Genomic DNA, 109,695 nt, shown 5'->3' on the forward strand with positions numbered 1-109,695 from the left:
AAGTAGAAAATCAATTAAATAGGAAAATAAAAAAAGATTAGATCAGATAGAGGTGGAGAATATATCTTATTTAATGACTTTTGTAAAAAAAATGAATAATTCATGAATTTACTCCGCCTTATTCACCTGAATCCAATGGAGCAGCGGAAAGAAAAAATAGACTATAAATAGAAATGATGAATACTTCATTAATAAGTTCCTCCTCACCTAATAATCTTTTGGAGGCAAGTTTTATTATCTGCTTATCATCTATAAAATATGATACTCTATAAGAAAACTGATAAAATACCATATGAACTTTGAAAAGATTATACACCTAATTGAAAATATTTAAAAGTGTGGGGTGTCTTCCCAAAGTAATTCTTCCTGATTCTAAAAAGCGAAAAATAGGTTCAAAAACTTCTAATTGCATGTTTATAGGTTATGTTGAACATAATGCTGCATATAGATTTCTTGTTTTGAAAAGTGATGTGCTTAATTGTAATACTATAATTGAGACAAAAAATGCTGAGTTTTTTTAATATATTTTTTCCTTTAAAAGTTGAGAAAATTTTTCATGCACCTAATGAAGATATTTATGAAAATGATTTTGAAAATAATAATGAAGATTTAAGAAGAAGTAAAAGACAAAGAAAAGAGACTTTTTTTGGAAATGACTTTTATACTTATCTTGTTGAAAATGAACTTTTAAGTTTTTCTGAAACTATCAAATCTTCTAAAGCTCATTTTTTTGAAAAGAAGCAATTAAAACTGAAATTGATTCTATTACTCAAAATTGTACCTGGACTTTAGTATACTTGCCTCCAGGAGATAAACCTATTGATTGTAAATGGATTTTCAAAAGGAAATATAGCCCAGATGGGTCAATTGAAAAGTATAAAGCAAGGCTAGTAGCAAAAAGTTTTTCTCAAAAATAAAATATAGATTATTTTGACACATTTGCTCCTGTAGCTAGAATTTCTTCTATTAGAGTATTAATTGCTTTAACTTCTATACATAAACTTGTTATTCATCAAATAGATGTTAAAACAGCTTTTTTAAATGGAGACTTGGAAGAAGAAATTTATATGGAACAACCTGATGGCTGTATTGTTTCTAGTCAAGAAAATAAAATTTGCAAACTTCTTAAATCCTTATATGGTTTAAAACAAGTCTCCAAATAGTGGCATGAGAAATTTGACCAAGTTTTGTTGAATGATGATTTTACCTCTGTTGAAGTTGATAAGTGTATATATACAAAACGTATAAATGATGAATATCTGATTATTTGTTTCTATGTGTATGATATGCTTATTTTTTGTACGAGTTACGATATAGTTTGTAAATCAAAAGCTTTCCTTACCTCTAAATTTGATATGAAAGATATGGGAGAGGCAAATGTGATTTTAGGAGTTAGAATCATAAGGAAGAATGATAGTCTAATGCTATCACAAGAGCATTCTATTGAGAAACTTTTAAGGAAGTTTGGACATTTCAATGTCAAACCAGTGAGTACCCCTTATGATCCTAACTGTCAATTAAAAAAAAATAGAGGTGACTCTGTTGCTCAATCTGAATATGCACAGATCATTGAGAGTCTATTGCATTTAATGAATTTTTCATGACCTGATATAGTTTATGCTGTATATAGATTGAGTAGGTATACACATAATCCCAATAACGATCATTAGGCTGCATTAGTTAGACTAATGAAATATTTGAGAGGTATCATGAACTATGGTATCTTATATAGTGGATTTTCCGTTGTATTAGAAGGGTACAGTGATGCTAATTAGATTTCAGATTCAGATGAGATAAAATCCACTAGTGGTTATATATTCACTTTAGGAGGTGGTGCAATTATATGGAAATCAACTAAATAAAATATCATTGCTAAATCCACTATGGAGTCAGAGTTTATTGCTCTGGAATTAGCTAGAACTGAAGCTGAGTGGCTAAGAAACTTCTTAGCAAATATTCCGTTGGGAATAAAACCAACACCATCTGTATCAATGCGTTGTGATTGCCAAGCGACAATAGCCATTGCAAAGAATAAAACTTTCAATGGTAAGAATAAACATATTCGTCTGAGACATAATGTTATTAAGCAACTGCTAAAAAATGAAACTATTTTCATTGATTATGTGAAGTCAGAAGTGAATTTGGCCGATCCTCTAACTAAACCTTTAGGGAGAAAACTAATAGATGAAATATCAAGGGGAATATGACTTGAGCCAATTTGAAATTAACAATGATAGAAACCCAACCTTTGTGATTGGAGATCTCATGAAAAAGGTTCATATGGATAATAATAAGTCACTTGTTAGTTCTGCTAGCACTATTTAACGTTGTCCCTTCCTATGGTGTGAGAAGTGCTAGACTGCATTAATGAGAGGATGAGATGAAAGCTCTTAATGATATTCATATCTCTTGTGGATGATGTATAAATTGCAGTATACACTTGATGATATAACCTATATAAGCGTAGAGTAGGGTCGCTTCTATGAGATTGTGGCATAATTTCTAGAGCACTTATGAACTACCAGGCGCGTGCATGGCCTATTAGCGCAAAACAGCATTGACAACAAGATCTTTGGAGTGTTATGAGATTGATGGGATATTAGCATACAAAAAAGAGTTTTTGGTTCATAGAAACAAAAATTTCACCGATTGCTTTGTGTGTTAAGTCTTATTAATTTAGGTCTAGTTAATAGTCCAAAAGATACCAGATTCAAAACATATACACTAAATTTTTAAACCCAGCAATGAAAAATCTTTTGAAATATGTGGGGGATTGTTGTAAAATTAGTTTAGATTTCAAAAGATTTTGTGGTCGTTAAAGATTTTATGGTCGTTAAATATTTTATAGCCGTTGAAGATTTTATTTATGAGATTTTTTTGCGATTGTAGGTTTGATATTTAAATCTAATATTAAATATGACCGTTATGATTTTATTATATTATCTCAAGATTTTTACAACCACTTACAACGACTATTTTTTCCACTATAAATAGCCTCCATTTTTATAAAGAAATGCACTCCCATTTTTATACTTTATTCTTTCTCTTCTTTATGTTTTCTGCTGGGTTATAAATTAGCGATAAATTCTTGTTGTTCTGATCCTAAAAATTAAATTCTAGAAGAACTTGTTTAATCCTGGAGGATTACAAAATAAATCCTTAAGGACAGTGTCCAACACGACTCAGGTTTTATTATTTTATCCTACTTTTACAATAAATTCTTCTTATTGCAACTCCATGGTTATTGATGATAACTGGCTATGGCATATGCATCTTAGACACCTAAATTTCGAAAGCATTAAATTCCTTGCAAATAAGGAATGGGTTTCTGGCTTGCCAAGCATTCAAGTTCCTGAACATATTTATGAGCATTGTGTTCTAGGCAAGAAGTACAAAGATCCATTTCCTACAAAGTAGGCGTGGAGAGCTAAAGGACCACTTGAACTTATGCATTCAAATTTGTGCTATATGGAGGTTCTATTAAATGGAGGTAACAAATACTTCATCACTTTTATTGATGATTTCAGTAGAAAGACTTGGGTTTATTTCTTGAAACAAAAATCTAAAGCATGTGAAGTATTAAAGAATTTTGCGAAATATGTCGAGAAATAAAGTGGTCATTCCGTTAAAACTTTAAAAAATGATAGAGGCACTGAGTATGTTGTATGTGATGATTATCTGAGAAAGCGTGGAATCAAGCATCAGTTGACAGATAGATATACTCAACAAAATGGAGTAATAGAAAGGAAAAACAAAACCATCATGGATATGGTAAAAAGCATGTTGCATTGCAAAAAACTATCTAAAAGTTTTTGAGCAGAGGCTGTGGCTTGTGCTGTCTACATTCTGAATAGGTGCCTTGTTAAAAGTGCTCGTGATAAAACACCACAAGCAGCATGGAATGGACGAAAGCCAAATATGAGCCATCTGAGAGTATTTGGTTGTATCGCCTATTCACATGTATTTGATGAGTTGAGAAAGAAACTTGCTGATAAGGCAAAGAAGTGCATCTTCATTGGTTACAGTCTAGAGACAAAGGGCTACAAACTATACAATCTAAAAACTCAAAAGATAATTATTAGCTGAGATGTTACTTTTAACGAAGATGGAATATGGGATTCGTCAGAAGAAAAAAAGAGATCATTGCTAATACTTGTATTTATCAATAATGAAATAGAAACAAATAATCAGAATGTGAGCTAACTCCTTCAACTTCAGAAGCACTACCTTCTCCAAATCTTGAAGAGTCACTCCTCCAGTACTTAGGCGCTAATAGCCTGATCGTCGCCCACCTACCCATTTACAAGACTATGAGGTTGGTGATGATGAAGTTACCCATTATGCTTTCTTTGCTGACTGCGATCCAATAATGTTTTTGAGGAAGCAACTAATGATGATCGTTGGGTTAAAGCAATGAATGTAGAAATTCATGCTATTAAGAAAAATAATACATGGGAGACTATTCTACCAGAAGGAAATAAGTCAATTGGAGTCAAATGAGTGTACAAGACAACATATAAGTCCAATGGAGAGGTGAAATGCTTTAAAAAATAATTAGTGGCGAAAGGGTGCAAATATTCATAACGCGAGGTTGTTATTTGCATATCTCATATTTTGTTTTATATGAATGTGAGATTCTGAGTCATCTGTTTATACCCGAGTCAATCCACGAGTACGATTTATGCTTGTGTGTCAATGGGACTTGAAACTGGAACCATTAGAACTGTTTTGAACAAGTTGTCCAAAAAAAACAAGAAGCTTCTCAAAGAGATTATTCATTTCATTCATGCTTCTACTGCCAAATAAGGCAAAGTGGAGCTTCTACTTGAGGAAAAATGAAACTGTATTTTGTTGAATTACCATTTCTGAAGGAATTTTGGTTTGCATTCCCTGGTATTTTTGTTTTTAATGCTTGGTAGTAATGTTGTTATGTGGTGCTGGAAAGTCGTTTCTTGGTGTTTCTGCAACATGCCAAATAAAGTTGCCTTTTTTAGAATAAATGTTATATCTGTGGATCAGAGCTGGCTATTCAATTCCAGCTCTGGACAAATTTGTCGATTCACATCTGATAAGTATGAAAGGTTTCAAGGTGATGCTGGTATGACAGAAAACATGGTTGCTTTTGGTGATAAATGATCTGAACAATCTGAAAAAATTATTGAAGAAAGAAGAAACCAAGAATATGGATTGCTCCTAATGGACGAGGCGATCATGAAAGCTAATCTAGTATACTTCTTTTCCCCTTTTCATTCTTGTAGTGATTTGAATGTCCTCTTACACTTAAAGGCACTAAGCACTACATGTGATGAAACAAAATGAGCATAGGGCATACGAGTTTCTGATACAATACCATGAACAACAGTATACTGATGGAGTGATTGTGTTTGCTGATAAAATCTTTTGCACTTCACAAATTTATTATGATTTACAGTGTAACCAGTGGGATTTTCTTTGGCTTGGACTTATTTTATTAAGAATTTTGTTACTTATGATGTTTCATATCATGTCATAAGTGCCTCTTTTTGCAACGTGCAGCCATGATGGACAGAAATTCTTAAAGCTTTTAAAACTAGTGTCTTTATGTCAAAGATATTTATATCATCATAGTTTGCTTTTTTTTTTTTTTTTTTGATTTCTTTTTGGGTTTATCTTTATATATTTAAGATCATGTGCTGTTTCTAGAGATTACCATTTTAGGAATATAAATATGTCAAATAAGGACTAAAATTTTCAATTTAAAACCAAAATAAATTCAAAAAATTAACTATTTAATTTTTGAATGTTAAATAACCATCATGCCTATTTGATGATTTATACTTTTTGAGATGAAAATTTTGAAGAGAAATTAAGGATTTCATCTAAGTTGGTTGTGGAAAAAATTGAAAGATTTGTGAGAAAAAAACTTAGTTGCCTAGAAAGAAAAAACTGAAGAGGAGCTAAAATGAAGAAATCAAAATTTATTTAGAAACAAGTCAAAATTTATGAGTTGGAAAAACAGTGGCTTTAAACGATGGCTGGTAACAACCGTTATTTTACATTCATAATGGTTTTTAAGGATGTGATTAACTTGTCACTAGGACTCTCTCTCGTTTGAACTAGAGAGAAACTCTCTTTTATCTGAACTTCGGTTCTTCCTCTGCAGCTTCATCCGCCTGTTACTGTCGCTTCCGTGCGTCCCTTCCTTTGTCCAAGGAGTGGGTTTCTTCCTCTCCCCATTTGAATAGGGTAATATGCGTAAATAAATTTCTTATTTCTTTTTGGAGCAAATTTGTAGTTAAATGAGATTTTGTATTGATCTACTCATTTTGGTTTGTTGTGGTTAGTTATTATTTGTTTTCGATTGTGCATGCAGGATCCGTCGCTTCATCGGCTCGTTTCTAGCTCCATTTTGCCCCTGCTTGCACCAAGGAGAGAAAGATCTTCCCTCGAGTGGGACTTTCTTCTTCCTTTAGAGTTTTCTCTGTGGCTCATTTGTTAGTGCTCCATCTTGTTTTCTTCGATTTATTTTGGTTGGGGGAAGGCTCCATGCTTTAGTTGCCAAGTCACTCTAGGTTCCGATACAACCTTCTTGCTATAGGCAGTGAATCCTCAAGGCGTTGAAGCCGTCAAAGAGCCCTGCTTGATCTTCTCCTTCGCTTAGCACAAATTGAGTCTAGGGCGGTACTTCTGCATTTGGCTACTGGGTTTTTGTTGAGTTGAGTTCCTTCTGTGTTGCTTTTGGTTATCCTTGCTTCTTAAGTTTGAAAACTATCAATCGGTGTTAACTTGGTGAGCTTCCGACAACTGTCTCGGCGGCGACAAAATGAAAGTTTTCTCCGCTCAGTATAGTGTTTCCCTGTTGTGGGCTTGAACTTATAGGTCCAGGGCTGCTTTAGTGTGAGCTTAATCCTATTTTTTTGTATATGTTAAGGCCTTAACAGTTCTTTAAGCCTTGTATTCTTCACGAGTCTTGTGCCTTTTAATAAAATTCTTTATGATCTACAATTCTAAAAATTCTTTAACTAATAGTACTATTAGTAACTATAGGTTAAAATTTCTTTAGATAATCATCATTATCTAATGTAATTACGGGTTTTTTTTTTTTAAATGAGAATGAGAATTAGAGATTAGAAGAGTAAAACCTGAAATCTCTCAGATTTACTCAAATGCACTTACCATTAAATTAAGCCTATGACTGCATTGTAATTATGTTATATTTAAATTAATTAGTAATTGTTTATTCAATAAAATTATTTTATTTTTATTAAATTAATAAAATTATTAATGATATATGTTATTTATTAACTAAACTTTTATTTATTTAGTATTAATTTTATTTACTAATGTATAAAATTATATTTATGGTATTTTATCAATATTATTAATATATAAGTGAAAAATTAAAAAAAGGTTTTTCGGTGCTTAAATTGAAAGGAAGAGAAAGAGCTGTATGAGGATATATTTGCGTCCAACTTCTTTTTTTTTTTTTAATTTAATACTAAAGTTGCAAATTAATCTTAAGTGACTAAAAATAAATTTTTCTAAATCGAGGGACAATTTGTGCAATTTTACACAAAATTGTAGAAAGTGCAAATGGGAAACTAGAAACAAAAAAAAAGAGATGCATGGTTGTCATAGGAATTGACAGAATCAAATCATCAAAAAGGAACATAAAAAATTATTCCATTGTTCTGCATACCTTTCTAAGTTGTAATGTGATAATGTCACATGTAATTCCAGTAGAAAATAGAAAATTTTTTCAAGAAAATAGATAAAATTTGTGATTTTTTTAAAAAAAAAAATTAAGGGAACTAGAACTTTGAACACCAATTGAGAATTATATTTACCTTTAGTCTAAGCCTCTCATGTGATGAATGTTAACTTGGAGCTCTGTCTCATGCCAATTTTTCGTGTAATGTCTTTCCTATTTGGTTTTCCTGTAGAATTAGTTTTTTTTTTCGATTAACTCCAATTAGCATTTAACTCAAAATTTTTTAGTTTTAAAAATGATCCAATATTAATAAATTAAAACTTATCGACAGTAAACTCTTTTTTTTAATGATCTCTGGTTTCCTAATTACTTTAAAGAAAATTATATATATATTATTTTCTACTTTTCATCTTATAAGAGAATTATAATCTTTATGTTCTAAAATAAACAAAATGCTCACTTGTCAATAACAAAAAGAAGTTTTTAAAATAAAATTAAATTATTATAAAATATATTTTAAAATGCTTTTACTTCTAAATTTATTTATATATGTTATTTGGATTCAAGATCGAACAATCACACAATTTAAAAAATAAATACAAAAATTTAATGTGATTCATCAATTTGACTACGTTCATGGCGGTTAGAATTTTCTTATTTTTCTATGAGTTTTCAAATAGAATACACTATGAGAATATTACATATTTATATATTTAGAGAAAATACGAAAAAGATAAAATAGTCTTAAAAAAATTCATTATAATATATCATGGGGTGAGTTGGATCTGCGACCATGGGGTATGGTATACAATCCATAATATATCATTAGACTCCATATCTTAATAATTCTTCCACTTTGAAACTAATCCAACCATCTTCATTCTCCATACCAATGTATCCAACAAAAAATACCTAGCTACAAACATCTTTCATACTACTTGATCAAGCCAAATTTAGATCTATTTTTCATGTTATTATTTATATTAATTTACACATTTTATATCTAATTTTGTGGTTTTAACCTTATTTTGCAGGAAATGGTGTAAAAAAGTAATTTGGTGAAAGTGGCCTTAAAACTGCCCAAAAGAGAATAAAAGAGAACAAACATGGCTTGCCTAAACTAAATTGCAGCTGAAATGGGAGAATGATGAGAAAAGCGCAGATTTGTTGTTTGACCAGATTGTTTGCCCAAGCAAATTGGGCAAACAATCTCGCAGAACAGAGAAAGAGTGACAGACAGTACCAAAATAAACTATTTGACCGAATTGTTTGCCCAAACAACCCGGAAACAGAACTTGCGATAGCAAACAACAGAAACGCGAGAAACTTGGAATTTAAGCCTTCAATAAGTCTTTCCCTCCCCAAACATGTGAAGACAGCTCAGCAAATCTTTAAGACTGCCTTCAAAGAATCCAACTCCAAATAGGAAAAGGACTCTATCTAAACAAGAAAATAAAGGGCTGCACAAATCAGATATAAAAGGACAACAAACCAGCAAGAAAGAATCAGCCTCATCTTCGAGAAACTGCACCAGCAGCCGCGCGCCTCTTGTCGCCGCATCGCCGGCCCCTCCTCTTCCTCTTCTTGTTTTTTGTTAGTTTCAGCCATGAGAGACTGAAACCCCTTTTTTTAGCTGAAGATTAGGTGAAACTTTAGTTTGTTTATGGATTGTGAGATCTGAACATATGTTATTTGTCTTTTATTTAGTAATATTTATGTAATTTCATACTTAATTCTATTGTTGTTTTGTTGTTTAGATCAATAGGGCCCATTGATTCTTGATTGCAAGATAATAATTTGTTAATTTGGGTAGTTTAAATCCGTAATTGCTTGAATTATTCAAACATAAGTAACTCTTGGTGTAAAAATCAAGGAGATTGCATAATCTGGCAAGATCACCATACGTTTGGGTAGTTAGAATTAGGTCTCTCTATTTCTTTATCAGCGCTACTAGATCTCCTCGGCAATCATCCCACCCTAATTCTTCTAAGCAAACCTCTAAAGTGCTCTGACTTGTTCTAACCAATCTCTTGGTCCTGATTTTTCTCGAGTCGCTAGAATGAAGTATATACGCGATGTGATCTAGAAAACTTATACATATAAATATAAAATTCTATTTTTTTGAAATAAGCAGGACAAATATTCTCTATAAAAAAAATAGAAAGATATTTGAATGATGAATTAGGAACCATCAAAGTGATTAAATTCTTTTAACTTTAGATGTAAAATGAAGAACCAAAAAGGAAAGGTATAACATTAGACTTCTTTTCATATTACTATGAATTGTTAGTTTAAGTGAGCATTTAGGAAAGGAATCTACTTTTTATGTAAAATATGCTATGATTTATGAATGATCCATTTTGCTTAGGTCTCAATGGACACACATTTCTCATCTCTTCTATACATGGTCAAAAAATTGCTTGCTTTTTAACGTTATTAAAGAAAAACAAATCCCTACTAACCAATTGCTTGGAGCTCTTCCCCTACTATCCCTTGGAAAATAGAATCTCAAGAGGTAAAGCTTATTTTTTTTTTAAAACAAAAATTTGTAAGACTTGAAAAAGGCATTATTCTTCTCTAATGGTGCTGCAAATGGTAAACAAAGAGAGTAAATACACCCATGTCCAACCATTATTTTTCATTTATTTTCAATTGGAATGGCAACGAGTAGGCGTTCACGAAAATCATACTATTAACCCTAAATTTGATTATTATTCGTTACTCGAATTCATTTCATATCTAATTAAAAATTATGGTAAATTATTTCATTTTTTTAAATATAATTATTTATATTTCTATTTAATTTTATATTTTTTTAGTTAATAATTTTATTTTAAAGTTATAGTATTTCTATAAAACATTTATATTCTATTTTTTTTAGTTAATAATTTTGCCTCAACTTGTGTTTAGAATTGAAATTTGAAGTTGCCCACATAAAAACTGCAGTTCTATGTAATGAAATGAAGAACAAGTCACTATCTTGAGGTTGGTAGGAAACCCCACAAAAAGACATGTTTAAGAGAGAGAGAGAGATGATGATGGATGACTTTATGGATTCTTCACACGTTGGAAGAATTTTCCTAAGCTAGCAAAGACCTAAGGAGAGACTTCCAGCATTTGACTGCTTTTTCAGATATTACTAATGCATTGCCTTTCACAAATTGCAATTTGATTATCTAAACTAATCAATACTTACACCAATTGGGTATTTGCTTAAAAAAAAAAAACAGCAACCTACTCTCTAGATTCACTTCACCCAGCCACAGTAGGATGCCCACATATATATATATTTATATATTTCTAAGGTGAATTATTATCAGATCCTTAAAGTTTTAAGAAATTCACTAATTCCTCCTTATTTCATAATTACTCAATTAAAACATCTCTATATTTTGTAAATATTTCTATATTGTTTAATCCCTATAATTTAAAGTATTTATATTATTTAGTCTCTTTGATTTAAACTAAAAACATGTTAACTAATAATTTTTTTAACAGAATGATTAAAAGGTTCAATTTTATAAAATATATTGATATTTTAATTGAATAATTTTGCAATAAAAATAAATTAGTGAATTTCTTAAAAATATAAGGACTTAATAGTAATTTTTTCATATATTTAAATATTCAAGTCCTGAGATGGAAATTAAAAGGCTAACTCCTAATTCTTTAGGTAGTGGAGACAAAGCCCAAATAAAGAATTTAGCAGCAAAGAAAGACCAAATACATATAAAAAAGTTGGAGAATACATCACAGATTATTACAGGAGAATCCTTTTTCTGGTTTAGTCAACCATAAGCCTCCACCACCTTAAGATCACTTGTGAGAGCCTGTGACTGCTATACTTCAATCAGGTCTGGCCGGTATAGATTCTATATATGAAAAATTACTATTTAATTTTTATAATATAAAAAAATTTATTATTTAATTTAAAAATATATTAAAATATTTATGAAATTTTAAAAAATATATTAATTTTAGCTGTTAATTATTATATAATTAAAATATTTTTAATATGGAGAAATTAATTAGTACGTATTTTTAAAAAATTAAAATATTAATTAATAAATTTTTTATATCACATAAATTAAATAATAAATAAATTTTAAAAATTTTAAAAATATTTTAATATATTTTTTAAAATTAACGCCAAATAGTAAATTTTTTATATATATAAAGAAGAAGAAATAAATTCTAAAGTGTAAACTGTTAGCTGTTACACGACTCTTTAAGATGATTCTCTGCTAAAGAAAAAGAATTTTTTTACTTTTTTTTTTAATTTTTTATTAAATAATTGATTCTTTTGTGCCAATATTCTAATGTGGTTAGCCTGTCCACTTAACAATCATTTCGCATTCGTGAACATAATAAATATGATTATCATATTTAATTAATAATTATTGTGAGACAAATTTGATTAAAATACATGAAGAGCTTGGAATTTTCCATTCTAATATATCAAAATAAACCCTTTTCCTGAAAAGAACAAAAGGGATAGATTTTTTTTTTTTATTTCTACATATCTCATTTTCCCAAGAAAATTATTTCTTGAGGGTATTATTATTTTTTTAAAAAAACAAAAAAATAAAATAAACCTAAAGAATAATCATCTCATAATTTATAGCTTTGCAATGATAGGGAAATTGAAGTAGTTTGAATAAAATACAAAATAATTTGCTTTGTTTTGTTTTGTTTTGTTATATTGTTTTGGTCAAAAGTGAAGGATTGGAATCATTGTTGGTGTGGGTGCTTATGATCAAATATTATAATAATTCTTTTGTTTACTGCTTCCTCCATTAACTCAGTTATGTCTAACACAAAATGGCTTTTTACTATTTATTTAATTCATAATTAACATTATGATTGATTTAATTTTCTATGTGATTGATGAGATTCTGTCATTTTTATTTCATTTTGTGACACTTAGCAGATGCCTATTGTTCTTTTTTTAGTTGAGTTATTTCAAACGGAAGAAGATAGTCAAGAGATTTATGGTCAAGTGGTCGTGGGTTCTTATGATCAACTGTAAGCTTTCTTTCAGCAGGGTCTAACAGGAAGATGGCTGGGTGGGAGTAATGAAGAAAATCAAATGGGAATGTGGGTTGATGAGATTCGGTGCTGTTACTTTGTTTTTTTGACGCACAGTAGTTGCTCTTTTTTCTTTCTTCAGATTCTGTTGGCCTTCTCTTATATGGCTGATCTCTTGTAGACTCTCAATCCTAAACAACAGCACTAGGGCCTTCATGGGGTTCTCATCTAAAGAATGCTGGTCAATTCTTTATGTATTTCTTGATTTGTAAGAGAGTTATGATTAATTTGATTAGTTTCACCCAACTATCTTTTCTCCATAGCAGCCTGATAAAGAAAAAAAATAAATTAATAGGAAAATTTAATATTTAGTGGTTATAACATAGAGAATTTTATTATTTTATTTCTTAATTTTAAAAAATATATTAAAATATTTTTAAAATTTTAAAAATTTGCTAATTAATTCTTTTATTAATTTTAATCGTTAAATATTTTACTATTTTATCTGTAATTTATAGTAAATTTCATATAACTCTTAATCAATGGTTAACATCTAATTTTTATACATACAATAAATTACTATCAAATTTCTTAATTTTTGTGATATTATCTAATTTATTTTAATTTTAAAATTACTTTATTAATATATTTTATAAAATTTAACTTTTTAATCTTTTTATTAAAAAAATTTATGAATGGTATTGAATTATTTATATTATTTCTATAATTTTAATTATATGTATTATTTAATTTTTATAATTTTAAATATTTATACTTCTTAATTATTTTGATTAAATTTAAAATAAATTGGACTACCGATCTATTTAATAAAAAATTAAAAAATTTAATTTTACAAAATATAAAAATATTTTAATTAATTAGTTTTAAAATATAAATAAACTAATTAAAAAATCAGAAAGTTGATAGTAATTTTCCCTTATTTGGTAAAGTTTCTCACTAGAATGAGTTATGCCTTCCATAGTCTATCAAGAATTCAAAGTTCTTGGTACTATCTATCATTAAGACCACAGATTTGACAACACTAAATGGTTTAAAAAATATTTATTATTAAATATTAACTATCCTCTAGCCTTGGAAATTCTTTGACTGCTCTTTCATTGGTGACAAGAGGTATCTAACTTTTCTATTAAATAATATTATAATTCCTTCCAATTTATGCTTGATTTCAAGCCAGTTTTGTGTATGATGATTATTATCAAACAAAGATTAAAAAAAAATTACCATGATTGAACAATAGGGCAATTAAACAAAATTTCTAGTGCACATATTATTCAAATATGTGTTGGATTGATTAAGGGTTAGACAAAGAGATCGACAAGTGTTATTATTGGATATATTTTTTTAATATAAAAAATATTTTTAATTAGCCAATTAAAAATAACTTGGTTAGATTTTTAATGGGTAAAGTGTGAAATTTTGAGTTTGAATTTTTTTAATTATTTATTTTAAAATATTTATCTTTATAATAGAAAGTGAGAGAGCGTTTTCTTTCAATTCATCGACTATTAACATATAGTAATTAGTATTGAATTTTATAGTAAATTTAGACCGGATTTAATTTTTATTATCGACGTTCAAAAGAATTTCAAAACGCACGACTTTAAAAAATATGATGAAAGTCATAGATTTATCACAAAATTTAATATGAAAATTTCATCGTCTCGAAAGTTAATTTTGTATTTTAATTATTTTTTAAATATTTTTATAATTTTACATATTATAATTTTTTTATTATTAAATAATCTTCATTGACTATTAAATACTGACTTTTCAATCTTTAAAAAGTTTTAATAAGATTTTTTATTTTCTAATCTATATTTTCTCTTATATCATTTTAACTAAACGATACCGGTTAAAACTTCTGACGGACTATATTCAGTATTTATTTTTATTAAACAAGTTCTTAATTATTTATTATTAATCAAGTATAGTTAGAAAATGGAGAGCATAAGAATATGCAGTGAGTTTGAATGTTACATAGAGGGTCATGTAGCTTATACATACATAAGCATAAATGAGAGAATCCCATTTATTTTTGACAGAAAGCTAAAGATTAAAGTAAAGGTACCCTCTGAATGTACCTATGACTCATGTTCAATAAGATTTCAGAAATTCCTTTTTCCATCTTGATCTACCAATTACATTTCTCTCATTTTCTTTTTTTTCTTTTTTTTCAAGTTGGTGGAATGAATTTTTCTGAAGACTTGGAAATTATATACAGAAGAACTTCTCTTAAACTTGTGAGAAATTTAATTTCTTGCTTCATTCTTTTTTTTCTTATAAGAATAAGCTGCTGCCATCCACTTTCATGACACCTATATAAAGAGATCTCTGTAGATTGGAAAAAAAGAATCTATCCTTCAGATATAAAATTTTTTTAAAAAAAAAATAATAATATTAGTTGTCCTACAAGGTGTACCAAAGATACTTAAAACATTGACATCCATTCATTGAATTATACCTTAACTTAAAATTTCTATTGTTCACATTGATTAAAGTTGTGTATGATCATAAATCAAATTATTCTCCTTTACTAATTAATGCCCACATTACTACTGAGCATGGTGGTATAGTGGTGAAGTTTATGGTGTTAGATCCTCTTAGAGTAGCAATCAGTGGCGGAGCCAAGAGCTTTTCTTTGGTAGGGCACCGGCTACGCCGCTGCGACACCTTCATCCCCCTTCAAAGCATTTTTCGGTCACCAGTACGGCACGTGCCCTCCTTGCCGTACCTTCCCTCCGCCCCTGAGTAGCATGAGATAAAAAGATGTTGATCAACTTGAATTGGCTAAATCTCATCACTTCACAGTCTATTTCAGGCTTGGCGATAAGTATCTTCTTATGAATTGAATTGAATTAGCGCATCAACTATTAACCACAATCATTGTACCCAGGAATAATGACCGACTCACTCAGAAATTATGAATCTACTGTTGTATTTAGAAGAAAAAGGAAAAAGATTTTTCAAAATTCCAAGCTTGATTTATAAGGAAGTATTTTAATCCCCTAAGCTTTTAGAAGTTAGGCAGGAGAGGATGGGAGGAGAAAACTTGTCTCTGCAAATAAAGAAGTCCTTCTGCTTGTAATGGAAATTAAGAAAACTACTTTTTTTTTCTATACTTTTAGTCAAAACACTTATCTAAATCACATTCATATAAATTTATAATATAAATATACGATGGATTTTATATATTTATATTATGGATTTATATATTTAGTTTGAGTAAAAATTACCCTATTTTACATTATTTATAAAAATAAAGATCGAGTTTTACTTGACTTTCAACCTATTCAAACTCTACTTTTTTTTCTTTTAAAAAAATTTTATAATGCAATTATTGTATATAAAATGATTGTATTATCATAATTGATTGGAATAATTTTCATATACGTTTTTAATGGTTAGCATATAATAATTGTTTATGTAATAATTATATAAAAAATTAATAAGTGTTGGGATAACTGATTCGATATTTTTCTATCTTTAAGTGAGATTGAGTGTTGAATTTTCATAAATAGAATAAATACGTGCTAGAAGCATTTTATCTCATAGTGGATTAATTAGGTGCAAATAAAATTTAATTTTCTAACTCAGTTAAATTTAAAAATACTTGTGGTTAATACAAAAAAAAAATATTAATTTACACTTTCATATGACCAACACGGGTTATCAGTATTTTTAATTCATGCAAATCTTTTATTTTATTTTATATATTTTTTCTAATTTCTAAAGTTTCATTCTACTTTCTACGCACGAGTGAAGATATCATGATTACTACCTTCATTGGTTTTTTATTTTTTGGGTTTTTTTATTATGTTTTTTTTAATCTTTTTTTTTTTACTCCTTTCAAGCACTTTGCCTAATGGAATACCAACTAAAAAGACCTCAGTTTAATGAACAAAAGAAAAGACAAAGAAAGTTAATAAATTATTAAATTCAATTATGCTTCTTCATATGTATAACGAAGAGTAAAATATATTATTAATGGCATGAAATTTCAACCAGAAATCAGAGATGGTCCATTTTTATTTAGTGGCATTTCAGTGCAATAATTACATAATTTCATGTGAAGTAGTTGATTTTACACCTGATAAATATTATATATATATATATATATATATATATATATATATATAGTTTTTTTTTTTTTCTGTTGTGCATGGCTTCGAGGTTACCGATTCTTTATTTAATTTTTTTTTATATAAATATTCAGATATAATTTTCTTCTTACTCTATCGTACATGAGTCTCTCAATATTCGATTTAAAGAAAAAATCTATAAAATAAAAAAAAAAATTATCAGAGGTCTATCGGAGGTGTCCTTTTGGAAACTCAGTGATAGATCTAGAATAGTAAGAATAGGGACGAGTTGCTGAAAAAAAATATATTTTGGAGCCGAGGAAGCCGAAGAAAGAAGAAGACCCTATTTTTTTCTCCTGTCTGCTAGTGATATATAACTGTCTTTCTACTACAGTACTATCTGTCACTGTCACTCAACTCCGTATGTACAGATGTGTCCACTGGGCACCTCCGGTAGACCCCTAACCATGTTTTTTCATTTTGCAGATTTCTTCTTCAAATCGAATATTGAGGAACCCATATGATAGAATAAAAAGAAAACCAGATATATCATTCAATATTTAATTTGTCATATTTATTAATACGATAATACAAAATATACGATAATACGAATTTATCTCCTGTCATATGATTTATTGACAAATTAAAAATTTACTAACGGATTAAAAATCTACTAACAGAATAAAACAAGGTTTAAAATAAAATTTAGTTAGTCGACTTAATTAGTCTCTCTCAGAAGAATAAAATAAGATTTAAAATAAGATTTAGCTAGTCGACTTAATTAGTCTCTCTCAGAACTTAGCTAATCGCTGGATGTTGAAATCTTTAGTTAAAAAAAAAAGAAGCCCATACCATTCCAACCGCCACCAAATCAGAATTTTTTAGCAACATATCTACCCACTGCGCTTAATTTGAAGACTAAAATATAAATAAACTCCACCAGATCAGCCCTGGAGATATTATTTTCAAATAGCCACTAGATCTTGTTCAGAGTAAAAAAAAATTTGCCTTGTAGTAACTCATTCTTGAGTTGCAATATATATTCACAGGTAAATTGAGAAATGATTACACTGAACAGCCGAAGGAAAAAAAAAAAAAAAAAAAAAAACTACGAGAAATCAACTGCTAAAACTAAACTACAACTACCAACTGCAGATTTTAGCATAAATAGTTTGATCATTTATTTCTAAATTTCTTTTAATTGCTTGTTTTAAAAGGGATTTTTCTTTGCTCAACATTCCTTCTGGTGCTATACATAAAACTATCTTTTTAACAATTATCTCCTGGAAAATTTTCACCAACTTTACTGTAATATTGAAACTGAGCTTGGCAAAAACTGTCAATGAAATCTCCTCCGCCTCCTGCTATGATTCCTCCATCATCTTCCTCTACATGAATCCCATTGAACTGCGAGAACACAGACAACACCATATACAGGATCACAATCTGCTGTTTTATTTTGATGATTAAATTTGTTAACTCCGATGAAATGTAAGAACAAAAACAATTATGGTACCCATAGCTCATCTGCGTCTTCATGTCTGGAAGAACATGCACCTTTGGGAATCTCACCGCTTTCATCGTTGCGTGCGAACCTGCCACGTACTCGAGGCCTGTTGTCTGCTAGTGTTTTTCGGCATGCATACTTTGAATCATACATAAGATGAACAAAAAACCAACCGCATTAATATTTCATGTAATTAATTGTTTGTTATTGGATTTATTTAATTAATGAAAATGGGTTTTTAGTTACCTTAATGGTTTTGGTGAAATTTCTCTGGCTACGTTTGGCTCTGTACTTGGAAATTCTATCTTTTCTTTCTTCAGCACTGTAACGACCAACTTTGAAATTTGCTTCTTCCATAAATGAGCCTTCAGTTGCCAAAGGGCTTGAAAAGAATCTCTGTGTTGCATTTGCTGTTCTAGTATTCTAGAAAAAAGTTGAAATTTTATTGAAAAAGCAGGACAAAAACAGGGGAATAGAGATGATTTTTAAAAGATTATTTATCTTACTTGTAAGTCTCCGGTGCTGCAAACCCTCCTCAGTTGGCCGGCGAGAAAGTTGTTTTCCGGCGAGCTTAAGGCTTGGTTTTGATAATTAGGGGACTCCATGAGAGTGTCAAAGCCAGGTTGAAAGAGAAAATCTGGTTTGCCTTCAAAAGAATTGCTGCTATAGCTTCTTTGCATCATCTTTGCCACATTCTCCGCACCATTGTAACTATGAGGCATAAATAGCTGGTGATTGTAAGAGGAATCAAAACCCATTTGAGAATCCTCAGTTTTCACTCCTAAAGCATCCATGCCAGAGAAATTACCATACCCATTTCCCAAATTTGAACCATCTGCAAATTTCTGCAAATGGGTTCCAGCATGAAGAGACAAATTCTCAAGTTTCTGACTTGGAGGGGAAGATGATAGCATATTTGGGCTAAAATTCTCTAAAGAGTTGGAATTATGAAGTGGGTTTTGATTGTTATAAACTTCTTGGAAGATATCAGTTGAAGAATCACAGAAAGGAGAGAAAGGGTCAGGGAAGAAGAGATCACCATCAGAAAACACCATTTCTGGGCTTGAATGGTGGTAGAAAGAACCATCACAGAAATAAAGATCAGAAGACATTGTTGTTGAGCTCAACTCTTGGATTGAAACTGAACTCTAAAAACTTACAAGAACCAGAGAGAAGAAGAAGAAGAAGCTGTAGTTGTTCTTGCACCTTCACAGCTTCTCTTGACTATAAAATTTTCTTTTGTTGGGCTATTTTGTCTGTGTATAATTGCAATGAAACGGCCACAAAGCAGCACAAGTGACACTTGGGCTCTGATTTATTTAATCAAAGCTGAACACTTCCATTGCTACAAGACAAAATTATAAAAAAAAAAAAATTGTCAATTTTTTCTTTCCTCACTCTCCTACAATGGAGATTTTCAAAGTCCAAACACAAGTAGAGACTAGTCCACTTCACCCGTGTGTGTGCTTTATAATGTAGAGTTCTTTGCAAAATTGCCCCTAACCTTTGTGAGTATTAGAAAAAATTCCATAACTGTGGTAATATAATAAGATTTGTTCTACTATTTTAGTATCATTTCAAATTGACCCTTTTTGATCAAGAAGACCAATGAAAATGTAAGATGCCAAGTGCAACAACTAGCAGGTATTATTTAATTATTTGTTCCAAGTGGGCATCACAGTCATGTCTTCTTTTTGGAGCCTTTGCTATTACTACTGTTGCCTGTTGGCCTTGAAGAGTGGGGAAGTTTTAATTGTCTCAACTGCAAAATAAACTTCATTTTGGGAAATAGAAAAGGAATAATAATAATAAAAAAAAAAAGCTCTTCTAATGAGAGGCTAACGAGTACAGGCTCATATGAAAATTCTGTTGATTATTTATGGAGATAAGTGAAAGTTATTTTTTTACCCAACGGGTCCATTTTAATATATAATTAATATATTTAAAAATATAAATTAACAATATTAATGATGACTTATAAAAAAATAAAAAAATAATTGAATTTATATTAAAAGCGCTCAAATTTTATTGATTGAATAATATTTCATAAATTGATAAAATTCTTCTCCTTTAATCTTGTCAATCAAAATTCAAAGTATAATGAATAAAATTTAGAGTATTCAACAATATATATGAATGGTTTTTTTTTTTCAATAAATTTTACATAATATAACTAATATATATTTAATCATTATAAATTTTATAAATTTAAATTATAATTTTAGTTTTTATATTTATTAATTTTAATTAATATAATGGCGTAAGTATATATTTTACCATACTATTAGTGTTACTGCCAATACAACAACCCACATTCTTAAAGGAAAAAAAAAAAAAAAAAAAAAAAAAAAAAGCAAAACCAAAACCAAAAAAACAGAACAAATCAAAACTTGGCTTCCATTTTCTTGGGCTGCTGCAGCTGCTCATCCAGCAGCCCCTCCACTTAACAAATCCAAGTTTTATTAAGTGTTTGATATGCTTTGACTAGGGAATGAAGGCTACATTTGTTTTCTAAAAAATAATTTTTAAAAAATAATTTTTATATTTTTAATGTTTGAAACACTCAAAAACTTTAATCAATAAAAAATATATTTTTGATTGAAAGAAAAGTAAAAAATTTTAAAGGAAATGACTTTTTCTTTTTTCTTTTAAGAGGAAGTCATTTTCTATGCATTAAGATTTTTATTAAAGTCTTTATATATAAATTTATTAATAAATTTTATTTTTTAAATTAAAATTAAGTAATAAAAAATAAATTAGTTCATTAAAATTAAGTTAAAACTCGTTACTACATATAACATAGCTGAATACGAGACATTGTAGATGGAATTGAGAATCATAAAGCAACTTAGGACAACCAAGGCTAAAATCTCTTGTGACTTATAGTTGGTGGTAAATTAGTGTGAAGGTAGTTTCCAAATCAAGGATCCTAACCTTGCAAAGTATGAAGTTCAAGTGAAGCGTTTCCTTGTTGTTTTCGAGTTAAAGAAGAAAGTGATCTCCATAGTCCAAGTGTTAAGGAGTGAAAACCTGGAAGCAGATTCCTTAGCTAAACTAGCAGCAGTAGAACAACATTTAACTCAAGGTTTCCTCCTTGAGGAGATTGATTGTCCAACAGTCGAACAAGAGGAAGCTTTCCCAATCGAAGTAAGGGGTACCTAGATGACTCTGATCTTTTACTCTCTCACACTAGAAAACATACTAGAGGATAAACTGGAGGCCAAGAGGCTAGCAATGAAAGCCTCAAATTATGGCATAATAGATGGATGGATGTACAGAAGAGTATATCTTCAACCGTGGTTAAAGTGCATAACTTAGGAGGAGGGTATACGAATGCTTCATGAAATCCATGAAAGAGTATACGACAGTCATGAGGGAGCTCAGATGATCACGAAAAAGGCATTCACGTATATCTATTCTAGCTTACAGTAGTGGAAGATGCAAAAAAACTAGTCAAACAATGTGTTATATGCTAAAAGCATGATTTCATCCCACACACCCCTGCCGAAAGTTTAACAGCAATCGATAGCTCATGGCATTTCTTTTAGTAGAGTATTGATATTCTATACTCATTCCCAAAAGTAGAGCACTAGAGGAAGTATATGATCATTGAAATAGACTTTACAAAGTGGGCAGAGACTAAGGCAACCCTAAAAATACCACAGATAGAGCAATTGCTTTTTGTCAAAAAAGCATCTTTACCAGATTCAGGATACTAGTAGTTCTGATCATCGACAATGGCAAACAGTTCACTAGTGCAAAATTTAAAGAGTTTTGCGCAGTTTGAAAAATTGATTTGAGATTAACCTTAGTCTACCATCCACAGTCCAATAGTATGATGGAAGTTACGTACAAAACTATCTTACAAGGCTTAAAGAAACACTTAGATGATGCTAAGAGGAACTAGGCAAGTGAGCTATTAAGTGTACTGTGGGCATACCGTACCGCTCCCAGAGTAGCAACATGGGAGACACCTTTTTTCCTTATTTACGAGGCTAAAGCAGTCATCCTAGTAGAGTTTTAAGTCCTCAGCACTCAAACCTCTGAACCAAAGCTTGCCAACCAAGACGACACAATCTAGTTCACATTAGACCAGCTGGAAGAAAAGTGAGACAGAGCTTTCACAAACATGGCAACATACTGTAACAGAATAGTATAACTGTTCAATTCCAAAGTCAGAGGGAGAGATGGTAGGCAACATGGTTCTTCGCAGTGCTGACTTGAAGAAGGGCGATGTTGGCCCAGGCAAGCTGATGTGTAATTAGGAGGGACTATTCCAAGTGATCAAAGTAATCAAGTCAAGAGCCTATAAATTTGTAGACTTGAATGGGAAAGTTATTCCAAGATCATGGAACATTGCTAATCTTAGAAAAATTTATCAGTAGTCAGTTTCTTTCTATTGAGTATTGTTATTATTATGTTTTAATTCAAACTTGTACAAAATTGGAGTATTTTCTTACTAAATAAAAGAATAAGTTTTCAGGTACCAATCTATCCTACCATATATTTTGACACTAGATGATATAAAAGCACCCTTTCAGGCAACTATTTTTCCTCTTAAGTAATGTAAGAGCGTCCTTTTAGGCAATCACTTGCCCTTTAGGCGATGTAAGAGCGCCATTTCAGGAATCACTTATCCTCTTAGGCGATGTAAGAGTGCCTCTAAGTGACGCAAGAGTTCCCTTTCAATAAATCACTTGTCCTTTTAAGCGATGCAAGAGCATCATTAAGCTACGTAAGAGCGCCTCTAGACTACGTAAGAGCGCCTCTAGACTACGTAAGAGCACCCTTCCAGGCAACCACTTGCCCCTTAAGCATTATGAGCACCCCCAGCAGCAACCGGTACCATGATAGCATGATACTATGGCGGCATGGTAGCATGACACCAGACCTGATCAATGATAAAGCCACCAGAGTAGTAGGACGATAAGTTAGGTAACATTTATCATATAAATCCATTTGCTGAAACACTTATCTTTATAGAAATGTATGAAGACCTTTAGATCTCTCATATGGGTTAAAAGGCATACAAATTAAGATAATTAGCTTAAAACATTCACATAATAGGACCCTTAAAAAGTCAAACAAATAGGAAATTATAAAGGATAGATATCATTTCTCATAGAAAAAAAATTCGATACAAATCAATAGAGGTTCATGCAAAGTAAACACAAAATGAAAACCAGATAGGGCCTGCAAGGCCAAGGTACAAAGCTTGAAACCTAGAGACTAAGCCTCATCTCCACCCCACCACGATAAGATTCCTCATTCGTAGGTGTAGTCGTGTCAGAAACCATATATAAAATCCAACTATAGTCCCTTGTAGAGTCACGTTGGTTAAGCTCTAACATCATGGAACCCTGCAAGCCCATTTACATTTGACAATCCTATCATCATTGGTCTCTAGCTTCCTTTTAACCTCTTTGTACCTTGCCCTTTTATCATCCCTCAACAGAGTCATCTCTCTAAGCTGGGATTGAACCTGTTTTAGCTTTGCATCAATATTCTTGTGAACAGTCTGCAAGTTCTCAAATTTGATGGTAAGGAGAATGTTATGTGCCTGAAGCTCCCTGTAGACCCTTCGCAACCTATGAAATCTCTCCTTCCCAGACTGAACGGCAGTCACAGCCTCTAAGCTTGCAACCAGAGCATGATGATAAACGTCATCATCATCTTTCGCATCGAGTCTCTCTCATTCCCCTGTAAGCATAATCTTCCTCCTAATGTTTCCAGTCAAGAGATGGTTGTCAGTAAGCATAGTGTGAGCTCTCAGCAAGCCATCAAAATTAAGGGAAAGGGGCATTGGAGGAAGCCCAATTTTCACTAAGTGAGAAGGATGCTTAGGGTAGCGTGAACCTAAGGAGTAGGAGTCAGATTGGAGGACTCCCTAGCCGCCTTAGATCTCTTTGACAGATCTGAGTGACCCATTTCTTTTCTTCGCTTCTCTGCAACCTTTCTCATCCAAGGAACATTATCTTCAGCCATTTCTACAAAGAAAAATAAAAGATCATTAAGTTAGAAAAGGAATAGAGAGGTAAAAAATAAAGAGTGGTACCATGATAAGCCTCCTCTAGAGAAAGTCCAATGACATTAATCAAGTGGGCCCTCTTCTTAGCCCGGATGAAAAGTAGATACGGTTGTTTTTCTTAGGATGAGACAATGGCCAAAAGGCGCTATTAAGCAAAAAATTAGTCTTCCATTAATTGGAGGGCCTTTTTCAATCTCTAAGGATGAAAGGTCCAACTCTCGGGGAAGCCACCCTAGTTGCCCCCTGAAGGATGCCTCAGCATAAAAATTTTTGACTTTCGGTTCTTAATGGATTGAGGAAAGGCATCAAAGAGACCGCTGTCCTTCTTAAGAACAAAGAAATAGAAGGCTTTTACCCTCCATATGCGATAAGGTGTACATCAAAGTAAAGACTCATGTATAAGGTTTTATACCATAGAATCAGTAGAGAGAGAGAAAAGAGATCGAGATTTTTCAACTATTGGGATAAATTTGAGCAATGTTGGTGTGAAAAAGTGACAACATCTCTATGATATAAAATGATCCAAGGGAAAGCATAGCCCCGCTTTCAATTACTCCACATAAACTATAATACATCTATGCTTAGTTACTATTCTATCAGCTATTTGTCCCTTGCTACAAGGATACCCTTTAAACACTTCAGGAATCCAAAAAACCATTGTTATCTCCTCAATATCTTTTTGACTAACTGAAGAGATACTCCGATAACAAAAGGTCGTGGAGCATAAGGCCCAGCTAAACTTGATGATGTAGTGTAGGAGAAGATCATGGTGCTATTCTCTCTGTTGGGTGGGCTCCAACAAATTCCCCAACCTCATTTAAATCAGACAGTGAGAAATCCATTCGTTCTTAGAAAAAGGCTGAAAATACAAAATTTCACAATACGAAACACCAATATGTCCTTCAAGAACCGAATACCCAAAGAATAAGAGAAATCGACGGCGCATGGCATAAAAAGTTAAAGAAAAAACCCTACAAATGAAAGAAGATTACAAAAATTTTATGGAGAAATTTTTTAAAACCTTTTCCCTTGTGGATGTAAACACAAATTTTAATATGATGATATCACTTATTAAATTAATATTTCAGCTACTCCATAGTAATTTAGAAATGAATTGCTTATAGCATACGACTTTAAATTAGAAAGCTCGTCACCTCATTAATTAAACCCTAGCCGTTAGGGTGCACACAAATTCTATTATTTAAATAAAAAAAAAAATCAAATCCATTATTTTCAATCTTTTGATTGAGTTTATAGCTAATTATTTTGATTCTATTTTTTTATTTATAAATTTTTAATTATTTTGCTTCAATTTGATTTTAGAGAAAAAAAAAAAAACTAAATCAACACCAATAAGATTAAATTGAAAACGTAAACTCAACTAAAATTTTATTGCAAATGTAAATATAATATTTTTTAAAAAAATTTTTGTTAGTTGACTTAATGCATCTAAGAATTTTTTTTTTTTTTAAACAGTATAGAGATTCACACGTGTTGTTTTCACATGTAATTCAATTGTTTGACTCTTCTCAATAACAATTTTTTTTTTTTAAATAAATTCAAACAGTCCAAATATTTCCATTCCATTTAATTGCTAATCTGCATCTTAACACTTTCATATAATCTTCAATGGTCGTTATTTTAGTATGGGTAAATTCATATCTAAATTTAGAGTATTATAACAGTATGGATTTTAAATTTCAATTTGTAATAATTTTCTAATATTAAAATAATATTTATAAAATTAAAGAAAAATATATGATATCATTCTAAAATCTAATTATAAAATTTTAATTCAATTATAAATTCAAATAAATAAAAAATTAAATTTTAATCTAATTATAATTTGTTTGAAACAAAAAATCACATAATTATAATTTATTATTTATTATCAATATTTTTATAAAAATTTTAATGAAAAATAAGTTAAATTTTAAATTTTAAAAAATTTTTGTTATACAAATTAAAGTTGAATGAAGATTATGATACATCTACTTAAATGTAGGGATTATAAGTGAAATTTAGACATAGATTGATTTATAAACTGGTAATAGTAATAGAAATTTTAATGATATTTAAATTAAAATTTAAAGAGTTTTATGGTGTAAATTGAAATTAAGAGATATTACAATTAGGAAATTAATTTTTTATTTTGTTAATATTTTTTGCAAGTTTTAATTATGGGTGAGGTTCTAGTTTTGTTGTCTGGCAAGAGGATGACTTGCATGCTATATTTCTCTCCTTGTTTGTGATGTTTGCGTGTTTTAATTTTGTTGTTTTTTTATTATAAACAGGCTAAACCATATTCTATTCAAATTAAAATAATTGATTAAATTAAATTAATTTAAAAAATTAATTCAATTTTATAATTTTTTTTGTTTGATTTAATTTTAAATTTTAAAAAATTTAATTATTTTAATTTCATTCAATTTTAATAAAAAAAATTAATGAAATTGAATCAATTTATTATAATATTATGTAATTTTAATAGTACAGAGAGATTATATAATGAATAGGATTGCAATATTTTAATTAAATTTTATAGTATTAAAAATGAAAAAAAAATAAATTTAAATGTTTTATTTATCCTCTCATTTAACATAGTTTATTTTAATAAATTTTAAATTTTAGCAAACATTTTATTGGTTCCCAATTCAAAACCAGAAAATGACTGGGCAAATAAACCGAAACGAGGCGGGAACTCTCACTCCAAATTCAGTGGCACTTGGACCCACTATCTCCAAATTTGCGGGGACCACACACCTCCGTAACTCCGTTATCCTGAAATCAAAAAAGAAAAAGAAATTCGTTTTCAGTTATTTATTAATTTTTTTAGTAGGAAATTGGTACCCATTATTCAACTTATTTTTATTTTAAATATTTATGCGGTTTAATGTATATTTTTTAATTATATATTACTCAATTTTATAAATTTAAACATTCACATTACTTAACTTTTTTAATTAAAATTAAAATAAATTAAGTAATATAAAATATTAAATGTTTAATTTTATAAAATATAAAAATATTTTAATTAATAATTTTAAATAAAAATACTCATTTAATTTTAATTTTCATAAAATACATAAATTTAATAGTAATTCTTTTAGCCATATATATTTTAAAAAACAAACCAGAGGAGACAACACAGCTTCATTTCCCGCAACCGAAACAACAACATTTCCTTTCTTTTCTTCTCTTTCTTTTCTTTTCCTTTCCGACGCAGAAAGGAAAGAGAAGAAAAGAAAAGGAAGAGAAACAGGAAGCATTGTTATTCCAATAAATTCATCAATCTTACTTGTTTTTCCGTTTTCTTCTTTTCATATTTCCTTCTGCATTTTCATTTCGAGACGCCAACTTCAATGCCTGCTTCTTCAAAATCCTAAGTCCTTCTCCCGTTTTCATTTTTGAGGTTCGGCCAATTCTCTACCACACATTTTGTACGTGTACGTCTGTTTTGCGTGAAATTCAGGGCGTTTGCTTTGATCTGGTGGGTTTCTGCCGCTTCCTGCATTTCGGATTTTTTCTGTCAATATTCGGACTGGATAGGATTTTGTTTTTTCCTTTAATCATGCGTTATTTTTCAGCTGAGAAAATTGAGCCAAATATGGTCTTTTTGCAATGTGTTTACTGTTTTTATTGGAATTGTCAAGAATTGGAAAAAAAAAAAAAAAGTCAAATTGCATGTCAATGTGAGCTGAGTCTAGAATAGAGAACGTTGCCTGTTAATTTAGCACATTTTTTGTTTACATATCTACAATGCAGGCGTAGAATTTTTGATGCTATAAAGCAACTAACATTCGAACCGCCTAGGTTTGTGCTATAGCTATTTTTGGCGATATAATGTTGCCGGAAAATTTCTGCACCTGTGAACTTCAATTACAATAGACACACACATAACCACAGTGGTTGTGCTATGATAATTGTGCTGCATTTAGATGAAGTTTGACTCTTTTTTTTTTTTTTGGGGGGGGGGGGGGGGAGGGGGGGTGGATAGGAATCAGGTAATTTAGTTAATTGGTTCATTTTAGCTGGGAGATTTTTTTTTTTTTTAAGGAGGTGGGGTTAATGTGATGGAACTTTTAATTGTAGCATTGTAACCATAACTAATCGGGAGAGGAAGATTTTTGGTTATCTCAAAATGAAGAGTCAAAAAGCAAGGAAATTAGGTGAGAATGGGATAAAAGACAGCTTAAACGGCAATCATATTCCGCATGTCGAAGAAAAAGAAGGCCATGAAGCCATGGTCGATGGTAGGATTACTCTCTCATTCCTTCATCCCTTGCTCTTTCAGAACACACACAATGAACACTTGCTCTTGTTTGTTGCCTCTGTTCTCTATGTCTTATATGAAAACTTTGATTTCATTCCAGGCAATATAGAACCATTGGTTGAGTGGTTGAACCATATGATTCCTTACTTAAATTTGCCCTTGGAAGCCTCAGAGGAAGAATTGAGAAGATGCCTGATAGATGGCACTGTTTTGTGTAGCATTATGAGCAAGTTGAATCCTGGTTTGATTGAAATGGTTGGAATACTCTTTTCCTTAATGTTTCTGCTAGTCCTGTGCTGTGGTTTATGGTTTCAGTTTCTTTAACTTGGAGAGTTATCTTTTCCTGGATTTGCTTTTGGGTTTCAGAGAGGCAACACTGAGCCTGGGCCAGAAAAAATAAAGAAGTTTCTGGCAGCAATGGATGAAATGGGATTGCCTAGGTTTGTCCTTGCAGACATACAACAGGTATGGAAATCTTCACAACAAAAGCAACTATAGTTTAAGTGACGATCTGAATTTGGTTTATCTAATATTGTGAAAAATACTGGTTGTATCAGTTCATAAACCTTGCAACAAACAGTTTTTGGTTTTGGTATACTTGAACATAGTGGTTAAATCGAGAATCAAAATTTTGATTTTATGAATCAGGAATCACGAAGAAAATTGAATCGTAAGTCAATGAAAGCTTTTATAAATTGATTAACTATAATTTATACTCTAAAAAATAAGTATAGAAATATCATAATCGATGTTTTAATAAATATAGAATTATCATTTTATCTAATTTTAAATATATTCTAAAATAGAATAAGATATTCTTATATTATGTAATATGGTTCTATATTATAAACTAGAAACTCTTGAATTGTACAAAATGATTATCATTATATATGTATTAAAACTCTCATTTAAATTTGATCAAATAATTAAATAACAAAAAAGAATAGCAGGTCATCAAAGGTTAAAGTATATTAATATTAAATGTCATAACTTGACAACTATAATTAGAGAAGCAAATGAACTTAGAAAAAAAGTAAAAGAAGAGGGAAAGGGAAATAATTAGAGAAGCAAATGAACTTAGAAAAAAAGTAAAAGAAGAGGGAAAGGGAAAATAATTAGTGATGGAAGAAAAATAGCTAAGAAAAAGTTTTATGTGCTCTTCCCATAGCAAAAAAGAATGAAATTTTGAACTGACAATCTTTAGAAAATAATCCTTTGAAGCAAGTGAAGTCTCTATGAATTCATGTTAATTCACCTGATTTGCTGTCGATTCTTTGGTCTTAGTCACAATTCAAGTACATTTGCAATTTGCCCCGTAGATTTGAATTGCTGGAACGTAGAATTGAATAAAAAATTGTAAGGTTCAAATCAAGAATCGTAAGATTCAGCCATGGATCGAATTGATATGGTGGGAAATGGATTTGAATTATAAGATTCTAACAACAGTGTATTTGAACTCTCCAAAGTTGAGTTTCCTTTTTGCGTGGTGTGAAAAAATAGAAGTACCTTTATTTATTGTTTCTATCTTCCCTTTTGACTTATTTAATATGTAATTTGAGTCTTGAGATACTTTGCAGGGATACATGGTGCCGGTTTTGCAGTGTCTTCGCACACTTAAGGCACACTTTGATTATAATGGTGGGAAAGAGAGCTTCCAGAATCATTCAAGAAAGTTATGGAATCTGTTGTTGACAAATAGTAAGGGGGTGCATCAACAAGCAGAAGGAATTGCTCGTTCCAAGGGGGTGCATCAACAAGCAGAAGGAATTGCTCGTTCCAAAGGGGTACATCGCTCTGTTATATCAGGTGTCTCTCTATCCAAGAGAAGTTTGCATGGAGCATATTTTCTAGTCTTCAAGTACTTGCATGATAAGAGCAGTCTAGCAAATGCATAAACTGTTTTAGCTTTCTTGTGTCATTACCTAATAAGCATCGCGCATGTGCCAACTGTTATAGTATATTGAGAAATGGTTATTTAGAATCTAGAACAGTGGCTATCACTAAGAGAGGTTGTTAAGCTGTCCATTACTAATTGTGGGACTGGGACATGCTATCTTTGTTCTTTTTCTTAAATGACATGTCATTATCTGAAATCTGCTGATTTATCAATGAGCTACAAGTTACTGCTTATTGCTGGTTCATTTGTCTTGTGATTAGATAATGTGATGAAAACAAGAAAGAAAAGATTAGTCAATTATATGATATGGCAAGAATCTTTGATTGAGAGTCGGGACATAAACTTTCCATGCGTGCATTGTAGCATAAGCTTATTACCAAGCTCAAAATTGAACTCCAAGATGGATAAAAAAATTGCTTCTCATAAGACTAGAATTACAAGCTGAAGAAATATGTGTTCCCTGGAATTGAATAATCATGAATTTTGGTTAACTCATGGCAATTTTTTCATTTTGCCAAGTCTTGACCTGACTCCTTTACTGGATTGACAGTTTTTTACTAGGAACCAGGTAGGTATAGGAACTGTAAGAACCTACTTTTGGTGTATTCTGGGCCCTGTTTATTTGTGTCCTTCGTTCACAGCTCCTTTACTTTGTTGGCTGCTAGTAATTGGCTGTCCTATTCTTTAGCATTCTTGTATTAGCCCCTCTATGTATGCCTGTATACATAAGCTTGCTTGCTTGCTCGCTCATTTTTTTCCCTTGCTGGTGGTTTCCTTTTTAGAGCCATCTTCTACGTTTCCACATGATGCTGCACACAAGTTTCCCGAGGAGTTGCCAGTAAAGCAAGGATTCTGTGCTGATCTTTCAGATTCTAATATTTTGGATTTAATGAAATCAAATGGTTTGGATGTAAGTACCTGAATATGCATCCTTGTCTGGATATCTGAACCACAATAGTGCAATGTATAAATCAACCTTAAATTTGATGCTTCCCTTCTCTGATGCAGTTTTTGCAATTCCTTTTGCAGAATGTCTCAACTCGAACATTGTTCAGTTTGGTGAATAGGATTTTAGATGATAGCTTTGAAAGGAAGACCGGTCAAATTCAGCATGTATGTCTGTGAGAGGAAGCGTCAATATTTTATATTTTAAATGCACTCATACATTGATACCTTATTATATTTTTTTATCAATAATTTTTTGGGCATGTGGTTTCTTTTGAATCTCTGAGCGATTTTCCTCTTTTTTATGTATCTTTTCCGGCAGATTTTAATGAAGAAAGTTGTCCAAGTTATAGAGCAACGATTTTCATTTCAAGCAGAGAACTTGAAAGATGTAACGTCAAATCTTTTTCTATAGTCTTTGGTGAAAATGCACTTTCATCCGGTTTTATATGCATGTATGTTGTTGTACATTTATCTATTGCATAGGGATGATGCATAATGATGCTTGTATTATTGCCTGTTTTCAGCAAAACAATCTTTATAGCATTCATACTGAGAAGTACCAATCAAAAATAAGAGCACTTGAGACTCTTGCATCTGGGACCACAAAAGAAATTGAGGTACTCTGACTAATAGTTCATCTAGCTTAGTTTTCTGAGTTTAATTCTCATACTTAATTCCTATCTATTTTTGTACTTGAATAGGTATTACTGTCAAAGCTACAACAGATAAAGGTGCACTGCAACATTTTATTTTTAACTATGCATCTAGCTCAATAAACATATTGTTGTTGTTGATTCCTTGTTCTCAATCCCTGTCGGATTCCATTGAATAATACATTGAACATGTGTATTTATAATGCAATTTATATATATGCCCATACAAAGAGGAAAATAAGGGTTGGGAAAAAATTGCAAATTCCTTGCCTGTATTGCTGCACACTGTTAGCTGAGTGATTAGGGCAAAGAACTGAAAGTCTGCCATGAACTACTTACCCTGTATTTTTATGCTTGAAGGAAAATGCATTGTTCAAGTTGTACATTAATAATTCTTGATGGAAATGATCTCTTTGAGTTTTTCTCTCTTTTTTCTTTAATTAAGTATTGCCCAACATTTGCCTATGTATCTAGTCTACTACAATAGAAATGCATGCTTATTATGTGAGGAAGTTTTATCATATGTTATAAATAAATTATAAGTTATTAGCTAAGATTTCTTTTTGTGCAAAAGATGATTAAATTTAAACCTTTGTAAAGCTGATACTGATTTTGCTGCCATCTCACAATATGATAAGGAAAGAGAACTCTCTGAGGCACAATTATCTCTATGCCTTATCTTCCTTCTTGCGTTGCAGATTGAGAAAACCGAAATAGAGCGGAAGGAAAAGGTTGAAGAGCTGGATCTAATTAGATTAAAGGAAGAGAAAAATCATAGCGATATTGAGAAATTAGCTCTGAGACAGGAACTAGAATTAGCCAAGAAGGTGCATGAAGAGCATTACTTGATCTTGGAAGCGCAAGCAAAGGAATCGAAAGTTGAACTAGAGAAGAGATTGGAGGAACTTGAGTGTTTTCTAACAGAGTCAAGAAACAAAGTGAAAGAACTTGAGTCATTTTCTAAATCTAAATCTCAAGGATGGAAAAAGAAAGAGGGAACCTACTGTAGCGTTATAAATTATCAATCTAAAGCTTTACAGGTATTCTTTATCCTCATGCCCTTATCTAGTATTGTGCTGATTCATAGCGTATCATACTAATTTTTGATGATCATTCGGTTAGGAATTAAGGGCAGCATCTGAGTCCATAAAACATGAAGTCTTGAAGACAAAAAGGAGTTACTTGGAGAACTTTCAGTTCTTGGGTAAAGTCAATTGTCAACTGTTGGATTCTTTTAATTTTGTTTTATGTTGCAATGTACTTTGTACTGGCTGAGCATTTTCTCATGATGTATAGAACTTTTATCTTGGACAGGAGTGAAGCTTAGCACAATAGCAAATGCTGCTGAGAATTATCATTCAGTGCTAGCAGAAAATCGAAAATTGTATAATGAAGTTCAAGATTTAAAAGGTACAGTGCTGGGTATCACTTTAACTGTACTTAGCCTGCTTGTGGCTTATGTTTGTTTTATCACTTATTACAGGAAATATTAGAGTGTATTGTCGGATAAGGCCATTTCTTCAGGGCCAAAGTAAGAAGCAAACAACCATACAGCATATTGGTGAAAACGGTGAATTAGTTGTTACAAATCCCTCAAAACAAGGAAAAGATGGCCATAGACTCTTCAAATTCAACAAGGTTTTTGGTCCAACAGCTAGTCAAGGTGGGAATTTCTTTGAAAATTTGTGATTTTGTGCTTTTTCTATTAAGAGAAGATATGCAACTCATTTAAATTGGAAATTGACATTGCTTCCAGAGAATGTTTATTTGGATACCCAACCATTAATTCGGTCTGTACTTGATGGATATAATGTCTGTATTTTTGCTTATGGTCAAACTGGCTCTGGAAAAACTTACACAATGGTAACAAACTAATCTATAAGTTTTCATTTCAAAGGTTTTGGTGGCAAGAAATTTGTACTTATGTATCTTATGGTGTTCATGGGTTTCTTCGTTCCCTAGAGTGGACCTGATTTATCATCGAAAGAAGACTGGGGGGTCAATTACCGAGCCTTACACGACCTTTTCCAAATCTCTCAGAACAGGAAAAGCTGCTTTGCATATGAAGTTGGTGTCCAAATGGTTGAAATATACAATGAACAAGTTCGTGATCTACTCTCAAACAACGGATCTCAGAAAAGATATCCTTCAATCCTATTTGTTTATTTAAGTTATGTCTAGGTTTTTTTAACATAAGTTATTTACAGCTTTTGTTGTGAATTATACTATGATATATATATATATATATATATATATATATTGGTTTTTCTTCTTGAATACTTTTCTTCTCATTTTGTGTGTCACACCAAAGGATAATTGTACTGCATTTATCTTGACTTTGATGTTAAACATCTGCATTTTTCTTAACTTGCAAACACACTTGGGATTTGGAATGCGGCTAGACCAAATGGATTAGCTGTTCCTGATGCTAGCATGCACTGTGTTAAATCAAGCACAGATGTCTTAGAGTTAATGAATATTGGGTTGATGAACCGTGCTATGAGTGCTACAGCCCTAAACGAAAGAAGTAGTAGATCCCACAGGTTGTCTTTCTAATAATGATCATCTATCAATGAACGGAACACAACTATTTTTGAGGATTTTGATTTGGTTTCACTTTGCAGTGTTCTCACTGTTCACATTCGTGGCATGGACTTGGAGACTGGTGCTGTTTTGCATGGTAATCTACACTTAATAGATCTTGCTGGCAGTGAAAGGGTGGACCGATCTGAAGTAACTGGAGACAGGTTGAGGGAGGCACAACACATAAATAGATCACTTTCTGCACTTGGTGATGTGATATTTGCTTTAGCTCAAAAAAATCCACATGTGCCTTACAGAAATAGTAAATTGACGCAAGTTCTGCAAAGCTCTTTAGGTATTATGATCAGTCATAAGTCTTTGATTACTTGGTTCCATAACATGCAATATTGTAAATTTAGTATGTTTTTTTTTTCTTCAATTTCTCTCTCTTATTAGAAACTTACTTTAACCTCGTTTTACATTCTAGGTGGTCAAGCCAAGACCCTCATGTTTGTCCAGCTTAATCCTGATGCAGATTCCTATTCAGAAACTGTCAGTACCTTAAAATTTGCCGAGAGGGTATCTGGTATTGAGTTGGGTGCTGCAAGGAGTAACAAAGAAGGAAGGGATGTTAGAGAACTTATGCAGCAGGTTGTTGGGCTCTATATTGCATCGATATTGATACAGTTGGTGTATGACATGTTTCCTCAATTTCCTCCCAGATGAGAGATAACAAGAATTTAACGCTCATCTTATGTAACTATGCATGAGTCAACAACAATAACCCCAATACTGATCCCCTGGACTTGCACAGTTGGTTGAGATTGAAATTTTCCCTAACCTGATGAAATAATTGTCTGTTCATCTACATTTTTTCATTTGAGCTTCAATGATTTTTTTTGTGGTTTCATCTGCTAAAGCTGTAGCTATTCATAGTGGTTGTGCTTCCTCAAGTCCATAATGCACAAATTGCTCTTCATAATTGGGGCTTCCATGAAAGTAGTAGAGGTTACAATATTCAGACAATTCTATCATCTGCCCAATCTGTCATGTATAAGAACAAAAATGCTATGGATCCTTAAGGACGAAAAGTTTTATTCCAGATGGGTTACCCCCAATTTTATTGTTTGATACTAAATTTTTGTTCTGTTTTCAGGCATGTTTTCTAATTAAAAGTAAACCTTGCAGCTGACATCCCTCAAGGATGCTATTGCAAAGAAAGATGAAGAGATAGAGCGATTGCAGCTGCTTAAGTCTAATGTCAATGGTGGGAAGCATGGTACCAACTCCCATATAAGTGAATCTTCTTCTCCAAGAAGACATTCAACTGAGGGCCCACGTCAAAGCCCTAGGGCAAGTGAGGGGAAAAGCTTGGGACCTTCTGATAAAGTGACTTCTGACATGGATAATAGTTCAGATAACAGTGAGAAACGTTCTGAAGCTGGTTCTCCACGGGATGACTATAGACATCAGAATGCGCCTCTGCCTCTGCCACAGTCAAAGTCAGTGGGTGACTTAAGACACAAAAAGGAACTTCTTTCTCAGCCACAGCTTAGAAAATATGTAAGCCAGAATCCCAAGGAAGATATTGATTTCTTGGGGTTTGGAGATGCAGATTCTGATGAGAGATTAAGCGACATATCTGATGGTGGTCTTTCAATGGGAACTGAAACTGAATCTGTTGAGTTTGGTCTTTTTCCTCGGCCTGCAAAATCACCTGGAAGTACAAGACCAGCTGAAACTGCAGAACCTGCAAAATCACCTGAAATTGCCTCACCAGCTGAAGTGACAAAACCAACTGAGAAAGAAGAGAATACCCAGAAGTGAGTATACTTAACACTAGGTTATAAATTTTATATGAATGATTGGGTTAGACAGTTTTACGAACTTCGATACAGTTTGCATTTCAGTTCATGAAAGAAATAAAAGTATTAGTTGTTACAACACCACAGACTGATTTGATTACTTTATAGTTTTATGTTATAAATTTATTTTAGAAGAAGACAGCAGAGTGTAGTATATGTTGCTTCAACTTTAAAATGGATTTGGATATTTCTTTTGACTGCATTTAAGCTTACTAACTTCAAATCAGATCTGTGGGTATTTCCCATAGTCTAAATGTCATGGAATAAATGCTCAATGCCTATGCATAAGGTAATCACAGATTTGTGGTTGTTGCTAGTCTTGTCTTTCAATGCAGTAAGACCTTTGTCTTTGCATTTATGCCGACCACGCATGCAAAATTCCCGTTAAAAAGCTTGGATTTGCTTTTTCCTCCTCTGAACCGTGTTGTGGAAGTTTTCAAGGTCATGCTGTAGCTATCTTAGAGAAAATTTTCTGTGCTATCTATTCTCCATAAATAGCTTTCTATTTATATCACTTGCCAAAAATATTAACTGCAGTTGTTCATTATGCACCTGTTATACCTTTTCAATATTTTCCTGTGTCCTAGTTTTTGCATTCTAGTGCTTGACGTGGAAGGTCTCTTACTTTACCAATTAATAAACCAATCTCATTCAAATCAATCTGACATTATCATTTTGTTTATCACTAGACCAAGTCCTATAACAAAGCTTCCGAGGCCGCCACAGAAATTGATGCCAACAAGATTTGCACGCTTGTCGTTGGGTAAGAGTTCCATTCTGAGTCCGAGGGGTTCTTCAACAAGTACGTGTTTTTAAACTTCCATCTCTTATTCTTTAATTTTTACACCATCTGCTCATAGAATTCAATTAAAAAGCTGAACATTTAGCTGTTCACTGCTAGTTTCATGAGCTGCATTTACATGGTCTCTATGTTAATTAATTTATATTATGCTCCCACTTGTGACACCTCTCTCTCTATCTCTGTGACAGCAACTAGGAAATCTATTCCTGGTAGTTCCTTTGCACCCAAACCTCCAAAGAGATGGCACTAAATTTGGAGACTTTGGCACTAAAACTGGAGATTTTTTTAGATGCTAAAAAAAGAATTGACACTTACTGTAGTTTGTAAATCCTAACTTTATTATAATTTGGGTACTTTTTTTTTTTTTTGGATGATAAAAAGGAATTGACACCTACTGTAGTCTGTAAATTCTAACCTCATGATCATGTTGCTTCTCCCTAGCATTTTCCTTTATTCCATTTATCCCATAGAAATGTTTACTTTTGAAAGGAATTATTGTGTAAATGTATATACTCAAATAGGTTCATAGTCTCAAGCTCGTTGATTTTCACCATATGTTGTCCATATTTAATTATGTGCAGTTGCAATCATGAGGTTGTTGAAAGAAATGGGGTTGGATCATAAGCCTCAAACTTAATTTTTAAATCCCCTATTTTTCCTTTGATCATCCCAACGAGAAAGGCTAAGCAAAGACTCCACTGTTTATGTGATTTGTTTTCCAATTTTTTTGTATTTAAAAAATTATAAAATCTGGTTTAAGGCGTTTAAGATTGGAAGTTCAACATGGATGAAATCAAAGCTTATTCATAGTGATATAAAAATATAGCATGTGGTATTTTGTTTATAATAAGAAATTTTCTAAACTAAAAAATTATAATAGATTTCTTAAATTCTGAATATAATAGAAGAAATCTTTACAATTTATAATTTAAAAATTTGGTAATTCTACCATCATAATATAATAAGTAATATCAGTTAATTTAAATGATTTTATCTCTATGATAAAGTTAACAAAAAAAAGTCTTAATATTAAATTCTAAAATATGTTATATATAGAGAGAAAAAGAGGATAATGGAATTGATAAAATACCCATAATAATTTAAAATTATTATAATAAAAAAATTAATTGGCTATTAAGAATAAATTTATTTTAAATTTTATTATTAATTTTGAGGTTTATAAAAATTTAAAATTCTTAGCACTTAAATTCTATTGCTATTATGTTTTAAACAAAATTTTATAAATAATAATTAAAAATTTTAAATTACTTATAAAAAATAAAACGAATCAAACTATTCGTGAGCTATTCGAGATTCGACTCGATAAAAACTCAATTGGGTTCGGCTCGTTTTCTAAATGAGTCGAGCTCGAGCTCATTTTTTAGACTCATTTAATAAACAAGTCGAGTTTGAACTTAGCAGTATTTGGCTCGTTTAGGTTTGCGAATTGACTCATGAACAAGCTCGTGAGCAGGCTCGTGAATAAAAAATTTTTTGCTACCATTAATCTCACATCGAAAGTTGATGGGATATGGAGACTCGTGACTTTTCTATAAAAAGACAACATTTCTACATTTTTTTTTATTAGTTTTGGGTTCGAAAGATTTTCATTAAATAAAAAATTTTAATTTAGAAATTTTTTAATAATCTTATAATTTAAATTTATTTATAATTTAAATAAATTTAAATTATATTGAGCTTGTTTATAATATAATCGAGTTCAAATTCGAGTCTAAATGAGCTCAAATTTGAGTTTTTTGAATGAAATTTGAGTTGGTTCGTTAATGTGATTGATAACCGCTGGATTTCATCATCCCGGTCTGGGGCCAGGCCCACGACCCCAGCCCATCATCTAGAGGTCTTCAAGTCTCATCACATGCATCAAGTCCGGTCCACTTAGTCCGGAGATTGGACTCCCATCAATCCCCTCAATCGGGCCAGCCTAGCCCTTTGGGCCCGATGAATAAGATCCTCTCTGGATTCAGCCCATATCATATCATCAAGTCCGGCCCAGAATCATGAAGAAGACCTACCCATCCTTCACTTTGGACCATCCGTGCGAGCGTCCGGGAGAATCAGGGGTCGTTACGCATGGGGCAGAGATCTGATTCCCTCGTACGTCCGTATCAACGTGGTAGGGACAGGTAGCCCAATGACACACGTTCTGTTACACGTCACTAGCGGACAGAAGGAAATATATAAAAGGAGAAATATTCTCCTCTAGGGATAAGCTTTTTCCAGTTTTACAGAACCCTTGTAAAAACCCTATTTTCTGGATTTCAGATCATCAATTGGCGTCGTCTGTGGGAACGAAGGAGATCTTTTCATCACCGGAGTTCCACTCTCACAATACCCACTGAGATCTACAATGGCTAACCACAACGAAAACAACGTCACTCCAAATGACCTGAGCTCTGCCCAAGAGGGGCAGCAGTTCTCCTTTTCTAGCCCCACAACACCAGACAACCAAACACCAATCCCCTTCAACCCCCCACCAAGCCTGGTAGGGAGTATGCCTGGAGCTGCTATATCCAACCAGGACCTTCAAACCATGGCCCTCCAACTACAAAATACCGCCCACTGGTTGGGGCAGATAATGCAACAAAGAGGCCTTAACACCCCGGCAAATGTGTTGCTAGTGGTAGAAGAGCCCCGGACCAATGAACCTCAACCTACTCTCAACTATCCCCAAACAGTTAGCAGCGAAACCGAAGAGAGGGGGAGAAGAGCCGGGGAGGAGGAGGAACCGGAGGCCAGGGTTCATGGAAGAAGGGTGAGAGAGATGATTGAGAACGATGGGGCCGACAGTTATTCTGCTGGAACAACTGGAAGAATGGGGAGCGAGACATGGGAGGAGGAGTACCGCCAGGAGAAGAAACTCAGGCAAGAGGAGGAGAGCGTAGACTAAAAGCTGCAAAAGATGAGAGAGCAGCTCTTGGCCGAGCTGGGGACGAAGGATCAGAACCAAACTATCTTGCCCACCTCTTCACCCTTCTTGAAGTGGGTATAACAGGAGACCGTTCCCAAGAAATTTATGATGCCGCCTATGGCCGCATACGACAGAGCTGGGAACCCCCGGGAGCACGTCTTGAACTATAAGACTTTCATGGAGCTGCAAACTCTTTCAGATGCCTTGATGTGCAAGGTATTCCCTACGACGCTCTCGGGGCCAGAACGGGCGTGGTTCAACAGCCTCGAGGCCGAAAGTATCAGCAGCTTTGGAGATCTAGCCACTGGCTTCATCAGCCGGTTTATCACCGGAGTGCCCGCAGATAGGAAGACGAGCTACTTGGAGACGATAAGGCAGAAGAGAGACGAATCGCTCAGGGAGTATGTCTCCCGTTTCAATACAGAGGCCTTACAGATTTTCGAGCTCGACGAGGGAAGGGCGGTGGAAGCCATACAGAAGGGGACGACCTCGGCCGAGTTCTTTGGCTCATTGAGCAGGAAGCCTCCGACCTCACTGGCCGAGCTGATGAAACGGGCTGAAAAATACATAAGGCAAGATGACGCCTTGGTGACAAGCAGGTTTGCCAGGGGAGTGACAGATAAGGGGAAAGCACTAGAGAAAAGGAGGTCGGAGAGGCATGAGAAAAAGCATGGAAAGAGGCATGAACCGTATAGACAACCCTAGGAGCGAAGGGACCAAAGACCTCTCCCTCCCCGGGTCCCTGAACAAAGGCCACTCCTTTCGGTGATTCCAGAGAAGCTGACCCCACTCAATGCCTCTAGAGCCAAAGTGCTCATGGCCGTCCAGGACAAAGAGTTCCTTCAATGGCCCAGACCTATGAAAACGGAAGCAAACCAGCGAGATCCTGATAGGTATTGTCAGTACCATCGCACGCACGGCCACGACACCAATAACTGCTTTCAATTGATTGCTGAGATCGAGAGGCTGATAAAGAGGGGACACCTCAAGAACTTTATAAAGAAACCGGAAGGACAAAGGCCTCAGCCGAACCCAACAGCGCAGACACTCAGGAGAATGGGAACAGGGCCAGTGAATGATGGGTCTAGTGGAACCATCAATATGATCGTTGGAACAACAAAAGGTTGAATGAGCTGGTGAAGCAGAAAAGGTACTTTCCTTAGAATGTTTGCGAAAAGAAAATTCTTGTATTATAAAAGTATGAGTTAAAATAACACCATCTTATAATAATACAATGATTATCTCTATTATTGTAAGTACTAACCCTCTCAGAAAAAGAAAAGAACAGATATCAGAAGACCTCCTTGAGACATAGAGACCTCCTAAAGGTAGAAGGCCAGGATCCCGTAAGATCTCCTAGAGCAAAAACGGCCAGGATCCCGTAAGATCTTCTGGAGCAAAAACGGCCAGCGGGATCACTAAGATCTCCCCGGAGCAAAAATGGCCAGGATCCTGTAAGATCTCCTGGAGCAAAAACGGCCGACAGGATCACCAAGATCTCCTCGGAGCAAAAACGGCCAGGATCCCATAAGATCTCCTGGAGCAAAAATGGCCGGCGGGATCACCAAGATCTCCCCGGAGCAAAAACGGCCAGGATCCCGTAAGATCTTCTGGAGCAAAAACGGTCAGGATCCCGTAATATCTCCTGGAGCAAAAACAGCCAGGATCTCGTCAGATCTCCTGGAGCAAAAACGGCCAGGATCCCGTAAGATCTCCTGGAGCAAAAACGGCCGGCGGGATCACCAAGATCTCCCCGGAGCAAAAACGGCCAGGATCTCGTCAGATCTCCTGGAGCAAAAACACAGCCCGTATAAGGCTCAAAATTAAGTATTAACTTCATTCCGAACTCCTGAGCTCGTCACACAAGTAGCGCAAAAACTTATGCAAAGAACAAATATTCGAGCTCCTTAATCCACTGAATGGACGGACTCGCGACAAAAATAAGAGACCCCGCCCACAGCTCGGATTAAAAAAAAAAAAGAAGCCGAACTCCCCATCCCAGTGGAGCACACAGCCCAAACCGCATCCACTGACAAAGGGTTACTTCCAGAGGAACCAGATATCTGGTCTCATAACCAGAAAGAGAGATAAATTGGTCTAAAATGGAGCCGCACAGTTCCCAATAAAGTCTAGAGATTTACCCTCTCACCACTCATGTAATAAGTGTTGAGGAGGTAAAGGGGCAGCCCGAGGAGAAATCCAATAGGCGTAAGCAGATGAGACCCCAGATTCAGTTCCTGTCAGAATAGAACTAAAAACAAGAAGGCCAATCCTGCTCACCATCTTAAAAGGTACGTGATACATTTCGCCTTGGTTATAAAGGGCTACACGCCCAAGCTCGTACATATGAAATAATGGAAAGAAAAGTTGAAGACATTAAGTCAACTGCTAAAAACCGAGCTCATAATAAAGACCTAATGAGATCGAAAAATCGAGCTCATAGTAAAGACCTAATGAGGTCGAAATCTATAAAAGTACAGCTTGAACACCTTGGCCTTAAGACAGATTCAGCTCGGAGAAAATTTATAGATAAGAGCGCCCTTGTGAAATTAGAAGAGATTATAAGTCAGAAACTAAGTCTCTTGCTAAGTTTTCAGCCCTGATTGAATGAGGGGCAAAGAATAAAAGGCGATGTAGTCAATTTCTTACCAAGTTTATTAGGCACAGTTTTAGTGTCTCATTCTCAAATCTGTAAAATTAAACAAGTCAGACTATCTAAACAGAATAAGTAGCCTGATAGGGAGGGAAAAACAAGCAAAGGTAGGAACAGCTCAAGTACGAATAAAGCCAGAGAAATAAGTAAGCAATCAAAATAACTCAAAATAACAACACAACTCAAATTTCATTAAAAAGTAAAGTAATTACAAACTGCTTTAACAGTCTACCCTATTGAAGGAAAGATAGTCTTTAAAGGACTTGCACGCCTAGGGGCATTATTATCTACATTATCCCCTGTACTATCTACACTTATATTATTTACATTACTGTCTATGGGAGGCCCAACATCCTCCTGCTCAGATCCCCCGGTGCTCACGAAAGGCACGATCTCCTGCCCTTGAGACCCAGCATCGTCATTCCCCAACTCGGGTTCTGCCTCAGAAGGCCCAGCTGCAGTGCGAGAAGCTCCTTTAGGCAAAGGCCTGTTGTCATCCCTATAAAGCACCTTCTCGCCATCAGAGTCTTCCTTTGGAGCTCAGAGTTTAGCCAACGGGGTAGAGGGATTGTGTCGAGCTGCCCTCAAACCTCTATTATACCCAGAAACGAACATGCGGAAGCCCTTATTCCATACGGCAGTTTTCATCTCATCAGAGCCTCGGAACTCCGCAAGTCGCCTCTCACAAGCCTCAGCTATTTCAGTCTTCAACTCAGTGGACTCCTTGTAATTCTTGAGGTGAGCTTCACAGGCTTGTTGGATTTCCTCCTTCAGCTCAGCCGACTCCTTATACTCCCTCAAGCTCCAATCGCACTCCAGCTGGACCCTATCCTCAGCCAATTTGACCTCTTCAAGCAGAGCTGAGCACCTCGTCTCCAGGGATTTGACTTGTTGGCAGAGTTGCTGATTCTGAAGTTTGGACTCCTCTGCCGCCAAAGTCAAGCCCTTAACATTATCAGCTTGCTTACTCAGCTCCTGCTTCAGGACCACAACTCGAGCTATGGCTTCACACTTTTGAGCCAGCATGGCATCGAATTTTACCTTCAGCTGCTTATGATGGAGCTGGACCTCCTCCTTTTGGCTCACGGCCTCATCCCTCTCACGCAGAGCATCCACTGTGGAGGACAGCTGCTTCAGAACTTCCTCACAACGGGCCTCTGCTGCAGCTGCCCTCTCGTCAGACTCTTTAAGAACCCTCCGGGCGTGAGATAACTCCGCCTCTAGGGACTTGCCATGCTCATGGGCTGCGGCCAGATTACCCCGGGTGTCACTGGTGGCAGACAGATTTTCCTCTAAATGGGCCTCCTCAACCCGGCGATCCACAGACTCCCGGAGAGAGTGGTCACGAGCGTCCACCTCCATGAAGAGGCCCATCACCTAGCGCAAAAAGAAAAAGCTATCATAACAAAGAAACAAAGAAAATTAGAATACGAGCAGAAACCAGAATGAACGACTTACCATCAGCAGCATCTCCCTGATCATATCTCCCAGCTCCCCTTGAGGTCGAGACCGGAACGCTGCCTACTCCTTGGTAGAACTAGCCAGAAGACCAGTGAGAGCAAGCAAGTGTGGGTCTGAAGCCTCTGTGATGCCACAAAACATTCGCTTCTTAATAATTTCAGTGACAACACTTGCAGGAGACTGGTGGGTGATGTCCTCTGCGTTCAAAATATCATTGTCAGGAGCAGACAACAGGGGTATCACAGGAACATCCTTCTTCTTCTCAAGAGGAGGAAGAGCTGGAGCTGATCCCTTGGAAGCCCTGGATTTCTTCCGAGCAGGAGCTGGGAACGGCACTTCGGAGAGGGCAGGACACTTGTCCCCAGCCTTCTCTGTGACACCTCCATCACTAGCAAGGCTGGATCTACTTTCATCAGGAGCAGGGGCATCTCCGGTAGGGGCCTCCTGAACATCTTCGTCTACAAGAATAACCTCTTTTCTTTTTCCTGGAGCTTCCTCTTCAGTAATGGAAACCTCAAGTCCCACAGTAGAAGCATCCACAGGAGGAAGGATAGGGTCCGTCCTCTCCAGCCCGGTTTCTTCAGCCACTTCAGAAATAACTCTTGGAGCCTCTTTCGTCCTCTCAGTAGAAGAGCGTCGAGGCCGGAGGGCTTGAGGAGACTGGTGAGCCGAGCTTGATCTGCTGCGACTAGAGGGCCGAGACGACTTGCTACGTCGAGAACTCGGTCTGGGAGCCTGAGAAGATGCTAGGGGAGGAGGAGGTCGAGTAACCGACCTGGAAGAAATAACCTCGGCTACTCTTTGAATAGCCTCCTTCACAGATTGCACAGCCAAGAGAGCATCCAGAGCAGCGTCCATACTCTCCTGGGACAGTATAAGGTTCTTCGGGGGCTTGATCTGTTCCATCTTCACGTCGGAAGCTGCAAAAGTCCAAAATCAATAAGAAGTAAGATAACAAGCCATACAGATTACAAAGGCAAAACGACGCAGCTAAGTGGAGAAAAGTACCCGCGTCTCTAATATCATGAAGATTAGACACAAACATACACTTCTCGACATCATACTTCTTTTCAATAGAAGTCAGTCGAAGATACCCGACCTGCTCAGTAAGGCTCAGCTGGGGCAGGTCATTGCAGTTCAATGAAACATCCTCCCAGGAGAGTTCTAGGTCCCAGATGAGCCCGGATTCCTTCTTGAGCTCCACTACTGCAAAGCCCTCTATCCAGTCCTTTATTGAGTCTTTATGACCCGAAAAGATTGAAAGCCCCCCCCAAGGGGAAAAATAATAAAAACCCTGGATTTCTCTGACTAATCGGAAGAAAGAAACAAACAAATGTACCGTGGGTGTGAACCCTTAGCTCAGACATACAGATTCAAAGGAGGACATGAATAGAATGGAATTGGAAACTAGCATCCGAGGAGTTATCCTGAAGTACCGGAAGACCTCGGTAAAGAAAGGAGAAAAGGGGAAGGTTAAGCCAAACTCCCTCTGTTTAGCGAAAAAGACCAGGCTAAGATTCTTTTGGGGATCGATTAGGTCGGAAGGAGGAGGATCAGGAATAACGATCCTCTCATTCGGGTAGGGGGCTTGAATACGAAAGAGAGGGGTATCTAAATACTCCCTAGAGAAGAAATTTTTTAGGACAGACGGAGTGACATTAGACTCTACTCTAAGAACGTCGGGAAGTTTTGGGCTATCCATGGAAGGACAAAGAGAATAGCGTACCTTGAAAGTGGCTGGGGTAGAAGGAAGATGCAGGAAAATTGCGCAGAGGATGGAAGAAAACAAAGGTTTCGAGAAGACAGAGAGAATTTGAAATTTGAAACAGTGATGAGACGAAGAGATGTTCTGAGTAGACTTGTCCTTTAGGCTGCACTATCATTATTACTCTCGGTATTTACCCCCTCGTCAGCTGGACAATAATTGACGAGAGGGTAAAGGGGCAATTGATAACCGCTGGATTTCCTCATCTCGGTCTGGGGGAAGGCCCACGACCCCAGCCCATCATCTAGAGGTCTTCAAGCCTCATCACATGCATCAAGTCCGGTCCACTTAGTCCGGAGATTGGACTCCCATCAATCCCCTCAATCGGGCCGGCCTAGCCCTTTGGGCCCGATGAATAAGATCCTCTCTGGATTCAGCCCATATCATATCATCAAGTCCGGCCCAGAATCATGAAGAAGACCTACCCATCCTTCACTTGGGACCATCCGTGCGCGCGTCCGGGAGAATCAGGGGCCGTTACGCATGGGGCAGAGATCTGATTCTCTCGTACGTCCGTATCAACGTGGCAAGGATAGGTGGCCCAATGATATACGTTCTATTACACGTCACTAGTGGATAAAAGAAAACATATAAAAGGAGAAATATTCTCCTCTAGGGATAAGCTTTTTCCAGTTTTACAGAACCCTTGTAAAAACCCTATTTTCTGGATCTCAGATCATCAGTGATAAACGAGTTTATTACGAATTGAGTTTGAACCGAGCTCGATTTTAATATTTATTTTATGAATCGAGTTCGAACTTATAAATGAAATTCGAGTCGAGTTCGAACTCGAACTCGAACTTTTAAATTTATTTTCTAATCGAGTCTGAATTTGTTAAAACTCGACTCGTCTCGATTTAATTACAGGCCTGATAAAAAGGATGATTTTACAATATTAAAAATAAATTTTGAAAATGGAAATCCATTTTTAAAAAAATATCTCATTATTATATATAGATAGTAAATAAAATAATATATAATTCAAATTATTATTTACTAAATTAATAATTTAATTATGTAATTTATATTTTTCATCAATATATTATTTAATTTAGTTATAATATGATATTGTAATTTATATACTCTATCCATAACTTTTATCATCTATATGTCTATCAATGTTTATATTGGAATTCATTATCATTTAAATATTTATACTTTAAAAAATACTTTACATGTGTAACGACCCGAAACCCGGACTGCTACCGGCGCTATGATCCAGATCGACTTAAGATCGCCGGGACCCGTAGCAAGCCTACTATACATCCTGTACATCAGGTAAACACTCTGTAACGACTCGAAACCCGGACCGCTACCGGCGCTAGGATCCATATCAACTTAAGGTCGCCGGGACCCTCAGCAAACCTACTATACATCTTGTACATCAGGTAAAATCCCATACATGATCATATATGATTATACATTTTCATAAAAATTTTAAACTTTCCATATACCAAGCTTGACCTATGCATGCACTGTACTGTAAACATAAAACCCCATACTAGAGCCCTCATCAAATGCTCTAATGGATCACATATCATACATCAAGCTTAGTTCAACATTTTTTATCATTAAAACATTTCATATAGATCATGTACAAAAAGAGATTAACCATAAATATTAGGGCCAAGCACAATACTAATCCTCAATACATTTCTTTACATTACATCATTTTACATTTCATTACATTACATGTCCACTAAAACTCTATTACATAGACTATACCATAACCTTGCTGATTTTCCCATGACTACCTGAGCTCCTGCAAACCTGGGGGTTAGGGGAGAGGGGTGAGCTTCAAAAGCCCAGTGAGCAGAACTATAAAAAAACATTTAAATAAATATATGCCATCATGAAATGCGTCACATCACGGATGGACTGACTCAAAAATCCCTCTACTCTGTGCCCGACCCTCGGTGGAACTCCTTAGGACTTCTATTACATACATAAGCTCTGTGCTCGGCCCTCGGTGGGGCTCCTCAGGACTTCTGTTACATAACATAATATCTAGAGGGCTAATGGGTCGTCCTATTGTCCATCCATACTCACAATGAATAATGCAATGCGGCATATTCGTGGATTCTAATGCAAACAACCTATTACATATCATGATGCATGAACATGCTTAAAACATTTGATTCATTGAAATAAAAAGATTCGTTTAGTTCCACTCACCTCTGGCTGACTCTGGACTAACTCTGAAGCAGCTATCTCACTGCTGATCACCTCGGTTCCTCAGGTTCGATCCTACACAGGCGGACTCAAATGAGGGACCAAACATACTCTAACATGACTCTAAACATCTCCCCAAAAACCCCCTAAAACATCATAAAACATGCCTTGAAAACATGCAAAGGAAGGCTGAACAGGGGACTTTCGGCGGCAGGTTCGGCGGCCGAAGGTCCCTCCAGAGCCGAAAGTCATGCACTTTCGAGGGCAGGGTTTGACGGCCGAAAGTCACAACCTTCGGCGGCAGGTTCGGTGGCCGAAACTCACCTCCAAAGCCGAAAGTTCAAACTTTCGGGGGCGAGTTCAGGCGGCCTAAAGCTGCCTCCAGGCAGGTTCGGCGGTCGAACCTGTAACATCCTCAAACCCATAGGTAGAGTAGTGCCATCGTTAGGCTATTTCATTCCTAGAGTAAGGGGCATTAGGGGAGGTGCTAGCTTAACTCTAATCTGCTAATAACTGAATCATAGAAAACTTAAATAAAGAAACGGACATATCCAGAAATAAAGCAGACAGTGTGATTAGCGAGTCGGGAACGAGTCACTTTCGGGAGGTGCTTAGGGTTTCCCGACGTGCTTGCTTGAGGTGCTTGTTTATATCCGTCATGCTTGCTTAAGTGAAAAGGGCTTCTAAAGGCAGGGTAAGGGGTGTTACAGAACCTGGGCTCTTCCAAAGGGCAGAACCCGATTCTGCCTTGCATGCACATCCAGCCACCCAACAACCTCACAACATGCATTCAACTATTCTAAAACATGCATAAACATATTTTCAAGCATATAGGGGGTTAAAACTAGCCTAAACCCCAACAAACATCAACATAGCATGCATTTGAACATAAAGCTAACATAAACCCTAACATTTACATCTACTCTAAAGCATGCATCAAAACCCTTAACCCCTTCTTAAAACTTACTTAAAACATGAAAGAAGAGGAGGATCTACACTTACCTCTTAAAGATCGAGAGGATATGTGATCCCAAACTTGGAGATATGGAGGAACGAGCTCCGGGGGTCTCCAAGCTTCCAAACTTTGATCTTTAGCTTAAAAACTTTAAAACAAGAAGAAAGCTTGTAAAAAACTTGAAAGATTTGAAGGAAAATAACAAATCGACCATGGAAGGGCGAAATCTCACTTATGTCCAAAAATAGAGAGAGAAAACTCGCCCATTTTTGGACAAGGGGCCTTTTATAGGTGGCTGGCCAGACCACTTTCGAGGGCCAAAGATACCTCCGCAAGAGCACCATGTTCGGCGGCCGAACCTGGACTTTTCCTCCATGGTGTTTTCTTCTAAAAACTCATTTTCTTTCTTTATTAAAACTATAAAACATGTAAAAACATTTTACAAAAACATACTTTTACTCTTCTAGAGGGTCCCAACATCTGAGATTCCGTCGGAAAGTAGAAATTCTGATGCCGGGGTCTAGCCGGGTATTACAACATGAATCATAAAAATATTTTTAATAAAATAATTTATTTTAATATAAAAAATAAAATATATTAATAAATTTTTATAAAGATGTTATAATAATTTATTAAAATACAGAAAATATTTAAAAAAATTATTCTCTTTAAAATATTTAACTTTTATTTTGAAAAGTACAAATTTAAATCATTTTCTGAATGCTTATCAAAAATAAGAAAAAGAAAAACGGTTTTTTATGATATAAACGAAAATTTTAATTAAATTGATTAGATTTATTTAAAAATATAATATTAAAATTTCAAAGTTTTAACAGTTTGAATATTTGTGAAGACTACTATATATCTTCATTGATAAAAATAATAATATTTTATTATAGAACCTGATGCATTATAATTTTCCACTTATTAGCACCATGATATCTTATAATCTATTTTAATATTAATTCAAATATTAATAAATTTTTTTTAGATTTAGGGTTTTTTTTTAAAGATGCAAATTTTATGTTTTAAATTGGGGATTTGAATGATTAGGGTTTAAAAAACTTATTTTAAGAGGTTAAGTTTGTTTAGGTTAAAAGGTTAACTATATTTATTTTTTAATGACGTGGATTTTAGTTGTTATTAAAAAAATATAAAAAAATACATTTAATTCTATCAAAATTAATTTACAAATCTAATTATAATTGCAACAAATTTTCTAAAAATAATTTTATTATATAAAATTGAAAGGTTAAGCTATAAAAAATAGTAAAAAAAACATAAAAAGCTTTGAATTTTTATATTCAGCAGAAGAAATATGAGAATACTAATTTTTAAATAATAATTTTATTAAATAAATTATATATATAATTATCAGTAAAAATATTATATTATATTATATTATATTATATTATGTATATCTATCAATTATATTTTTTAATTAAAAAATATGTGTAATGAATATCTAAACATATATTATATAATTAATATATAATTTCACTTATATGATTAAGAATTATAAAATAATTTAATACATTCAGTCTAAGATTATGTAAAAAAACCGTCTCAAGCCACAATATTGTTCACCACGGCTCACGTTAGCAAACAGGGGTTTCCTGCGCTACCAATCTGTGCAGCTGAAGTAAGAGCAAGAAAGCGTGCTTTGCAGTTGCGTTAAGGTGGACTCTATTTAAACACAAACAAAAACCTTAAACCCTTATTTTTCCATCCAAATATTTTTCTCGAGAAAATGAACCAGAAAGCTCTACGGACACAACTTTCTGCTAGAGGACATTTCATTTCATTGAGGTAATCAGCTTCTCTATATTGCGAATTCTTTATTATTATTTTTTTTTCAGCTTCTCTAGACTTGTACAGAATCTGAATTTATGGCTTCTACATTTTGTTTGCTTTCTGTTTGGATGCCGAGAAAACTAGAGAACAAATAAACTTGTACTTAATTATTAAGTTTCATGATTGGTGTTTTCATGGTCAACTATACTTTACAATTGTGGATTTGCTCATATATACTCGGTCAAAGAGGTTTCTGTTTGCTAATTTGGTTACTATGTTTGTTGAATTTAACTGCATATGTATTAATGAGTACAGAAATGTTCTGGTGATTAGGGTAGTGGGTTTAATTTGCATGATTGAATGAGGATGTTTTTGACTGTCCTAATACTTTTTGTTTTCTCGTTGCATCTCAGGACTGTTAGACTATTAATCAGCGTTTTGTGCCTCAATTTTATGGAAGGGCTGGATCTGCACGCTTGTGAGTCTATCTATATTAGATAGCAAAGGAAACAATTTACCTGGTGAATAAATGTATATTAATTGTTTCTCATTATTCTTTTTTTCTTAATTCATTTTCAACATATTTGGAATCATTTTGTTCTATTATTACGTTTGAATTTCTAGTGAGTAAGCTTGCTGATTTTTTTTTCTTAAAGAGTAGAATAGCCTCTTCCTATTTTTTTTTCTTAATCTGCTTTTTTCAGTTTCCTGAATGGCGCCGTTTTGGCCACCTGAGCGTGTTTTCTGATAGTTAACTTCTTGATTCACCTATGGAGTAGAAGGAATGATATGGCTGAAGTTTTGCAGAACTTTGAAAACTATCTAACATTTATTGTTTAATGGATTTGGTAGAAATAATTTCTGACACATTTGGAGATTTCTTCTTCTTTTTTCCTGAAGAATAGTTATTATCAATGAGATGGGCTTGTATGTTAGTTTACATTTAGTGATACAACTTCTCACTTCATGTTGCAGTTGTTTTTTCCATCCAGATAATGTGCTCTCTACCTTTGCACAGAATTCTTGAATGATATAAGAAAATGTCTGGGTGCAAAAGGCCTCCTCAAAGTGATAGACCTTCAATTACATACAGGTGGAACCAAGTTGAGGAGGCATCTTTTGACCTTACTGATTTTTTCCCTGAGCAGAATTCCTCTACACACTCTCAGAAAAAAAAGCAAAGTAGCATAAATACTGAACTGAAGCACCCTGAGATACTGAGCACAACGGAGCTCATCTCAGCAGCGGGGCAGTTATGGAGTCTTATAAATCCTCTTCCTACTTCCAAGTCAGAGGCAAAACCAAATTATACTGGTACTGGATCTCAGAGAAGTATTATCTTTGGTGATCTGGTTAGGGAAGATGGTGGGGCTGCTTTAAAAGATGTTGATTCTAGATACTCTGGTGTTGATGCAAGGACTGCTAGTAATATTAAACCTTCACTGCAGCCAAAGTTTGAGTTTCTTACAGTGACACAGAAGTTGTCGGTGTTTGAACCTTGTAGGAGGAATTGTAATCCATTATTTTCACAGTTTTCAAAGGGAAATACCAAATTGTCTAATGAGTATTGGGTAAGAAAAAGGCTAGCAAATGTAGCATGTTCATATGAAGTGGAAACGATATATGGATGGATGAAAGAAATAATTCCTGGTGAATCACAGTATCCTGTTAATATCACTAAGATTGAGGAAGAGAATCTCAATAAAATCTGCAGTTCAGGAAATACATTCAACAATGCTGACGGCTACATTTCTATGGATGCAACTCATACTGCAATTAACTTTGCTTTGAGGAATGCTGATTGCTGTACTGATTCAGTCAAATCAAAAGATACAACACTAGGTGATAATATGGAAGTAGAAATGGAGACAGGAGCAGTCAGGTCCCTCTGCTCTGATTATTTCCTTGGATCTCTTCATGATAATAATGTACATAATAGTGTTTCCAAGATGCCAACTTCTAGTCTTTATGTAGATTATCATCTTCAGATTTTAGCTCCACAGAATAATACATATGGAGAATTCAAGCACCACACTAATGATAATCAAATGGCTGAGACAAGAAAACAACCTAAAGAGTTTGTTTATGGGGACAAAAATGTAATGGAGGTTTGTCCATCAGCATGTGCAAGACCACATTATGCCCTTGCAAAGCAAGAGCATGCCTATGCAGGTGCATTTGCTGGCATATTCGTTAGCCTTTGTCTACATCCTGTTGATACAATAAAGACAGTTACTCAATCTTGTCGATCAGAGCAGAAGTCTATCTGTGACATTGGAAGGTTAATTGTTTCTGAAAGAGGTAAGTTTAATATGGCAATATTATTACTTGTGCTTGGTAGTAGTCCCTAAAACTTCTTGGCTTTTGATGATGTAAATGTCTGTAAGGCTTTGTGTAGATATGACAAGATATAGCTTTCAGGTGTAACTGGGCTTTACCGTGGAATTGCAAGCAATATTGCATCTTCAGCTCCAATTTCTGCGATTTACACTTTCACATATGAAACAGCTAAAGGATCTTTGCTTCCTCTTTTCTCCAAGGTTTTGTTTGTCATTCACTCTGCCCAACTCTCATATGTATCCTTTTGTTATTTTGTTATTTTTGCCTTGTGCTTTGAGAGGGTCAAAATTAAATGTTTTGCGAGTTGCATGGTTTTTTCCTTATATTATTTAGTGTAAGGTTGTGCATTTGGAAAGGCTTACTTTTCTCCCTGTTGCAGGAATATCACTCTCTTGCCCATTGTGTTGCAGGCGGATGCGCGAGCATTGCAACTTCTTTTGTTTTCACCCCCAGTGAGCGTATAAAGCAGCAGATGCAAATTGGTTCACGCTATCATAACTGCTGGTATACCTTTGATATCTTGTTATTTGCTAATGTAATATATTGGTTCAGTTCTGCCTACTTTATTTTGGTCTTCATTTGGTTTTCTACTCATTATGTGTTTACTCAATCATTGAAGTTATTTTAAAGGTTGTACGATATGCTTGAGGTCCATGACACCTTAGTTTTCTCTACCTACCACTGGATATGGTGCTTCCAGCTTTGCTTTTCTTAATTGCTTTTTCATGTTAGTCTCTTATTTTTGCAGGAATGCCCTGATTGGGATAATTGGAAAGGGTGGTTTACCTTCACTATATGCTGGCTGGGGTGCTGTGCTATGCCGGAATGTTCCACACTCGATCATAAAGGTTTTCTTTCTACATATTAGATGTTGTACTTGTACCTCACCATATTAGATTTTGGGGCCGTTTGAGGGATGTCTACTTCAGGTTGTGGGGCAGTTAGACAAGAAGTTTTAGAACATGGCCTATCTGTTAGTTCTTTTTTCTTGTGTAGCGTCTAATTCTGAATTTTCTTCATTATGCAGTTTTACACATATGAAAGCTTGAAGCAGTTGATGTTGTCTCCACAAAATCCGAATGCTCAACCCAACACATTACAAACAGTTAGTTCAGCTCTCTTCTCCAGCACCAGTTTATTCTATTGTAACACTTAAGCTTTCATGGTTGTCAGACTTCTTAATAGCTAGCTGGCTGGCTAATAGCGAGTTGCTTTTAGCATTGCTAAGAGTTGCTTTTAGCGTTGCTAAGAGTTGCTTTTAGCGTTGCTAATGGTTATACAGTATATGCTGATAGTTTTTTTATTACTGCAGCTGGTTTGTGGAGGATTAGCAGGATCCACTGCTGCTTTGTTCACAACTCCTTTTGATGTGGTGAAGACTAGACTACAGATACAGGTTTATAAAATATTTGATCTTTTTTATGGAACATTTGTATCTTTATGTCTTTGTCAAACATAGAAGGGTATCATTCATCATAATACCATTTGTTTGTCTGTCAAAATACATATCATGTGCCTTCATCTATTTATTAATCCTCCGTGTGATATGATTCATTTTGTAAAAAAAGAATTCAAATGAATTCTTGTAAATTCATACAAGATTTCAACATTTTTTAAAATGAATTTTTTTAAGCTAAATAGAATTGAATTTCTTCATTCCAAATAAGAATATTGTTAGAAAAAAAAAATCAATTGGATTTAATTATTGCAAAATTATTGATTTCAAACGGAGGGTAAGTGATTCACTAAGGCTCTTCTTTATATTTTAGTTTCTGGAATAGCTTCTTAAACCCTCCATTTGTTATGATTCAGTTTGCAAAAAAAGAATTCAAATGAATTCTTGCAAAATCATGTATAATTTCTTTTTCTTTTGAAAATGAAAATTTTTTGAAAAAGAGCTGAATTCTTCTATTTTAAACAAGAAAATAGATAAAAAAGAATTGAATTGAATTGAATTCTTATGAAATTTTTTATTCCAAACAAGAGGAAAATGAATCTTTTGTTCAATTCGTTGCAAGATAGTGGTTTAACTCAAGATTTTTGTGATGAGAGAAAGATGTCATTTACATTACTGTAGATTTTCAATTGATTTCAAGTTTCTCTGGTACTAAAACTCTTTCAAGTATATGGTGGCTTACTGAATTGGTTGGGTGCCTGCCCAAACAAATTTGTCAGAACTGTGCTAGTTAAATTAACTATTTATTCCCTATATATGCGTTCTAGGAAGCTATAGTCTCTCTCTCTTTTTCTCCTCAATGGGTTGGGCTTTCTGGCAGATTCCTGGTTCGATGAGCCAATATGACAGTGTATTTCATGCCCTTAAAGAAATAGGCAAGAAGGAAGGTTTGAAGGGCCTCTACAGGTATGGGTTATTTTGGTCTGCATATTTTCATTTAAAATAACTCATTTTGTTTCATGCTTGCATTCTGAGAACAATGAAATTTGTATGATAATTGGTCACGGTGTATGATAATTGGTCAGAAATTTGAAATGGCAAAAAAAGGGTAGCTTTTGGTGATTTTACATAGCCTCAAAAGTCTCTTTGCATAATTGCCTTTATTTCGAGTATCATCTTACAATTCTGTAAGTTTCGATGTGGAAATTATTGATTAAGCTTAACAATTGTTTTTGTTATTTACATGATCAGGGGATTAATTCCAAGATTGGTTATGTATGTGTCGCAAGGAGCATTGTTCTTTGCATCATATGAATTTTTCAAGAGGTTATTTTCTTTAGAAGTTGCACAATTTAGTTCTCGAAGGATTCAGTACAAAGAAAGCCGTGGAAGATGATCCAACACAATTGCAATTGCCATCATGTTCGGCATCACAGGCATCTTGATCCTCACCTATCACCATTGCGAAGGTTGCATGGGGTGCCGTCATGATTATGAGCAATAAAATTTAGGCCCTGTTTGGGAAGTTCTGTAGAGGGAAAGGAAAATAGAGAGTTTTCCTCTTGTAATTTGTTGAAACTGTGTCGTTTCTTCTTTTATTCTCTTTCCATTGTAATAGAGCTGAGTTGGAATTTTGTAATTGGGTTATTTGCACAAGATGTGCACGTGCACTTGTCTTTGTCTGCTACATAAAGAAGCAAGATGCTTCCAGATTTTTATTGTAACGTCTTTTTCATTTCTGAAATAAGAATTCAAAGTTTTTTTCTCTCTCTTTCGCACATGGTATCAGAGCATGGTTTTGGCTCACGATGGCGCGTCAATGGTTGCATGAGTGAGATTTAGAGTTTCTACGAGAGATCTGATGGCGACGGAGCGAGGAAACAGTAGCAAGGAGCTAAAGGCGGCGACTGGGGCACCAGAAAAATCACAAGGCGTGGCCCAAGGAATGGGAGATCCTTTGAGTCTCCAAGCTTCTGATCATCCAGGTATGAACCTAGTCTTAGCGCTTCTTATAGGATCAAACTTCAAATCATGGACCAGGGCGATTAAAATTGCCCTAGGTGCCAAGATGAAGTTAGGGTTTGTCGAAGGAATAGTTTCGACACCTAGCAAAGACTCTGAAGGTTACGAACAATGGAAGAGATGTGACTTCATGGTCACATCTTGGATCCTTAACTCCATCTCCAAGGAACTGGTGGATAGTTTTATATACACTGCTTCAGCCAGAGATCTCTGGTTAGAAATATGTGAAAGGTTTGGAGAATGCAATGGCCCTATGATATATGAACTACACAGAAAAATTTCTCTTACGTCTCAAGAAAATGCCTCTGTTGCTGTCTACTTTACTAAGCTAAAGAGACTTTGGGATGAGTTGGGCTCTATGGAGACCCTCCCTACCTGTACATGTGGAGCCTCTAGGGCTATAGCAGAAATAACCAACAGAAACAGACTCATGCAGTTTTTGATGGGACTGAACGAGTCCTTTGGGTGTGTAAGGGACCAAGTATTGGGAATGGATCCCTTACCAACAGTGAATAAGGCGTACTCAATGGTGGTGAAATTTGAATCTCAAAGGGAGATTTTGGGAGCCATGAGTGACAACTCTGAATCCCTTGTGTTGTTGAACAAAACCTACACTCAAAGTCAGGCCAGACCAAGAAAGGCTGACAACAAGAAGGGACATTGCACCTTTTATCATATGAATGGGCACACTCGGGATGGGTGTTTTAGACTGATTGGATACCCTGATTGGTTCAAGTCAAAGAACAAAAGTAACACACAAGGGGGAAATGGATATGGAAACACCAGAATTATGGCTGCTATAGAACAAAATAAACCTGAAGAGGACAATCCTCTTGATTATACTGATACGTCAAGCAAGATAAATGAACTGACATCCATGCTGACCTCCCTAAAGCAAGAAGTTTCTCAACTTGTCAAAGGGAAAAGGAGCCTAGCTCCTGGGACATGCCTTGAACCTGAGTCACACTTCATGGACTTTGCAGGTAATCCTAACCTTCATAAAGCCTGTTATGCACAATTGGACACTAATGATAGTTGGATCCTAGACACTGGAGCCACTAATCACATGTGCTCAAACAGCAGTTTGTTTATCACTTTACAAACACTAAACAAGCACATATCTGTTTGCTTTCCAGATGGGAACACAACACAAGTGACCCAATCTGGAAGGCTAAACCTCTTTGGAAATTACTTCTGAATGATGTTCTATATATTCCTCACTTTCAATACAATCTGGTATCCATTAGTCAATTGATGAATAGTCATGGATATTGTATAGTGATATGCCATCATTACTGTATCATATAGGACCCTCTGAATAAGAAGGTGGTGGCCATAGGAAAGAAACAAAGAGATCTATTCAGACTGAATAAGATGAGTTTCTGTCAAACTGAGATTAGACATTGCCTAATGCAGATCATGAACTTAGATGCTAATCTTCACAACCTTGTAAATGCCATGCTCCCTATGTTCGATTCAAATAAAGGAAACTCTATGCAATGTGAAAGGATATACATTTGTACAGTAAGCATGAATGACATGCATGATAGACTAGGACATGCATCTGTTAGTAAACTCAAACATATCAAGGGCATAAACATCAATAATAATGCTATGACTTGCTGCCCCATCTGTCCTCTAGCAAAGCAAGCTAAATTGCCCTTCCCTAGAAGTCATACTCTAGCTTCAAGACCTTTTGAATTGATCCATATTGACATATGGGGACCTTATAAGACCACTTCAATCACTGGAGCTAGATTGTTCCTCACCATTGTTGATGATTACAGTAGGGCCGTATGGACCTTTATGATGCATTTAAAGGGCCAAACCTTTGGTCTTATTGAACACTTTATTCATATGGTAGAGAATCAATTCAACACTACCATTAAGACCATTAGAACTGATAATGGAAAGGAGTTTTTAAGTCATGCTTATAACTCTCTTCTTGCTAGTAAGGGAATTATATACCAGAAATCCTACCCATACACTCCACAGCAAAATGGAGTTGTGGAAAGGAAACACAGACACATACTTGACACTGCTAGAGCTTTGAAAATGCAATCCCAAGTACCTACCCAATTCTGGGCAAACTGCATCTTAATTGCCACCTATTTGATTAACAGAATGCCTATGGAGGGTTTTAATTGGACAACCCCATATGAAAGACTTTATGGCACTTTACCTAACTATTCTCACTTGAGAAAGTTTGGATGCTTGTGTTATGCAACCACTGTGGGTACACATAAAGATAAATTTCAAGAGAGAGCCATTAAAGCCATAATGATGGGATATGCCAGTAGTCATAAAGCTTATGAGTTGTACAACATTGCTGATAAATCCTTTTTTATTAGTAGGGATGTAATTTTCCATGAAAATGTCTTTCCCTTCCAAGGGTCAAGTGAAATAGCAGATTCTGTGGTTCCTATACCTGTGATTGAATGTGATTCCCCAAATCCTATTCCTTATAAATCTGGTCATACCAGTAATGGCCTTCAGAACAGTCCCTCTGTTAGAAGGACTGAAAGACACAGACAGACTCCTATCTGGATGCAGGACTATGTTAACTCTTTGCATACATCTTCTGTGTCCTTTCATCCATCACATAAGTCTTATATTTGCAATGTTAATAAAGTATATGAACCTTGCACATATTCCCAAGCATCTAAAGATGCCCATTGGATTGAGGCTATGAAGTAAGAGCTTCAGGCTTTGAAAACCAATAATACATGGGTACTCACCACTTTGCCAAAGAATAAAAAGGCAATAGGATGCAAATGGGTTTACAAAGTTAAATTTAAACCTAATGGAGACGTAGAAAGGTATAAAGCCCGATTGGTAGCCAAAGGCTACAACCAAATAGAAGGGTTGGACTATAAAGACAGGTTTTCACCTGTAGCAAAGCTTACAACAGTAAGAATTCTCATTGTTATAGCCACCTCTAAACAATGGCCAATATTTCAATTGGATATTAACAATGCCTTCCTTCATGGATATCTAAATGAAGAGGTGTACATGACACCACCTCAGGGCTATCACAAAGCCCGGCCAGGGCAAGTTTGCTTGCTTAAAAGGTCCTTATACGGGCTTAAACAAGCTTCTAGGCAATGGAATATTGAGTTCACTAATTTTCTCAAAAAATTAGGCTTTATTCAGTCTCCTCATGACCATTGCCTCTTTACACAACACACTGGCAATTTGATTCTGATTCTACTTGTGTATGTTGATGATGTGATTTTGACTGGAAACTCTATTGATGCTATAAATAAGTGCAAACTTGCATTAGACTCAAAGTTCACTATCAAAGATTTGGGACCTATGAAATATTTTTTGGGGTTGGAGGTTGCTAGATCTACTCAAGCAACTATTCTCAGCCAAACTAAATACATTTCGGATGTGTTAAAGGATGCTGGGATGTTTTACTGTAAACCAGCCTCTTGTCCCCTACCTCAAGGGTTACATTTATCTCCTGATTCAGGAGAAATTCTTGATGAGTCTGACATGTACCGAAGGCTCCTTGGCATACTTCTTTATATTAATCTTACAAGGCCTGATATATGCTATGCTGTTTAATATTTAAGTCAGTTTATGAGCATGCCCCGAAAGCCTCATTTGGAGGCTGCTCTGCATGTGCTTCGCTATCTCAAAGGCACCCTCTATCAGGGGCTTCATTATCCTGTGAGCAATGATTTATGCTTGAATGCCTATCGTGATTCTGATTGGGCTGCCTGCACTTATTCAAGAAAATCTCTATCTGAATATTGCATATACTTGGGTCCCTGTCTCATATCTTGGAAGACGAAGAAACAAACCACTGTTTCTAAATCTTCAGCTGAGGCTGAATATCGTGCAATGGCTAACACTGTTTGTGAGCTACTTTGGATTAGCTATGTTTTGCAGGACTTGCAGGTTGACATCCAGTTGCCTATTCCACTGCATTGTGACAGCAAGGCAGCAATGCATATTGCAGCTAACCCAGTATTTCATGAGCACACGAAGCATATTGCAATAGATTGTCATATCGTCTGGGACCAGCTTCAACAAGGTTTTATCCTACCTAGTCATCTTCCTACTCAAGAACAATTGGCAGACATCTTCACAAAAGCACTGCCTACATCTCGCCATGACAGTCTCACTCGCAAGTTGAATTTATTACCTTTACTAACTTCAACTTGAGGAGGGGGTGTTGAAACTGTATCGTTTCTTCTTTTATTCTCTTTCCATTGTAATAGCGCTGAGTTGGAATTTTGTAATTGGGTTATTTGCACAAGATGTACACGTGCACTTGTCTTTGTCTGCTACATAAAGAAGCAAGATGCTTCCAGAATTTTACTGTAACATCTTTTTCATTTCTGAAATAAGAATTCAAAGTTTTTTTCTCTATCTTTCGCACATAATTCTCTGTGATTGTTTGATTAGAAATAAATGAGATAGGAATGAAGTTATTTCCCCTTATTTGGAAAGGGATGAAAAAAGGTATGGAAAGAAAATTATAATAAAAATTTACCATTTTACTGTGTATTTCTTTTTTTAAAAAAAAGACAAAATAATTTTGTAATAAAGTATACTTTTTTTTTTTTTCTTAATGGCGAAAAGATAACAAGAAAAAGAATTAAGTATTATTTTCGCCCTTTCCTAGGAACTGAATTCTAAAATAAATTATAGAATGGTTTATATCACTTCATGCACTTATATCAAATAGTACCTCTAATCATCTATGTCAAATATTACCTCTAATCTAAATTTATAATTTTTTTATATAAAATAATAATTAATGTATATATAATAAATATATTTTATTTTATTTTTAATTATTATTAATGTATGACTTTTTAATTTTTATTATTTTTTAATGTAATAAATACAATGTTTATTATATTTATTATCACTTACCTTTTAATGTTTTACGTATTATTTTTTAATATATTATATTATTAATATTGTAATAAAAAATTTATTGTATTTTTATTATTAAAAAAATTATTATGTTTTAAATTTTAATAATAAATAAAATATTAAAAATACATTCTTAAAAATTAAGTAACACCATATAACAAGGTTTGGATAATTAAAAATAATCACTATTACCATACACTAATAATTTTATAATAAAAGACCATACAAAAAGTTTTTACTATGAAATAGTATTATTGTTTATTTATTTGTCAATTTTATAAAATTATAACTTATTATTTATTATTATATATTAATAATATATGATTGTAAGTACTAAAATTTTTAATTTTTTTTGGTTGCAATTGAATTGTATGGTGTATAAATTTATACTTAATTATTATTTTAAATTTAAAATTTAAAAAAAAAATTTACTTCTTTTTGATAGGCAAAATAAATTTATACAAAAAAAAATTATTTTATAAAATGATATGATACAATAATAATATAAAAAAGTTTAATATTCACATTGCCGGTAAAGGACTAGTTTCTAATTATAGTGCACCAAATAATGTCCCACGTGGACACCTATTAGATAAGGATCCAACTAGGCCTAGCCGGAACAAGCGTTGAATTTAATTTGCGGATAGTTTGCTTTTTAACGGTTTGAAAACAGTTTTTATTTGATTTTGGTTTGATTTTAAAACAATCACGGTTATAATTTTTAAGATTTCGATTAAAGTCTAAATGCTAAACAATCAACTCATTTATATTTAAAGCCTAAATATTAAACACTCAATCCATTTACATTTAAAAGTAAATAATATTTTTATAAGTAAAATAATAAACTTATATATTCTAAATAATTTATTTTAAAATTTCAAATCAAAATTAAAACTTAATTAGATTACTAGTTCGAATCAATCAAATTTGATATAATTTCAATTTTATTTCAAAAAAAAAAAATGTAATACACTCTTTTAAAATAAGATTTTGGTATAGAAGCTCCAATGGAAAAAGAAGGGTTTATTTCCTGTAAAATAAAATAGGTTCAGGTAACTATTGCAATTGAGAACTTGGAACAAAGAAAATTACAGTACTAAAAATTCAACAAGTTCATGAAACCCTACTTAAGCCAGGGTGCAGTGCTTATCGGAGACCTTAACAAATCAATAGATCTAAATTTCCTAAAGTTAAAAAAGCAATATGGGCATACTTCTTGGATCTTCCATTTTGTTTATTCCAGTGGAAACTGTCAAAAAACCCTAATGGTTTCAACCACTTGCACATTTTTTACTCTATTTTTGTTTATTCAGCCATACATTTTTCCAGATTTGCCTTTAAGGTTAATTTGCAGCTAAATTCCCAAATAAACATAAATTTTAAGTTTTAGATGACTACAATTGTCCAAATTTACTTTGAAGTATTATTTCAAGCCCGAAATCATCAATAACAAACAAATTTTGACAAAAACAAGATTAATAACAACAAACCATAGCCACTACTTTTATAGAGATTAAGACAAAATTGGCCTAAAATTAATTAAAAGCTTTTTTAATCATGCCACATAGCGTTTTCAAGTAATTAGCAGCTAGCAAATGGGACTGAGTGTTAAGATTCAACTTCCATTCTTGAAGTTTTTGTTAGAGACAGACACATTGAGAAAAAATGGCAAAAGAAGATAGAGGGAGAGAGGGGTGAGTTTTATTTGTTATAAAGAAGGTAATTTGGGTGTAAAAATAAATTCTCTCATATCAAAAGACTAATTCTAAAATGTAAGAAAAATTAATGGATCACCTGTTGAATTAATAGAATCCGATACAAAAGAGGCTACATCCCAACCCGCCAACAAAGGCCCATTCAGTATTAAGCCAAATCCATTATAGTCTATGGGTTTTAAATAACACAGGATCGAGTAATAGTCTTAAGGAGGGTTGGGTCTGAGTCCAATCCCTTTATATGCCTTTAAAGAAGGCCCCGCGAGCCTAGAAATCCAATATGATTTCAATGACCCGCAAATCAGACAAGGACTAACGGTTCGAAATAATAGGGATCGTGTTTTAAAAATAGTCAAAACAAGAATTAAATAACCGTCTGGTAAGAGTCTGAACTTTGTACCTACGAATAGGTCATCCGCATGTAAATGGCAGCTGGTCATAATTTAGGACGGGAAAAATATGCTCGAAAAAGACAAAAGGAGATAAAGATAAAAGAAAAAGGATTAATTAAAATAGGACTAAGCATATCAAAAAACACTTACACTCGAACTTATACTAAAATTGGAAACATCAATTGACGCCGTCTGTGGAAACGAAGGGATCTTAACATCATCACAGTTTTCAATTAAGCATTGAGATCCATATGGCCAATCCTGAAGGAAATAACACAACCCCTACCCAAAATTATTCAACAAGCCATAACCCTCTCATTATGAACAACTTACTGTTTTCGTTCTCTAGCTCACTAGCCGCTTTACTCGAGCTCAACAATAGCAAAACTTCTTATCCCATTATCTGATCGAGAACTTTAGAGTATGGCTTTACAACTTCAAAACACTATCAATTGGTTAAGCCAAATTTTACAGCGAAGAGGCCTTAATACCCCAAGTTGGCTAAGTATGATGGAAGAGCCCAGCAATAGTGAACCCCCAACCTACCTTAAATTGGCAGAATCCACAACAAAGCAACAAAAGGACATGAGAGGAGGATGAAGAGACAAGAGGAGGAAAAGAACCAACAACACAGTCTCAAAGTAGAGTAGTAAGGGGTCTCATAGAAAATGATGTGAAGAAGAGGTTTTCATTCGAGCCTGAAGGAGAGTCGAAAGATGAGGAATCGAGAGGGAGCCATCACCACAAGGAGAAGAGGCCCAGAAATGATGATGTAAGGGTTGACCTAAAGTTAGACAAGTTAAAGGAGTAGTTATTAATGGAGCTTGGAGCCAAGGACAATGTTAGTCCGATGTTACCAATCTCATCACCCTTCACTAGGAGGATCCAACTCAAGACTATATCAAAGAATTTCATGATGCCGACATTGGCTGCATACGACGAAGCAAGAAACCCACAGGATGACATGTTGAATTACAATACCTTTAAGGAGCTACAAATGAAACTCTAATGCTCTGTTGTGCAAAGTCTTTCCTATGACCTTGACAGGACTAACTCAAACATGGTTCAATAGCCTAGAATTAGGAAGCATGAGGAACTTTGTTAATCTAGCTAACCTATTCATTGGCAAGTTTATCGCCGGAGTCATGGCTGGAAGAAAGATAAGTTACTTAGAGACAGTTAAACAAAGTCGGAATGAGACCTTAAGGGAGTACGTGGCCAGGTTCAACTCAAAAGCCTTATAGATGCTCATGCTAGATGAAGTGAGAGTGGTAGAGGCCATGCAAATAGGAATGACCTACCCAAAGTTCTTTGAGTCCCTGTGTAGAAAGCCACCAAACACCTTATCAAAGCTGATGAAGAGGGCTGAAAAATATATAAGGCAAGATGATGCCCTAACCACTAGTTGATTTGCACGAGAGGATAAAGAGAGGGGTAGAGGCATCGATGATAGAAGAAATGATATCCCAGAAAGGAGGATGGACATAGGTTTAGAAGCGCTGAATAAGCATAAATGGGAGAGAAAAGACTAATGACCATATCAAGCTTGCGTGCCGGCAGAGGTTACACCACTAAATGCATCACGAGTTGACGTACTCATGGTTGTACAAGACAAAGAATACATACAATGGCCCAAATCCCTGAAAGCTTAATCGAAAAAAAGGGATCCAGACAAGTAATGCTAGTTTCACAAGACTTATAGGCATGATACAAACAACTGTTACTAGTTGATACACGAGATCGAAAGATTGATTAAGAGGGGCCATCTTCGGAACATTGCAAAAAAGGGGGGAGGAATAGAGGCCGCAGCCAAGAAGGACTGGGGAAGGAATAAGAAAGCAGATCGGAGCGCCTATAAATGACGGTTCCAGTGGAGAACTGGTGGTAGGATGAGCCAGAGAGGAAAGAAGAGGGGGAGGAATGGAAATGAAAGCGGCATGGAAGTTATGAAGATCACGGAACACACTTCAATGACCATTTCTTTTTCCCTAGAGGATGCATAAAGAATGCAAATGCCATATGATGATGCTCTGGTTAGCGAAGCAGTCATCTACAATTTTCGAGTTCGGAAGGTACTAGTGGATGATGGCAATAAAATGAATTTACTTCTGTACCAAGTCTTCCAACAGATGAAAATACCTGAGGAACAGTTGGTGAAAGATCAAGCCCTAGTCAAGAGAATAGGAGGCGCCCCTGTGGCAGTAGAAGGAAAAGTGAAGGTAGCTATCACCTTCGGAGAATCTCCTCTATCTCGAACACACTACGCCGTATACTTGGTGGTAAAATTGCCACTAAGTTACAATGCTATCTAGGGAAGGTTGACATGTATGACTTCAAGGCCATGACAAGCATCAGATACCTGACTGTGAAATTCTCAACTAGCAATAGAGTTGGCATTGTTCACAAAATTGAAGATCTATAGGAAAATCTAGAACCCCACTCTTGGAACATCCAACATTTAAAAAGTACTTCTAATAGAAAGATTAATATAATATTGATATCAAAGAAATGAAGTTCCTTTCTCAGTTTTATTTCTTTCCATTCTGAAAGCTTTCGACTCTAAAAATTTAAGCTTGAAATCCCAACCACGACAGGTACCAGTCTCGAAAATTGATTTCCAGTGCCAAATAAGTCGAGTTAAGGAACAAAGCAAAGAAAAATCCTAACCACATCAAGTGTCAATCTCGGAAATTGACCCCCGATGCTAAATAAGCCGAGTTGAGGAACAAAGCAAAGAAAAATCCCAACCACACAAGTACCAGCCTAGGAAATTGACCTCTAGTATCAAATAAGTCGAGTTTAGGAACAAAGCAAAGAAAAATCCCAATCCACGACAGGTGCCACCCTTAAAAATTAGTCTTGGGTACCAAATAAGCCGAGTTGAGAAATAAAGCAAAGAAAAATCTCAACCACGGCAGATACCAGCCTCGAAAATTGACTCCAGTGCTAAATAAGCCAAGTTGAGAAATAAAATAAAATAAATCTCAACCACGACAGGAGCCGGCCTCAAAAGTTGACCCCCGATGCCAAATAAGCTCAGTTGAGGAACAAAGCAAAGAAAAATTTCAACCACGACAAATGCCAGTCTCAGAAATTGACCTCCGTTGCCAAATAAGTAAAGTTGAGGAACAAAAGGAGAAAAATCTCAAGGTCAACAAATATCAGTTCAAGAAATAAGCCTCAGCTAAGCACATGGAATGAACGTTTAGCTTACAAAGTCCAATAATACCAGGGCATGAAGATAAATTACACAATTAGATGACACTTTAATAAATTTTAATAAATAATTAAATTAGCCTGGTCTTAAAGACAATGTCAAGCATAAAGTGGGCAGAATTCGACGAAAGGGCTAATTAGATTTAAATCAATTTGGTTGTGAATTACTATTCGACGACACCTAAATTAACTAGGGGATATCGAATATTGAATGTTGAATACTGAATGATAAAACTTCAAACTTCAATAATAAAAAAAAAGCAATTGATACAGAAAATTGAAGCTTTATATTAAGAATTTCAAGGCTTAATTACATTAACTGAATTAGTTACAAAAGTAGTAGGGGAGGGAGGAGCAGATTTAACTCGGTCGTCATTTACAGGAGACCTAGAAGGGTCGGCTGAAGGCTCAGCAGGAGGCAGAGCAGGAGGAGCCTTTGGAATGGGATTATCGTCCTTCATGAGCTGCACTTCTTCACCATCAGAATCGAATTCAGGAGCTTGCAGTTTAGCCAAGGGAACAGTAGGGGCATCTCAAGCAACTTTGAGGCCTTAGTTATAGCCCATAGCAAACATGCAAAAAGCTTCCTCATAAATTTTCTCTTTCAGCTCATCAGAACTCTTGAACTTTTGGACCCGCTCTTCATAGGCTTGATTAACTCTATCCTTAGCAGTCTTAGCGTCTTCCAGCAAAGAAGCACATCTGCCCTCCAAAGTAATGACCTCTTGAAGTTTTTGTTACTGAAGTTGGGAGGTCTCCACATTGAGAGCCAAACCCTTCATCTCTTCAATTTTCTTGTTGAAATCTTACTGACGTACAATAACATGAGCTAGTGCCTCATCACGTTGTTGACGAATCTCTTCTAGAGAGGACAATTGGGCGAGGGCCTCATCTCACTGGATTTTGGCAACAGAAGCCCGCTAAGATAACCGGATGGCCTCTTCCCTCTGCTCGCCTAGCTGCCTGGTGATATCAGTGACCTTCCCTTTAAAATGAATGATATGCTTCCAATTCACTACAATGGCAACCAAATTCTCGTCTCACCATGCTTCCTCGATGTTGTAATCTATGGAGCTTTAAAGAGATCAATTTCGAGCATCGATCTCCATAAAAGTTCCTAAGGACTGATAAACAAGGGACAAAGTTAATAGATGAAAATAGCAAGTAGAGCGTAAGTGATAAAAGGAAACACATTTTACCATGAGAAGCATCTCCTATAGATTATGACCTAGGGTCTCCAGGTAGCTTGAGCTGCAAGCAAGCTGCTACTTTGTGCAACGAGCTAAATTGCAAACAATCCCTAAGAAATGAGGATCAGAAATGTCTAGCACCCCACCAAAAACCTTGTAACACATCAGCTTGGTTACAGAGGCAGCAGTGGAGTCCGTATTGATCTTGCAAGCACCCAAATCGCTGCTATTTGAGGCAGAGGACAAATTGATAGGGGCATCCATAGCCTTCTTTCCTTTACCAGTGGTAGAGGGATGTCGACCTTTGCAGGGGTAAAAGTCCTAGCCTGCTTTGTGGGGCGACCCTCGATGATGATATTTCCTTCAATCGAGGGAGGAGGAGAAGCGTTCTGAACGAGAAGGTTAACACCTCTTTTTAGACTTCCTTCTCGTTCTGATTTGCTAACCTTGATAGGGTCAGAAGAGCCCATTTTGGGTGGAGCAAAGTGAGAGCCTCCTGAGACTGGCGCCAAGGCCATAGAGGGTGTAGGAGTACGAGATTGAGGTCGGACATACGATAGAGGGGTAGCAATGATGCCATGGAAGACCTCTCTAGTGATCTTAGTGATAGACTTATTAGCCCGAAAAGCTATCAAAGTCTCCTTGTTGTTCTCCTTGAAGAGGGTAAAGTTCTTGGGGAACTTGATCTTGTCCATGGGAACAGAAGAATCTATAAAAGAAGAAAAAAGGAAAAGTTAATTATAGGTTAAAGTATGCAGAAAAGAGAAATTCAAAGGAAAACTCATAAATGCCAGCTTGATGGCAATCCTTCAAAGATGATATGAACAAGCACTTATCCACATCATATTCTTTCCCAATCGAGGTTAGTCGGAGCAAACAAATTTGGTCTATAAGGTTTAGCCTAGGGAATTTTTTGCAATCCTAAGGTATCTCCCCCCATGACAAGTCGACCTCCCACTCAACCCCAGAGTTTTCGTTCAGCTCGATAATAACAAAATTTTCTATCAAGCCCTTAATTGAATCCTTACAACCAGCAAAGATAGATTACCCAGCACTAGGTCCAAAGTAATAAAACTAATTGGCAGACAGGACTAAGCGAAGAAAAATTAAGAACAAATCGCTGGAAGGTGCAAAACTCCAACACAAACAGATAGACTCAAAAAAGCCTATGAACAAAATAGAATCGGGTGTCAACATCCGAGGAGTAACTCTATAATATTGAAAGACCTCAATAAAGAAAGAAGTAAAGGGAAAGGCCATGCCAAACTTATACTGTTTGAGAAAGAATACTAGGTTGCGACTGTGCTGAGCATCTACCAGATCCCTATTAGGCGAATCAGACAATGCTATCCTCTCATTGCTCATGGGAGCTCTAATTCTAAAGATTTCAGTGTCTAAAAGGTTGTGAGGAAGGTGTTAGAACAAATAAGCATAACTAACAGAAGAAGCTAGATCCTCCACCGCTGGAAATTTAATAGGAGTCATGGAAAGAGCAATAACGTACCTCTACTTAGCGGTGCATGACGATGAAAAGAGGGAATGCAGAATTGCAAAAACGGAACAGAAGCGGAAGCAACGGACATAGAGCAACTACACTCCAACTGGCCAACAAAGGCCCATTCGGTATTAAGCCAAGTCCGTCATAGTCTGTGGGCTTTAAATAACATAGGATCGCTAATAATCTTAGGGAGGGTTGGGCTCGAGCCTAATCTCTTTGTATGCCTTCAGAGAAGGTCTCGCGAGCCCTAAAATCCAATTTGATTTCAATGACCCACAAAATCAAATAAGGACTAACAGTCCAAAATAATAGGGATCGTGTCTCAAAGTGGTCAAAACAAGAATTAAATAGTCGCCTGATAAGTGTATGAATTTGATACCTACGAATAGGTCATTCGCATGTAAATGACAACCGGATCAAAATTTAAGATGGAAAAGTACGTTGGAAAAAACTCAAAATTTATATTGAGTTTGAAAATATTAAAATCAAACTATATGAATATTTTAATATAATTTTAACAATATAAAGATAATTTAATTAGTTAGATAAAAATACAGGTGAATAATAATAATTAATCTAAACATTAATGTATACCATCCCTAACATGAAATTTTGCGAAATTTTCGGATTCCCCATTTCACATTCTGCTTTGCCATTTTTAGGCTGACAGACAATTAAAAAGAACATTGACTAGTTCTGCTTTCTTTTTTTTTTTTTTTTTTTTTTTTTTCTGCAGAGAATATTAACTAGGTTTCATCCTATTAATTTTGTTGTAAAATGAGATGCCTGATTTCCGAGTAGTAGTGTTTTTTTTTTTTTTTTTTTTTTTTTTTTTTTTTTTTTGTTATGTATATACATTAAAGAAATCTGATAAATTATTGTAGATCTGTTGCGCTGCTGATATCTGAAATTGATTGACGCAGTTAATTTAGCGACTCGAGGCTACAGCAACCAATTTCCCTAAGCTGCACTTTGCTTTATATGTATACGTTCAAGGATGGAAATGTTAGGGGCAACGCAACATTCAAATTTAGGATTAAAATATTTTATATTTAATAGGAGTAAAATACAAATTTAACAAATTTATAAATTTAATATAATTTTATAAAATTAATTATAATTTAACTAGAATTAGGTTTAATAAAAAATTTATTAAATTTAAACTCATTAAATTTTTATTTAGTTATATCAATAAAAAATCAATTTATTAATTTTTTTTTAAAGAATGAGGGAAGAGACTAGATGTAAAGTTATATTCAACATACTCTGAATTAAAAATTTATTAAAATTTTAAGAGAACAGGCCTTCTCTTAAGTCCATCATTGGATAAATTAATATTAATATTTTTATATTAGCTTTATTTCCGTTGCTTTTTAGCTCACTACCTCAATTTATATTACACGAAAACCTTTCATATGTGACTTTATATTGAATCAAATCTAAAACATGTCAGCTTCAACATGGCATTATTTATAATCTCCCGACTTTATTGAGATACGACATTCCTTGATTTCTATCCCGTTATGTTAAATAAAAAATAAAAAATAAATAAATTATGCATTAATTATATAAATACAAGAAATAGCTTTAATGTTTACAAGACATTATCAATATCAGTATCTATTATAAGAGATCGGCTATTACACTTCATTTTGAAAGTTGATTTTACTCCAATTAATTGAAAACATATGATAAATGAACCAATCGATAGTTTCAGCCTCTACAAATAGAAAAAATTTATAACACAATCGTTATATATATGACTATTATTTATAACAACCGATTGTAGTCGGTATCTATCACAGGTGATTGGCTCTTACACTTCATGTTTTGATAGTTGATTTTGCTCCAATTAATTCAAAACATGTGATAAATGATACAATCGGTTATCCAAGTGAATCAATTGATTGTCTCGACCTTTACGAATGGAAAAATTTTATAATATAACTATTATATATATAACATTTATTTATAACAATTGATTATTTTGAGTCTCACATAAATTATATCATAATAAATAGCTCACATACAATTATTGCCCGTATAATAATTTTATATAATAATTTTTATAATGAGAAAAATTGATAGTACAAGTTGCATCTTTTATTATAGAAATTGAGAAATAAATTTATATTGTGATAAAATTTAAAGATTTTTCACTCATTTAATTTTAAAATTAAAAGAATCCACTCGTTTGGTAAATTTTAATTAATATATAAGATTAATTGTGAATTTACTATTGATTGGAAATGAAATATTCTCTTTTAAGTTATAAGCGAAATATCTTATAGTAAGTAATTGTGGTAGCCTCTCTCACCTTGTTTTAGGTGGATCATTGAATATAAATGTGGTGTTTTTTTTTTCTTTTTCCTCTTTTTAGTAAGAGATTGGAGAGTGGGACTACACCAGGTGTTTGATATTATTCTTGTTCGAACTTTTTAAACGACAATCAATTTGTTTTGAAATGGACAAGACAATACCAACGAGTCGTTGTAGTATAGTGGTGAGTATACCTGCCTGTCACGCAGGTGACCCGGGTTCGATCCCCGGCAACGGCGTTTTTTTATTTAAACAGTCTGCTTTTGATGTTTCTCAAGACAATCAGTCCTTAAACGCCCATATTGAAAATTATTTGTTTTTATTTTGGTGGTGGGCTTTTTATAAATAGATATTATAAAAATATAGAATCACTATTGTCTACCACAAACCACAATAAGCCACCCCAGTTTTATAAGCCTTCAAGCGCTGCCCAAGCTTCAGCACTGGTAAAAGACCACTTGCCTTTGTTTCCCACATTTTTTTTACTACCCTAGATAACATGAAAAAACAAATCTTAAAGAATAGTGGATTAGTTTAGCAGCAATATCAGACAAAATGTCCCAAATTTTGCATGTAAGAATCAAAGCATCACACTCAACAGCATGGCTGTGTTTCAGCAGACAGCAAAATCATCTGAAATCCTAGACTCCTAGTACATGCCTGTAATAGCTTTTCTCGACAGCATGATTGATCATAACTGCGGTTCAACCACTATTATTAATTTTGGAAATACATAATAATTCTTTTAAGAAAATTTTGAACCACCCATCTCAAAATACTACTGATTTACCACCTTATACCCATTAATTATAATACAAAAAAGTATAGGTTCCCCCTATATATCCCCTCTCTCAATAATTGAATTGGGTATTTTTCCCTTTCTATCAACTTTCAATATGGACAGTATGTATTTTCTATTGTATTCCAACTGGTAGAAATGAAACAACTAAGCAAATTCTATATCTAAGCATTTTGTCATCTTCATATGCAGTCACCCTTTTGGCTCTTGCTCCAGAATCCTTCAGTTTTAATGGAGTATGCTATTGAAGGCTGCACAAGAACTTGCTCCAAAACTAGTAACCTCAGCCAAGACTTGAAGCAGTTGTAATTCTTTAGTGGGATTTCAAAGATATTTCTTTCACTTCCTGTCCTTCCACGAGCCATTATGCTTGATTAAACGATCTGGTTTAGTCTATACCCGAGCATTCGGAGAAAAGGGAGGATTAAGCACATAAGAATGCTGAATCTCTTCCATCTTCTTGGAAGTTTTCTTCTTCTTTTTTTTTCCTCCTCTGTGACTGTTTCAATTAAGAACTGCATTTCCTCTTCGATAAGCGCTTTCAGTGAACTTCCATGCACCAACTGCTTGCTTCTTTCCTTCCCTATAGCATTGGAGGCTTCAGTGCCATGCAATGCAGCAACACAAACGGAAAATGCTTGTAATGTTGATAGCTGTGCATAGAAATCAACTGCATATTGTCCTTCTTCAACTGCTCTCATGGTCAATGCTGGGATTTTCTGTTTTGTTCCCTGTACAGATTTCAGAATCTGAGTTACAACTGATGCAAGATTTTATCAACACCAAAATTTGACCGGTGGCCCATGCATTAAAGAAGCAAACAGAAAATTTTTTGACGGCCAGCGCCAGATCAATGGTACATATTTGAGATTGCAATTTCTTAGTCGAATGCCAGTTCAGGACTGTCAACCTTTCTTAACAATATGCATGATTGCCATTATCTAAATGCTCTATTAATATTTCGAAAGTTTCAAAATCTAAATGCTTAAATATGCTCTAATTTTCCAGTTGGCTTCAATAGTTCGCATGAGAATGCTTACTGAAAAGAGATTTGATCATCTGAATTACTAGTAACTACAGCCAAACTTAATCTTGATTTATTATCACGGTGTATGATACTCTGTGATAACTGGTCAGAAGTTTGAAATGGCGAAAAAAAGGGTAGCTTTTGGTGATTTTACATAGCCTCAACAGTCTCTTTGCATAATTGCCTTTATTTGGAGTATCATTTTACAATTCTGTAAGTTTCGATGTGGAAATTATCAATTAAGCTTAACAATTGTTTTTGTTATTTACATGATCAGGGGATTAATTCCAAGATCGGTTATGTATGTGTCGCAAGGAGCATTATTCTTTGCATCATATGAATTTTTCAAAAGATTATTTTCTTTAGAAGTTGCACAATTTAATTCTCGAAGGATTCAGTACAAAGAAAGCGTGGAAGATGATCCAACACAATTGCAATTGCCATTGCCATCATGTTCAGCATCACAGGTATCTTGATCCTCACCTACTACCATGTTATGAGGAAGACAGTAAATAAATAAAACGGTGAGCAGTGAAAATTAATGAAACGGAGCTTATTAACAGTGGTTTCTCCCTCTTTATCTCTCTTGTATCCTAACAGTATTCTAACTGTAAGGGTATGAATTGGGTGTGCTCGTACTTTTAGAATTCTGTTGTGTAGGTTGTTATATACAGACTATGATAGCTGTGATTTTTACATTTTCTAATACAATCAATATAATATTGAGATTTGGCCCTGATTCTGTGTTTTCCTTCTCTATTTTTCTTTAAAAAAATCCATTTATCTTGCATCATTTGCTATCAGAGTTTACGATTCTCGGTAATAGCAAACAATATTCGTTCACAGGAATGAAGAAAAGAGATTACCAACTTGGTTCTTGAATCTGAAAAAAGACAGGAGGCTAAGTTGGAATCCAAGCTACAGGAAATGGTTAAAGAATTAAAGACTCTTATTGCAGGAATGAATTGTCCAGAGATGTGAGTTGAAAGGATCTGGATCGAAGAATGGAAAGGAGCCTGTATCAGTGGATAGTGAACTTAGTGGCAACAATCCCTGGGTAGTACTACTAAGATTGAATTTCCTAGATTTGAAGGAGATGGCCTAGAAGAATGGCTGCTACAATGTAAATACTTTTTTGAGGTAGGGAAAATAACTTCTAAAAACAGAGTGAAGGTGACTGCTATCCATCTAGAAGGAAGAGCTCTTCAATGGTACCAGGGTTATGTGGCAACCAAGGGAGCAGATATTTTCAAAAATTGAAATGAGTATGTGAAGATGTTGGGGGCTCATTTTGGCAGCTGTGTATTTGATGATCCTATTGTTGAGTTGAGAAATTTAAGACAGTCTGGTACTTTATAAGAGCATCTTACTGCCTTTGATGCACTCATCCCTAAAGTTAGAATCTCTGAAGAGCAATCCATGATTTTTTTTTTATCATGTCTTAATAATGAGTTGTAGATGCCTGTGAGAATGTTTAAGTCAAAGAGTTTAGCTGAGGCCTATTCCTTGGCAAGGCTGCAGGATTTGGTTATTGTAGTTATACAACAACAACCAATCACTGTGAGTAACCAATCTTCCTCTATTTCCTTTATTTTTTCCAGTTCTCAAAAACCAGTAACATTAACCACCTCCACAGTTAGCCAAAATGAAACTAATCTAAACCAGAACCAAAAAGCTTCCACATCCACAATTCTTACCAGCAAGGAAATGGATGAGAAACGAGCCAAGAGAATGTGCTTTTGGTGTGATGACAAATTTTCTCCAGGTCATAGATGTAAGAAAAAGCAGTTATTTGTGTTACAAATCAAAGAAGTAATTGATGAAGAGGATCTAGATGCAATAGCCAATGAGATCAAGGAAAGCGAAGAGGAAATGCAAGCAGGGCAGCTGGCTCTCAATGCCTTATGGGGCTCAGGTACTAATCATACCATGTTGATTAGAGGAATCTATAAAAAGGTGAGATTACATGTGTTAGTAGACACGGGCAGTACACATGATTTTATCAATGAACACATAGTAAGGAAATTGAATTTACTAGTTGAAAAAGTTACAGGAATCTGGGTGGAAGTGGCTAATGGATAGGAGCTGAAATGTCAACCTGTATGTAGAAACTTTGAGTGGAGCATGCAACAATAGAATTTTAAGACTGATGTCTATGTGTTGCCTTTGGGTAGTTATGATTTGATTTTGGGTACTAAATGGCTGAGAGAACTAGGAAACATTACATGGAACCTTGAAACACTTCACATGTCTTTTCAATTACAAAACCAGAGTTATTTTCTATATGGTGAGTAGATTGACTTACACAATCATGAAGTTAATGTTTTAACCATTAAGCAAGGACATGGTATGCTCAAGAATTGCAGTCCAAACTTAGTGTTGTTAAGATAACAGAAGATAGCCGACCTATGTTGCAAGAGCTTCTTCAACAATATGAGAATATTTTTCAGGAACCAAGACGGTTACCTCCTCAAAAGGGCTTTGATCATAAGATACCTCTAAAGGTTGATACATAGCCTATTAATTCCAGACCATATAGGTATAGCCCTGAACAAAAAGATGTTATTAAAGAAATAGTAAAAAGATATGTTGAATACATGTGTTATTAGACATAGTAACAGTCCTTATGTTAGCCCTATTGTATTGGTTAAGAAAAAAGATAAGTTATAGAGGATGTGTATTGGCTATAGAGCTCTTAACCAAATTACAATTAAGGATAAATTTCTAATTCCTCTCATTGAGGGGCTGTTGAAAGAGTTAGGGGAAGCCACTGTATTCTCAAAAATTGATTTAAGGTCAAGATATTAGCAAGTGAGGATGAAAGATGAAGACACACATAAGATTGCTTTTAAAACTCATGAAGGGCATTATGAGTTCTTGGTCATTCCTTTTAGGTTTACTAATGCTCCTTCTACATTCCAATTCCTTATGAATACTATGTTTAAACCATTTATTAGGAGAAGTGTTCTTGTGTTCCTTGATGAATATTAATATACAACAAAAATAAGGATGATCATTTGCAGCACATGAGGCAGTTCTGCAAACCATGTGACAAAACCAACTGTATGCTAAGAGAAGTAAATGCCAATTTAGAGAGACTGTAGTAGAGTATCTTGGCCATGTCACCTCTGGGGGAGGAGTCCATATTGATCCAAAGAAGATTGTGGCAGTTAAAGATTGGCCTACTCCTCAAACAGTGAAGCAACTCAGAAGCTTTTTAGGCTTGACCGGATACTATAGAAGGTTTGTTAAAGAGAATCGCTTTCTTGCCAAGCCACTTGCTGAACTCTTGAAGAAGGAAAACTTCAGTTGGAATAAAGAAGCACAACAGGCCTTTGAATTATTGAAATGAACCTTGATCAGTGCACAGTACTTGCATTACTAGAATTTTTAAAGACCTTTGTAATTGAAATTGATGCATCAAGTGGAGGAATAGGAGCTGTTTTGATGCAGGAAGGTCATCCCATTACTTTTATTAGCAAGGCCTTATCTGCTAGAAGTTTAAACCTTAATTTATGAGAAAGAAATGTTAGCAATTATGTTTGCTATTAAATAATGGGAACATTATCTACTTCCTATAAGCATTTTATTATAAGAACCGATTATAGGAGTCTGAAGCACTTGTTGGAACAAAGGATGACCACATACTGCTCAGCTTACTTTGTAATACCCGGCTAGACTCCGGTATCGGAATTCCTACCGTCCGGTGGAATCTCGGGTGTCGGAGACCTCTAGAAGGGTAAAACCATATTTTTATGAAATTTTTTAATGTGTTTTATGTTTTTAATCAAGAAAGAAATGAGTTTTTGCATGAAAATAGCCTTGGAGGAAAACTCAGGTTCGGCCGCCGAACCTCAAGTTCGGCCGCCGAACATGCATGCCTTCGGGAGCGCTATTAGGCCCTCGAAAGCATAAGTGAGGGAAGTCCAGGTTCGGCCGCCGAACATGGCATGCATGCGGAGGCACGTTCGGCTCCCGAATGTGGCCTGGCCAGCCACCTATAAAGGGGTCCCTTAGCCGAAAACGGGCGAGCTTTTCCCCCATTTTCGGCCAAGGTGAGCTCTCCGCCGCCCCTCACCGATCTTGAGTTTCTTCCTTCAAATCTTTCACGATTTTCACTAGTTTTCACTTTTTTTTGAAGATTTTTGAGCAAAAGGACAAGTTTTGAGCTTGGAGACCCAAGGAGCTAAATCTCTCCCAACTCCAAGTTAAATCGCCTCTACTCTCGATCTTCAAGAGGTAAGAGTCGATCTCTAGCTTATGATGTGTTTTAAACAAGTTTTACACAAGTTTATGGGGTAGAAATGCATGTTTAGGTTGTTTTGAGTTTATGGGTTTTATGTGCGTTTATGAGCAATGTGGGTATGTTTGATGTGTTGTAGTTGGGGTTTAGGCTAGTTTGAGACCCCTATGCACTTGTATGCTTGATTGTGTATGATTGGGAGTGTTGTAGAATAGGTTTATGCATGTTTGAAAGGTTTGGGAGGTGTTTGTGCATGTTGGAGCTGAGTTTCTGCCACTTTGGAGAAACTCAGGTTCGGCCGCCGAAGGAACTTTCGGCCGCCGAACCCGCTGGTGGAGGCAGCCTTCGGCTGCCGAAGCCTGCCCCCGAAAGAGAACTTTCGTCTCTGGAGGGCAGTTTCGGCCGCCGAAAGTGCAGCCGAACATGCATGAGTTTCGCCTCTGTCTGGGAGTTTCGGCCGCCGAAGATGCCGCCGAACCTGCCTGACTTTCGGCTCTGGAGGGACTTTCGGCCGCCGAACTTGCCGCCGAACTTGCCGCCGAAAGTGCCCTGTCCAGCCCTCCTTTGCATGTTTTTCTATGATTGTTTTATGATGTTCTAGGGGGTTTTTGGGGAGTAGTTTAGAGTTATGTTCATGTATGTTTGGTCCCTCATTTGAGTCCACCTGTGTAGGTTCGGACCCGAGGAACCGAGGATCCCTGCAGTGAGTCAGCTGCCCCAGTGTTTGGTCAGAGCTATCCAGAAGTGAGTGGAATAACTCATTACGTTTTAAAGCAAATAATGAACATTTTAGCATGATTCACGCATCATTAATGCCATGAGATATACTAGGTTGTTGCATTAGAATTCACGAATATGTTGCATTGCATATTTTGTTGTTGATGAGGATGAACGTTGGATGATCCATAGCCCTCGACCTATGATGTGACGATATGATATGTACGGTACGGAATGTAAGACCAGTGGGACCCATTCTACGTTCGCTGGCACTATGTAAGAGAAAGACCAGGACCCATTCTACGTTCTGGCACTATTGGATATGTAGAGGGCTACTGGTGACAAGTTCATCCTTGATGTGATATGTTTGTGATGTGATGCATTCCATAAAGGTATGAAATGTTAAAATAATGTTTTTATTTATTCTGCTCACTGGGCTCTAGTAGCTCACCCCTCTCCCTAATCCCCCAGGTTTGCAGGTACAAACTAGTCAGAGAAGTCAAGATGGATGAAGTCATGTGTGTGTAATAGATAGAATGTGGACATGATAAATTGTAAAATGATATATAGTTATGTCATGTAAATGTTGATTTTGAGATTGAGGTTTAGAAATTGTGCTTGACTAAGCTTGTATAGAAATCCCTTTTGTAAACATGATCTATGTTTTATGATGTTATGTTCCACCAAGCTTGTGTATGATGAGATGCCCCATTGGAGCGTTTGATGAGAGCTCCAGTGTGGGGTTTATGTTTATGTATATGTTTATGGGCATGCACAGGTTGAGCTTGGTAAAAGAAAAGTTCAAATTTTTATGTATGTTGTTGATTATGTATGGGATTAAACAGGTTCACAGGATGTATGTTAGGCTTGCTACGGGTCCCGGCGGCCTTAAGTCGATCTGGACCCTAGCGTCCGTAGCGGTCCGATTTTCGGGTCGTTACATACTTGGTTAGCCGAATTACAGCTGTAACGACCCGAAAATCGGACCGCTACCGGCGCTAGGATCCAGATCGGCTTAAGGCCGCCGGGACCCGTAGCAAGCCTGACATGTAACCTGTAAACCTGTTTAATCCCATACATGATCAACAACATACATAAAAATTAAAACCTTTCTTTCATACATTCTATCATACGCCAAACTCAACCTGTGCATGCACTGAACATAACCATAATCATAAACTTGACCCCTCTGTGGGATCTCATCAATGCCCCAATGGGCGATATACATGTGTTGAGTTGGCTAAGCATCTATATCATAAAACATCTAAGATCATGTATTTAAAAGGGATAACACATCCATATGGTCAAGCACAACCTCTAATCCTCAATATCAATATACATAACATGACTATTCAACTTTACATTTATCTTACAATTTATCATGTCCACTATCTATCTATTACAAATATAAGACTTTACTCTTCTTGACTTCTCTGTCTAGCCCGTACCTGCAATCCTGGGGGATTAGGGAAAAGGGGTGAGCTACTAGAGCCCAGTGAGCAGAATAATAGAAAACAACATTTAAATCTCATGCCATCATGTAATGCAACACATCACAACAAATCACATCTCGGATGGTATTGTCACCAATAGTCCTCTACATTCCAAAGTGCCGGGACGTAGAATGGGTACAACCGGTCTTTCTCTTAATCATAACATATCATGCATACCAATGTGCCAGGGACGTAGAATGGGTACAACCTGGACTTTCTCTTACATAGTGCCAGGGACGTAGAATGGGTACAACCTGGATTTCCATATCATATCATGCCGTAACATCATCATACCATATGAGGACTAAAGGATCATTCAATAACCAATCCACATCAACATCATAAATGCAATGCAACATATTCGTGATTTCTAATGCAAACAACCTAATTCATCACATGGCATTCATGATGCATGAACATGCTCAACTGTATAATTCATTTGCTTTAAAACATAAGAGTTTATTCTACTCACCTCTTGCTCAAGCTCTACTGACTCAGAAGCAGCTGAACTCACTGCTGGGGTCCTCGGTTCCTCGGGTCCGAACCTACACAGGTGGACTCAAATGAGGGACCAAACAACTAGAACATGACTCTAAAAACATCCCCCAAAAACCCCCTAAAACACCTCAAACAATCATGCAAAAACATGCAAAGGAAGGCTGAACAGGGCAGGTTCGGCGGTACCTTCAGCGGCCGAAAGTTCCTCCAGAGTCGAAATCCAGGCAGGTTTGGCGGCACCTTCGGCGGCCGAAAGTCCCAGACAGAGACGAAAGTCTCTTTTCGGGGGCAACTTCGGCAGCCGAAAGGCCTGCCTCCCAAGCCATGTTCGGCGGCCGAAAGTCCTTCGGCTGCCGAACCTGGTTTCTGTCAAAGGGCAGAAACTTGGCTCCCTTTGCACAAAAACTTCTCCTTTCCATTCAAACATGCATATAACTCATCCAAATCATGCAAATATACATACATTGGCTCCTAGGGGCTTCAAACTAACTTAAACCCCAACTACAACACACAACAACAACACATTGCTAAAAAACACAACATAAACTCAAAAACCTAACTATGAGCTAAACATGCATTCTACCCCAAAGATCTTGCATAAAACTTACTTTAAACATGAAAGGAGCTTAAGATCGGCTCTTACCTCTTGAAGATCGAGGGAGAGACGTCCTAAACTCGGAGGTGGGAGATTTTGAGTTCTTGAACCTCAAAGCTCCAAAACTTGCTTTAAACTCGAAAATCTTCAAAACAAAGAAAAAACTTGTGAAAATCTTGAAAGATTTGAAGGAAAGAACTCAAGGATGGTGAGGAACGGCGGAAGGGCTCACCTTGACCGAAAATGGGGAGAAAGATCGCCCATTTCGGCTAAGGGGCTCTTTTATAGTGGCTGGCCAGGCCACATTCGGGAGCCGAACGTGCCCCCGCATGCATGCCATGTTCGGCGGCCGAACATGAGGTTCGGCGGCTAAACCTGGGCTTCCCTCACTTATGCCTTCGGGGGCCTAAGGCTCACCCGAAAAGCATGCATGTTCGGCGGCCGAACTTTGAGTTTCGGCGGCCGAACCTGAGTTTCCTCCAAGGGTGTTTTTTTATTCCAAAAACTCATTTCCTCTTTACTTAAAATCATCAAAAACATTAAAATATTTCATGAAAACATGGTTTTACCCTTCTAGAGGTCTCCGACATCCGAGATTCCACCGGACGGTAGGAATTCCGATACTGGAGTCTAGTCGGGTATTACATTCTCTCCCCCTTAAGAACATTCGTCCCCGAATGTTCCTCAACTAGCACATGCATAGAGTCATCACAACATACACATAACACACATGAAACATACAAGAACTAACCTTAGAAAAGATAAGGGTATTGCTGGAGCATGGACTCCCGTGTCTCCCAAGTGCATTCCTCCAAATTGTGGTGGTTCCACAGGACTTTCACCATCGGGATTTCCTTGTTTCTTAGCTTTCTGATCTGGGTGTCTATGATCCGCACTGGCTGCTCAACATAGGTGAGATCCTCTTGGATCTCCACATCAGGCTCACTAAGAACCTTGCTCGGATCTGACACAAACTTCCTCAACATTGAAACATGAAAAACCGGATGGATTCTCGCCATTGAAGCAGGCAAATCTAGCTTGTACGACACATTTCCAATCTTCTGCAAGATCTCAAAGGGTCCGATGTATCGTGGGGCTAGTTTACCTTTCTTCCCAAAATGAACCACTCCTTTCATTGGAGACACTTTGAGCAATACCAGATCTCCCTCCTGAAACTCTACTTGTCTTCTGTGAATGTCTGCATAACTCTTCTGTCTGCTTGCAGCAGTCTTAATTCTCTCTCTGATTATGGGTACCACCCTGCTGGTGATCTCTACTAGCTCGGGCCCTGCCAAGGCCTTCTCTCCAACTTCCTCCCACCAAACAGGTGACCTGCACTTCCTTCCATACAAAGCTTCATATGGAGCCATCCCGATGCTAGCATGATGGCTGTTATTGTAGGCAAACTCCACCAAAGGTAGATGCTGCCTCCAAGAACCGCCAAAGTCCAGCACACACATTCTAAGCATATCCTCGATAGTCTGGATGGTCCTTTCGGATTGTCCGTCCGTCTGGGGGTGGAAGGCAGTACTGAAATCCAACCTGGTACCCATGGCATTCTGCAGACTCCGCCAAAACCTGGAGGTGAACTGGGGCCCTCTATCAGACACTATTGAAACAGGAACCCCATGTAGCTTGACGATCTCATCCACATATACCTGCGCCAACTTGTCCACAGAGTAGCCACTCCTGACAGGGATGAAGTGAGCAGATTTGGTGAGTCTGTCCACAATCACCCATATGGAGTCCAATCTGTTGGACGCCGCCGGTAACCCCACTACGAAGTCCATAGCTATATTCTCCCATTTCCATTCTGGAATAGGTAGCGGGTTAAGCATTCCAGCCGGCTTCTGATGTTCCAGCTTGACAGAGCGGTTGTCGAAGCCGGTCAAAAATAACCTCTCTGGTTATCAACAATTTTACAACTGCAGATAGTGGTGAAAGGATCGAATCCACAGAGAATTGATTACTTATTTATTTTTCTCAACAAGACCAATAAAATTAACTGAAGCAATGAGATAAACAAAAAATGAGACAAAAACTGAAAATGAGATAAACTGAAAGCTGAATAAAATTAAATTGCAGTAAAAGTAAAATGGGGGGGGGTTTTAAGATTGATTGTAGTAACTAATAATGAGAATAATAATAGAAAGCAAATAATTAAGTAAAAAGTAATTAATAATGAGAAAAGCCTAGTTGAAGATATGGATCCACTTTGGTTGTTTGGGTTGATCATTGAAACTTAAATTATCTTGATTGGTTCAATAGATTAGTTATGGGGGTGGAAGACGCTTCTCACCACCATGTCTCTCCTTATGATTAAATTAATTAGAGAACGTCCTCTAATTAATTACTAATTAACAAATTGCCAAGGAACGTCCTTGGGCCATAGGCATCAAAACAATTGTCAATTGCATAAAGAAATAGAGAGATCCAATCCTAGCTACCCAAACGTATGGAGATAACGCTAGATCATGCAATTTTCTTGGGTTTTATCCCAAGTGTTCTAAGGTCAGAATATTTCCAGCAATTACGGACTAAAAATAATCCCAACTAACAATCAATTAACTTTGCAATTAAAATCAAGTGGCCAATTTGATCAAAACAACAAAGTAATCATGTAATTAAAGCATCAATTGCATAAAATATTGAACAAAACCAAAGACAATAATTTATGTTCAGATCTCACAACCCATTAAACAACCTTAGTTTCAACCAATCCTCAACTAGAATAAAATATTTCAGCCTCTCATGGCTGAAATAAAACCAAAAATAAAAGAAAAGAAAAAGGTAGAAGAAGAGATGTGAATTTCGTAGGTGTCTCCCAAGGGGAGCTTAAAGACCCTGTAGAGGCTTCCTATGTGGCTTTTTATAGTTGAAAAGTGTTGCCCTAGGTCATACTCACTGCCCAAGAGGTATTTTCTGCCCAAGATGTGTCTGAAAAGGAAAGAATCGCGCTTTTCGGCTTCAGAAGGAAGGCTGCGCGAAAATGCACTGCGGAAGGAAGTTGCTGCGCGCAGTTTGGTCTCCGAAAGGGAAGGAGGCGCAGATTATGCTTCCTAAATAAGTTTAGATGCTGACCTTGCTTCCTAATTAGTGTAGAGGCTGCCCAAGATGCTGCCCATGCTCAACTTGTTGCCCAAGTTGTTACAGAAAAGGAAGGTGGCGCGCAGATGGCTCTCAGAAGAGGAAAGCGCGCAGATTGTTTCTGAACAGGAAGGATGCACGAATTTTGATCTTCAAAGGGGAAGATATGCTTGTCCATACATTCCTTTTTAGGTGGAGTCTCTTTTGAAATTTGAATATTGAATGCAGAAGAGGAAGAGCATCTCTTTGAGATCTTGCTGCCTAAATAGGAAGATATGACTACTGCAGTGTGTGCACATCTTTGAACAAGGAAAGAAGGATCTGCGATTTGAATTTCAAATAATCTTCTGACTGAGCTTTCCTTGTTTGCTTTTGCTTCTGCACTTTCCTCATTTAGAAACTTTCCTTTTCTGGAAACTTCCCTTATTTGGAAACTTTCCTTTTTTGGCACTTTCCATATTTGGCACTTTTTGGCAGTTTTAAGAGCATTTTCTCCAGATTGTCTCTTTACAACTAATATCTGCAAAACATAATTAAAACCACAAAATTAAGCAGAAAAGATGTAAATAAACATCAAGAACATAATGATAAAATGGACTAAAATATGCTCTGTCACAGCTTCACCCTCTGACACACTTCGCAGGCTGACACAAACTGTGCCACTTCTTTCTTCATAGCTGGCCACCAATAAACCTTCTTCAAGTCTTGATACATCTTGGTGGCTCCGGGGTGAACGCTGTATCTTGCATTATGAGCCTCTCTCATAATGTCTCCTTTTAGCCCTATGTCATCTGGTACACAAAGTCGACTCCCATAGCGGAGGATCCCCTTACTGTCAAATCTGAACTCATTATCTTTGCCTGACTGAACAGTCTTTGACTCAGGATGTACTGCAGGCTCTTATGATCTGTAAAGATCTCTTGCTGAACTCAAATCTGAATCTTGCTCAAGCTCTACTGACTTAGAAGCAGCTGAACTCACTGCTGGGGTCTTCGGTTCCTCGGGTCTGAACCTACACAGGTGGACTCAAATGAGGGACCAAACAACTAGAACATGACTCTAAAAACGTCCCCCAAAAACCCCCTAAAACACCTCAAACAATCATGCAAAAACATGCAAAGGAAGGCTGAACAGGGCAGGTTCGGCGGCACCTTCGGCGGTCGAAAGTCCCTCCAGAGCCGAAACCCAGGCAGGTTTGGCGGCACCTTCGGCGGCCGAAAGTCCCAGACAGAGACGAAAGTCTCTTTTCGGGGGCAACTTCGGCAGCCGAAAGGCCTGCCTCCCAAGCCATGTTCGGCGGCCGAAAGTCCTTCGGCTGCCGAACCTGGTTTCTGCCAAAGGGCAGAAACTTGGCTCCCTTTGCACAAAAACTTCTCCTTTCCATTCCAACATGCATATAACTCATCCAAATCATGCAAATATACATACATTGGCTCCTAGGGGCTTCAAACTAACTTAAACCCCAACTACAACACACAACAACAACACATTGCTCAAAAACACAACATAAACTCAAAAACCTAACTATGAGCTAAACATGCATTCTACCCTAAAGATCTTGCATAAAACTTACTTTAAACATGAAAGGAGCTTAAGATCGGCTCTTACCTCTTGAAGATCGAGGGAGAGACGTCCTAAACTCGAAGGTGGGAGATTTTGAGTTCTTGAACCTCAAAGCTCCAAAACTTGCTTTAAACTCGAAAATCTTCAAAACAAAGCAAAAACTTGTGAAAATCTTGAAAGATTTGAAGGAAAGAACTCAAGGATGGTGAGGAACGGCGGAAGGGCTCACCTTGGCCGAAAATGGGGAGAAAGCTCGCCCATTTCGGCTAAGGGCTCTTTTATAGTGGCTGGTCAGGCCACATTCGAACTTACTTTAAACATGAAAGGAGCTTAAGATCGGCTCTTACCTCTTGAAGATCGAGGGAGAGACGTCCTAAACTCGGAGGTGGGAGATTTTGAGTTCTTGAACCTCTAAGCTCCAAAACTTGCTTTAAACTCGAAAATCTTCAAAACAAAGCAAAAACTTGTGAAAATCTTGAAAGATTTGAAGGAAAGAACTCAAGGATGGTGAGGAACGGCGGAAGGGCTCACCTTGGCCGAAAATGGGGAGAAAGCTCGCCCATTTCGGCTAAGGGCTCTTTTATAGTGGCTGGCCAGGCCACATTCGGGAGCCGAATGTGCCCCCGCATGCATGCCATGTTCGGCGGCCGAACATGAGGTTCGGCGGCTGAACCTGGGTTTCCCTCACTTATGCCTTCGGGGGCCTAAGGCTCACCCGAAAAGCATGCATGTTCGGCGGCCGAACTTTGAGTTTCGGCGGCCGAACCTGAGTTTCCTCCAAGGGTGTTTTTTTATTCCAAAAACTCATTTCCTCTTTACTTAAAATCATCAAAAACATTAAAACATTTCATGAAAATATGGTTTTACCCTTCTAGAGGTCTCCGACATCCGAGATTCCACCGGACGGTAGGAATCCGATACGGAGTCTAGCCGGGTATTACAACAGCCATATGACTATAAAATACAGTACAGAAAGAGGATAGATAATCAAGCTGCAGATGCTCTGTCCAGACTTTAATGCACTGCACTTACTATGCAATTTGCTAATGATCAAATGTTGACAACAATTCGAAATTGTTGGCAAACAGATGAGACATTAGCTAAGATGATTACAGATCTCCAGTGTGATGCAAGCACACATCCTAAGTTCAATTGGAGACAGGAACAACTCAGAAGGAAGGGAAAGCTGGTGGTAGGGATTCTGAGGAACTAAAAAGGCAAATCATGAAAATCTATCATGATTCTCCTTCTGGGGGCCATTCTGGAGTTGCTGCCACAGGAAGGAAGGTAGCAACCGTTATGTATTGAAAAGGCATGTGGAAATTCATTAGAAAATATATAAGGAACTGTGCAGTTTGTGAATAAAACAAATATGAAAATGTGGCATCTCCTGGTACATTGCAACCATTGCAAACTCCTCACAGTCTTTTTACAGATATTTCAATGGATTTTATAGATGGATTGCCAAAATTTCAGGGTAAGACTGATATTTGTGGTAGTGAAAAAACTCACTAAATATACTCATTTTATGTCTCTAACTCATCCCTATACTACCAAGAATGTAGCTAAGACATTTCTTGACAATGTATTCAAGTTGCATGGTCTACCTGAGTCTATCACTAGTGACAGAGATATTGTATTTATTAGTACATTTTGGCAGGATTTATTTAAATTACAGGGTGTTTCATTGAACATGTCCATAACATATCACCCTCAGAGTGATGGCCAAACTGAGGTGGTTAACAACAACTTAAAAACTTATTTAAGGTGTGTTTGTGGTGACATGCCTCATTTATGGGTGCAATGGCTCTCCCTGGCAGAGTTCTGGTATAATACATTATACCATTCCACAATTCATATGTCACCTTTTCATGCATTATATGGTGTTCTTCCTCCTGTTCACATTCCGTATTGACAGTCGGTTGTCGAGGCCGGTCAAAAATAACCCTTTTGGTTACCAACAATTTAATAACTTGTAGACAGTGGCAAAGGGATCGTATCCACAGGGAATCAATACTATTTATTCTTCGTATCAAGACCAAGTAAATAAAGAGACAATAAAAGTAAAATTGGGGGTTTTGAAGATTTGATGTCTAAACTAGAATTGAAAGCAAGCAAGTAAAGCAAGTAATAAAGTAAAGAGAAATCAATAATGAGAAAAGCCTAGTTGAAGAATTGGATCCACTTTAGTTGTTGGGATTGATCATTGACACAAAAGATTCTTTTATTAGGTTCAATAAATTAGTTTAGGAGGTGGAAGAAGCTTCTCACCAACCAAATCCCTCCTTAAGCTTAGATCAATTAGGGAACGTCCTCTAATCAATCACTAATCAACAAATTGCCAAGGAACGTCCTTGGACCATAGGCAACAAACAATTGTTGATTGCATTAAGAAAAAGAGAGACCTAATTCTAGCTACCCATCAGCATGGTGATATTGCTAGATTATGCAATTTCTTGGTTTTTTACACCAAGTGTTCTTGTGTGTGAACAATTCCAGCAATTACGGACTAAGAATTATCCAAACAAACAGATTTATAACTTTGCAATCAATAATCAATAGGCCAATTTGATTAAGATAACAAGGCAACAATTAATTAAGCACAAAATTGCATAAATATTGATTAATAAAAGATTAACACAAAGGTTCAGATCTCACAATCCATGAACAACCAAAGTTTCACCTTATTCTTCAACTAGCAAAAGGGTTTCAGCCACTCATGGCTGAAACTAACATAAAAGAAAAGAAAGAAAACAAGAAAAGAAAGAAAGAAGGGCTGGCGCAAGGGCGCAGCTGCTGGTGTGGCTCTGCCGAAAGTCTGGTGATCCAAAGATGATCCAAGGATTCCCGGCTGTCTTCTTTGCTGGTTTGCATCCCTTTTTATAGCTGAAGAGGCTGCCCCAAGTTTCCTTTTTAGTTTGGGACTCTTTTTTCCTATTTAGTCTTGAATTCTTGAAGGGCATTCTTGTCTTTTTATTTCTTGGCTTCCTGAATATGTAGGAGAGCTTGCTGAGGTGTACACAGGTGTTTCTGAGCTGTCCCACGTGTTTGGAGTGCGTGGGGATTCGTGTTGACTTGGTCAGCAAGTTTGACAGATTCTGCTGGTTTTTTGCCTGCTGGTGCTGTTTGCCCGACGCTGTTTGGGCAAACAGTCTGTCTGGGATCAGTTTCTGCCTGCACTCTGCACTTGTTCTGCCTTGCTTCGCTGTTTGCCCAGTGCTGTTTGGGCAAACAGTCTGGACAGCATACTTTATCACTTTTTCCTCTTTATCTCAGCTTCTCCTTGGCTTGGGCAATCAAGTTGGGCAAACCATGCTTATTCTCTTTTGCTGTCTTTTGGGCAGAATTAAGGCCATTTTAGCCAAATTACCATTTTGCTCCATTTCCTACAAAATAAGACAAAAACCACAAAGTTAGGTAGAAAATGTGTAAATTGACATAAATATAAACATAGAAAATGGGTCTAATTTTGGCTCTATCAAATACCCCCACACCTAGCCCTTTGCTTGTCCTCAAGCAAATAGGTTTAGTGAAACAAGCTTCTTTTTCCACTTGATCCTTATTACCACTTAAGCTCATACCCTAGACCCCTACTTTGAAGCATAGTAGTGAAGTGTGCATGCACCAAGGTTACTTTCCTCTTTTCCTTGTCTCCCTTTACTTACCATGGCTAGGATTTGTTTTCCTCAAGAGAGATCATGCACATTATATGTTAAGACTTTTTCTAGCTTTTGGATTGACTTGCCCTTACCTTGAAGTACTTTATTCAGGCTTTTGCACTTTAGATCTTGCTTGGAAAGGTCACCAACCTATTTTTGATTTGAAGGTTTAGATTTTCAGTTGATCACCTATCCAAGTGGCTACTAGCCTTGTTCATAGTCTTTTGACCATTAGAACAATTTTCAATTTGTGCTTTTGAGGTCTTTGCCTTTGCTGAATTTTCTTTCTCTCAATGATTTGGGCAAATCAACACCAATTGCTAAATCAAGTCACATTAAATTCATTCACACAATTTCAATTTATTCTCAATCAATTGAGGGTCATCAATATATTTTTCACCATGGCAAACTCAAAGATTCAATTCAAAAGGAAATTCCCAAAAATGAATGCAACTCACTACAAGTGATTCAACTTAGGTTTAAAGAGTTATCACATCAATGGGGTCATGGAAAGAAGGCTCATCCAACATAGCCTATGTATTTGAGTAAAGCAAACCAAAAAAAAGAAGAAGAAGGTTGGTTGTGGTTGTGTGTGTATTATTGAAAGCATAAAAATGAAAAAATTTTGCCTAATGCAAGCAAACTAAAGATTAAAGCAAAAATAAACTTAAAAGTAAAATTCAGAGATATGCACCCCCACACCTAAATCATGCATTGTCCTCAATGTATGGAAAAATTAAAGTTCAAAAAGAAAAACTGGTACTTCCCTGGTGTGGCTGTTTGCCCAGTACTGTTTGGGCAAACAGCTGGGTGCTTCAGGTATTTCTGTGTACAGGTGGCCGCTGGTCTAGTTGCTGGTGTGCTTTGTGGTTGGCCTGCTGGCTGGTGGTGGACTGTCTGCTGATCTGCTGCAGGTGTTTTCCCAGCTTGTGTGGGCAAACAGCTTGGTATGCTGCTGATTGGCCCACTGGTGCTGTTTGTGTGATGCCCAAACATGCTGTCATGCAGTGGGACAGCAGAAAAAATGCAAAAGGTGTTGTCCATTTTGTGCAGCAACAAGAAATTTTGAGAAGGAGAAGAGTGGTTATGCAAGGGCATAATGGAACATTGAATAAAGATGAAGAAGGTACTGCCCTATTTAGGATTTCTTCTTTGTTGCTTTTGCTGCCTTGGGTGTTTGCCCAGTCTGTTTGGGCAAACAGGCTGGTCGAACAGTGATTTTGTGGTGCTGTCTGGAAGTCTGCCAATCTTTTTCTGAGTCATCTCTGTTGTTTGCCCAGCTTGTGTGGGCAAACAGGTTGGTCATCTAGCCTTTACCTGCAAAATAGTTAATACCTGGAAATGAGTTATGACACTGATTTCTGTACACCTGGCTTGTTTGCCCTGTCAGTTTGGGCAAACAGTCACATATCTCTGGGTTTTTTTTTTTTTTTTTTTTATCAGACTTAAGCGAACAGATGTTCGTCAGGAAAGTCTTCCTTAATTGCACAAGGTTCAGAATCAAGAATTCGGCTTAGGTGGTCAGCCACGAGGTTTTCCTTCCCTCTTTTGTCTCGAATCTCTAGGTCGAATTCTTGTAATAGTAAGATCCACCGAATGAGTCTCGATTTTGCCTCCTTTTTCTTGATCAAGTATCTCAAAGCAGCATGATCTGAGTAGATTATGACTTTGGTCCCTAGGAGGTATGGTCTGAATTTTTCTAAAGCAAAGACAACGGCTAGGAGCTCCTTTTCTGTTGTTGAGTAGTTTCTTTGGGCAGCGTCTAGAGTTCGGGATGCATAGTGAATAACATGGGGTGTGTTGCCCACTCGTTGTCCCAAGACTGCCCCCACGGCGTAGTTGCTTGCATCGCACATGATTTCAAAGGGCAAGTTCCAATCTGGTGCTTGAATGATTGGGGCAGTCACTAGTAATTCCTTGATCAGATCAAACGCCGTCTTGCAACCTGCATCAAAATCAAATGGTACATCTAGTTGGAGCAATCTGCATAATGGTTGGGTGATTTTGGAGAAATCCTTTATAAATCTTCTGTAGAATCCTGCATGGCCAAGGAAGGAGCGGATGTCTCTAACATTTGTGGGGTAAGGTAGATTTTTTATGGTGTCCACCTTGGCTTTGTCCACTTCAATCCCTTTGGCTGAAATAACATGGCCTAGGATCAAGCCTTGGTTAACCATGAAGTGGCATTTTTCATAGTTAAGCACGAGATTTGATTCAAGGCATCTCCGTAGGATCTTTTCCAGATTGGCAAGGCATTCTTCGAAGGAGTTACCATACACCGTAAAGTCATCCATGAAGACTTCAATGATTTTCTCCACATAATCGGAAAATATGCTCATCATGCATCGCTGGAAGGTGGCAGGTGCATTGCATAGTCCGAATGGCATTCTTCTAAATGCAAAGGTACCAAAAGGACAAGTGAAGGTTGTCTTCTCTTGGTCTTCTGGGGCCACTGGAATCTGGTAAAATCCTGAATATCCATCCAAACAGCAATAATGTGACTTTCCTGCAAGCCTTTCTAGCATCTGGTCAATGAAAGGTAAAGGGAAGTGATCCTTCCTTGTTGCTGTATTTAGCTTCCTATAGTCCATGCATACTCTCCACCCATTCTGAACACGAGTTGGAACGAGTTCTCCCTCGGAGTTTGGAACAATGGTGATTCCAGTTTTCTTTGGGACTACATGTACAGGACTTACCCATTTGCTATCAGAGATTGGGTAGATGATTCCTGCATCAAGGAGCTTGATTATCTCCTTTTTCACCACCTCCATCATGGGGGGGTTCAGCCTCCGTTGAGCGTCTCGGACAGGCTTGCAATCTTCTTCCATGTGTATCTTATGCATACATGTGGCAGGTGAAATTCCTTTTATGTCATCTATGGTCCATCCAATGGCTCCTTTATGCTTTCTAAGTACTTGTAGGAGGCTCTCTTCTTCATGTGGACTTAATTGATTTGACACTATCACTGGATGTGTCTTTTTAGCTCCAAGGTACATGTATTGCAAGTGTCCAGGAAGGGGTTTCAAATCTGGTTCTGCACCTTTCTGTTCCGCTGGATGCTGTTTGGGCAAACAGGAGTCTGCCTTCTCTTGCTGTTTGGGCAAACAGCAATTTTCTTGTACAATCTGCATAGCCTGTTTGGGCAAACAAGCTTCTGCCTCCTTTTCCTCTGCTAGTGGTTTGGCGAAACAGCAACTCACTTGTGCCAGAAATCTTGCTGTGCTGGATTCTCCCCTTTCATACTGTTTGGGCAAACAGTAATCTGCTGGTTGCTTTTCTGCTGTTTTCCCAGGTGAACGGTGTTCTGTCTTTGCTGTTTGGGAAAATGGTGTGGGCAAACTGAGTTTTTCTTGCTGGATGGACTTGGGTGGTCTGCATTCTGTCTTAGTTGGCTGCTGAACCTGTTTGGGCAAACAGAGGTTTGCCTTCTTTGCCTTTGCTGGCTGTTTGGGCAAACAGCAGTCTGCCTTTTCTGCCTCCTGTCTGCTTGTTTGCCCAGTCTGTTTGGGCAAACAACAATATGTTTTCTGCATGTAGCAGTCCATTGCTGTCCGGTTCAGCTCCATTTGGCTTCTTTCATCTTCTTGGCTGTCTTCCCTACAAAAATCATTGGTTAGCATATCATTTTGATCCATATCAAAAATTTCTTGACTCAAGCAATCAATGATGTCTAAACCATAAACGGGGGACATGTCATGGGGATATTTCATAGCATCATAAACATTGAATTTTATTACTTCCCCTTCAAATTCCATGGTTAATGTGCCATCATGCACATTGATCTTAGTTCTGGCCGTGCTCAAGAAGGGTCGTCCAAGCAATATGTCTGAAGTGGTGTTGCTATTGTCTTCCTCCATGTCAATCACATAGAAATCAGCTGGAAAGACAAGTTGGTCCACTTGGACTAGAACATCTTCGAGAACGCCTTTGGGGTATACCACGGATCTATCAGCCAATTGAATAACCACTCTTGTGTCCTTAAGTGCACCTGCATTCAAAGAGTTATAGATAGAAAGAGGCATAACGTTAATTGATGCACCTAAGTCACACATGGCCTTTTTTATGCCAACATTGCCAATTTTGCAAGATATAGCAAACATTCCCCGATCCTTGCACTTGGCTGGTATTTTTCTCTTTATGACAGCAGTAACTACCTCTCCCACGCTCACTTTCTCTTTCTCAGCAAGCTTCCTTCGGTTGGTGCACAACTCTTTCAAGAATTTTGCGTACCTTGGTATTTGTTTAACCGCGTCAAGCAAGGGTATGTTAATCTCCACCTTCCTAAAGGTTTCAAGGATCTCTCTTTCTTCTTTTTCTTTTTGTGATTTTTCAAACCTTTTTGGAAAGGGAGGAGGAATCTTGAAGCTTGGCTGCTGTTTCGCATTCTGCTGCTGGTATGCTGGTGTTGTTTGCCCAGTCTGTTTGGGCAAACAATGCTCTGTCTGCTTAGGCAGACTGTCTCTGCCTTCATGCTGTCTGCTTGTTTGCCCAGTCTGTTTGGGCGAACAGCAGTCTATCTCCGTTTCTGGCAATTCTTTCTTAGCTGTTTGGCTTTGCAATTTCGAACCTCCATCATCAGCCTTGACTTCTTGAAGTTCTTTTCCACTTCTCAAAGTGATGGCACTGACATTCTGCCTTGGGTTAGTTTCAGTTTGAGATGGGAGTTTACCTTGGGATTCAATTCTTCTAACGAACGTGTCCAATCCGTCCAGACGCTGAGTGATGGTCTGCAAAGTACTTGCGAAGGACTCCATTATCTTTTCAAGGTGCTGGTCTGATCTTGAAGGTGCTGGTTGACCTTGGCCTCTTTGGTAATTTTGGTAATTCTGAGTATTGCTGGATTTTCCATAGCTGAAATTGGGATGGTCTCTCCAACCAGGATTGTACGTATTAGAGTATGGATCATGTCTAGGCTGGTTGTTGTACCTTCCAATAGCATTGGCTTGGTGATGGTCTTCTTGGAGTGTGGGACATTGATCAGTTGGGTGGCCTTCATAGGCACAGATCCCACATGGCCTAGGCGGTGGAATTACTTGAGCTTGTTGAGCTTGGCTAAGGACAATCTTTTCCACAAGAGAAGTTAGTTTTGAAATCTGAGATTCAAAAGCGGATGTACTTACCTCATGGACTCCTCTTTGCTTTTCTTCTCCATATTGCCTAGATGAGGCTGCAAGAGTTGAGATTAGTTCTTTCATCTCTCTTGGTGTTTTGCCTGCAATGGTTCCTCCACAAGCTACGTCGATAAATTTCCTTTCTGAAGGGGTTAATCCTCCATAGAAGAATTGCATAAGTGACCTGTCTGACATATCATGTTGTGGACAACCTGTGCAAAGTCTTTCAAACCTTTCCCAATAATCATATAAGTCTTCAGTTGGTTTTTGTCTTATGCTAGTGATTTCTCTTATTATGCCAATTGACTTAGATGGAGGAAAGTATTTGTCCAAAAAGGTTTGGACCATATCACCCCATGAAGTTATAGATCCAGGTGGCAAATAAAACAACCAATCTTTAGCATAGTCATCTAATGAAAAAGGGAAAGCTCTTAACTTAACATGATCTTCAGAAACACCTTGAGGTGTCATAGATGCACAGACAATGTTGAATTCTTTCAAGTGCTTGTGTGGATTTTCATTTTGCAAACCTCTAAATTTAGGGAGATGATGAATCAAACCTGATTTCAGTTCAAAGGGAACTGTCAGAGGCGGATAGGCGATGCAAAGTGGTGCGTGATCTTCTATGGGTGTTGCTAACTCCCTCATGGTTCTTTCTCTTTGTTCTTGGGGCCTAATTGCTGGATTTTCCTGAATTATTTGGCCTTGGGCAGCATGTCTATTATGGGGAGCAGCTGGTGCTTGAGGTTCAGCCATTGGTGCATAGTTTGGTTGATTTTCTGGATGAATTTCAGCATATACAGCAGGTTGAGGTGCAGCAGGTTGCATGTTATATTCTGCCATCTCAGCCGCTGTTTGGGCACACACAGCAGTGGGCTGTGCTACAGAAGATGATGTTTGGGCAAACACAGCAGTTGCTGGTTGGGTGATTTCAGCAGGGGACTGTCCTGTTTGGGCAAACAGAACAGTTGCTGGTCTTGCAAATTGCTGGTCTGCAGGATTTTCTGCTGGTGCAGAAATGGGTTGTGCTGGGATTATTGCTGGTTCAGCACTGTTCACAGTAGTTGCTGTCCTTGTTTGGACAGTAGAGGCTTCAACAGGGGCTGTTTGGACAGCAGGTGTTGATGTGGATGCTTTTGAGGCTTGGTTCCTCTTCTTTAGTTGCCTTGATGTGCGCTCAATTTCTGGATCGTAAGGTTGAATGTCCTTGCGTCCAGACCTGGTCATGAAAGAAAAACAGATTAGTGAAATTGATTCCCCGGCAACGGCGCCAATTTTTGACAATCGGTTGTCGAGGCCGGTCAAAAATAACCCTTTTGGTTACCAACAATTTAATAACTTGTAGACAGTGGCAAAGGGATCGTATCCACAGGGAATCAATACTATTTATTCTTCTTATCAAGACCAAGTAAATAAAGAGACAATAAAAGTAAAATTGGGGGTTTTGAAGATTTGATGTCTAAACTAGAATTGAAAGCAAGCAAGTAAAGCAAGTAATAAAGTAAAGAGAAATCAATAATGAGAAAAGCCTAGTTGAAGAATTGGATCCACTTTAGTTGTTGGGATTGATCATTGACACAAAAGATTCTTTTATTAGGTTCAATAAATTAGTTTAGGAGGTGGAAGAAGCTTCTCACCAACCAAATCCCTCCTTAAGCTTAGATCAATTAGGGAACGTCCTCTAATCAATCACTAATCAACAAATTGCCAAGGAACGTCCTTGGGCCATAGGCAACAAACAATTGTTGATTGCATTAAGAAAAAGAGAGACCTAATTCTAGCTACCCATCAGCATGGTGATATTGCTAGATTATGCAATTTCTTGGTTTTTTACACCAAGTGTTCTTGTGTGTGAACAATTCCAGCAATTACGGACTAAGAATTATCCAAACAAACAGATTTATAACTTTGCAATCAATAATCAATAGGCCAATTTGATTAAGATAACAAGGCAACAATTAATTAAGCACAAAATTGCATAAATATTGATTAATAAAAGATTAACACAAAGGTTCAGATCTCACAATCCATGAACAACCAAAGTTTCACCTTATTCTTCAACTAGCAAAAGGGTTTCAGCCACTCATGGCTGAAACTAACATAAAAGAAAAGAAAGAAAACAAGAAAAGAAAGAAAGAAGGGCTGGCGCAAGGGCGCAGCTGCTGGTGTGGCTCTGCCGAAAGTCTGGTGATCCAAAGATGATCCAAGGATTCCCGGCTGTCTTCTTTGCTGGTTTGCATCCCTTTTTATAGCTGAAGAGGCTGCCCTAAGTTTCCTTTTTAGTTTGGGACTCTTTTTTCCTATTTAGTCTTGAAATCTTGAAGGGCATTCTTGTCTTTTTATTTCTTGGCTTCCTGAATATGTAGGAGAGCTTGCTGAGGTGTACACAGGTGTTTCTGAGCTGTCCCACGTGTTTGGAGTGCGTGGGGATTCGTGTTGACTTGGTCAGCAAGTTTGACAGATTCTGCTGGTTTTTTGCCTGCTGGTGCTGTTTGCCCGACGCTGTTTGGGCAAACAGTCTGTCTGGGATCAGTTTCTGCCTGCACTCTGCACTTGTTCTGCCTTGCTTCGCTGTTTGCCCAGTGCTGTTTGGGCAAACAGTCTGAACAGCATACTTTATCACTTTTTCCTCTTTATCTCAGCTTCTCCTTGGCTTGGGCAATCAAGTTGGGCAAACCATGCTTATTCTCTTTTGCTGTCTTTTGGGCAGAATTAAGGCCATTTTAGCCAAATTACCATTTTGCTCCATTTCCTACAAAATAAGACAAAAACCACAAAGTTAGGTAGAAAATGTGTAAATTGACATAAATATAAACATAGAAAATGGGTCTAATTTTGGCTCTATCACGTATTTTCCTAAAGACTCAAATGTTGCTGCTGTGGATATTTTTATGAGGGATAGGGAGTCTACTATAACTCTTCTACAACATTATCTCAAACGAACTGCTATGAGAATGAAGCAAGTAGCTGATAAACACAGGAGTGAAAGGAAATTTGAAATTGGTGATATGCTGTAGAAATATAATAATTGTTATTATCTCACAATAGAGATTACAATCTATTTATACATGAGAGAGATAGTATCTAAACAGGAAGGAAAATCAAGCCTATGATTATACAATCCCTAAGATTAAGCAACTGACCCATCTATCAATATTTACTTTCTATATTAACATATTTACTTTCTATAACTTATAACACTCCTCCTCAAGTTGGATCATAAATATTAATCATGCCCAACTTGTTACATATATAATCAACTCGAGTCCTATTCAGAGTTTTAGTGAAAATATCTCCTAATTGTTCTCCAGTTCGGATACGTCCTATTGATATTATCTTTTGTTGGACCTTTTCACGAATAAAATGACAATCAATCTCGATGTGTTTAGTCCTCTCGTGAAATACTGGGTTGGAGGCAATGTGGATAACTGTTTGATTATCACACCACAACTTAGCAGGCACCAAATTTGTGAACCCAACTTCTTCCAACAGTTGACGTACCCACAAGATTTCACAAACGGCTTGTGTCATGGCTCGATATTCAGATTCAGCACTAAAACGGGAGACCACATTTTGCTTCTTACTTTTCCATGAGACCAAGTTACCTCCCACAAAAACACAATACCCAGTAGTTGACCTCCTATCAACTTTCGAGCCTGCCCAATCAGCATCAGAAAAGCATTCAATATTTGAGTGCCCATGGTTACCATAGAATAGGCCTCGCCCTGGGGCCCCTTTAAGGTAACAAAGAATCTGTCCCAGAGTATCCCATTGGGCAACAGTAGGAGAAGACATAAACTGACTTACCACACTCACTGAATATGCAATATCAGGACGAGTCACTGTCAAATAATTCAACTTGCCAACTAATCTTCTATACCTTCTAAGATCTGCAAATGGCTCACTGTCTTCTGTGGTAAGTTGAAGGTTAGGGGTCATTGGGGCACTACAAAGCTTAGCACCCAATTTTCCTGTTTCTGCCAACAAATCAAGAACATATTTTCTTTGAGATAATAAGATGCCTTTCTTACACCGCATAACTTCGATTCCCAAGAAATATTTCAAGGAACCCAAATCCTTTGTATGAAACTGTGTTTTAAGAAATTCTTTTAGTGATGTGATGCCAGCAATGTCACTTCCTGTAATAATGATATCATCCACATATATTACAAGCAGAATTACTCCATTATCAGAATTTCTATAAAACTTTGAGTGATCACACTTACTCATCTTCATTCCAAACTGTTGGACCACCTCACTAAACCTGCCAAACCATGCCCGAGGACTCTGTTTCAAGCCATAAAGGGATTTTCAAAGTCTACAAACCTTACTCGACTCTCCCTGAGCAACAAAACCAGGTGGTTGCTCAATATAAACCTCCTCCTGAAGATCACCATGAAGAAAAGCATTTTTAATATCCAATTGATTGAAAGGCCAATCATGAGTAGTCGCCAAGAAAATAAACAATCGGACAGATGCGAGCTTGGCAACTGGGGAGAATGTATCAGAATAGTTAACTTCATAAGTTTGTGCATAACCTTTAGCCACTAAACGGGCCTTGAGGCGAGCAATAGATCCATCAGGGTTTACTTTCACTGCAAACACCCATTTGCACCCAATAGTCTGCTTTCCTGGGGGCAAGGACATCAACTCCCAAGTACCATTAGTGTCAAGGGCCATCATTTCCTCTTCCATTGCAGCACGCCAACCAGGATGGGACAAAGCCTCAATAACAGTTTTGGGAATTGAAATAGAATCTAAAGCAGTGACAAAACAACGAGAAGAGGAGGATAATTGATCATAAGAGACACAAGATGAAATAGGATAAGTGCAAGTACGTTTACCTTTGCGAAGAGCAATGGGCAAATCCAAATCAGACAGTGAAGGATTAGTGGGAGCAGGATCGGTCGACGAAGAAGCAGGTACCAGAACAGAGTCAAAGTCCTCTAAGCGTCTGGAATACACATGAAAGATGGGAGGGCGGCCTGGCACATGAGCGAAAGGTGTAGGAGTAGTTTGAGGAGACAGAGAGCGAACGGTGTATAATAAGAGATCATCTTCCTCCTCCTGGGTGTTATAAACAGATGATGGCGAAAACGGAGTGGTTCAAAGAATGTTACATCCGCAGACACAAGATACCGATTCAGATCAGGAGAAAAACAACGATACTCTTTCTGACGTCGAGAGTAGCCAAGGAAGACACATTTGAGTGATTTGGGATCCAACTTAGTAACTTATGGACGAACATCACGAACAAAACAAGTACAACTAAAGATACGTGGCTCAATAGGAAATAAAGATTTAGTGGGAAACAAAATGTTATAAGGGATATCACCATGAAGGATGGAGGAAGGCATGCGATTGATAAAAAAACAAGCAGTGGATACAGCATCAGCCCAAAAATATTTAGGTACCTTCATTTGGAATAAGAGGGCTTTGGCTACTTCAAGAAGATGTCAATTTTTTCTTTCAGCAACGCCATTTTGTGAAGGAGTGGCAACACAAGAGGACTGATGAAGAATCCCTTTTTGTAACAAATAAGATTGAAATTCCCCAGAGAGATACTCTTTAGCATTATCACTTCGCAATATACGGATGGAAGTATTGAATTGGATTTGGATTTCAGCATAAAATGCACAAAAAATAGAAAATAATTCTGAACGACTCTTCATTAAAAATAATCAAGTAGTACGAGAGAAATCATCAATAAACGTAACAAAATACTTAAAGCCAGACTTAGACACAACAGGACAAGGACCCCAAACATCTGAATGACTAACTCAAAGGGGGATGAAGCCCGTTTATTGACTGGAGACAATGTAGATAAACGATGATGTTTGGCAAATTGACAAGACTCACAATCTAGAATAGACAAAGAATGAAATTGTGGGTATAACTTCTTCAAAGCCGAGAGAGAAGGATGCCCCAAACGACAATGAACATCAAAAGGTGTTAAACACGTGGAGCATACCAGAGATCGAGGAGATCGAGATAGTTGCTGATCCAAGACGTAAAGACCCTCTGACTCACTCCCTCTACCAATAATCTGCTTCGTCGAAAGATCCTGAAAAATACAGTGATCAGGAAAGAATGAGACACAACAATTCAATGCACGAGTGAGTTTACTTACGGAAAACAAATTAAATGCGAACTTAGGGAGACATAACACAGAGGATACAGAAAGAGAAGCAGTTAAGTTGACATGACCGGAACCCATGACAGAAGATTTAGTGCCATCAGCAAGAGTAACATAAGAAGGCGATGTATGAGACTCATGATTGGACAAAAGGGTAGAATTACCTGACATATGATCGGTAGCACCAGAATCAATAACCCATTTGGAGAATGAAGACACAAGACATGCAGTAGAATTACCTGACTCGACAATTGCAGTGATAGAGGAGGAATTAGAGGATTTTAGAGATGCCTGGTATTGGATGAATTGTGCATACTCATCTGCAGATATCAAAATTCCCTGATTGGAAGATCCATTCAATTTGTGTTCCGTGATTTTAGTCATCATAGGAATCACATCAGTTACGGTGGTGGTTTTTGTAATACCCGGCTAGACTCCGATATCGGAATTCCTACCGTCTAGTGAAATCTCGGATGTCGGAAGCCTCTAGTAGGGTAGAAACATATTTTCTTCAAATGTTTTAATGTATTACATGATTTTAAATGAGAAGGAAATGAGTTTTTACATGAAAACAACCTTGGAGGAAAACCCAGGTTCGGCCGCCGAACCTCAAGTTCGGCCGCCGAACATGCAGGCATTTCGGGTGTGCCTTAGGCCCCCGAAGGCATAAGTGAGGGAAGTCCAAGTTCGGCCGCCGAACATGGCATGCATGCGAAGGCACGTTCGGCCCCCGAACGTGGCCTGGCCAGCCACTATAAAAGGGTCCCTTAGCCGAAATGGGCGAGCTTTTCTCCCCATTTTCGGCCAAGGTGAGCTCTCCGCCGTCTCTCACCAATCTTTGAGTTTTTCCTTCAAATCTTTCACGATTTTCACAAGTTTTCATCTTGTTTTGAAGATTTTCAAGTTTTGAACAAGTTTTGGAGCTTTGAGGTTTAAGAACTCAAATCTCTCCCATCTCCGAGTTTAGGTCGTCTCTCTCTCGATCTTCAAGAGGTAAGAGCCGATCTTAAGCTCATTGAATGTTTTAAGAAAGTTTTATGAAGATCTATGGGGTAGAATGCATGTTTAGCTTATGGTTAGGTTTATGAGCTTATGTTGTGTTTTTGAGCAATGTGTTGTTGTTGTGTGTTGTAGTTGGGGTTTAAGATAGTTTGAAGCCCCTAGGAGACAATGTATGTATATTTGCATGATTTGAATGAGTTATATGCATGTTGGAATGAGAAGGACAGGTTTTTGTGCAAAGGGAACCAAGTTTCTGCCCTTTGGCAGAAACCAGGTTCGGCAGCCGAAGGACTTTCGGCAGCCGAACCTGCCTGGGAGGCAGGCCTTTCGGCTGCCGAAGTTGCCCCCGAAAAGAGACTTTCGTCTCTGTCTGGGACTTTCGGCCGCCGAAGGTGCCGCCGAACCTGCCTGGGTTTCGGCTCTGGAGGGACTTTCGGCCGCCGAAGGTGCCGCCGAACCTGCCCTGTCCAGCTTTCCTTTGCATGTTTTGCATGATTGTTTTAAGGTGTTTTAGGGGGTTTTTGGGGGATGATCTTAGAGTTATGTTCTAGTTGTTTGGTCCCTCATTTGAGTCCACCTGTGTAGGTTCGGACCCGAGGAACCGAGGACCTCAGCAGTGAGTCAGCTGCTTCTGTCAGTGTCAAAGCTAGCCAGAGGTGAGTAGAACTAAATCAAACCTTTTATTTTACGAAATCAAATGCTTAAAGCATATTCATGCATCATGTTTATATGTAATAGGTTGATTGCATTAGTTACACGAATATGTTGCATTGCATAAATGTTGTTGATGCGGATGAATGTTGAATGATCCATTAGCCCTCATATGTTATGACGTGATGATATGATATGGAAGTCCAGGTGTGGCCTGCACTACGCCCCTGGCACTATGTAAGAGAAAGACCGGACGTGGCCTGCACTACGCCCCCGGCACCATGGACTATGTATGTTATGTTATGTATAAGAGAAAGACCAGGTGTGGCCTGCACTACGCCCCTGGCATGATTGGAATATGTAGAGGGCTAAATGGTGACAAGTTCATCCTTGATATGATTAGTTGTGATGTGATGCATTTCATGTTATCATATGTTTTAAATGCTTTATTATTCTGCTCACTGGGCTCTAGTAGCTCACCCCTCTCCCAAATTCCCCAGGTTTGCAGGTACAGGGTAGACCAGGAGGTCAGCAAGAGTATGGAAGTCATTTTTATGTAATAGATAGAATGTGGACATGATAAAATGTAAAGTTATGAATAGTTATGTAATGTAATGATATTGAGGATTAGAGGTTGTGCTTGACCTATGTGTAAGGTATCCCTTTTAATGCATGATCCTAGACCTTTTATGATGTTTATGTAAACCAACTCAACTCATGTTGTAATTGCCCATCGGGGCATTGATGAGATCCCACAGAGTGGTCGATGTTTATGACTATGTCTATGTTCAGTGCATGCACAGGTTGAGTTTGGTGTTTGAATGAAAGAAAAGTTTTAATTTTTATGTATGTTGTTGATCATGTATGGGATTAAACAGGTTTACAGGTTGCATGTCAAGCTTGCTACGGGTCCCGGCGGCCTTTGGCCGACCTGGATCCTAGCGCCGGTAGCGGTCCGATTTTCGAGTCGTTACAGAATGGTATCAGAGCCCTAGGTTCATATGGTCGGACCTAGAGTGTTGGGCTCATAGATGTTATAGAAGGTCAAGCACAATAGGAAGATCATGTCCACTAGGATAGGATGTGGAGTCCTGTCTTGCATGATGATGTGAAATGCCATGATTATATGCATGTGCATTAATGCTATGATATGAATGATATGTATGTGATGCGGGTTCATGTGTGCCCACATGAACCATAAGATGCTAGCGTTTATGTGATGTGTACTGTTTTTCAGAAAACAGGATGAGAGAAACTCGTCGATCTGCACGATTGACTGGAGTGCCACCTGAGGATGAAGGCATGAGCGCCCGTCCTCCTGCATTGCCTAGGGCAATGTCTAGTAGGGCCAGCAGAGAAAGAGCAGTAAGAGACCCTAGAAGGTCTCTGGATCTGGGTAGAAGCAGATTAGTGAGGGGAACAGTTCAAGGAGGAATGTCAGAGGACATGGGGGATGATATGGATGTAGAGCAGAGGAGGGATGGCAGTCTGGGAGTTAGCATGTCAGAAGAGGGAATGGGAGAGTCCCAAGGAGGCACTCAGGCCTCGGGATTTGTTCAGCCACCCCACTACCCACACTTCTCACAAAATCCCGGGTATTCGATGGGAGGTACGTCGGATTACCCTAGCTTCACCCCTTATCCCACACAGATGCCATACCCACCCTACTACCCACCATATTCACAATACCCAATGTATCCACCCCCACCTTACTATCCAAATCCAACAAACCCTACCTCAGAAAATGTGGCACCTCCTCCACCATCAGCAGAACCCACAGTTCCAACAACCCATATGCCTAAGCCTAGCTCATCTGGTGGGAGCAAGGTCAAGATGACCGACTACATGAAGCTGGGTGCTCCCCAGTTTGAAACTGGTGATGACCCGTTTGTGTACCTTGAGAGGGTCAAAACAATTACAGATGAGATAGGGGCGGATGACAGTAGAGCCATTCAGATGGCTGGGTTCACATTAAAATGCAAAAAGGCCCGTGAGTGGTTTAAGAACTATGTGAGCCCGAGGTTGGACAGCCTATCGTGGGAGGAGTTTGCAAATGAATTTGCAGGATGGGCTTTTCCTGACAGTTCAAGAGAATTGAAGATGATTGAGTTTGAACAGTTAAGGCAGACAGAGGAAATGAGTGTAGAGAAGTACACTGACAGATTCTTGGAGCTGTTGCCGTTTACAGGGCAAACTCTTGACACATACCAGAAGAAGTCAAGGAGGTATATCATGAAACTTCACTCCAGGTATTCCTCCTTGATTCAGTCCGCAGATAGGGAGAGCTTCCATGCCATAGTGGATATGGCTAGGAGGATGGAGGCTAGTGCTATCATCGAGGGGAAAGTCAAGCAGTCAGTGGCACAGCCTTCTGGTTCTAAGACTCCAGGCTCTTCTTCAATGAGTGCAGCAGCTTCAGGTAGTAAAAAGTGGGACAGAGGCTCTAGGAAGTCCAAGAAGAACAAGTTTTGGAACAAGGTTAAGTCCAGTCTGGGATTTGGAGGTGGCTCAAGCTCTGGTGCGGATAATGCAGTTTGTGCAAGGTGTGGTAAGCCACACAGGGGAGTATGTCGATTTGGGACGACAGCCTGTTACAGATGTGGTCAGGAGGGGCATATGTCTCGAGAATGTCCAAGAGCAGCCCCGATGGCACAGTCCCAGCAGACAGCTTCAGGTAGTGTAGCGCAGCCAGCAGCTCCAGCCACGACTCAGGCCAGTGGTAGAGGTAGAGGGAGAGGGGCAGCCTCTTCTTCAGCGGGTTTCAGAGGTGAAGGTCCATCAGCTCCAGCACGGATCTTCACGATGACACAGCAGGAGGCAGATGCATCTAACACCGTGGTGGCAGGTAACTTAGTCATTGGTTGTTCAGATGTGTATGCCTTGATGGACCCTGGTGCATCTCATTCTTTTATTGCACCGAGAGCCGTTGAGAGGTTGGGGTTGATGATCTCTGGGTTAGAGTGTCCTCTCTGGGTCAGTGGACCCAAGTATGATCCATCAGTGGCAGAGTCAGTCTGCCAGTGTAGTCCTGTGTTTGTTGAGGGAAGATGCTTGTCCGCCGACCTTGTGGTTCTAGACTTGACAGATTTTGACGTCATTCTAGGGATGGACTGGTTATCTACCCATGGTGCTACCTTGGACTACAGGGACAAGGTAGTCAGGTTCAGAGATCAGGATGGGTCAGAGGTAGTCTTCAGAGGAGACAGGAGGGGTACACCTAGAGGTCTGATATCAGCTCTTCAGGCTCGTAGGTTGCTTAGGAGGGGATGTCAGGGGTATTTGGCTCATGTGAGAGAGCTTAGCAGTCAGGTTAGAGAGCCCGCCTCGGTGCCAGTGGTCAGAGAGTTTTTGGATGTGTTCCCAGACGAACTGCCAGGTTTACCACCTGCTAGGGAGATAGAGTTCGAGATAGAACTGATGCCTGGAACCCGACCGATCTCTATACCTCCTTACAGGATGGCACCATCAGAGTTGAAGGAATTGAAAGAACAGTTGCAAGAGCTGGTAGACAAGGGCTTCATCCGACCGAGTACCTCACCCTGGGGTGCACCAGTTTTGTTTGTGAGAAAGAAGGATGGATCCCTTAGACTTTGTATCGACTACAGGCAGTTGAACAAAGTCACTACCAAGAATAAGTACCCATTGCCAAGGATCGACGATCTATTTGACCAGCTAGCCGGAGCAGGTTGTTTCTCCAAAATAGATCTGAGATAGGGGTACCATCAGTTGAGGATCAGAGAAGATAATGTGCCAAAGACAGCTTTCAGGACCAGATATGGGCATTTTGAGTTCCTTGTAATGCCGTTCGGGTTAACCAACGCCCCTGCAGCATTCATGGATCTCATGAACAGAGTGTTTAGCCAGTACCTGGATCACTTCGTTATTGTCTTCATAGATGATATCTTAGTGTATTCCAGGAATGCAGAGGAGCATGCCCATCATCTGAGGTTTGTTCTGCAGACCTTGAGGGAACATGGCTTGTATGCCAAGTTCTCTAAGTGTGAGTTCTGGCTGAGGAGCATTTCATTCTTGGGGCATGTAGTGTCAGAAAATGGAATAGAGGTGGACCCCAAGAAGACAGAAACTGTGGCTAACTGGCCTAGACCCACTTCAGTGACAGAGATTAGAAGTTTCTTGGGTTTGGCAGGTTACTACAGGAGGTTCGTTCAGGACTTCTCAAAGATTGCAGCTCCTCTGACCAGACTAACCAGGAAGAATCAAAAGTTTATGTGGACCGACCAGTGCGAAGAGAGTTTTGAAGAGCTTAAGAAGAGGTTGACTTCAGCACCAGTGTTAGCCCTGCCATCTAGTGATGAGGACTTTACAGTCTTCTGTGATGCGTCCCGTGTGGGACTAGGTTGTGTGTTAATGCAGAATGAAAGGGTGATTGCTTATGCTTCTAGACAGCTGAAGAAGCATGAGTTGAATTACCCCACACATGACCTGGAGATGGCAGCAGTAATCTTTGCACTCAAGATATGGAGGCACTACCTCTATGGGGTAAAATGTGAGATCTTTACAGATCATAAAAGCCTGCAGTACATCCTGAGTCAAAGAGATTTGAATTTGAGACAGAGGAGATGGGTAGAGCTGCTGAGTGACTATGATTGCAAGATTCAGTATCATCCGGGTAAGGCGAACGTCGTGTAGACGCCCTAAGCTGGAAGTCACTAGGCAGTTTATCCCACATATCAGCAGAGAGGAGGCCAGTGGTGAAGGAGTTTTACAAGCTCGTTGAGGAAGGTCTACAGTTGGAGTTGTCTGGTACAGGTGCGTTGGTAGCCCAGATGAGAGTGGCACCCGTGTTTCTGAAGCAGGTGGCTCAGAAACAGCATGAGGACCCAGAGTTAGTGAAGATTGCCAGGACTGTTCAGTCAGGCAAAGATAGTGAGTTCAGATTCGACAGCAAAGGGATCCTCCGCTATGGGAGCAGACTATATGTACCAGATGACATAGGGCTAAAAGGAGACATTATGAGAGAGGCTCATAATGCAAGATACAGCGTTCACCCCGAAGCCACCAAGATGTATCAAGATCTGAAGAAGGTTTATTGGTGGCCAGCTATGAAGAAAGAAGTGGCACAGTTTGTGTCAGCCTGCGAAGTGTGTCAGAGGGTGAAGCTGGAACATCAGAAGCCGGCTGGAATGCTTAACCCGCTACCTATTCCAGAGTGAAAATGGGAGAATATAGCTATGGACTTCGTAGTGGGGTTACCGGCGACGTCCAACAGATTGGACTCCATATGGGTGATTGTGGACAGACTCACCAAATCTGCTCACTTCATCCCTGTCAGGAGTGGCTATTCTGTGGACAAGTTGGCGCAGGTGTATGTCGATGAGATCGTCAGATTGCATGGGGTTCCTGTTTCAATAGTGTCCGATAGAGGGCCCTAGTTCACCTCCAGATTTTGGCAGAGTCTGCAGAACGCCATGGGTACCAGGTTGGATTTCAGTACTGCCTTCCACCCCCAGACGGACGGACAGTCAGAAAGGACCATCCAGACAATAGAGGATATGCTCAGAATGTGTGTGCTGGACTTTGGCGGTTCTTGGAGGCAGCATCTACCCTTGGTGGAGTTTGCCTACAATAACAGCCACCATGCTAGCATCGGGATGGCTCCATATGAAGCTTTGTATGGGAGGAAGTGCAGATCACCTGTTTGCTGGGAAGAAGTTGGAGAAAAGGCCTTAGCAGGGCCTGAACTAGTAGAGATTACCAGCAGGGTAGTACCCATAATCAGAGAAAGGATCAAGACTGCTGCAAGCAGACAGAAGAGTTATGCAGACATCCGCAGAAGACAAGTAGAGTTTCAGGAGGGGGATCTGGTATTGCTCAAGGTGTCCCCTATGAAAGGAGTGGTTCGCTTCGGGAAGAAAGGTAAACTAGCCCCACGATACATCAGACCCTTTGAAATCTTGCAAAAGATTGGGAATGTGTCGTACAAGTTGGATTTACCTGCTTCAATGGAGAGAATCCATCCGGTTTTCCATGTTTCAATGTTGAGGAAGTTTGTGTCAGATCCGAGCAAGGTTCTTAGTGAGCCTGATGTGGAGATCCAAGAGGATCTTACCTATGTTGAACAGCCAGTACGGATCATAGACACCCAGATCAGAAAGCTAAGAAACAAGGAAATCCCGATGGTGAAAGTCCTGTGGAACCACCACAATTTGGAAGAATGCACTTGGGAGACACGTGAGTCCATGCTCCAGCAATACCCTTATCTTTTCTGAGGTTAGTTCCTTATGAGTTTTATGTGTTTTATGTGTATGATATGTTGTGTACCTTGCATGTGCTAGTTGAGGAATATTCGGGGACAAATGTTCTTAAGGGGGGGAGAATGTAATACCCGGCTAGACTCCGGTATCAGAATTCCTACCGTCCGGTGAAATCTCGGATGTCGGAAGCCTCTAGTAGGGTAGAAACATGTTTTCTTAAAATGTTTTAATGTATTACATGATTTTAAATGAGAAGGAAATGAGCTTTTGCATGAAAACAACCTTGGAGGAAAACCCAGGTTCGGCCGCCGAACCTCAAGTTCGGCCGCCGAACATGCAGGCATTTCGGGTGTGCATTAGGCCCCCGAAGGCATAAGTGAGGGAAGTCCAGCTTCGGCCGCCGAACATGGCATGCATGCGGAGGCACGTTCGGCCCCCGAACGTGGCCTGGCCAGCCACTATAAAAGGGTCCCTTAGCCGAAATGGGCGGGCTTTTCTCCCCATTTTCGGCCAAGGTGAGCTCTCCGCCGTCTCTCACCAATCTTTGAGTTTTTCCTTCAAATCTTTCATGATTTTCACAAGTTTTCATCTTGTTTTGAAGATTTTCAAGTTTTGAGCAAGTTTTGGAGCTTTGAGGTTCAAGAACTCAAATCTCTCCCATCTCCGAGTTTAGGTCGTCTCTCTCTCGATCTTCAAGAGGTAAGAGCCGATCTTAAGCTCATTCAATGTTTTAAGTAAGTTTTATGAAGATCTATGGGGTAGAATGCATGTTTAGCTTATGGTTAGGTTTATGAGCTTATGTTGTGTTTTTGAGCAACGTGTTGTTGTTGTGTGTTGTAGTTGGGGTTTAAGATAGTTTGAAGCCCCTAGGAGAC

At 37.1% G+C, this 109,695-nt stretch overlaps 5 protein-coding genes and 1 non-coding gene across 16 annotated transcripts; 4 read left to right on the forward strand and 2 right to left on the reverse strand.

The window, feature by feature from the left end:
• Window positions 1–17,723: 17,723 nt before the first annotated feature.
• On the reverse strand, window positions 17,724–19,739 carry LOC110600123 (zinc finger protein CO3). Its single transcript, XM_021736875.2, has 4 exons — window positions 18,832–19,739; window positions 18,572–18,748; window positions 18,335–18,463; window positions 17,724–18,225 (listed from the first exon to the last, which is right to left on the reverse strand). The coding sequence occupies exons 1-4, from the start codon at window positions 19,435–19,437 to the stop codon at window positions 18,088–18,090; spliced, it is 1,050 nt and encodes a 349-aa protein (XP_021592567.1). The 5' UTR covers window positions 19,438–19,739; the 3' UTR covers window positions 17,724–18,087.
• A 7,775-nt stretch (window positions 19,740–27,514) lies between these two features.
• Window positions 27,515–37,865, forward strand: LOC110623058 (kinesin-like protein KIN-14J). Of its 3 annotated transcripts, none has more exons than XM_021767911.2 (22): window positions 27,515–27,843; window positions 28,446–28,606; window positions 28,727–28,881; window positions 28,993–29,091; window positions 30,204–30,432; window positions 31,306–31,433; window positions 31,553–31,636; window positions 31,791–31,859; window positions 31,996–32,088; window positions 32,173–32,202; window positions 32,823–33,164; window positions 33,247–33,328; window positions 33,439–33,534; window positions 33,608–33,787; window positions 33,881–33,987; window positions 34,087–34,265; window positions 34,503–34,667; window positions 34,749–35,002; window positions 35,135–35,298; window positions 35,836–36,470; window positions 37,202–37,314; window positions 37,503–37,865. In XM_021767911.2, the coding sequence occupies exons 2-22, from the start codon at window positions 28,495–28,497 to the stop codon at window positions 37,562–37,564; spliced, it is 3,378 nt and encodes a 1,125-aa protein (XP_021623603.1). In that variant the 5' UTR covers window positions 27,515–27,843; window positions 28,446–28,494; the 3' UTR covers window positions 37,565–37,865. The 3 variants fall into 3 exon arrangements, with proteins under 3 accessions (XP_021623603.1, XP_043811575.1, XP_043811577.1); XM_043955640.1 differs by having other exon boundaries at window positions 27,515–27,765; XM_043955642.1 differs by lacking the exon at window positions 32,173–32,202.
• A 12,978-nt stretch (window positions 37,866–50,843) lies between these two features.
• LOC110627914 (calcium-binding mitochondrial carrier protein SCaMC-2-B) lies at window positions 50,844–56,544 on the forward strand. Of its 8 annotated transcripts, none has more exons than XR_002489940.2 (10): window positions 50,844–51,058; window positions 51,457–51,574; window positions 52,019–53,344; window positions 53,465–53,583; window positions 53,763–53,887; window positions 54,132–54,231; window positions 54,411–54,488; window positions 54,696–54,779; window positions 55,607–55,745; window positions 56,031–56,173. XR_002489940.2 is itself a non-coding variant. In XM_021774310.2 (10 exons), the coding sequence occupies exons 3-10, from the start codon at window positions 52,084–52,086 to the stop codon at window positions 56,173–56,175; spliced, it is 1,998 nt and encodes a 665-aa protein (XP_021630002.1). In that variant the 5' UTR covers window positions 50,847–51,058; window positions 51,457–51,574; window positions 52,019–52,083; the 3' UTR covers window positions 56,176–56,544. The 8 variants fall into 8 exon arrangements, 7 of the variants coding, with proteins under 7 accessions (XP_021630002.1, XP_021630026.1, XP_021630017.1 ...); XM_021774310.2 differs by having other exon boundaries at window positions 50,847–51,058; window positions 55,660–55,745; window positions 56,031–56,544; XM_021774334.2 differs by having other exon boundaries at window positions 50,847–51,058; window positions 52,036–53,344; window positions 55,660–55,745; window positions 56,031–56,544.
• Window positions 56,545–56,640: 96 nt separating this feature from the next.
• LOC110609114 lies at window positions 56,641–57,999 on the forward strand. The gene has a single exon (XM_021748466.1). The coding sequence runs from the start codon at window positions 56,641–56,643 to the stop codon at window positions 57,997–57,999; it is 1,359 nt and encodes a 452-aa protein (XP_021604158.1).
• A 9,283-nt stretch (window positions 58,000–67,282) lies between these two features.
• LOC110610158 lies at window positions 67,283–69,791 on the reverse strand. Of its 2 annotated transcripts, XR_002487220.2 has the most exons (3): window positions 69,712–69,791; window positions 68,217–68,916; window positions 67,283–68,141 (listed from the first exon to the last, which is right to left on the reverse strand). XR_002487220.2 is itself a non-coding variant. In XM_043950416.1 (2 exons), exons 1-2 carry the CDS (start codon window positions 69,788–69,790, stop codon window positions 68,381–68,383), a joined length of 615 nt encoding a protein of 204 aa, XP_043806351.1. In that variant the 5' UTR covers window position 69,791; the 3' UTR covers window positions 68,150–68,380. The 2 variants fall into 2 exon arrangements, 1 of the variants encoding a protein (XP_043806351.1); XM_043950416.1 differs by lacking the exon at window positions 67,283–68,141 and having other exon boundaries at window positions 68,150–68,916.
• Window positions 69,792–72,191: 2,400 nt separating this feature from the next.
• On the forward strand, window positions 72,192–72,263 carry TRNAD-GUC. The gene has a single exon. It is a non-coding gene; the product is annotated as a tRNA-Asp (tRNA).
• Window positions 72,264–109,695: the final 37,432 nt, after the last annotated feature.

Source organism: Manihot esculenta, chromosome 1 (genome assembly GCF_001659605.2).
Source record: "Manihot esculenta cultivar AM560-2 chromosome 1, M.esculenta_v8, whole genome shotgun sequence".
Lineage (NCBI taxonomy): Eukaryota > Viridiplantae > Streptophyta > Magnoliopsida > Malpighiales > Euphorbiaceae > Manihot > Manihot esculenta.

Excerpts from the sequence above, each read along its gene's own strand:
- LOC110623058 (XM_021767911.2), top strand. The coding sequence starts at position 28,495 with ATGAAGAGTCAAAAAGCAAGGAAATTAGGTGAGAATGGGATAAAAGAC. Across the intron at positions 33,329-33,438 it reads GGAGAACTTTCAGTTCTTGG|GAGTGAAGCTTAGCACAATA; the intron begins GTAAAGTCAATT and ends TATCTTGGACAG. Across the intron at positions 36,471-37,201 it reads AAAGAAGAGAATACCCAGAA|ACCAAGTCCTATAACAAAGC; the intron begins GTGAGTATACTT and ends GTTTATCACTAG.
- LOC110627914 (XM_021774310.2), top strand. The coding sequence starts at position 52,084 with ATGTCTGGGTGCAAAAGGCCTCCTCAAAGTGATAGACCTTCAATTACA. Across the intron at positions 54,232-54,410 it reads TTCCACACTCGATCATAAAG|TTTTACACATATGAAAGCTT; the intron begins GTTTTCTTTCTA and ends TTCATTATGCAG. Across the intron at positions 54,780-55,659 it reads AGACTAGACTACAGATACAG|ATTCCTGGTTCGATGAGCCA; the intron begins GTTTATAAAATA and ends GCTTTCTGGCAG.
- LOC110610158 (XM_043950416.1), bottom strand. The coding sequence starts at position 69,790 with ATGTCCGTTGCTTCCGCTTCTGTTCCGTTTTTGCAATTCTGCATTCCC. Across the intron at positions 68,917-69,711 it reads TCATGCACCGCTAAGTAGAG|ATTCTTCTGTTCCCATGGAC; the intron begins GTACGTTATTGC and ends CTTCTTTTATAG.
- LOC110609114 (XM_021748466.1), top strand. The coding sequence starts at position 56,641 with ATGGCGACGGAGCGAGGAAACAGTAGCAAGGAGCTAAAGGCGGCGACT.
- LOC110600123 (XM_021736875.2), bottom strand. The coding sequence starts at position 19,437 with ATGTCTTCTGATCTTTATTTCTGTGATGGTTCTTTCTACCACCATTCA. Across the intron at positions 18,464-18,571 it reads ATTTCACCAAAACCATTAAG|TATGCATGCCGAAAAACACT; the intron begins GTAACTAAAAAC and ends TATGATTCAAAG. Across the intron at positions 18,226-18,334 it reads AAGACGCAGATGAGCTATGG|TTCAATGGGATTCATGTAGA; the intron begins GTACCATAATTG and ends GTGTTCTCGCAG.